The sequence below is a fragment of the Xenopus laevis genome, chromosome 7L (assembly GCF_017654675.1).
Source record: "Xenopus laevis strain J_2021 chromosome 7L, Xenopus_laevis_v10.1, whole genome shotgun sequence".
In the NCBI taxonomy this organism is placed as follows: domain Eukaryota; kingdom Metazoa; phylum Chordata; class Amphibia; order Anura; family Pipidae; genus Xenopus; species Xenopus laevis.
Window position 1 is genome coordinate 122,277,030 of NC_054383.1, and position 113,764 is coordinate 122,390,793.

Genomic DNA, 113,764 nt, shown 5'->3' on the forward strand with positions numbered 1-113,764 from the left:
ACGGCGAAGCGCAACTGCGCAAATTCGCCCATCACTAGAAAGGACCATCAAAAATTTCAGGCAGTAGTGAAAATTTGTAAATGAAAAAGTCATTTATTAGAACAAAAGGTAGCCTAATGCGTTTCATGCCTTATTCATAGACTATTTTCAAGAAACACATTGAGATGATTATCTAGTGATATTCATTTCCTTTTCTTTAGGAGAAACTATAGAATAATTCTTCCAACATTTTACCTTGTCCCCATATATAGGAACCTAGCTAGGACTACCAAATCTTGTTTTTCTAGGGGAAATTAATGAAAACCCCAAGGGCAAAACACTTATGTAAGATATCTTGCTTCTATCCCCATAGTATGTATGTGTTCCAGCATATGTTTTAATCTTTGTAACCAAGTAGCGAGCCAAAAGTACTAATCCAACTGTTTGGACTGAAGGTCAATAATTGGTTTAAGTCTGGGGGTCAGTACATACTGGCTGGAAGAGGATCACGTCTATGCCCTGGGAAGGGATTTTACAACCTTATCTATAAATATCTGACCAAGCTCCAATCAGACATCCAATAAGAAGGCCATCTTTTGGGCCAATAATAGCCCAATAAGATAGCAATTGGATCAAGAGGGTTGACCTCAATAAAATGGTTCAAATGCACAAAGTCAATAACCATGTTTGTGCACAATTCAATTATCAGACATAGGAGGGCCTAGTTCTGTAAAACAAACTCAGTGTAAAGTATAGGGCTCACTTGCACCAAACTGCACCAATGTGTTTTATGTTTTGATCCATATTCTGCAAGGCACACAATATGAGATTATTGAATAGTGTTTTATGGGGTCATTGTGAATGTAGAATGTCTCTATGGGAATGATAATTAGGTTTTCAGTCCCATGGACCCTCTTTTGGTCAACAAAGAGGACCCCATAACTCATGAAAAGATGATATACAATGTGTAGTAAAACTTTTATAGTTCTACCTATATACAAGAACACACATCACCATCCATCTGTAAATCATCAGCTAAACCCACATTCACTTCCTTAGGCCCCCCTATTGGATTAAGTGCCATAATGTGTGAGCCTATGGAAATTCAGTCAAAGATCTGCAGGTTGCACCTTTTTCTGAACTGATTTGGAAAAAAAGGTAGCTAGTACTTTAATATGAAGGACTTATATTGGAATGTCAATCAGTTATAGTATTAGCTTTGAGTGGCATGGGGCATGGGTTGGTCAATAACTGCTGAATATCTCTTTTAACATATATTTTTTATTCAAGTTAGATTGCAAGCTCTTCAGGGCAGAGACCACCCTCTTACTGTGTCTCTTATGACATGGCACTTAATACTCTGTATATTTGTACTTACAGGATCAGACTGGGCTGGTGGGACACCATGAAAATTCCCGGTGGCCCCGTCTCTTGTGGGCCACGTGGCCCCCACTGCCCACTCCTAGAGTCAACAATTGCAGGCACTCCCTATCACCCCAATCGTGGCCACAAGGAGTAAGTGTGGCACTCTCTGTAGAGGGGGTGGCCCTTGAAAGGAATTGGGGTTTAAGATTGGGGTATTGGCCCCCAAGCAGCAGTCCAGGTGGGCCCTGGGGTCCCCAGTCTGACACTGTGTAATTATAATACATGCTTATATTCATTATAATGCTTGTGTGTAATTTTCTATATTAAAATTGTACAGGGGTGTGTATCCTAGTTTTGCTTTATAAATAAAGTTAGCTTTGCTTTAAAAGAATTGTAGAAATCACCCAGAGCATAAAAATGTGTCATTCTAATCCTTCAATGAGGGATATCCCCAATCAGGGTGCTGCTAACCGCTGCGGTTGTCATGGGTAGCAGGTGGATCCAAGAAAACCCTAATGCATACGCACTGAACATTGAAGGAAGAAAGAAAGACTGCGCCTGTCTCTTTAAGAGAGCTCCCTCTGACATCATACTGATGAAGAAAAAAGAGGGAGGAGGAGGGGGAGAGGAGAATTGTGAATTCTTGGCCACTCGGAGGAGAGAGTGTTCTCCTGAAAAGCTATGTAAAGGAAAGACAATGGGAATCTCAGGATAGACCAAGAATAGGAGCCCAATTGAGCTTTTCACGGTCGTGGCTGATTTTCACACTACTGCAGTCTGCATTTATCATTTTTCATTTGTAAGAAACTCTCTGAAATAGAAGATTTTGGGGGTTTTTTTCGTTCCCATTTCAACTCTGAGCAGATATTGATGACCCAGAAATTCTATAGATGATATATAATTTTTGACCACCTCCCCTTCTTCTTCGTCTTCTTGTCTTTTGATTGCCTACAAAATGAGAAGCTCCCTCCCCTTGCTACAGACAGGTTTCCTTCAGTCCAATTCTGGCACCAATGACTTTACAGTACCAGGACTCTAGCAAGCAGCATTATCCAGACCCCATCCCCTCCCCCCCCTTCTCCCCACCATCCTGGATACAGATCTATACCTACAGTAATAGGAGCACATGTATTTGTGATGGGAGTACCACTCAGATCTAATATAGATTTATTCTAACCTGGCTACGCGACTGCAGATAAAACAGACTTTTCTCTCCTGCGTACAGCTCCTTGTCAGAAGGAAAACTCAACTGGAAATATCCTTTTTTTGGAGGGCATTGAAGGTGCTGTTAGAAGCTTAATATTTTTTTAAAAAAAAAAAATTAATAATTTCTAGAAGAAAATGAATTCATTGAAGCATGCGGACTCTTAGCCAAGGCTGCGGAATCAGATCGCAAGCCCACGCCAGAAGGTGAGCATTCTGATTTGACGATGTCCTACAAAATAATAATATTGCACCTTGTCGTGTTCAGCTGTTTAACTCTGCGGGTGCTGGAATGCACCCAGTGTTTAGCACTATAGGACATAATCCATCTTCTTCTTTATTTTGGATTTTATTCTCCTGGTTTTTGCAGTGGAGTCTGCCTAAGACTGCACCGCATCCCCTGCATAATGTGTGTGTTTATTCCATTAAGACATGGGAATGTTTGGTTGCAGCTACGGAAGCATGACTCTTGTACCAAAGCACAGTATGGGGTGGTGTGTAGAGTATTGTAAATGCTGGGTAACCCAACAGTGATTTATTGGGGGATGGATTTATATGTAACATATAATTAAACTCTAGCAGCCAATGTTTAATGTGTGTTTTACAACATCACATGTATATTTATATTTGTCTAATTTTACATATTAAAAAGTCAGTCTGAAGAAAGTTGCATATGTACAAACCTCACTGAGCATAGCAGTCTGCCTGTGTGTTGCCTATAAATGCAATATCATTTATACATGTCTATTGCTGCATGCTGCATAATCCTATGACAAATTAGTCTGCCTACTGCACAGAGAAAGTTGTGGCAGTGGGAGTGTGGGATTTCTATACATAGGTACAGACCAAGACCCTTATGGGTTAATATATATATATATATATTACTAGTATAACACCAATTCTTCAATATTAATATATTTGGTATAGGGCGTCAGTATGTTTGTTGTAAGAGGGTATTCTTGACTTGGTTGGCAACCCTGGGGTATTGTAAAAATACTATTACAGAGGATCACTTGTATGTATCATTGCACATTTTAGTGTAGATTATGGTGGTGATGGTGTGTTTATATGGGGGGGTGGCATATGCGGTTCGGCTTTGCCAATGAATGCTTTTTTAGGGGAGGGGAGGAGCACATATAAAAAAGTGTGGGAACTAGCAGTGAATTTGTATGGCAAATGTATTATTTGGCCAGAAATTTGACCGAGGATAAAGCAGCCATGGAAAATGAGCCACTACTTTAAGATGAGAATGCAAATAAGGGACAAGTAATCATTGAGGGAGAATAAAGAGCTTGTTATTTTGGGGAGAGAAGCAGGTACAAGGAGAGGGGAGGAACTGCAGCAAAGGAATAGGGGGAAAAAAGCTGATTCAATTCATTGGAGTCATGTTTGTACTGTAATGTTCCGATATGGGCTGAGTTTGTGCTATTGGGTGTTACACAGAACCAGGATATATTGATGATGTGCAAGAAAAAAATCAGAAGTCTTAGCATCTTTCAAACATTTTATCCTTTTTCTGTATGATGCTTCCCAGGGCTGCATAGGACAATGAGGTTGCAGTGATGCATGGCCCTGCATGGCGTACAGATCATTAATAATAAATTGTCCCATCATTATTTAATTCTAGGTTAACAATAATGCCGGCCTGTGCCATTTTCGGCTGATTAATGCCCCTCTTTTATACTGGTGGCAAGGTTTCCAACACACCGTCCTTTGGACGCATAAAATAAACAACAGCTGATGCAGAGAAATAAAACGACAATCTGCTTTCTTGGTTCATGAATTGCTCCTATCAAGTAAGTGGGACAGACCCAGTCCCATTCTGCAGCAGATCAGCCTTTCCCGCACTAGCCTCTGAGACGGACATGAACTTACCAGTGACCGTCTAGCTTTGTGAAATGATAAATCTGTCATTTAGGAAAGATGCTCGTGGATCATGACCTCATTTTGATCGGCCTGACCAGATTAAATCATCATTTATATAGCAATGACACGTTTATGTAGCTCTTTAAGGACATTATGCACATCAGCCTCTGCCTCACTAGCGCTTACAATTTAAGTTCTCTATCAAGGGTCAAATTTTGAATTCATGTGAGTTTTTTTTAAAACTAAACCCCCATAAGTTTGAAATTCGACCAATCAAAATGTATTAATAAAATAGAATTTTTTCATCTCGGACGAATTGAATCAAACCAAAAACTTGAATGGAATGTCATGAAGGATGCAAACATACACAAATTGATCCCTGGACCTCTCCCATTAACTTATACAGCAATTCAGCAGGTTTAAGGTTGCAAATAATCGAATTTGAGTTTTTAAAGGGCCAGAGGATGATAAATCTCAAAATTTGAGTGTGGATAATTAACAATTCGAATTTGAGAGTTTTGACAAAAACAATATCTAAAATTCGAATTCAAATTTCAATTTTCACTTCTACCCTTAATAAATCTGCCCCATAGGGTGTTATTTACTAAACTCTGAATTTAAGTGGTTGGACTTTTTGAAGCAAAACTCAAATTTTTCATTTTTTTTTTTTAAACTTGAATTTTTCGAGATTTATTAAAGCCTCATGCTGCAAAAAGCCTGAATCCGAAAATCCGCCGAGGTTGTGCATAAGTCAATGGCTTGTCAAATTGGAGAGGTCCCTCTCCTATTTGAAAGTTTCTATGGTCTGTCCTTGGATTAGCCTGAAAATTTCAGGCTTCCCCCCCCAAAAAATTGAGCAATTCGGGAAAAAATCCAGAAAAAATAATAAGATTTTGGTTTTCGCTCAATTTTTATTGAGTTTTTACCTGAACCTTTAAAATCAAGATTTTTTAATAATAAATAAAGTCAAATCGGGTATGGGAGTTTGGTTGTGGGTTTTTTTTATTTAAATAATGAGATCAATTTGGAATTTAGTAAATAACCCTCTTAAAGTCAATTTATCTGCCTGTATGTTTTTAGAACATGGGATGTGTCCAGAGGAAACCGCCAAAGACATAGGAAGAACATACAAATTCTATGCAGATAGTGCCCCAGTAGGAACCAAACCCGCCAATGCAATGCAGCAGTGCTAACCATAGAACCATTGTGCCACCCATTCCTTATAAAAACTAAAGGGATATCAAACCTTATGATCTCAAGCGCACTACAACTCCCATAACCTCCGTTGAGCTTTATATTTTAACAGCCGCTGAAGAGCTTCAAACTGGTCACCTCTGATCTGTAGAGCTAATATCTCTTATCTGCATCACTTTAATGAAGGGCTGAATTACCTCTAGTAAACAGATTGCCGGCAGGCACTCATGAAAAGCAGCATGTTGCTTTGTGTGCAATTACGGCCATGCTAGTGGAATTACAATGCTCCAATAAACTGCTCTATAAACAGCACTTTGCATTATACCAGCCATGGATTTCACATTATAGTGTATGTTGCACTGAATATTATATCCAAGCTTCCCCTGCTTGGTGTAATGTAATGTATTTAGTCAAAACTATACAGAAAATACCCCCAAACACTGCACTTTAAAACAGGAACCAGGAACAGTCCAACCATTCTGTTCCAGCATGTTTCTAACCAATGCAGATATCTCCAGAAGGATCATTTTAGCCATTGGTCATTTGCTAAATTGTCATTGTTTTGTCAGTGTTCTCTCTCTCCACTGGTTGCACAGCAATGTTCCTGGGATCTAGCATGTGAGACTGTAAACCATAAACATAAACTGGGTGCCATGATCCCTGAAGGCCATGAGCAGCATATGCTTACAATTGGGACTAATGCTCCCAATGACCAGCATTAAATAGAGGAGGTCTTTGTCCAATGTATCTATTTATATTCAACAGCCCTTGGCTGTATTGTATCACCTGGGATGAAGAATGTTTTTTTCAATTCTATACTACTACTACTGAGACTGCACAACGTTAATAAATCCTTACTAAATCCTTGTCTATAGCATCAAGGAGGAAAAGGGACCTGTCCAATCTTTGTCTGCTTTAAAAAGAATATTTTTCATGCACATCAGCTTTTGCCCATGTGAAGCTTACAATCTAAGGTGCCTATGACATTCACCTTAGGGTTTCTTCCAGGCATTACAGTTTCCTCCCAAAAACATACAAGAAAGTAACTGGCCTGTAATAAAGATGAACTATTTATTAGGGTCCAGATACTTTCCTGTATGTTTTTGGAGTGTGGGAGGAAACTGGAATGTCCGGAGCAAACCCACACAGACATTGGAAAAACATACATGGGACCATTTATGGATTATGCAAATCGCCATGTTTTCTACCCAAAATGCATTATTTTTTCATTGAAGAAGCCCAGAAGAGAAAGCTAAGGTCATTAGAAGAGAAGACAAGAGAAGAGTAGAGGAAGATCAGAAGCAGAATGTTGGGAGGACTACGTTTGGAGATGAGAAGTGAGATATAGGAAAAGGTCTTCATTTTTGGAATGCCAAATAAAAAAAGTTTAATTGCAATTCCAATTTGAGAAGAAATTAGGAGAAATTGGCATACATAAGTGCCCATATTAGATCTGCCCATGCATTTTCTGACTTGTAGTAGATTGACGACTGTTTATTATGGACAAATGTCATGGTGCAGCTTAGCAGTAAATTAACCTCATGGAACACTGGGATGGAGGTTCCATATTTGAGAAATGTGTATCGGATAAATAGCTGGCTAAAGAAGAATGGATACTGTATATAGTAAACAAGACTGACAATCTGAGAGATTTCCCACTTACTCCATTGGGCTAATCTGAATACCTGGTTGTCACATAGTTTCAACTACTTGTCCTCTTGCTGGTTAAAACTTAATATTTGTTGTCCTGATGGCCTGACTTTATTGATCTCTCCTATTATGTGCATAACCTGCTCTTGAGCTCTGCTTTCTGCCAACCCAATTTTTGGGTTTATGTTGTCCATCTTTCATTTATCCTCCCTGTGTTCTGGTCACAGCACAGTACTGGAGAAGAGGAAGCCACCTCTTAGCTCTACAATAATACTCAGCTTCTTAGTCACCACTTTGCCACGAGGGGGGTCTGTTTGAGCACTTGTGCAGTACACCTGTCTCAGCACTTGGACAAGTCCATTAATCTCCCTGTGCCAAAGGCATAAAATTGTTTAATCTTTACAGGGTAAAGACTTATTGTGCTTGAAAAAAAAGTACTTATAAAGAACTCAGAACATCATCAGAACTTAAATAAGGTTTATGTACATTAGTGTCCCTACCTTTGGCAATGAGCATTTGAAACTGTCTTAGTTGTAGTAACACTTACTCCATCTGTAATTATTCCAGACCCTAACTAGAGAAGGTCACTGATAAAATTGAATGAAAAATGTATAATCGAATTCCCGGAAACCATGATGCCTTGAAATGAATTCTGCATTACTGTTGACCTACAAGAATATTCCATCCCCGTGGTCATGAACTAGTGCAGATTATCTTAAACCAAAGAGGATTTGTTGAGGGACTCTTGAACAACCGTTAAAAGATTGCAGTATTTAGGTCCCCCCTATGGAAAATATTGAGATAATGAGGTGTGAGAGCCAGAAGTAGCAATCTAGACAGTAATAACATGATCTCTCGCTTCTTTAAAGAAACATTTCACCTTGGAGCTGTGCACATTGGGATGTGTGAAATATTCTTGCCTGAAATATCAAGGTGTTGGATGATGCACATTCACAAGTTCATAATGTTTCTTATGAATTTATGTTCCTGAAATAATACAACGACATGTGCCATTTCATATTATAAGATATCAAAAGTTGCACCAGCTACAAAATGAGCAGAATTTGCTCTTGAAAATGCAGCAATTATTTGAAAGAACATAGAACAGTGCTTTGTATAGCAATTATGCTCATAAAATCCTCCTCCTCCAGAAGTCCATTGTGTACACAGATAACTGATACAAAATGTGTGTCCTTTGTAAAATGTGTTTTGATTGTACCAGTGACATTATGGGTACTAATGTGAGTGTGGCATATGTGTTCTCTTGTCCATTTGGATTCAGAAGAGAATCAACTTCTTCTTTCTTGACACAACAAATTGGAAAAAAACAAGCTATTATTGCAACCAGGGAGTCATTGGAGACAAATTTATCAACATTTGAATTTTACTTAAATGCAAGTATTAATACATTAAGATCGCAAATTCACATTCAAGTTTTAAGATTTTACGATTTATAATCATCATGTAAAAGTCAATGGGAGTCATGTTATCAAATATCAAGCTTTTTTTTAAATTATTATTTTAAATTTTTGAATTGGTTTGCAAAATTAACTTGAAATTTGACCCCTGAAAAATGAAGGCTAGGATGTGATTTTATTGTCTTCCAATTGTTTTTTCAAGGCTTTAAGCGATGATGTCTTTGAGTTTCAAGTTTTTCATAAAATGTTGCATATTTGAGATGTTCAAATTTTAGAGGCCCATTCACTAAAAGTTGAATTTTAGTGGTATTTAGAACTTTTCGAAACCACAAATAAACAAATTTTCTCTAAAACCATGCTATGAACGTTATTAAAAAGATCTAAATATAATAAGTACAAAGGGAAAAATACTCTAGATGATGCACTAAAAAATACGAGTTTGAGTTTTTCAATAAATATAGAAAAATTTATCTGAAAACCTCTGAAAGTTCGAACTGAGTTAAAATGGTCAAACAGGATCAGCACAGCCCCCGTTCACTTCTATAGGTCCTTGACTGCTTTTACTTGGCAAGGTTTTGTATTAGAGTTTTTTGTGTTTTTTACACTTTAGAAATCTAAAATTTAGAGTTTTACAGAAATAAAAAAAACAACCTTTTAGATAAAAAAATATGATCATAATTAGAGGAGCTGTATTTCCCTTTCTGCTTCATTCAGAATACCTTAATATCGGTCTGATTTAAAAAAAAAAAAATATAGAGGAAGATACAGCTCTATTTACTAAAGATGCACAGAATCCAGGATTTGGTTAAGTCAGGGGTCCCCAATCTTTTTACCCATAAGCCACATTCAAATGTTAAAAAAAGTTGGAGAGCAACACAAGCATGAAAAAGGTCCCTGGGAGTGCCAACTATGGGCTGTAATTGACTATGGGTGGACACTATGTGGACTGGTAGCCTACAGGAGGCTCTGTTTGGCAGTACACATGGTTTTTATATAACTTTCCTTCAAACCTAGAACTCAAAAAATAAGCACCTGTCTTAAGGCCATTGTGAGCAACATCCAAGGGGTTGATGAGCAACATGTTGCTCGCGAGCCATTGGTTGGGGATCACTGGGTTAAGTATTCAGCCTTTTTTCAACAGGATTTGGATTCGGCTAAATCCTTGTGCCTGGCCGAACCGAGTCAGCGGCTCTCTTGTCTCCTCCCTGATTTGCATATGCAAATTAGGGTTTGGATTCAGTTTGGTATTCAAATCTTTCACAAAGGATTCTGGGGTTCGGCCAAATTCAAAATAGTGGATTGGTGCATCGCTAGTATTTACATATGGTGCTACCCTAGACACTGGACCAAAGAACATCTGTGCATATGGGTGAAGTCACTTTCACCAATGCCACATAACTAAAGGCCAGGTATCCATCTCTCCCCCAAGCTCCACCTCCAGATTTAGACAGCAAGTCTCCAGCGGCGGTTGGGGAGGTTTTTCTCTGCAATAAATTTAATTTATCATATAGGCACCAAGGGCATTCCTCCTAAAGCTGCTGTCCTAGGCATTTGCCCTCAAGTGCCTCTCTATATAAACACAGTCCTGCAGATAGTGCAGAGTGGCAGTGCTGATGCTAGTATATGTTATGGACAGAGATTCCTTTGTTTTATTAAAGAAAAATTCATATTTGATATATTCCTTTTCCATGTCAGTAAATCCCACTGACCGTAACTAATTAATGTAACAAAAGCCAAAACACTTTCAGTTCTTCAATGGGGGTTTAATATATGGGAAGGATAAATCCTTTTTTGACTGCAAGATCAAGAATCTAAAGTAGAAAATCAATTTTGCCTGGTTCACACTGTGTCTCGCTGTGTTGGTGTAAAGTTTTATAAGAAGTTCGCACAACTGTATTTCAGTAGCTTTACGGATTGTCTGTTATCATCGCAAAAAAAATGTGTTTTAAAGATGTGATCTATGAAAAGAGATGAAAAAGAAAAATCCGTCAGTACAGTCGTCATTAGGTTGTTTGATTTAACATCTGTATGAAAGTGAATGATGCTTTGCCCTGCGTAAGATACAGCAGCCAATAACGTCAGTTATGGAATAGTAAATTATACATAAGGAGAAATATTGAAATATAGCTTTAACAGCCCATGGAGAGAATGATTAATGGCATTTTATACAATTTCACCGCCTTTTATACTTTTTAACAGATACTGGAAACAAATGATTAATGTAGATCAGACACGGCAGGGTAATGCTCATATATATACAGGAGAAGTAGAAATGTGAGCCAGTATTTTAACTAGGCACAAGTGCTGAATGTAGAAACAAAAAGGAAATTGCTAAATAAAAGCTGTGCAGAAGTAGAAGTGCTCACCAGTAGAAATATGGGGTCTGGGTGACAAGCCCCAAACATCCAAGGAAGCAGGATACTGTATAAAGCTTCAGTATATGTTGATGTAACCTATATACAGGTGCAAATGCTACAATAATGCACATACTGCTAAAAATACTGAAGAAAAAGGGTTATAAATAGACCTTACTCTGAGTACACCTCCCTTGGGTATAGAAGCAAGGGCTCAATGTATGGACCAATGGGATGCATTTTTTAATCCTGAAGTGCTCCAGAACTTGCAACTTTACCCATAGTAAATAAGCCCTTAAGGTTTGGGCCACACAGGGTCAGAAATCAGCTACTTGAAATACGAGAGAGGTAGGAGGCTACTGGCCGCGGTAGGGCAGAAATCAGCCAGCGTATTTCAGCTAGCTGAATTCGGATCCCGTGTGGACCTAGCCTTATAGTACAATATTGGATATCAGATTTTCACTTTTTGCATGAGCCAGTATTTGGGCAAAATGAACTGCTTGAGTATTTGGAAGGTGTGAAGGTGAGATAAGAAAGAGATCCATGTATCGTTTAATGTTGGGTGTATTAGTGGCACAGTTATGCCTCAGATGCAAGTGCTCTAAAGCTTTGCACTAAGGGGTAGAAATTAGGGGTGGGGTTCTCCCATACCCAAACTACCCTGTATCCTAACCTTACAGCCACGGAAACTTCCCCACTTTACTATCTCCACAATGAAACTGCTCTTACTAGCTAACACTGTCTATCTCACACTGCTAGAGTATGCTATAACAGGAACTACCCCACAAAAAGATGGGGTTCCTTTCTGCAACTTCAGCTAAGGGTTCTGGCTTCTCCTCCACAGAGGCCTCTGTCTCAGGCTCTAGAGCAACATCTATCCCCTCCGTAGAGTGCAGTCCCAAGATAAAGAACCAATAAAAGCTTGATAAAAGACCATATGGTCTGAAACGTTGCTGTAATGCCCTTGCACCAATAAAGGCTGTTTTATTTAAAACTGCGGGTGCTGGACTAATTTCTTTGCCAGTATTGCCAGTGGAAAGTGGCCATTGGAAGATGTGCACCCAGCCAAGGAAGAAAGTGGAAGTCGTGCTGATTACTAGTCTGCTAAAAGAACCAATAATACCCATAATTACCCATGTCACTCTAAGGCCAATAAGAAGACATCCCTTCCAGCAGGACATATGTTGCATACTATAGGGACAGGTAACGCTTGCCCCACAGATAAGAATACATTCAGGAGTTTGAAGGGAGAATCTGATTGAAGGGTGTTTTAGATGCAGAAGTTCAAGAGTTATCTTGCAGTTGGAAATGCTATAAAGTAATTATAGAAGAAGTGACGATCAAGAAAGAGCATAGGAAGTGTGAATGAATATATTGGAATAGAGACTGATGTTGAACAAATAGGATTAATGAGCATTTTAAAGTAAAGGTAAAAGTGGGAGTAAGGCCAGGGTTAGCTCTCTGGACCAATTACATGTACAAACTATTAGTGCTGTATTACTGGGAAATGCTAATCTACAGTATGAGTGATTAGTTGAGTTTCTTTTCCTACTCATTCTGCCTTTGTGTCTTTCTATGATTTCCTTGATGCCTTTGTGATACAGTAGATATAGTTATTACTTTTCTTATGGTCAGTCCTACCTCGTTTTAGTAACTCTCTCTGTGCAATGGTCTTTGTAGGCTGAGTGAATAAAAATCTCTCTTAGAAATTCTTTTACTCTTTAAGTTCCATCATCTTGCTGTAATCACAGCTCTGGGACCTTCTACAAATATTCATTTAAAGGGGATCCATCACCCAAACATAAAAAGCTGTAAAATAAAAGTCCTCTTCAAAATTAAACATGAAACTCAAATTCTTTTTTTTATTAACACATCTCTACCTGTTATATACTCGTTTGAAACTCCAAGCTGTCAATCGTATATTGCCTGCCCCTCCTCTGTGCCTTATAAATGGAGGCGGGACAGGCAATTACTTTCACTTTCCATTCTGCATTTACTAGATATCATTTCACTCCTCACATTACTCCTCACCATTTAATTGTGTAGCCAGTGCATGGCATGGGTATCGAGTTCCCCATTCTGGTATAGAAACAAGATTTTGGCATGATCAATGTTTACAAAATGGCTGCTGCCTGTTTCACGTGATTGTCAATTCCAAGAATAAAAGAAACACAATTTAAATAATTTATATAGTGTGAGTAAAGTTTAATATGATTGACTAACATCATAAAATAGCATTTTGAATTATTTCTTATGGGGACAGGTCCCCTTTAATTTTTTTGAAAGGGGCTGCTAATGGAATAGAGTTGGTAGCACTTTAAACTGATCTCTAGTGATTAGCAACAAAATATTTACAACAAATAAGTTTTGTGAGATTTTTGGCGAAGTGAAACAGGAATAGATTCGCTAGAGAATCTGGGGTTTGCCAGATAAGGGGCCTTTCTGTAATTTGGATCTTTCTACCTAATGTCTACTATTAAATCATTTAAACATTAAATAAACCCAATAGGCTGGTTTTGCTTCCAATAAATATTAATTATATCTCAGTTGGGATCAAGTACAAGGCACGGTTTTATTATTACAGAGAAAAAGGAAATCATTTTTAAAAATTTTTGATTATTTGGATAAAATGGAGTCTATCGGAGATGGGCATCCTGCAATTCAGAGCTTTCTAGATAACAGGTTTCCGGATATCGAATCCCATACTTGTACTGTATTTCTTCAAATGGTTGTCTCCTTTCTCTTCACAAATCATTGGTATAATAGTATATTAAAGCTCCTGAAATCAAAGGAAATCACTGTATTTTAGGCAGCTGGTAGCTTACAGAATAAACATGCTGCATTATTAATTTTATAAGTATACATTTTTGTTGCCTTTTTTCTGTTATCCAGAATTCTTACCCATCACTGAGGCACCCAAACCAAAATTTTGCTCATGCCTCTCTGCATCAATGCTTTTGCTCTACACAGTCACTGAGCAAATCTCTAAGCATGCATAGGAAACATTTCCTAGAATAATGAATTATTTATGTACAATTTATGCAGTGCTGTAGAAAACATTGACTACTACGGGAACACCATTGTCCAATGAGCTACCACTATCTCAATATACCATGCTAATATCAATTTGTATATTTTTTTCCCAAAGCACATTCCTGAAGATTGATCTCTCTCAACGAACCTTCATAAAGAGGTGTTTTGCTGTACTTGGCTATGGGGCATGGAGAATTATCAGGGACCCACCTATAAAATACCCTTAATGGGATCAATCAAAATAATATGCACACTAAGTATGACTTCTGGTTATACAAATGTGTTTCTTCTCAATTCTGAGATATTGTATGGATGGTAAGAAGATCTTATCATGTATGTGAGTATATTCACAGTGGGTTACACAGTTGAGTTCTATGTTTTTGGATCTGTACCAAGCAAATAGGTCTGCTAACTTACCTTATCTTACCCTGTGGCATCTCTGGCCTCCTCCACAATGCATCTCCACTCCTCCAGATCCAATGCACACCGACAGCAATTACATACTCCCATGGTTCTCAAATCATCCTCCACCTTGTTCAACTATCGCTTTCTTTGGGGTCTTGTGTGTTGTCGTCCCTTGGGCCTTGGACAGTAGAACTTTCTCAGGGCTCACTCCTCTCCCTTACCTTCCAGATGGCTAGCCCAGTGAAGCCTTCCGAGTGGCCGTACTTAGCTGTAAGTTCCATACCCCTATTTCTTATGGGTTTGATATGCAAAAGTTTCTTGGGTGCCCTGTATGTTGTCGTCCCTTTGGCCTTAGTCGGCAGAACTTCATCAGGGCTCGCTCTCACATACCTTCCACATGGTTAGCCCAGTGAAGCCTTCCGAGCGCCCATAGTGGTTGCATCCCCCCCATAAAGGGGGGTGTAGAACTTAGCTGTAAGTTCTATACCCCCCATTTCTTATGGGTTTGATATGAAAAAGTTTCTTGGGTGCCCTGTGTGTTGTTGTCCCTTTGGCCTTGGCTGGTAGAACTTCCTCAGGGCTCGCTTCTCTCCCATACCTTCCAGATGGTTAGCCCAGTGAAGCCTTCTGAGTGCCCGTAGTGGTCGCATCCCCCCCATAAAGGGGGGTGTAGAACTTAGCTGTAAGTTCCATACCCTCCATTTCTTATCGGTTTGATATGCAAAAGTTCATCACCCCTCCCCATTCCTTATAAGTTCTGAAAATAATAGACAATAAAAATAACAATAATGAGTAATAGCTATGAGTTCAAGAGAATAGACAATAAGAAAGGTAAGATGGTGCCAATACGCTTTCACAGCAGTTAAGCCCCAAACAGTGAACGCTTGTATTCAATTGCAGAGATGGTGTATTGATCATGTTAGCAGGGAATTTATTTTATTGCAGGGCAGGGAAAGTGCAAATTCCTTGACTAGATTTCATAGTCATCTTGTAGACTTTATAGTCATCTTGTAGACTTCAGCCTACATAAGGACTGGGTAATCTTGTAAAATTTTGGGGATATCTGCAAATTGATACTCGAGGTATTATGAATACTAATGTGCCTAAGGAGCTAGAAATTCCATCATATTGTTACAGCAGAGCTTGAAGAATGGCTAGATCTCTTGGCTTTGTCACTTCAATCCAGAGAGAGCGCCTGAGGGACTCCGAGTCACGCCGAGTGGCCAGATTTCAGCAGAAAAGTGCGCCGTGCATGCAAGGCTAGCAGAAATAAAACATAAGTGTGCAGAGATTGTAATAAAATGAATTGCAAGCAGTCATGCTTTTGACTCGAAAGGGAAGAAATGCTGTATGAATCACGAAACTGCTAGATCCGTACATGAGTTTATCTAATTAGCTGTCATATATAACCCTGCAATACTAATTATGCTGCCTATTGCTTATTCTGAAGGTATAAAAATAAGAGATAAAATATAGTTTTTTTTAATTAACACAACATCATTTTTTTCACTTGTCAATTCAGCCCCTGGGTTTTTAATTAGAAGTCTGTAATTTACATATAAAAAACCCTCTACACAGCATTACATCTCTAACTTATAAGTTCCTCTGGCAAGTCCTTGTCATGCTGCCAACAGTTCACTGTGGCACTACAGGCCAATAGCCCATCTGGTCAACGAATAGTCAGACCATTAGTAAAGGATGGAAGAATAAAACTGTGGATTTAAAACAGGGATTGATACCTGCCTGGTGCAATGTCAAGCCAAAAACAGCCTTTATAAAACTCTCCACACCCTGATTATTCTTACCCCCTTCCGCTTTGCAACCCCTTAATTAAATACTCAGGCTTTTTGGGATGGAAAGGCCACAGCTTTATTACAAATGAAGTGAAATAATTTGTAATAACCATTAATACTGGATCAACCATTTCAAATCAGCCAGTGGCGTAACTAGATATTACTGGGCCCCACAGCAAATTATTTTTCAGGCCCCCAAAATGTTTAGAGGTTGACTTGTTTCTCCAATATTTATTGAAATTGTATATGAATTAGGGCCTCATGGGGCCCCTATACCTCCTGGGCCCCCCTGCAGCCGCAGGGTCGGCTTCCTCTATAGTTACGCCCCTGAAATCAGCCATTTATTATGGATAACTCTACATCAAGAAATAAACAGCTAAAAAAAACCTAGGAATGCTTACCTGAAATTAGCACCATGAATAGGGATGGACGAATTTCGTCGGAAAATTTGCGAATTTACGTTGAAAATCACAAAATGGCGAAAAATTCGCAAAATGCATTGTAGTCAATGGGCATCAAAATTATTTTGCGGCTCACTCTTATATTTATATGAGCTCTAATTTTGTCCAAATGCATTAAAGTCAAATGGCGTCCAAATAATTTGGTGCACACCAATTTTCACATGCGGCCATACATGGAAATTCGCGCCTGCCAAATGTATTCGCCCATTACTAACCATGAATAGTTGTACCTACAGTGCCAGACAACTTAAGCTGCTGCCTCAGATGGGCATGTATTAGCAGGCACCTTATCTTCACCCATCAGTTGAATTTTTTTAGCAGCTGTGCTAAACATAAGCACATACTGCACGCTCTATAGAATCCATATAGCAAGTTGCTTATCTCATAAAGGGGGCACTGGAAACCATCCGGAACAAAGGTTTGCATATAGCGTATAAATTAAATAGAAAACCTGCAGATCAATGCTCTCCATTTCTGTTTTTCACTGCCCTTTATTTTAACCTAACATATGGAGCATGGAAGCCAAGTCAAATGGCACAGCTCTTCATTTTTCATTTGTTACCTTTTTATTTTTACATATTATAATGAATAACATTTCAAGAGTGAAAGGACACTGGAGCCATGCATAGTTTGAATGCGATCGTGCTAAATGTATAGCAAGCTCTTAGCTGCGTGTTGCAAAGGGAATAAGTGTCCTTCACTTTCACATTGTCCTTCTCTCTTCGTATGCAAAGCATTAGCTCATTTCTTGTAACTTATTTGGCTCCTGCACGTAACTGACTCGTGATCTGAGAAACCCCACGGCAATTTGCACCGAGTTTTTCATTCATCCGCTGAAGACTTGAAATTAGAAATCCTGATTCAGGAGGGGGTGTGTTTGTATCCCCTTCGGAACACTGTCAATGACTGTGTTTAAAAAAATAGGACGGGAAGAGGGAGGGTAAGAAATGTTCCTTGGCAGATTATTTTTTAGAGATCTGCTGTACTTTCAAGAAAAATCATCTTTTTCTCTAGCAGTTTTGTACTGCTATGTCAGATCTCAGATGTTCTCAAAGTGCACCTGACCTGGTCCAAAGAATTAGGCTGTCGACTGGGATGACATTGATTGTTGGACAGTTTGAATATATTGTAATATATGGACAAGGCGAGGGCATTTTATGTAGCTTAATGCACAAAATATCAATGTCCTATATAGATTGATGTTGGGCGAGTGCAGGTAACCTCTTATCCGCAGCAAATCTTCCTCGGGTCAGGGTGACACCAGTTTCAGGCAACCTGATTCCAACATTTCGGCGCACATTTACTTAGCTCGAGTGAAGGAATAGAAGAAAAAATACTTCGAATTTTGAATATTTTTTTTGGCTACTTCGACCATCTAATTGGCTACTTCGACCTTCGCCTACGACTTCGAATCGAACGATTCGAACTAAAAATCGTTCGACTATTCGACCATTCGATAGTCGAAGTACTGTCTCTTTAAAAAAAAACTTTGCCACCTAAAACCTACCGAACATCAATTCTAAAACCTTCCTAACAATTTTCTGATCTAAGGAAAATCGGTCGATCGATGGATTAAAATCCTTCAAATCGTTCGATTCGAAGGATTTAATCGTTCCTTCAATCGTTCGATCGAAGTAATTGCGGTAAATCCTTGGATATTCGAAAGTCGAAGGATTTTACTTCGACGGCCGAATATTGAGGGTTAATTAACCCTCGATATTCGACCCTAAGTAAATGTGCCCCTTCATGTCACAGCCTAATAGACCTGTAGCCACACAACTGTGAATAAATACTAAGGAATTCTCATTTTCACTGGTGCTCTATCCCTGAAATATATTCTGCACTAAATTCACCCCCCTATAGGTAACTAGAGAAGTCCGAGAGCCTTTACAATATTGATGGCCCTATTTGGTGTAATTCTCCTTAGCATTCTTCAAAAGGTTGTAATTTGAATAAGAGTTGAATTTATGATTCACAAATCTGTGGATTTCTTTATATCTTCCCTTAATTAAGTCCCATGGCATGTAAAACAAATTCCGTTTCTGGGCAAATTATTTACATTCCCTCTCCTTTGCTTTCATGTTGGGAAGTGCTTTTCGTTTTCAACTTTGTTTACTGAAATATTTGGTTTCTGGTCAGTTGGATCAAAAAGGACTTTCTTAGATTCGACAGCATGCAAATCTAGTTTTCTTTATCCCCAGGGTTGCCCAAGGCTTGCCAGAATCTTAAACCTACTGATGAACAAATATGTTATTTGATCCCATGCTTCAGTGGAAGAGGATAGCTTTCATATTATCTTCAACTGGAGGACGAATTGACCCATTTAAAGCCTGGCACAAGTCAATTCCATAGATGAGATGGCAACTCTGAAGCATATTCTGCTCATCTATGTGGATGGACACTATAGAATCATGGAAGTACTGCCAGTAGAAACTCTTCCAGGGTTCCCCTTGTGTGATCATCCATAGCCATAACTGACTTGCACCAAGCAGATCAGACACATAGGGGCTGATTCACTAAATTCGAGTGAAGGATTCGAAGTAAAAAAACTTCGAATTTCGAAGGTTTTTTTGGGCTACTTCGACCATCGAATGGGCTACTTCGACCTTCGACTACGACTACGACTTCGAATCAAAGGATTCGAATTAAAAATCGTTCGACTATTCGACCATTCGATAGTCGAAGTACTGTCTCTTTAAAAAAAACTTCGACCCCCTAGTTCGGCAGATAAAAGCTACCGAAGTCAATGTTAGCCTATGGGGAAGGTCCCCATAGGCTTGCCTAAGTTTTTTTGATCGAAGGATATTCCTTCGATCGTTGGATTAAAATCCTTCGAATCGTTCGATTCGAAGGATTTTATCGTTCGATCGAAGGAATAATCCTTCGATCGTACGATCGCAGAATTTGCGCTAAATCCTTCGACTTCGATACTCGAAGTCGAAGGATTTCAATTCCTAGTCGAATATCGAGGGTTAATTAACCCTCGATATTCGACCCTTAATGAATCAGCCCCTAATTCTATTATATACATTATTAATCTGAAACTGTGAGAATAAGTGGGCACTAATGAATTGATGCATTGGGCTTAAGTTGCAGCCAAATTAGGCCTGAAATAAAGTGGGAATTCTGGGGGAAATGCTTCATTGTGAGCAAAAACAAACATGTCTATTTGCACTTAGCAATTCAAACTTGCGCTGGAAACGACACACCTATCTTTTATGGGGTACAAATTCTAGTTTTTAGTGATGGGCGAATTTGGGGCATTTTGCTTCACAGAAAAATTCGCAAATTTCCAGTGAAATTCGCAAAACGGCGAAAAATTTCACGAAACAGCACCGGCGTCTCGTTTTTGACACCGGCATCCATATTTTTTTGACGCCAGCAGAATTTTGCGTCAGTTTCTCGAACATATTCGCCGGTGGCGAATCGCGGTAATTCGCCGCAAATTTGCGCCTGGCGAATAAATTCGCCCATCACTACTCGTTTTCCAATATATGGTTACCTTTCTTTTTTGTTAATAACATTGGCATCGAATGCCCTTTTTACTGACCGACGCAAGAATCAACAAGCTTCTAACTGAAATGCACGCCAATAAAGACTCTTAGATAACCTTCACTTTTTTTTTCCCAGGCAGATGCTCCTATTAGAAAAAATGCAATGGTCCGGGAAACAAAACTTCAAACATGGCATTGTAACACCTGTCCAGTGCACATTCTTTCCTTAAAGGAGAACTTTAAAGGAGCTTAACTAAAGAAGTAGCTAGAAATGTTGTACATTATGTTTTGTGCTTCTGTACCAGCCCAAGGCAACCACAGCCCTTTAGTAGTAAAGATCTGTGTCTGCAAAGATGCCCCAGTAGCTCCCCATCCTACCATAAGGAAAGGAAATTAAAATGTCAGTATATATTTGTCTCTTGTGTATGTCCAGAAAAAGCCACACAGGAAACCAATGATATAATTGTGTATTTTGCCAGAAGGAATTAAGAAATCTATTTCCACAAAGAAAAGAAGTCCAAGAAATGTAAGAGGACAGTTTTCATTCCCTGGGGCTCAAGCACTAGAATGATAAGGGAAACAAGGAGCAGAGTGCAGCTTAAAGGGATCCTGTCATCGGAAAACATGTTTTTTTCAAAACACATCAGCTAATAGTGCTGCTCCAGCAGAATTCTGCACTGAAATCCATTTCTCAAAAGAGCAAACAGATTTTAAAATCTGACATGGGGCTAGACATTTTGTCAATTTCCCAGCTGCCCCTGGTCATGTGACTTGTGCCTGCACTTTAGGAGAGAAATGCTTTCTGGCAGGCTGCTGTTTTTCCTTCTCAATGTAACTGAATGTGTCTCAGTGGGACATGGGTTTTTACTATTGAGTGTTGTTCTTAGATCTACCAGGCAGCTGTTATCTTGTGTTAGGGAGCTGTTATCTGGTTACCTTCCCATTGTTCTTTTGTTTGGCTGCTGGGGGGGAAAAGGGAGGGGGTGATATCACTCCAAATTGCAGTACAGCAGTAAAGAGTGATTGAAGTTTATCAGAGCACAAGTCACATGACTTGGGGCAGCTGGGAAATTGACAATATGTCTAGCCCCATGTCGGAACAAAATCTGCACTTTTTAGAAATGTATTTCAGTGCAGAATACTGCGGGAGCAGCACTATTAACTGATTCATTTTGAAAACATTTTTTTTCCCATGACAGTATCCCTTTAAGGAGGCGCAGCAAATCCTGTCCTTACAGCCTGCCTTAGAGAATGGAAAAAGGCAATGTGCAAAAAAAATGGCAAATTCTTTTTTCACTTTGCACACTTCTTTCTTCTTTCTAAACTAAAGAGGTAAGTGGAGTAACTACAATACATCACCTCCGTGGTGGAGGCTGCGGGACACAGGGAGTCTCTGACCATGGAGTCTGCCATATTGCAGTCCTCCCGCCCGACTTTCCTCTTTCATTATACTTTTCCGTCTGCTGCTGGTTTGCGAGCGGCCCATGGGTGGGGTGCCCTGGGGATGCACTGTGCATGCCAAGCCCCTCCAGAGATTTTTTGGATTTTTTTGCAAGGAGGGTTGGCACAATTTCTAGTTACGTTACTGACATTCTGTTTCTTTAATTAAGACATTTATGCAGTTGTACGTGTTTTTTTACCATAATAGAATACTAATATCATGTTTAAAGAAAGAGATCAGGCTGCGAAATGTCGCCCAACGTATCTGCAACTACATATCTAATGAATGCATCGCTAACATATTCAGTGTCTGCAATTACTTCCTTTAAATAGAAAATGAATAATAAGGTGAAGTTAGGGGTGTAAACACAATATAGCTTCTTTGCATGTCAATATATATATAGTGCAAAAAAGAAAAATACGCAAAGCACTTATGGCCTATTTTTTTGAATACGGAACCACTGGTAAATGTGGATCCAAAACTCCTGACTTCCATTCTAAGCAGACATAAATCATTAATAAGACAAATATCATAGTTCCAGCTTTAAACTTACCTGTAAACTTTCTCTGTAATAATTAAACTGTACTTTTTACTTGATCCCAACTAAGATATAATCGTATATTTATCAAAGAGGGAAGTTAGAGATGGCCACATTCCTCTAGAGTGAAATTCCGCCACTCTTCAATTATTTATGGGATTTTTAAAAGCGTATTTATCAAAGGATGAACTTTCACTTTAACTCATTGATAAATACTCTTTGAAAAATCCCATAGAAATGAACGGAGTGTGGCGAAATCCACTCTAGAGGACTGTGGTGATCTCTAACTTCACTCTTTGATAAATAAGCCCCTACGAATCCTTACTGGAGGCAAAACCAGCTTATTGGGTTTATTTAATTTTTAAATGCTCTTCTAATAGACTTAAGAGGGTAAATTTACTAAGCAGCAAGAATTCATCATCGTCGGCTTTGCACCCATCACAACACCTCGCCAGGCGAAAAATTTGTGGGGACAATGCTGATTTACTAAAAAGCGAAGTTTTGTCCTGACCGACGGATGCTGGTGAATTTTCACTATCGTTACTTCTGCAAAGCGAGCAAATCAGAGCGTTAGCTTTCAATTCTGCCTAGTGCCACTTCGCTAGAGGTCTTCGCTCAGGCTAATTTGCATACGGCAGGAAATTTAAAGTTAAATGGACCTCTTTATGTTACATGCTGCACCTAATAAATTACATTTAAGGGCCGATTCACCAAGGGTCGAATATCGAGGGTTAATTAACCCTCGATATTCGACTGGGAATTAAAATCCTTCGACTTCGAATATCGAAGTTGAAGGATTTTAGCGCAAATAACGCGATCGAACGATCGAAGGATTATTCCTTTGATCGAACGATTAAATCCTTCGAATCGAACGATTCAAAGGATTTAAATCCAACGATCGAAGGAATATCCTTCGATCAAAAAAACTTAGGAAAGCCTATGGGGACCTTCCCCATAGGCTAACATTGAGTTCGGTAGCTTTTCGATGGCGAACTAGGGGGTCGAAGTTTTTTCTTAAAGAGACAGTACTTCGACTATCGAATGGTCGAATAGTCGAACAATTTTTAGTTCGAATCCTTCCATTCGAAGTTGTAGTCGAAGGTCGTAGTAGCACATTCGATGGTCGAAGTAGCCCAAAAAACACTTCGAAATTTGAAGTTTTTTTACTTCAAATCCTTCACTCGAAGTTAGTGAATCGGCCTCTTACACTGATAACTACACATGCCAAGGGAACCCTAATAAAGTCAATTGAGTTGTTATAATGCAATACACAAAAGCCCAGTGTAAAATAATGTTCCCATATGTTATAAAATGTATGGGGGAGACCGGTTACACAAAAAAACACTTTTGCAGCCTATCATCCTGAAAAAAAGGAAAAGACTCCAGCGTTTTTGGATTTAGAAGTTTTTCCCCACTCAAAATATATGATGTAAGTAACTGAAGATTGAGCAAGTTCTATGCACTCCATTGCACTTTGCCTGGTCAGAGCTGGCAAAGGCAAGTCTGGCAAAAGAGGTAACGTTCAGTAAAATCAGTATTTTACTGAATTTGCAGAGTAACATCCATTTACCAGAGTGAAAAGTCGCCTCGCTAGTGTCTATCTCCTTCACTAGTGAAGTGACACTTGTGCCCGTTAGTAAATCGGTGAAAGCGGTAAAGCTGGCAAATTGTCGCCAGCGTTAGTCACTTCGCCCCTTTAGTAAATCTGCCCAAAAGATATGAAGATCCAAATTACAAACGACCCATCATCCAGAAAACTGCAGGTCCCAAGCTTTCTGGATAACAGGTCCCATACTTTTATTTGAAAGCAGTGGCTGTTTGTCCTGAGTTGTTCTCTTCACTGCTGGTCCTGCATACATGCTCCATTAAAGCAATGTCGTTTTAGTGAGCTCTGGCCAAGGTTTAAATTCCCACAATGCCTTTCAGGCTCTTGCTTGCTTCAATATATTCCTGGTCTGTTATTTGCAGACAATGCAAGGCAATGTGGGAACTGGATCAATGGCTGGAGAGGTGCTGGCAACTACAACATTATTTCAATGGTAGATGTAGTCAGAGTCAATGAGATAGCAGTGTTGACTGCAGGAATGTTTGATGGATGTTGCCCCTGAGGAAGCTGAACTAGTCAGTGAAACGCGTTGGGCAGCATAGGTGGCAGCTTAGCTCCCACCCTGTCCCTATGTAGACAGGCAGGTTTTCTGGCACACTTGGGGCACAAATGGAAGGGTGGGAGCGGCTAGTTTTGCAATGTGATCGAACTTTAATATAATTCGGCGAGGTGCTATTGATTCTTCACGAAGACACCACCGTTCCACCACCTGCTAGTTTTTAATTGTGTGTTTTTTAAGGACACTGATCCTGCACTGCGGCCCGATGGGCTACAGCAGTGATTGCATGTTCATGAGCGCTCCTCTTTTTAGTTAATTTCTCATTAAAGGTTACGTTTTAAACATTTTGTTACTTTACACAGGCATCCCACGGAACTGGTTTGCTTTGAAGTGTGTGTTCTTAGACTAATAGCTACTTGTATCAATTTCACTTCTATTTCTTGTGGTCAGGATGTTGCAAAGTACTGCAAAGGCAGCTTTGAACATGTCCTTCAATATTATGTAAAAATAAATATTTGGCTCTGGTAACTTTGGGTCACTTGCTGGGCAAGAACATGACCTATTTTAGTTCCAGCCCTGGAACAGAGGCCTATTCAGGTCTGTCAGGAGAGGACCTCATTAACCTGCCAATGTGGGATTTACAAACCTGCCTGATAAATATCTGGCTGATTTTCAGGCCAGATATCTGTTGGGGAGGCACTCGAGAAGGGTCCATACATAAGCCAGGAGGTCAGTCTGAAGGGGCTAAATTGTCACCTTAAATCTCCCTGTATATGACCAGCTTTAGATCAGGGTAGAAGGCAGTACTGTGGGTCCTGATTTTAAATGACTATACTTATCAAAAAGGTCTATCTGTTCTTGGGTCACCCTACAAGCTTCATTGCATTAGATACCACATGCGGTCTCACCACATTGACTAGTTTCTCGTTTGTCAAAGGTTTTCATATATATGAGCTGTTGGGTGTAATTTCTTGTTTTTGTTATGTGTTTTACTCTTGGTCTTTGCTTCCCCTTTTGTTCACACTTGTGTTCTGATTTTACTTGGGTTTGTCTCAGTCTGTCTCTGGTTCTTCCTTGGGTGACTGCTTATGATGTTCTCAGAGGTATCCAAGATGGGCACTCTGTTCATGTCTCAGTGTGTAATGTCATGTTCCACTCTTGGATCCTTTTTATCTGCCATTGTTTTTGCTCACAGAACCATGCAGTATGGCAGTAGCCACGTATCAATAAGTCAATAGTCAAATATAGACTAGAAAGGCTTGATTAAGATTGAGACCCATTAAGGTAGAAGTTCATTGAATGTTCTTCATATCATAGTAGAGTGATCTCTATCTTGAAGTGCCAAAAGAATCTGTCATTTCATGATGAAACATGATGATACAAAAATACAAAATATTCAGAATGATCAAGTAACTCTACTAGATCAATACATCAGATAATATCATGGTATTTTTCCATAACACTTTAATGTTATTTCATGCCTTAGATTCTAAGTCCCCAACCTTTTCAAGCTGTAAGGCTTCAGATGTAAAAAGAGTTGCAAACACGAAAAATTTTCCTGGGCGGTGCAAAATAAAGGCTGTGGAATGTGGAATGGCAGCCAACGGGAGGCTTTGTTTGGCAGTACACCTGGTTTTTAAACAACCACAACTTGCCTGCAAGCCTAGAATTCAAAAATAAGCACCTGTTTTGAGGTTACTGGGAGCAACATCCAGGGGGTTGGTGAGCAACATGTTCAGACAACATGTGACACCATAATCCGTGTCATGTAGTGATAAACGTATTACACTACAGCATCATTATAAATCTTCAGCCTTTCTGAAGTGTAACCTTTAGCTGTTAAGAGTACCCAAGGAGAGGCAGATAGTGTTGAGTTGCAACAGTGAACTAACAGAAGCCTTACATTAATGTTGACTGAATGGGGACATGCCGGTGAATATCAAACAAACAAACAAGTTAAGTGGTCCCTGATGAAACTGGTCCTATGTCAATTAACCCTACTGATATACAATGCACCTTGCATGGCAGGGTCATACCCTTAGTCTTTCAAAAAACTATTCTGGAATTAAGGGTGTCCTATTAAGGTATAAGAACAACCAATCTAGTCTATTTATTACCTTATCAGACAATAAGTTAGGCCAATTATCAAATCCTCTGTTCAAGTCTAGGTCCTGGTCTAGCTTAGGTTTTCATATCCAGGCATCAAAGATCAGAACATGTTTCTATTTACAGTATTTCATACTCTATATTATATAGGTGACCATATCACTTTTTTTTACTGGAAGATGAACATGTCAATATAATAATTTGATGATAGGTTAAGAGGAGATCTGTCTTCGGTAATGAGCAATATATGATCAAAAGCAGACAAGCCGTGGTAACGTACAGTATCGACTTGCACTGTCTGAGACAAATGTACATGCACACCCACAAATTCACTCTCTTCCCACTCAGACTATTAGCCCACGTAGAAAACATTTCATCCCACACATATGCACATTCAGTTACTGTAAAATATCTATTATTATGTGTGGCTTGGGGAGTTAGAACTTGACAAATTCCAGGGTTTTAATATCTTTTTTTAATAGGGAGAAATACCAAGCATCATCATTTGTTTGCTATATAACCAGTTACAGAAAAATTTAATATGCTCCAGTTTTGAATCCTCAGGGCTATTTTTCCTTTGCTTGATGCACTTGGTTTTATAGCAGGGGTCCCCGACCCTTTTTTACCCATGAGCCATATTCAAATGTAAAAAGAGTTGGGGTGCATGAAAATAATTCCTGGGGGTGCCAAATAAGGATTGATTGGTTATTTGGCAGCCCCTATGTGCACTGACAGTCTAAAGGAGGCTCTGTTTGGCAGTAAACTTGCCTCCAAACCAAGAATTAAAAAATAAGCACCTGGCCCGGAGCAACTGCCCAGCAGTTTGTGAGAAACATGTTTCTTGCAAGCCAATGGTTGGAGATCAATGCTTTATAGTTTTCAAGGTGGCTTTTGTTGTTTGTATACTTAGCAAGTATGCCAGAGCAGTTGCTACTATAGTGATCCCAAGGAGTGGGTGATGAACATCCCCTCCCCCATGCAAGACCGCCATCAGGGGGACAAAGGGATACTGTTGTACCGGGCCTGGGCCTAAAGGGGGGTCTGGTTGTGCTCCACTTTTTGACAGTGCCAAAGTTGTGCCAAACCGCTGAAGTCCTGAAGAGCTGAAGTCTGAAGCGATGAAGTCCTGAAGCCGCGTTAAGTCCCAAAGCCACGAAAGGAGCCGAAGATCTGAAGACGCAAAAAGACCCAACGCCACGAAAGGAGACAAAGCTAAATACTTGAAGTCATGAGTTCAGTTCTAGTGAACAACATTGTGTTTTTTTTATTTTATTAAACCCTTGGCCACCAATGTATTATTTTAATACTTTATAGACCCCTGGCCACAAATGTTTCTTTTAAAAATATTTTCTGGGGCCCCAATGTTTCTTTTTAACTTGTAAGGGGGGGCACATGGCCACCAGTGTTTTTTTAAAAACTTTTATGAGTGGCCCTGGCGCCAATGGTTTTTTTTTTTAACTTATAGGGGTACCCTGGTCACCAATTATTTTTTTAACTTGGTGGGGCCCTGACCACCAATGTTTTTTTAAAAAAAAAATTATGGGGGGCCCTGACCATCAATGGCTTTTATAACTTGAGTGTGCATGAGGTTTACCATTTTTAGCAATGTCTGTGTGGCCTTTTTACTCTGGGTGGGGTGGGCGGGATATGGGGTGGGGCTTGGGGGCTGGGGTGGGTGTAGTGGGGCTTGGGCGGGTGGTGTGGCCCAGGGGGCCCAGAAAAACTTATTGTATGGGGCCTCATGATTTCTAATGGCGGCCCTGCCCTCATAGATGTTTCTTCCAATGGGCTCCAAGCCACTGGCCTAGAGTCAAGTCTTGGAGACACAAATACACAGTTTGCTGTGAAAAAGAATCTACTCCAGACTGGCATTCCACATAGGGCAACAGCCAACCAAAGCCCTTATTTTGCAACCCCTATTAACAATAGTGTGACTTTCCTCATCTGAACATGGCATGAGTAGGGATGAGCAGGTCTGTTCTCCCGTCTCCAAATACTTTGTAAAACCACCAGAAGCTTTGCGAAATGGTGGGTATTTGAAAAACGCATTGAAGTAAATGGGTGACTTTTCCACATTGACTTTTTTTTCAGCCAACATTAGCGCAGAATACATTGGAGTTTATGGTGTTTTTTTGGTGCATTTTTTTGTCCAAAATATATTGCAGGCAAACTATGGAAGTCACTAGACGTGAATATGTTGGGGACCCCTGTGTTCTAGAGTAATTTTCTCATTCCCCCACCAGATTCCAATCTCTTTTTTCTCTTATCTGTCCTCCTTCTTTGAACCTTGTAGGGAGATATAGGGGCAAATTCACTAACCGACGAAAATTCGGCAGCGATGGCTTCACTTCACCAGGCGTAAATTCGCCTGGACAACGCTAATTCACGAAGATCCGAAGTTGCGCACAGTTCGAAGTACAATGGCATTACACAAGGCCAGGGAACCTTAATAAACTTATATAAAGTTGTTATAATGCCCTACACATGTGCCCACAGTATAGTTTAGGTGCCATATGTTAGCAAATGTAGGGGGGAAGGAGGGTACCCCAAAAAAAAAAAAGATGATCTTTTTCAATCTTAGAAAAATTTTCAACTTTTTTTTGAGGAACTCCTATCTACTCTGTTGCACTTCGCCTGGTCTGAGGTGGTGAAGGCAAGTCTGGCGATAGAGGTAACAGTCAAAAACTTAGTGAATTTGCCTAGTAACGCTCTTTTACCAGACCGAAAATTTGCCTGGCGTTAAAGTGCGAAGTTGCGCCAGAGTCTATCTCCTTGGAAAAATTACGCCAGCGAAATTACGCCAGCCACCGTTAGTAAATCAGCGAAGTGCCGAAATGGAGAATTTTCGCCAGCGTTAGCCACGTCGGCCTTTAGTAAATCTCCCCCATAGTGTGTAGAGAAGGCAGCAGAATGTTACAATCTCTGAACTGTGAACAATCTCTAGACTGTGCACATTTTATGATGTCTTTTATCAACCTATTTGTTTGTGTGAGCAGTTAGAAAAGATTAATAGAAGTGTAATAAATGTGAGTTTGTTGCTTTTGTTGTTTGTGGTGAAAGATTTAGAGACAGTGGTTGTGTTTTGGTTACTGAAACACTCTTAGCTCCCAGAACAAAGCGTTCTCTCAAATAGTCCTGTACAGATGTTTCGTTTGACAAAAAGGTTTGACTGTTGTATTAAAAGCCTTATAACAATGGTTAAGCAATTTAATCCAGTAAATCAACATTGTCTGTCCTCTCTGACATATATTTAAGGGCATATTGGGAATTTATTTGCAATAGTTATGATGTTCCAAAGAAATCAGACAAAAGAGCTATGGAGATTGTGCCAAAGAGAATATAGTCTATATTGGTTTTACTGCAGCAAAGTTTTCCTGTTGGCCCTATCTTTAAGTGATTTTTTTAAACCTGAGACTGTAATATTGGAGTGGGGGGAGTACGGTATGATATTTGAAGTATACACCGTATTAAGTAAAGCACTGCGTAACTTAACGGTGCTATATAAATAAATGATGATGAAGAAGATTAAATAAGCATAATAAACTCAAATGTCTTAAATCAAACATCTAGGGGGTTATTTGCTAAAATCCAAATTTATCTCATATTCTATTTAAAAAAAACATGACCAAATCTCCATGCTCGATTTGACCTTATTTATTAATAAAAGAACCCGAATTCATCGGATTGCTGAAAAACTCTATAAAATTCAGCGAAAACCCGAAAATGCTCAAATTTTTTGGGCTTTCTTCGTGAATCGCTTGTTTTTGGCCGAAAACCACCAAAAAGTTGGATTTTTGGTCTAAATACCCCAAGGACCCCAATAACTGCAATCTGACATAGGTGCCTCTCCCATTGACTTATACTGGACCTTCAACAGGTCTGAGATGGCGGATTTTTGGATTCTGGCTTTTTGCAGCATTGGGGTATAATACGTTTTTTCCATTTAATAAATAACCCCCCTAATGTAGAAAATGTTCTTATTGCTTTAACAGACTTTTACCTGTTTCTGTCTCAAAAAAGGGGACTGTGGTTATTTTTATGTGCCTCCGGGTGCAAGTTTAGCATGCCTATTAGGAATCCTGGATCAGGATGGCATTAGCTCCAAGGTTCCCCAGCATCAGTCAGTGAATTGTTCATTAGACGAAGTATGATGGAGACAATGGCAACCATGTTGAAGTGCAGGAACATGTTTGAATTGCAAGTACCTTGATTAACTTTTGGCCTTCAGATGTGGTTCTGTGCAGCTACTAAATGTTTCCATATCTTAAAACCCAGATTTTGAGGTGATAGATGTTGAGGGCTGAGTTTCAGGCTTCATCTCATTTCCATGTGCTTCTTCCTTAGTATTAAAGGATATAGTAAAAAATGTTTGTATGCTTTCATTAGATGGCAACACATAAAGTCAAGTCCTTTCTCTTCTCTTTCCCTGTAGGTAACTGTGCAACATTATCGAGTGGGCTCTCCCTGCTTCTTAGAATGAGTAATTGCAGCAGCCGGGCATTGACCCTACTCAGTAGTGTCTTTGGGGCATGTGGTCTCCTTCTAGTAGGTATAGCTGTAAGCACTGATTACTGGCTCCACATGGAAGAGGGGATTGTTCTACAACAGAACCAGACAACAGAAGTAAAGATGGCTCTTCACGCAGGACTTTGGAGGGTGTGTTTTGTAGCTGGTAAGATTACAGTATTTTGATTTTCCTCTTTAGATGATATATATTCATGGGCAAATACTAAAGTGTGGTCAGCATGAAGATCCCTGTTGCTGGTTAAATATGGAATGTCCACCTGTCTTGTGTCTTAAAAACTAGTTTATACAATATTGAGGTTTTGCTTTATCAGCAGTTTTCTATAGATGACCAAGTGCCATGAAGAACCATTATAATGTAAATAATGCCAACTGGTGTAACTTGTGTCACATGACTCATTGGAATAAAATGCCCTTGCTTTAGAATATGAGGATATTAGAAATCACTCACGGAGCTCCTTAAAATCTTCAATGACTTAAAATATGTTTATATTTTACAATAGTTGAATATTTTAATATTGTACAATATTAATACATTATTTCAAATAAATGAATATTTGTTTATTGCAAATATGCCATAAACAAATTATGAAATATATTTTGATTATCAGTGCCCAGTGATGTCATCACTTACAATAGACAGTGGCGGAACTACCGGGGGAGCAGGGGGTGCGAGAGGGCCAGGGCCCGCACCCCCTCAGGGCCCCCCGGCAGTCAGTTCGCCGCTGATAATGCTGCGCGTCACGCACCAGGGCCCACCCCCTCTAGGATCGCTACTGACAATAGATGCTTAGTGATGTAACCCCAGACTGAAGCCTCCAAGGCCACTTACAATGGGCACATTATTCCATATATATCAATACTGTATATACAATTTTTTGCAACTTGCTTAAAGTATACTAACTGCAGTTCAACGCATGGTATAAAGGTGGAGGAGTACAGATTGGGTTTGCTCTTCACTGGATTGCTGTAATTAGTGTCACTCTGTAATACATGAATCCATATTTATGAACTTTTATTAGAGAATCTAGGTGCAGAAAAAGTAGAGCTGTTGACAGTATAAGTCTATAATAAAAAGGTGCTGAAGTTTGAGGAATGTGGGTCTAAACTAAGAGAAGAACTATAGCACCTGCTCTTGATCTTATTGGTTTCTACCAATATATGAGTATTTATCCGAGAATGAAGAAGTGCCAAATAATGATTAAAATAATTTTAAATACAATTTGATAAGTTTTCGTACATAAGGACAGATAAGGATTTCTGAAAACAGGTGTAAAGAGGGGTATGGTGCAGAGTTGTCACGGTCGGCACCCTAAATTCAGAACCAATGCTAAGCACCCTGCTCTGGCTTCCACCTTTAACAGCCGCCTTTCACCTCGGGAGGAGCCCTTAGGCTAATCGGATGCCGCCAGGTCTTATTAAGAGAGGTGCCAAGTGAAGGGTTCTGAACAAGCAAAGGGGCACGTCGGTAAAGCAGAAGTCTTTTGGGCAGAAGGTCGCAGTACAAGGCGTAGACAGAAAGCAAGTCAGAACAGGCCGGGTCGGGGCAGGCAGAGTACAAGGAGAGTCAGGCAGGCAAGGGTCAAACCAGGAGATGAATCAGGAGGGATACGGAATAGAGGAGTCAGTTACCAGGCAGGGTCAGGATTTCGGAAGTCAGGATTGTCAGAAGCAGGCAGGGGTCACAACAGGTAGTCAGATCACAGAAAATGAGAAGCTTTAATAGCACAGAAGCACCAGGAACTCGCTAGGAGATAACCTATAACGGGCAGTGTAAAAATCAAAACTGTCTCTTTAAATACATTTACTTTCGCGCCATTGCATGCTGGCGTCATTACGCCGGCGCACAATGGATATATAATGGCCTTAACAATCCCTGTGACAGGTTCCTAGAAGACTTTGACCTCTGACAGACAGGGCAAGAATTAACAACATTTTTGACATCTTGTTTAAAAGAAGGCCACCACACATTGTGAGACAATAAAGACACAGTCTTTGAAATACCAGGATGTCCTGCCATTTTTGAATTATGAGCCTCAACCAGAACCTGTTCCCTTAAGTCCTCAGGTACAAATAACCTCCCGGAGGGAGTTTCTACAGGGGCAGAAGATTGAACAGAAGACAATAGTGTGGCAAAGTCTGATCCCAGAGCTGCCACAATTAACTCACCAGGAATGATGGGAATACACTCACTAGGTTCAGACCGGTTAGATTTAAAACTCCTAGATAGTACATGTGCCTTAGTGTTTTTGGAACCAGGCCTGTATGTGAGAGAGAAATTTAACCGGGTAAAAAATAAAGCCCATCTAGCCTGCCTAGGATTCAACTGCTTAGCAGACTTGATGTACAATAGGTTTTTGTGGTCAGTAAAGACCGTTATAGTATGTTTAGCCCCCTACAACAAGTGTCGCCATTCCTCAAAGGCCCATTTGATAGCCAACAATTCTCTATTTCCAATATCATAATTGGCCTCGGCAGGTGAAAATGTCCTAGAGAAGAATGCACAAGGATGCACCTTGTTGGTTATTGGATGCCTTTGAAAAAGGACTGCCCCTGCCCCAACCTCTGAGGCATCTACCTCAACAATAAAAGAAAGAGTGGTATCAGGGTGATGGAGAATGGGAGCAGACACAAATTCTTTTTGGAGAAATTCAAAAGCCTGAATAGCCTTGGGAGGCCACATACTTGGATCTGCACCCTTTTTGGTTAGATCCGTGATTGGAGACACCACCAAAGAGAAGTTTTTCATGAATTGATGATTGTAATTAGCAAAACCTAAGAACCTTTGGGTTGCACGTAAAGAAAGAGGCTGAGCCCAATCCAGTACAGGCTTAACATTCCCAGGATCCATTTCTAGACCCTTACCGGAGATATTGAACCCCAAAAATTGAGCAGAAGAAACCTCAAAGGTGCATTTCTCAAGCTTCACAAATAAATTATTTGCGTTGCAGAGACCCAAAGGCATAACTAAACAGTGTCGGACTGGCCCACCGGGATACCAGAAAAACTCCCGGTGGGCCCAGGTGCCAGTGGGCCCTCATGCTGCTAAACTTTTGGCCTATTTCATGGCTATTCCCTATTCTATCACAACAAAGAACAGGCAGCAACAAAGTCTTTGATGTCTTTTCGGATAGTTGGCCACCAGACTAGGAGTCGTAACAACTCAAGAGTCTTTTCAGGACCAGGATGACCAGCTTGCTTGGAACAAGTCTGTTGTAAGATGGGCAGGCGAAGCTCAGAGGGTACAAATGCCATCCCAATGGGTGTATCAGCAGGAGCGGAAGACTGACCCGACAGCAATAAGCAATAATCTTGGCAGGAGGAATAATTGGTTCTTGCCTTTCAGGGAGACAATCTACTGCATTGAAACTTTGGGACAGTGCATCCGCTTTCCGATTCTTGGAGCCTGGGCGATAAGTCAAGACAAAATTAAAGTGGGAAAAGAAGAGAGCCCATCTAGCCTGACGGGGATTCAGTTTCTTGAGAGATTGTATGAATTCTAAGTTTATATAGTCAGTATAGCTAGTGACCGGGATTGAAGATCCTTCTAAAAGGTGACGCCATTTTTTGAGAGCGAAGAGTTCACGATTTCCAACATCATAATTCTGCTCTGCCGGAGAGAATTTCTTGGAAAGTTAAGCACACGGATGTAATTTCCCATCAGTAGGATGTCTTTGGGATAGAATCCAATCTCGGATGTGGAGGTCTCCACAGGGGAGAGAGGAGAGGTGCGACCCCTGGGGGGCATGGTTCCAGGAAGGAGATTGATGGGCAGTCGTAGCGACGATGAGGAGGGAGGAATTCTGCAGACTTTTTACAGAAGACATTGGAGAATTCCTTGTAGAAAGAGGGCAGGGTTTTCACAACTGTCGAGGAGATAGTCACCCGGTGGAGGGGATTAGCGGGGAGACAATGTTCTTGACAGAATGGACTCCAACGAGAGATCTGCCCAGAAGACCAATCAATGGAGGGGTTATGTAGGCAAAGCCAGGGTAAACCCAAGACGACAGGAACGGAAGGGCAGGAAATAATCAGGAACGACAACTTTACTTTATGTAAAGTCCCAACCTGCACAGGCAATTCCCCTGTCGTGATGGAAATTATTTCAGATGTTAGTGGCCTGTTGTCAATTGCCGTAACCTGTAGGGGAGTAGACAATGGATACAGAGGAACATCCATATACATGGCAAAAAGAGTGTCCATGAAGTTTCTTGCAGCCCCGGAATCAAGGAAAGCTGAGCCAATGATCGTCTTAGTGGCCAAACGAATCTGTAACAGCAGAAGAAACCTGTGAGTGTCCTCTTGGGATTTTGGAGTAATGCCACCCACATATGTCTTCCCAGGTTTACCTTGAAGAAGAGAACCCTTTGGCTTCACAGGGCAGGAGTTGGCAAAATGAGACTGACTGCCACAATACAGACATAGTCCTGCCAAATGCCTCCGGAGCTTCTCCTGTTCAGAGAGACGTGCCCTTCCAATCTGCATGGGTTCCTCCGGAGGAATAACAGAAGGCTGCTGGGGTGAAGGAGGCAACATGGGTCTTTGGAAGCGGGGAGCCAACATAGGTTGGAAATTCTTGATACGTTCCTTATCCGCCTGATGCTCTCTCTGCCGAGTGTCCACCTTGACAGCCAAAGCAATAAGGTCTTCCAGCAGTGTAGGCCATTCACGAGAGACCAGATTGTCTTTAAGATGGATAGAGAGCCCATTGTAGAAGGCAGCATGGAAGGCTTCGTTGTTCCAACCAGTCTCTGCAGCAAACGTACGGAATTCAATAGCGTAATCAGCAATGCTGCGACTCCCCAGGCAAATCTGAAACAGCCATGATGAAGCGGTCGAAACCTGACCAGGAGCATCACAGTCCGGAACTCCTGGAGCAAAGCCTTGGCATCATCAATTAAAGTAGACTCCTTCTCCCAGTGCGGAGATGCCCATTCAAGCACTTTCCCAGCCAGACGAGTAATTACAAATCCCACCTTGGCTCGCTCAGACTCAAATTGAGTGGGTTGCAGAACAAACTGCATCTGGCATAGGATCACAAAACCATGACATGCTTGGGGATTTCCACTGTAAAGAGGAGGTGCCGGAATACGTGGACCAGAAGTGGAATAATGTGGAGCCGTGACCGCAGGGACTGGAACTGGCATTGGTGTTGCTGGCGTGAGAATGAATAACTTTTCCAGGATCGCCTCCAACGCTTGTCCGAAATGGCATTGCCGAACCTCGTAAGCCTCAATACGAGAATGCAGGCCACGAAAGGCCCTGCCGAAATCTGGCGGTTCTTCCTCTGATGGGTCCATGGCCCAATTATAATGTATCGGCTCCCACCCGGGAAATGTAAGGACCAAGGAGGAAGCTAGGTCAAAGTCCAAGTACACGGTAACAATGTCCAGTCAAGGTTTCAGGAGGCAGGCAGTACAGGTTCACAATCAGAGTTTCAGGCAGGGGTCAAGATCAGGAGACAATAATAACAGCACCCAGGAACATCAGCAAAGGGAACCTATAATTGGGCAGGATTACAGCGTCCGAGGCAAAATTTTATTCAAACTTCGGCACCGGCGCGATGACGCAGGGCCACATGGACCACATGGGTGCCGCCATCTTGGATCCTGCGCCACCACAGGTGTGCACTCCCAGCAGCAGTACTGACAGGTCCCACCAATTTATAGTGCATTTCAATTAGTGATTTTCCCTGATTTGATAAAATGTTTTCCTTGATTTCCCACTGAAAAATTGTCCTGTTATTCTTGTTTGTTCTTTAAGGATGTCAAATTCAGAGGTTGTTGGGAAGCCGCCAGTTGGATAACCCTGTCGTAGATAGAATAACCCTTCAAACACATTCCCCTTTTCTCCAGATGTTGCTCCCACCATTTGTTTAACCTCGCTCCATTAACAAAATACAAATTACCATTTTTTTTAACAATAATGCAGGTTTTTTCAGCATCATTCCAGAGTTGTTGCAGCCACACCCCAAGATGCATTTGCCCTAAGGAGTTGGCTCTCTTCAAAAGCATGTGTTTAAAATGTCGTTTCCATCTGGAAGGAAGTCTCATGTGCCTAGTTATGCAACCTAGATATAGCCCTGGAGCCCTGGAGCTAGCATCGGGTCTAAAGTGATGGTAGCTCCAGGGTTTCCCAGCATCAATAGGTGCAGTTCTTTGCCATTCATCAGTGCAGGCAACATCTCTACTCATCTCTGATAGTAAGTAATTCTTTTATGGATTAGGAATTGATTTTTTTAAGTATTGCTACTAATGCATCTCAGCCATAAACAATCCTTTATTAATACAGGATGGGGGATGCATATAATGCAGATTGCAATCAACATTTTCTCTTGCAGGTTCAAATAAAGTCTGCTGTGGCTTATATGATTGATCTCCATGAATAGATTTAAACACTGTAGCCTGAGGTTTCAAAAGAAGTGCATTTTAGATGTAATTAGTAGCAACCGAGGCTGCTTTTACAGCCCATAAGATTCTCTGCCTCTGACCTCAAAATCAATGACACCACAGTATAAGTGACACAAAAACAACCTCTCTTTTATGTAATAGAGAATAAGAGTAAAGAAATGATAAAGAGCAAAAGACAAATATTCCTCTGATAAAGTAGACAATGCTATATATAATGCCTACATGTGGTGCTTTATTACAGTTGCAAACTATGTTTTTTTTAATGGTTGCTCAATGAGTTTCCTTAGAAGCATCCAGAGGGGATCAGGAATGAACTGGTGTCCCACTGGGAAGCTGAATTTGCTTTTTACAGAACCAATTGAAGGACAATTTGAACATCTGGTTGTGTTTTTTGCAGTCACTTACAGCTGATGTTCTTGAAGTTGAACAAAAGTCACTGGGTTAAGACAAATCAATGATATTGTGGCAAAACAAAATATATATAAAATTCTCAGATCATTCTTAGACTAGTTTTTTTTCCATTTTTTTTTTAAAGCTTGAGGTGGTGCTTTCATCACCCCAAAAAGTGCACAGTGCAAAAACAAAGTATGCAATGCAGGGTGCAATCAGTGAGCCCTCCTTTAAAGGGATGAACTCAGAAGCCCCAGGCCAAAAGCCTCTTGTGAGAAAATTTCAGGCGACTTCGGAAATCAAAGCGCTGCGAGTGCATTTGTGCAGGCGTTTTTTCATTGAAGCAGGCGGAAGACACGGGGAAGCAGTTTGGGGAGATTAGTCGCCCCAAAGAAGAGGCGATTAGTCGCCGAGCGACTAAATCACCCCGAATCTCCAGGTATGCCCTTACCCTAAAGGCAACTAAAGTCTTTGGACTCACTGAAAGTTAGAGTGATCCCTGACCCCCAAGCCAAAAGCCACTAAGGGGCAAAGGTCTTTAGACTTTTCTTCGCCTCATGGCTAGATCCCTTACTCCAATGGATCTGTAGTATAAGGGCTGGACTCATGGGCTCCTGTGCTCCTTGAATTTCAACATCTCGGTGGAACACAAAATAAGATTACCAGATCATGTTGTAAAATGCAGTTAGAGGGGCACCATAATTACATTCAACTGGCAAATTGCATTTCCCTAGAGGTGGCCCAGGTTGTTCAACTGTTAACACAGAAACCCAAGAATGTGAAGATGGAAAAATGTCCAACTTCGACCAAGGGTTAGGAAGCAAGTCACAATTTCTTAAAATTACTTTCATCATCTACATGTATATTTGCAGGTAGTTCTTTTACCAAGGGAACATGTTCTGGTATCATAGCCAATCCTGAAGCGCATGTTAAACACAATCAGGGTATAATACTGTGCCCATTGTCTTCTTTACTATAGGGCTAAAATGAAATGACTACTATAGATCTCAGCCGTATCTGCTTATTTGCTCAACTTACTTGGTCAACAAATGCATATATATTTTTTTTTAAACTTGTTTTTATTAAAGGTCAGCCATGTACATCAATGAAAAACATTTGGACCTTCCAGAGGTCTTAAATAGTAAGTAGGGTAGCTTAGAGTAGTACGTACATGAATCGTAAAAGCAAATGCATATATTTAACTATATAGTCATTAATTGTCTATTGTTGCAAATTACATATTTTAGTATATGCTGTTGTATTCCCTATTTACCAAGGGTGCATTACCACATGCAAAGTGCTAGTAAAAGAAAGTGATAAATTAGCGAGTAAAATGTTATTTTCTGCTGTTTGCTCTGCAACAAACATCTGGTTGTTATTGGTTACTAGACCTAAAGCAAACTTTCCACTTGGTATTTCATTACCCATTTCTGATTCTTTCCAAAGTGTTTTGTTTCCTCCTATCCCCATTTTAATTATGGGGAGGTTCCTCTTTAATAATGTGATCGTCTTATCAAAATGTATCCAATAATGCGGTCAGGCTCTCCTACAGCTTATCAAAAAGTTACCCACTAATGTGCTCAAACTCTCTTACAGTGTATTAGAAGGTTACCAAATAATGGGCTCAAGATCTCCTACAGCTTATGACGAAGTTGCCCAATAATGCGGTCAAGCTCTCCAACAGCTTATGACAAAGTTACAGAGACATTAACACTGTTTTGGAATAATCACTCTGCTAAAGTTACAAAAATATCTAGCTCAAGCTCTGACCCTTAGCTTATAACATTTCACATCATCCTGCCTAAAAACATCAAGTACACCTAGGGTTGCCACCTGGGCTAGCTGGTAAAACACCTGTCAAGGCTGGGGCCGGCATTGCAAATTTACCGGCAATGTAGTTGCCGGTAAATTTGTATTACCCTTAACAAATGCCCTTGGCCATCCAGTGAAAACGTACTTTTTTCCATCTTCTGCTCATCGCACGATGTGGCTCTATCCCATTTTGCATTATGCCCCACCTCTTTTGTTCACACCCCCTCCACTGGCCGGTAATAATTTGCTGAAAAGGTGGCAACTCTAAGTACACCCCACATTTGACCCTAACTGTCCATTAGATTGGGTCTCAGTGTATATCTAGGAAAGCAATTGACACTGGGGAACCCTAGAGCTACCACAACTTGTGGTAGCTCCAGGGTTTTCATTGGACATTGCCAAATTGCATGAGATGCAGATGGCATTTGGACAGAACCACTGGAAATTACACCATTCAGGCTTAGAAAATGTTCACAGTGAAAGTGTGTTTCACATCAAAGTTCCAATGTAATTTGACCTGTGTTGATGCACTGGATGTGCCAAGCTCAATTACCCCTTACAGATACAATGAGAGAGAAAATAATAGGGGAAATGCTGTATTGTGGGTAAGAAATATTTGCATCTGAAAATCCACTTCAATAAGTAAATGAGCTCAATACTGTACATGAATAGCAAAATGGCTACACCAGCTGTATTGACTGTAGCCTCCAAGGACCATTTAATGTGCCTTCCAATAATGTGCCTATTAATGAGATGCATTCTGTCCTTTGCTGTTTACATCCCCTACCCATTGTTCAATTGCCTCCCTCTTATTATTGCCCTCATCTTCACCTCCCTCTCTGTCTTTCTTTCTTTCTTGTCAAGATTACTAATTGTCCTACAACATAATACAAACATTAGGACTCATTTATGGCCGTGCAACTCAGTTGCGGTCATGCAACGTTTGCCGCACTTGGAACACTGCATTTGTGGTCATCAATAAGTCCTCTGTAAGATATCCATGAGTGTTTTTGTGTGATTTTTGTATTGCAGGTCAGGAGAAAGGTCGCTGCGTAGCATCGGAATTTTTCCACGGGCCTGATACCGATATTGTTACGGAAAATACAGCAAACATACTCAGTGAGTTCTGAACTATCAAATATGTCATTATCCAGTCTTTGCCTGTTGGTCAGTACAATGTATGCCCAGTGTCGGACTGGGATGCCAGGGGCCCACCAGAAAAGCTTAGGTTGAGGGCCCACTTTACAAACTATTATATCTCCTCCAGCAATCTCTTTATTCTCCTAGTCTCTTTTGTTTACATACTATTCTCTATTCTTCCATTATTAAGATTCTTTGTTCCTATAAAGAAATAAGGAATGACCATGAAATAGGCCAAATGGTTAGAAACAAGACTCTCACTGACACCTGGGAGTTTTCCTGGTGTCCCACGGGTCCAGTCTGACACTGTGTACAGCAATTACCTTGACACATCTCTCTAACGTTTCATTTGAAGTCATTGTCCGCTCATTAAAACCTCATTCTGTGCACCTTCAAAATAATGTCACCTACTCTGGGCACTTGGCAAATATTGTACCCCACTCAAAGCTTGTCTACTGTCACACTTGCCAGTTAGTGGATCCATGTGATTTTATGGTGTGGAAATAATTTGCATCTTTTTGGTGCAGTGCCAAAAACTAACTCCAAGCCACCAGTGAGACTGATGTCCAGTCCTAGTCTTCCTAAACCATTATATGCCAATTGTCCTGTAGCTCTTTTCCCAGACTGTATTATCATCCAAGCCACTCTCTGCCCAGTGAAGCTGATGTTATTGGTATCCTATACGAAACCCACCCAAAGAAGGAGACAGCAGATAGGACCAGGCCCGGACTGGCAATCTGTGGGTTCTGACAATGCCAGAGGGGCTGCTATAAGGTGCCATAGAAAGTCAGTATTTAGTGGGCTGGTGGGGGCTGTTTGAGCCTCTGTGTGGGCTGATTGGGCCTCTGTGTACCTGAAATGCCAGGGCCTATTTCAATTCTCAGTCCGGACCTGGATAGGACTATGGCCTGAATTAGACATCTCTGCAGGGCCCGCATCTAATCTATCAGATCATTGCTTGAGGATGGAATGCAGTAATGCGGCTGTCTCGGAATCTGCTTGCCAAGTGTTGCAGGTTAACCCTGTAAGTGCCAGGGCTGCAATATCTCAACGCTCCTATAACGTGTTTATGGGCTTTTAATTACAGGGCTGTACTGTTTCTGTGTTCCCATTCCAATCAATAGCACGCCATTATTACTGTGCCAGTATGCAGTCAAAAGCCTGACGTTTATACACATTGAGAAAAAGATGTTTAGCCAAGCACATTTATGATTAATGGAATTCCATGACAAGCCCTCAAATAGCCTTGGCCTAAATCTTTTGTTTGCTTGTTTATTTTTCTTGGTAATGTCAATATGAAACAAGCAAATCCATTCAAAAGTCTTAAAAATGAAGACAACGGGGAAAATGGGTGATCCTAGTGGTGGTATGGAAATCAACTGCTTTGTGACCATGGGGCTCTTGTTCTTATTATTTCAGTTGTTGGATATACACTGGTGTAATTCAAGTTGCAAATGGAATTGTGGTTGTTGTTTATGAGACTGCTGCTACTGCATTTTTACTGGCAGTTTGGTTTTTATGCGGGTGAAGAACAATGTATTTTAATTTCCTTCCAAGGCACAAGCAATTGAGCAGCACAGCTCTGCCTGTTTAATGGATATTGTTGTGCCAGATATAAGGAACCTCTCCACCTTGCATCAGTTCATAGGCTACTACAGGTCCAGGTCCCGAGCATCCTGGATAACAGGTCCCATACAGCCTTCCTATAATTTAGAGCTTTCTTGATAATAGGTTTCTGGATAAGGGATACCATACTTGGTTATTTATTTTTGGAAATCAGTTTATGCATAAGCCCAACTGATTGACTTTGTGTCAAAAAGGGGTTTTACAGTAATTTCCCTTGAGCTGAGCAGGTGAAAATTAAGTCATTTAGAATTTTTTCTGAATTTGAGTTTTCTGACTAAACAAAATTGAATCAGAGAAATTTGCCAGCTAAGACTTGGCAAGCTTGTATAAGTCAGCAAGAAGTATATATTATTAGTGATGAGTTGATCTGCCCAGTTTCTCTTTGCTGAAAAATTCACGAAATGGCAAAAAATGTGCATAACACATTAAAGTCTATGACCGACATTTTCTTTGTGGCGACTTTTTTGTAGCGAAATATATTAGAGTATAGGGGACTTTTTTTCTCACTACAATTGCATTTAAGTCAATGGGCATTTTTTTTCTCAAATTTCTCACTCTAATTTCTTTGTCAATGGGTGTTTTTTCTCACTCCAAATACATTAAAGCAAATTTCTTTGCGATTTTTTTTCATGACAAATTTTTGTCGCAGTTTTGCGGAAAAATCCGCCTGCGGTGAAATGCATAATTTTGCCATAAATCCATGCATAGGGAAAAATATTTGCTCATCGATAATTATAAAAAAAATCTAGGTCAAATTTGTAAAACTCAATGGAACCATTGTGAACACATTTAAAGGAGAAGGAAAAGGCTTGGTGCACTTGGGGTGCCAAATGTTAGGCGAGCACCATGGAGCAATCCTCTTCCATCTTCCTCTTTCTTCGCACAGCTGCTCATGCACATTAGAGTGAAAAGCCAAACTTTAAATAAAAAGTCGGCTATTTTGTTCTACTGCGCATGCGTCTACCCCGGGAAATTTGAGGAAAGAAGAAGAGAAGCTCTCCGTGGTGCTCACTGGAATAACCCCGGACCGGTGCAGTTTTCTGCTGATAGGGGCATCGACCCGGGCTTTCAAGTAAGTCAATACAATCACTTGAGGGTGCCTAACATTTGACACCCCCAAGCGCACCAAGCCTTTCCTTCTCCTTTAAATATGTTGTATAAAAGAAGCCAAGTGGCCGTAAGACTATACTATCTGCTAGTAGTAATATTTTTGGGCAACAGTATATATTTTTATTTGCAATGAGAGAGATGAGATGTACAGTATAGCAGTGGGGTCTTTGTGCTTGGGTGTAATTGAGTATTAAACTGGAAGTATCCAAGATTTGTGGTTCAGGGTGTTATACAAGGTGTAGAGATGATAAGTGTGAATTTATCTACATTAACTGAAATCTGTTTTGTTTGTAAAGTGGCTTTTTTTGCTTGTACCGACTCCGTTTGGTGCACATCCATCATTGAATGTGTTACATTATTTTATTAGACTGTAATGGATGAGGCCTAGCTCTGTACAGAACTCGTCATTTTCAGGGAAGGTGTCTGACATGTTCTTTCTCTCACAACAGAAATGGACTCAGTGGAGCTCCAGAGTAGTGTCCGACGTTAGCCCCACTGGTCAGTACCAATCTCTTCTCTGGTGAACAGCCAGGTATAGAGAGGTTGAACCGCCAGAAGTCTGTAGTGTTAGTGATGTATTTGTTGTACATCTTGTTGTGATGTCAGTATGTAATAGTGTTCTGCATGGTTGCAGCATAAGCTGTGTGTAATGTAATTGTAAACTTTTTTTTATCTTCATAGACATGATGGATGGCTGTTATCCTCTACTTTACTCTAATGCGGAGTCTATTATTGTATAAACAAATATTTGTTAAAGGGGTTGTTCACCTTTGAGTTAAACTGTTAGAATGATGAAGAGAGTGATATTCTGAGACAATTTGCAATTGGTTTTCATTTTTAGTGATGGGCGAATAAATTCGCCCCGGCACGAATTTGCATAGAATTTCAGCGTTTCGTCGCCGGCGAATAAATTCGCGAATCTCCCTGTGAAAATGTCCAATTTTTTTCGTGAAAACGTTCAAATTGCTCGATTTTTCCGTGAAAACATTCCAATTGCTCGATTTTTCTCGTGAAAATGTTCGAATTGCTCGATTTTTTGTGTGAAACATTTAAATTGCTCGATTTTAGTGAAAACATTCAAATTGCTCAATTTTCCTGTGAAAACGTTCTAATTGCTTGATTTTATAGTGAAGACGTTCAATTTGCTAGATTTTTTAGAGAAAACGCTCGAATTGCTTGATTTTTTTCGGGAACTTTCCGATTTCATGATTTTTCGCAAATTTTTCACTGTTTCACAAATTTTTCTGGAAATTCTCTAATTTTTCGGCAAAGCAAAACAGGAGAAATTCACCCATCACTATTCATTTTTTATTATTTGTGGTTTTTGAGGTTACTTAGCTTTTTATTCAGCAGCTCTCCAGTTTGCAATTTCAGCCATTTGGTTTCAAATTTGGGTTCAAATTCCCCTAGCAACCATGCAATGATTTGAATAAGAGACTGGAATATGAATAGGAGAGGTCTGAATAGAAAGAGAAGTAATAAAAAGTAGCAATACATTTGTAGCCTTGTTTTTTTGTTTTTTTGTTTTTTTAGATGGGGCCAGTGGCCCCCATTTGAAAGCTGGAAAGAGAAAGCAAATAATTCCTATAAAAATTAAATAATGAAGTACAATTGAAAAGTTGCATTCTATAACATACTAAGGGGCAGATTCATTAAGGGTCGAATTTCGAAGTTAAAAATACTTCGAAATTCGACCCTCGAATTGAAATCCTTCGACTTCGAATATCGAAGTCGAAGGATTTAGCGCTAATCCTGCGATCGATCGATCAAAGGATTTTTCGTTCGATCGAACGATTAAATCCTTCGAATCGAACGATTCGAACGATTTTAATCCAACGATCGAAGGAAAATCCTTCGATCAAAAAAAGGTTAGCAAACCTATGGGGACCTTCCCCATAGGCTAACATTGACTTCGGTAAGTTTTATCTGCCGAAGTAGGGGGTCGAAGTTTTTTTTAAAGGGAAAGTACTTCGACTATCGAATGGTCGAATAGTCGAACGATTTTTACTTCGATTCGTTCGATTTCGTTCGAATTCGAACGAATTTAACCAATTCGATGGTCGAAGTACCAAAAAAATACTTCGAAATTCCAATTTTTTTCATTCGAATCCTTCACTCGAAGTTAGTGAATCTGCCCCAAAAGTTAACTTAAAGATGAACCAACTCTTTTAAAGGCAAAAAATCAAGTAGAGGGGCTCCGTGTTACAATGCTCCCTTTGAATTCATTGGAAGTGCAAGCTCTAAATCTAATAGTTTGTTCTTCCTTTGTTTAATGGAATGGGAACCACAGTCCCTATTGCTGTAAGGTAAAATTTGGAGTGTTTTCACTTATAATACAATAAAGGTCACTAGACCAAAGGTTGGATCAGTTAGATCAGGCAATGAAATCGCTGTGGAAGGTCCTGGAGATGACCTTTTGTACTTGTACCACAACAGGAAATAGTTATCTTCACATCTAGTTGGATTTCAGAGATAATTGTAGACTGAATACAGGCAGTTTGACAGCAGCTCAGGGACATTGGGGTCACCATGGTTGCCTTTCTGTTAAAATTGTATTATTTCTTTCTAGCCTTTCCCAACAAACCATTTCTGACATATCTTCAAATCCTTCTGGGCTGTAATCCCTTGCTTTTTCAATTAAAGGAGAGGGTTAACTAAAGCTGGACAAGGATATGGCTATAAAAGTCATACCTTGTTACTGTGTCAGCTCAGAGGTACAGCAGCCTTATGCCAGTGAAGACACATGCCCGTAAACTTGGAAATCCCTTTGGGCTGTCTTACAGAAGTTATATATTGAGGTTCAATCCTTAAGACCAGTGTTCCCCAACCAGTGGCTCGTGCACAACTTGTTGCTCACCAACCATTTGGATTTTGCTCTCAGTGGCCTCAAAGCAGATGCTTATTTTTGATTTTTATGGCTTGGGGGCAATTTTTGGTTAGACAAAAAGAAGGTGTATTGCCAAACATTTGCTTTCAGAAAGTACAATATGTCAATATCCTTGGTTGGGCTTCAGTTCTCCTGTAGAATATACACTACTCAAGGTCACATATTACAGGGAAACCTAAGATTCAAAGATGTAGCCTTTAATCTTCTGTATGTCACCAGCAACTGGGATTAAAAAGAGTTTTTATACAGTATAACATGTTTTGTTTATTTACAGAGACAATCCGCAGTGCCACCCCATTTCCAATGGTCAGCCTTTTTCTTGTGTTCACGGCCTTTGTAATAAGTAACATTGGGCATATTCGGCCCCAGAGAACCATTCTTGCTTTTGTTTCTGGAATCTTCTTTATACTATCTGGTAAGTTTCCTTTAAGAGATATTTACAGTTTTTCACATAGTGGGGCTCATTTATCAACACTGGGCAAATTTGCCCATGGGCAGTAACCCATGGCAACCAATCAGATTGCTGCATTCATTGTTCTACTTGCAGCTGGTTTCAAAAAGGTAGTCACTGATTGGTTGCTATAGGTAACTGCCCATGGGCAAATTTGCCCAGTGTTGATAAATGAGCCCCATTGTATCTAAGTTTGCTTTGCTTTACTGACAGTCTCTTGACTGTTGCCCCACTACAAATATTTCCCTATTATTATCCTTTATAGGGCATATACCATATGCCACTCACTGCCCCAAAAATTTTCCTTTTACAATCATCTTTTAAAGGCTATGTAGAAAAAAAAATCTAATTATCCTTTAAAAAAATGTAATAGGCCACATAGAAAAAAAAATAAATGGCCAAATGAGCTGTTAATTTACAATAATTTGTGCTTTTTATTGAATAAATTCCAGGTCTTTCCTTGATAGTGGGTTTGGTCCTCTACATCTCAAGCATCAATGACGAAGTCATGAACCGGCCCAGTAGCTCAGAACAGTATTTTCATTATCGCTATGGATGGTCTTTTGCATTTGCAGCTTCATCATTTCTCCTGAAAGAGGTTTGTAGATTAAAAGTCACAGATATTTTTCATTTCACAAGAAAATAGATCTAGAAATGCGTGATAATTTGAATAAAATAGTCCTTGTGTTTTTTGTTTAAATACCGTTTTCGTTTGACCATTTCTATAGAAACAGTTAGGGCACCAAGAACTGTAATTCACTTTGTTGAAAATTCACTTGGAGGATCTCACAAACCATGATCCAAGTTCAATTTGCTTTTGATCACAATTCCCTGGGCACCTGCTTCCAATTCACAAAGCTCTGGATTAGGGATGAGCGAATTTTTTCCAGGCATCGATTTGCGGCAAAATTATGCACTTCGCCATCTGCCAATTTTTGAAGAAACTGTAGCAAAAATCCAAAAGTCACCAAGAAAAATTGATGTCTAAGTCTAAAGCTGCCCATGACCCTCCCCATTTTCTTTAATGATAACTGCCTGACACAGCAGGTACAGATGGTTGTAAAACCGATACTTTTCTAGTTCATGTTTCTTTGCCAAAATCTGGTTTGTGTCAGGTGGTTTCCATTAAAGACAGTTGGGATCAGCCAGTGGAGTAACTAGAGTGTGCCGGGCCCCCCAGCACACTCCAATCCCCATCCTCCCGCCCATGTTCCACTTCCACCCAGACTCCACCCACTACCCCACCCACTCCCACCCACTATCCACTCAGAGAGTGATTTAAGAGAGTGGCTGGGGAAGGGGGAATTCTTGTTAGCTATAGAAGAAGCAGACCACTGGGAGCAGCACAGGTGGCTCCATTGTTTGTTCACTGGGAGAAAATGACTTGTGTGACAGTTGCATGAAAGAACCACTTTATACAGCAAAGGCATCTACTTTTTTGGAGGTTGGATCATTTAAATTTACTGCAGGTACTAGATAATATACTGATAGCTTTGTAGTTTGCTGTCCTTCTTTTTACTACTCCTCACCTGTTTTGCCAGGAGCCACGTCTTTTTATAAGATTTTATTTTTTCATTTTTCAAACAAAAGAATTTACAATAACAAGGAAGAAAAGAGAAGAAAAGAAAGAAAAAGAGAGACAGAATAAAAGAAGATGACAAATTAGGATACAAAATATATTGTGGCAAGGTAGAACTCAAGAACAGTCCAATATTTTGCAGCAGAGGCGCCGCGTAACTACAGAGAAAGCAAACTCTGCGGTTGCAAGGGGGCCCAGGAAGTATAAGGGGCCCCATGAGGCCCAAATAATGAGCAATTTCAATATCTATTGGTAGAACAGGAAACCTCTGGATATGTTTGTGGCCCTAAAATGAATTTTGCTGATCCAGCCAGATCCCCCATATGGCCTCACATTTCTCTGGGCAACCTCTCGCTAAATAAAGTTCACCAATTGTTGCCAAAATTGTAGGTTAGGGGGATCAAGGGATTTCAAACACATTAGCATTGCCTTAGTAGGAGTATAACAAATACAAATAGCACATTCTAGAATAGGACTTTTACTGTAGGTCTGGGGACCGGATATTTGGGAACCAGACAACATTGCTCCACAATGTTACCGGACATGTCCAAAACACAAAGAGCCACGTCTTTATATAGACAAATGCACCACCTGCCATAATTAGAATACAATAATAATCAAACATGAACAAAATTCCTCTCATTTATTTATTATGTTATAAAATGCCTTATTATGTTATAGAATTTTTTTTTTTTTTTTTTACTTTAGTGAGAATCTTCCAGTGTAGAAAACTGTAGCTCAGAGATTACGGGGGTTATTTATCAAAGTCCGATTTTATCTCAGCATTTTCTGCTGCAAACTCTGATCAAATCCGCTCGGGTGTTTTAAGCTTATTTATTATTACATTTTCCCAAAAATTTGCTGCTGGAAAAAATCTGATTTTTTGGGGGATTTTTTACCCGAAAACTCAGATTACTTATGTTTTGCAAAAAATCATTGGGACTTCTCCCATTGACTTATATGCAACCTGAAAGGTCTGAGATGCCGGATTTTCTGATTCTGACTTTTCCATCCTCAGGGTTTAATAAATTCCAAAAAATGTGTGATTTTTTTAAAAGTCTGGTTTTATATAGAAATAAAAAATTCTGATTCTGACTTTTCCATCCTCAGGGTTTAATAAATTCAGAAAAATTCATGATTTTTTAAAAGTCTGATTTTATAAAAAAAAAATCACAAATTTTTCATGAAAAATAACCCCCTATGTGTAACCGGGAAATGAGATGCTGTAGCAAGCCTGTGAGATTCCTGGTATGACAGTTTTATTTGAGTTGGCTTAGGACAACAGAACACCCCCACCCCTCCCGTGATCTTGACATGTAGCCTAAGACCTATAAAATGCACCAGAGGGATCCATGTCTTTAGTAAACTGACAGACTAGCAAGGAGGTGGAAACTTGTCAAAGGAATGATAAGAATACCATTGAAGGTGTACAATATCGATTAAATCCCATTATTTCAATGACTTTTCAAACATTCACAAGATCATCTACAATTATTGAAATGGGTATGGGCATTTAATTATTAAAAAAATCTTTATTCTTAATTCCATAGGAATTAATATGATTTTTCCACGTCCATTCTAGCAGAGTAATTTCGGTGTTCTATAGGCAAAAAAAGTTCTGTTTATATTTTATGTGGCTTTTCTGGAAAGCTAATGGATCCCACTGCAACATTACTTATGGCTTGCGGCTAAATTTTTTCTTACTTCCTTGTTTAAAGGGCATGTAAAGTCTAAAATAGAATAAGGCTAGAAATGCTGTATTTTGTATACTAAATATAAACATGAACTTAATGCACCACAAGCCTAATCAAACAAATAATTTATCCTTTCAAAGTTGGCCACGGTGGGTCACCATCTTGTAACTTTGTTAAACATCTTTGCAAGACTAAGACTGTGCACATGCTCAGTGTGGTCTGGGCTGCTTAGGGATCGTCATAAACAAAGCTGCTTGAGTTCTGCATGGCTGGGAAGTAAGGCGGGGGCTCCCCCTGCTGTTCATAAGTATGATTGTTTCCCTGCAGAGCAGTTAGGGACCGTCTGACAATTCCTATCCACAGCAGTAAATGAAGGGAGAATTTCACTGCATACAGTCAGGTTTCTTATAAAAACAGTACACATTTTTTAATTAACATATATTGGAGATAGGTTTCTTTTTCATTAAAGAAAGTAAAAATGGGGTTTTATTTTTTTGCCTTTACATGCCCTTTAACAACAAAAAATTACATGATTTGAAGGTTTTGGATTTGGTTTGAACGAGTATTTGGGTGAATCTGAATACTGCTAAGAAAGGCAGAATCATAGCCGAATACCAAACCAAATCCAAATAAATTCACCAGGCATGGATTTGCAGCGAATTTGCAAAACGGAGGTTTTTGCAAAACTGCAAATTTTTTCAACGTTTCACTAATTTTTCGGCGAAGCGAAATGGGACAGATTCGCCCATCACTAATCCCTATTTATGGGATTAGTATGGGTCGGCTCTAATTTTACTCTTTATGGCAGCATAACACAAAAGAAGCCATTACTCAAAAAGAACCATGAAACATCATATCCGTAGTTTGCTAAAAAGCATGAGCAGGATCCAGCTGTGACATAGGAGGACATCAGATTAACTCTATGTAGATCTCTTTATCCAAAATTCTATACATTTTATGGAAACCATTATATGATTTTATGATGTTCATGGGTCTACAGTGCAGAAGTACAGAAGTACTGCATATATATTTTTGCTATCACCTAATTGGTGCATATCTGTACCTGTTTCATATTATGTTGTGTTCTATACTCTCATTGGCTGCAGGGTGCTGGTGTAATGTCCGTCTACCTTTTCACCAAACGCTATGCTGAAGAGGAAATGTACCGTCCCCACCCTGCCTTCTACCGACCCCGGCTCAGCGACTGCTCCGACTACTCAGGTCAGTTTCTTCACCCTGAGGTATGGCATCGTGGCCGCAGTCCTTCAGACATCTCCAGTGATGTGTCAATCCAGATGACTCAAAACTATCCGCCAGCCATCAAGTATCCAGATCACATACACATATCTACGTCACCCTGCTAGAGTCACAAACAACTGGAAAATCTTTGGAAGTGGCTATGTATCTCCATAGGTTCAACCTCTCCAGGCAGACATCAGTGTTGCCTGTTTAATCAGAGACAGTGTTCCTTGGAGCTCAACAGTGAACATTTACTTCCAAGTGTCTGGATTGCTACAGTTCCTCATCTCATCTTAATCCACATTTTCTTATGTATGCCCTTGTTTTACAGCCATTCAGTCATCCCAACAAGAATTTCTTTGTTATGCTCATGCTTCATGAAATTGGAGCATTTTTGGTGGCCACAACACTCCGCCTATAAGTTTGTCTTCAAAGTTTTTTTTTAGATCCTTAATTCCAGCCATTGTGGCCTCCTGCAGAGCCTTTTCTTAACTAAGCCAAGGGATTCTTGACATAAAGAAAACCTGCACTACAAGCCATGTGAACAATTTTTTCTTGATTTTAGAATGGAAATCATAAGCTGGAACAAAAAAGTATTTGAGAAAAAAATCATTTTCTTCCACGTTATTTGGATGAGCCATTTAGAAAACTATTGATACATAGTTATTGGGCAAATCCTCTTGACACCAATGTAAAGGGAAAATAATATAAGTCCTCCAAAAATAACTTTGTACTCATGATTTACTCAAGACTCTACAGCCTGGGCAAATGTCTATTCTTTTTAATACCATTATTTGTGACACCCAAGACTATCAGCGTGTAGGGATACTAAAAACATGTTATTAATTTGTACATGATAATTTTGTTTCTTTTAATTTTCCTAAAGGTTTCCAATACTAAACCCTGTTGCTAATAAAAGAGGATGCAGAAACATGCTCATAAAGATCTTGTTAGGACCTGCTGTATGTGATGCCATATTTCAGGGATAGGCAGCCTTTTTAAATCTAGATATTGCAGAACTACAGCTCTGTTGTAAATATAATCAACTGGTTGAACGATGTAGGGAGTTATAGGTTAGCTGAGGGTAAATATAGAAGCTGGTTGAGGTGGGCAGGGATTTATACAAGCTACTTGATGTATGCAGGTAGTTGTATGAGTGATGCAGGGATTTGCAAGGTCATTGCATGACTACGGGGTGCAGGGAGCTGTAATTCTTTAAATAATGTAGCACTGCAGATTACTAACTGACACTTCTCAATTCTAAACGATTATATATTATGGGGAATTATTATTGGGCACTTAAAACCACTTATTACAGGGCTGCCCTGGCTAAAATTGAATTTCTGTCTGTTCTAAACAATCACTTTATTAAAAAAATACTGACTATAGTTCTATTTTTGCTTTCTCCTGAGGAAGGGAAGAGAGCACAGAAAATGGCATTATTCCACCCTAACCCTGCAGAAAACAAGTGCATGAAATGTAGCAGGTGTAAGTCTCTTTGAAAAGGAAATCACAAAAAAAATAGTTTTTCTTATAAAACGTATTGCCAGCCAGTGTGCCCAAATGTATCAGTTCATTAGACCCAGTAAAATGCCTTATACAGGCTTCCACAGTCAGGGATCCACCAGGTTATATAACTTTGCAGAAAGGAGGTTGTGTACCCCAACCTCACTTTGACCTTTAGGATAATCCAAATCATTGGGCTCAAATATAATTTTTACTCCTAGCTGAGCTCAAAAAGTACCTACTATCCTGACTGATAATGATAAATAACACAGAATGGGTCTGACAAATAGGTTCCCCAACTGGTACTATGACGTCCACCCCCAGATGCGCTTAAAGCAGTGGAAGGACTTGGTACTCTTAAAGGCCATTTAGGGTGGATGAGTATTCATTGGAGCAAGCTCAACACTAAATACTTTTAGCTTTAAAACGATAATGAATGAATAATTGCCTTTCCTAAAATGATTATAGGCCCACAAAAACACCACCAATATATAATTTCTTTTTAATAGATAAAGAGCTCCTGCTGCACATTCCCAATGCAGGTATGGGACCTGTTATCCAGAATGCTTGGGGTCTGGGATTTTCCAGATAAGTACTCATTCTATAATTTAGATATCTAAATCTACTTTAAATCTACTAAAAAACTAATTTAAACAGTAAACCCAATAGGATTGTGTTGCCTCCTATAAGGATTAATTATATCTCAGTTGGGATCAAGTGTAAGGTGGGTGCTTTTTTATTATAACAGAGAAAAACTAAATCATTTTTAAATATTTGGATTATTTGAATGGAGATGCCCTTTCTGTAATTCTGAGCTTTCTTGATAACAGGTTTGCAGATATTGGATCGCATACCTGTACTTACTAGAGCAATAGCGTTGTCTTCTAGGCATCTTCTTTCAGCACAGCCAGTACTTCTTCTTCATATTGAATGTATCTTACAATGAACCCCTACTTTTTTAACGATAAAGGTGTAGGATATCAAGTAGAAGATCTACCCAAATTCCATCTGGATACACCAGTTATGTGGCCCTGTTTGTGGCCCTGGTTAAATACGTATTTTGAGAAAATCTTATTTCCTCAAGGAATGTAAAATTGGCATTTATCCCTACGTATCTATCCTGAAAGAATGAAGTTGCTTTAGAAGAAGATTTGCTTTTGGTACCATTGACTGTAGAGGAAGCACTATAGAAACAGGTGTTTGATCATCCATCCTCTATGTGCCAAGCTTTTGTGTTTTATTGTCTTTCTTCCCTCCTCGTTGGCTAAAGCAGCACATCTTTCTCCAGTCTGGAACATTTCAGTCTTAGAGCTACTGTAGCTAGGAAAAACTGAAGTTTCTGAATGGGTTTGTTTTCTTGTCTGGCGAACGTTCTGCAATGACAATAAAGATGGCTCTGATATCAAAATACACGCAGACTTTTGTTCTGCAGCAGAGAAGACTGCATTTTTCGAGATGCTTGGCATTCTGCATGCTAATCAGTAGTGTGGTTATATACTGCTGGCACAAATGACACTAAAACATCTTTATGACTGAGGCAGCAATATGACTGGCAATACAAGGAATGTCCAATTGGGCCAACAACCAAACTTTCTGCCAGAAGAATATTTTTTCTCCTCCTCTTTTCCATGTTGCACTAATGTTACAACACATACAGAAGTGTTGGTTCAATAAGTATAGCAAAAACATACAGACTGATGATTCAATCTGCTGCTGTGCTCGTCACAGTAAAACAGAAAAGACTCGGCTTACATTCGCCCATCTCTTGTTCTTTCATCCAAGGAAGACATATTTTTTCTGCAGTGAGCAGAATACGATGGTTTCTCTTAAGCACTGAAGTGTATGTAGACAGTTGATATATATATCAATGCAATGTAAGAAATGTAACATGAGATATTATAATGAAATAATGGAGTCTCTAGATGTCTTTACTAGTCACAGGAGACCCTTTTACTTAGCATAGGCTCTGCAAGGTCAGTAAAGATCTCTAGACATATCATTATTGGTAAGATTATTTCCTTACTAATTAAGGATAATTATTCTATTTTTGCAATAGTTTAGATTTAAGCTGTGCTTTCATATAGTTACGTTTGTTAAATTAAATATAAGTGGGATTGGAAGAAATGGTACTTAAACTATGACTTGTACAAGACAATACATACCTAAAGACGTCTCGATCTTTATTCATTGATGGTTCTATAACTGACCCCACATTTTTTCCCTACTTGTTTTTAATGCTTATGATTCTTTATTGCAGGATGTTAATGGGGTGTAGAACCCAGGGGTGCTTATATAGCCAACCTGCAATGTACCAATTGTTATTGAACTGTAACTACCAGCAACCTTGCATCCTCTGCTATTGTGCAAAGTAGGGAATCCTTGAGCAAATTGTTGCCTAGTAGGATATTGTAGCATATGTTCCTAAGCCAGGAACCTTTACCAAGTGCACTGGGAGCCCTCTTCACTGGAGGTCATCATATATTCTGGCAGATTTTCAGAAGAACCCTATTGAGTCTTCTGTAAATCTCCAGAGATGTCTCTAACTAAATGGTGAAGGTACCACCACAGACGCATTATGCATTCCGGGTTAGTGTGCCCCTCTGTAACTCTATTAAAAGTTGCAGATATCCCCTTTTGTTCAACAACGGCCAGAGGGTTTCTTGATATCAAAGGTATGCCTGGAGAATAAGTCACACAATGTTATTTCCAGGGCAGAGATTTGCTAGAATAGGATAAATGAAATGCAAGTAATATTGCATGCATACTGTATGTTCCATTCAAGGTATCGTGTGGACATATACATGGATTCAATCATAAATGACAGTTTTCATTAATTAATACTTGTTTTGAGTCTCTATGATTGGTTGGTTGTTGACCCCTTAAAGGCAACAATGTAAGGTACCAAACTGGTTAATTCTGGCCATTAGTAAAGAAAAACTGAGGAGCAAAATTGTGACTTTAAAAGGTTTTAGTGACTTGAATTATATTTGAAAAAATAAATAAATCAAAAACAGGTAACTTCTTAGTTGTTAATGATGAGTGGGACTTGCCAAAGGCCACCTTGGATTGTCCCATATCGCATTGGATTCTGATGGTGATGATGTCCCTTTCAGCTCAATGTTGGAGATACACTGCCTCCTACTGTATGTGACATGTAATCAATGGTGCCACCATGGAAAGCTGTTGTCAGGCTGCTCACAAAAAACACTACCCTGGTACCAACATGTTCCTCACCAATCCCTTGGATGATGCTCCCAGTGGCCTCCAAGCAGTGCTTATTTTTGAATTCCTGGTTTGGAGGCAAGTTTTTGTTGCATAAAAACTACGTGTACTGTCAAACAGAGCCTCCTGTAAGCTGCCAGTCCAAATAGGGGCTACCAAATGGCCAATCACAGCACTTATTTTACAACACCCATGAACATTTTTCATGCTTGTGCTGCTCCCCAACTCTTTTTACATCTGAATGTTGCTCATGGGTAAAAAAGGTTAGGGAACCCCAATATAGATGAAAGATCATCCTCAATATAAACAAAAAAATCATATTGTTTTCCTTCACTTATAGGACAATTACATGTATGGAGTGTTGTGAAGAAATTATTCAGCACTCCTATCAGTCCCCGCCCCAGTTGACCTTACAATCTAAGGTCCCTATCACATACACACAATACACTAAGATAAATAGCAAATGAGCCTACTTTTATGTTTTTGCAGGGCGCCAAGAAACCAGAATACCCAGAGGAAACCGACAGTGACACAGGGAAAAAAACATCAGTCTCCTTGCAGATTGTGACCAGGAAGGAATCATAATGAGATGTTGCTCAGCTGATCCCACAAGGATCATTCCATCACATGCTCAGAAATCATTGCTCGCTTGAGATTAGCCCTGAACAAACTACTCCTATGAACATAAGTGTTTCATCCCATGAGATCTGAGATCTGAAACAAAAAGGGAGATAACTTCTATGCCTAAAACCACTGCACTGGTGCACTGCAATACATATAATAACAAAAAGAACTATATATTAAAGTTTAAGGTTATAATGAACCATTGGCATTGATTGTATGTACTTTAAAATCTGTATGAAATCTCTAAATTAGGGAGATAAGAGTAATTTGTATCCTAATTATTGTTTGATGACCCACACTCATGGGATGTGTTGTCTGTTACAAATTGTGGTAATAAGTGTTTCAAGTTCCACCACCCAAAAACAGGGACTGTTTTAAACTTAATTGCTTTTGGAATACTATTTGAGATACTCAACCCCTTGATTATTAAGGGGTTATTTATCAAGGTCCGAATTTATCTCAGTATTTCTAATATCTAACTCTGAGCAACTTAGAATTCCCGAATGGACCTTATTTATGAAGAGAAAAGCTCGAACAAATAGGATGGGGCAAAACTCTGAAAACTTCAGAGTTCAGAGTTTTTTGCGCTGAAACCCCAAAGTCATCGGATATCGGTATGGACATCAGCGCAGACACTGGGACCTTCCCCATTGACTTATACAGGACCTTGAGAGCTTTTAGATGCCGGGGTTTTGGATTCTGAGTTTTTAGACCATTGGACTATAAATCTCGAAGAATTCGTAGTTTTTTTTTTTTTGCTGCTCTGAAAACTACAAATTATTTGAGGTTCGGATATTCGGAGCTTGATAAATAATAAACCCCTTAGTGTTGCGGTAACTTCAGACTACCCCCTAATGGGATATACAGTAGTAGTGAGATTCCCTCTGGCAGTAAAATATTTTGTGAAATATGGGAAACCAGATGGAAAAACAAAAGTTTTAAGTTTTGTATTCCAAACATCATAAAAATATTGTTACATTACAGATAAGTGTGATCAAGAGACCTCTTAGTTTGATGTGCCGTTCAACATGACCAAGACTTTAGTCTGGAGCATATATCATGGTGGTGCAAGCAGACACTCTATCATATAAAGCAGTCAGTGTGCTATTGTGTGTGTTTAGCTTGTACACAGTGTTTCCCAAGTGATTTATATCCTTTGCAAGACTTGACTGCATCCTGGATTGGCTTTCTGTGATTTGTCATTCTGTCTCTGAAAGCTGTAAGGGCTTTGCCTTCATATATTTTACTGCAATGGCATCAGTTCCAGTAAACCTCGAGTGTGGATGAACATGTTAGGCTAAATTTATCTTCACTTGCCTGCCCTGTATGTGCATGATGATACTCAGAGCTGGAGACTATTTTATCATATGCCAAGAACCCTATGCATTTCAACCATCCTGGTCTTGACCGTCTCAATTACATGTGTTACCATAATCAAGGTTTATTTTCTTTATAAATATAGCACACTATTACAGACACAACAGGGGTTATCTATTTAAGGTTGAGTTTATTTTTAACCAAAATATACAAGTTTTCAAGGGTATTTTTCAGTCAAAACTCAAATGTTCGGGTAAAAAAACCCCAAAAGCTGGAAATAGCTCAAATCCGAAAATACTCCAGCTAAAACCTGCCGTCATGTAGAAGTCAATGGCAGAAGTCCTTTGAACCATTTGAAGATGTTTGGTAGCCTTCATGATGTTTTGGTCTTTTTAGGTGGGTTTCCATGAATTAATTAATTTGAGCGATTTGAGTTTTTTTTTCTTCGCCTAAGACTCGATCAATTCGAGTATTCGAGTTTTTTTTATCCAGAATTCACTGATTTGAGTTTTTTCATAAATCAGAAAACATTCGAGTCGTGAGTTTGTGGATCTCTCCATGATTTAGATATTCCTCTATATGTATGACATTACCTAGAAACCCATTTATCCAGAAAGCTCCAATTTACGTAAAGCCCTTCTCCCATAGACTCCATTTTATCCAAATAAGCCACATTTTTAAAAAGTATTTTCCTTTTTCTCATTAATAATAAAACAATACTTTGTATTTGATCCCAACTAAGATATAATTAATCCTTATTGGAGGCAAAACCAGCCTATTGGGTTTATTTAATGATTACATGATTTTCTAGTAGATGTAAGGTATGAAGGTTCAAATTATGGAGATATCTGTTATCTGAAAAACCCCAGGTCCCTAGCTGGATAACAGGTCCTGTATTGATATAAGCATCTTTAACACTATTTTTTGCTGCTCTCTAGCTAAACCATTGCTATAGTATGGTTCTTAAATGTAAATTTGGGAGCCTGTGGTTCTTAAGGAAGTCATCACTTAGCACACATGAATAGCTGCCACATGACTGGGAGCAGCTGGGAAACTGACAATATGTCTAGCTCCATGTCTGATTTCAAAATTGAATATAAAAAAATCTGTTTGCTCTTTTGAAAAATAGATTTCAGTGCAGAATTCTGCTGGAGCAGCACTATTAACTGATTCATTTTGAGAAAAAAAAAATGTTTTTCCCATGACAGTATCCCTTTAAGTCTACTAGAAAATCATGTAAACATTAAATAAACCCAATATTCTGGTTTTGCTTCCAATGAGGATTCATTTTATCTTAGTTTGGATCAAGTACAAGCTACTGTTTTATTATTACAGAGAAAAAGGAAATCATTTTAAAAATGTTGGATTATTTGATTATAATGGAGTCTTTGGGAGACAGCCTTTCCTTAATTCGGAGCATTCTGGATAATGGGTTCCGGATAACGGATCCCATACCTGTATAGAAATAAAGACAGTCATTGCAGATCTCTTTCACTTAATTAAAGGGATAATTGACAAGTTGACCTTTATGACTCCTGCTCATGTAAGAAAATATATAAATATATATATGGCATTTCTAAATAATTAATTTCTACTGAACAGTTTAGGATATTGATTTTATAGTCTTTATGTGTGATAGCATTTAATAAAGCCGTGCATCTGTTGGGACATGGCTGGGGCTAATACATTGCTTAGCTTCAATTGGACAACTTTGCTGTTCCAGATGTCCTGTAATTAGCGATGGGCGAATAAATTTGCCAGGCGCGAATTTGCGGGGGATTTCCACCAACGGCAAATAAATTCTCAAAACTGGTGCGCAATTTCGCCAACGTAAATTTGCCAGCGTCAAAAAATTATGGACGTGCGTCGGAAAAGTTGTTTGCGTCAAAACCGTTGCATGTCAACATTACTTGGGCATCAAAATTTGCTTTTCGAGAATTTTTCGCCAAATGTTTCAGCGAATCGAAACTGGACAAATTCGACCATCACTACCTGTTATCATAAAGGCAATAGCATATTTTGCCACAGCCCCAAGCAACAGGCCAACTAGTATATATTTATGTGGGCCCCATAAAAGAGGGCCCCTGGTCTCACCACATAAGCCCTTGAGCTTGGGTTCTGTCAGTCTGAAAATTAACACAGAGGTCTGTGGGGTGAGTAAACAATTAAATCATCAATATATTATATTATATTTCATAAATGCTATTAGGTATTTTCATCCGCCTGTTGTACTGCACTGGGTAGTGTACCCCTCTCCGTTATATGGGGACAACAGACTTTGAATAAGCCAAATGACAGTTTAATTTCTATTTAATCACATTACATTTCAGGTATGCAATCCATCATCCAGAAACCCGTAATCCAGAAAGCTCTGAAATACGGGAAGGCCATCTCCCATAGACTCCATTTTATCGAAATAATTCAAATTTTGAAACATTATTCTCTTTATCTCTGTAATAATAAAACAGTAGCTTGTACTTGATCAAAACTAGGATATAATTAATCCACATTGAAAGCAAAACAATTCTATTGTGTTTGTTTAATATTAAAATGATTTTTTATTAGACTTAAGGTATGAAGATACAAATTATAGAAAGATCAATTATTCAGAAACCCCAGCTCCTGAGCATTCTGGATGACACGTCCCATATCTGTACAAACTTCCCAGCCTTCATTTAAAAAAAATGCCAATAGGCACAAAAAATATACAATATTTCTGATATTTATTTATGCCCAACTATGTTTATAGTGTCACAGAAAAATCCTTTATTTTCACTTCTTGGCTCTCAAGGACTCTCAGAATAATCAAGTAGCGCTTGTTAACATTTTCAAGTAGTCATGACTAATTTTGGCTTGAGATTCCCTTGTGGCCCAGGCTTGCATGGGGATTTCTTAACTAATGTTAGAACGGAACTGAATAAATAATAGAATTCCTATTAAGAATGTTAATTACAGTACTTTAGGGGGCAGATTTATCAAGGGTCGAAGTGAATTCGAGGGAATTTTCGAAGTTAAAAAATTAGAAATTCGAAGTAATTTTTTGAATACTTCGACCATGGAATAGGATACTACGACTTCGAATTTACTTCAACTTCGATTGGAAGTAAAAATCATTCGAATATTCGACCATTCGATAATCGAAATACTGTCTCTTTAAAAAAACTTCGACTTCAATACTTTGCCAACTTAAAGGGATACTGTCATGGAAAAACATGTTTTTTCTAAAACACATCAGTTAATAGTGCTACTCCAGTAGAATTCTGCACTGGAATCCATTTCTCAAAAGAGCAAACTGATTTTTTTATATTCAATTTTGAAATCTGACATGGGGCTAGACATTTTGTCAATTTCCCAGCTGCCCCTGGTCATGTGACTTGTGCCTGTACTTTAGGAGAGAAATGCTTTCTGGCAGGCTGCTGTTTTTCCTTCTCAATGTAACTGAATGTGTCTCAGTGGGACCTGGATTTTACTATTTAGTGCTGTTCTTAGATCTTCCAGGCAGCTGTTATCTTGTGTTAGGGAGCTGTTATCTGGTTACCTTCCCATTATTCTTTTGTTTGGCTGCTGGGGGGGAAAAGGGAGGGGGTGATATCAATCCAACTTGCAGTACAGTAGTAAAGAGTGATTGAAGTTTATCAGAGCACAAGTCACATGACTGGGGGCAGCTGGGAAATTGACAAAATGTCTAGCCCCATGTCAGATTTCAAAATTGAATATAAAAAAATCTGTTTGCTCTTTTGAGAAATGGATTTCAGTGCAGAATTCTGCTGGAGCAGCACTATTAACTGATTCATTTTGAAAAAATTATTTTTTCCCATGACAGTATCCCTTTAAACCTGCCGAAGTGCTATGTTAGCCTATGGGGACCTTCTAGAGCAGTTTTCTAAGTTTTTTATATTCGAAGGAAAATCGTACGATCATACGATAAATTCGTTCAAATCGTACGATCGTACTACGATCGGAATACGATCGTACGATGAATAATATCCTCAGAGTTCGAATTCAAATGTCGGAGGATTCTATTTGATGGTCGAATTTCGAAGTATTTTCCACTTTGAAATTCGACCCTTGATGAATCTGCCCCTAGATGTCCTCAGAGCATGTGCCTAATGCCCTTAGGGAAGGACGTGGGATTGTGTTGTGGCATACTGTAGTTACAACCAATTCCAACAAAGTGACACAAAATATTTCCTGAAGAAAATAAAGAAAAGTCGGACCTGAAATCCACTTGCCCACAGGTTTAGTGACTTTAATACAGGATGGATAGAGGTCTCAGTTATGAAGCCACCTAGGCCACAAAATCCTTAGAGCTTCAGTATCCTCTATACAAAAGGTGAGAACCCTCTGTTGTTAATGTACAGTATTTACTGGAATCTTTGCTATTCACACTTTTAAAGCCACAATTGTGCAGAAGTGGAAACACTCAACTAGAGTCCTACAGCGGGTCGGGAATACCTGCAAATCATTCAGGATTCGGGCGGAAAATACCAACTGTCCTGAGTGGGTGGGGGATTAGCGGGTACCCATCTAGAAAGTTGCGGGCAGCTTTAAAACCTAAAATAAACTAGCTCGGTAGTTAGTGACGTCCAGTGTCAGACTGGGATGCCAGGAGCCCACCAGAAAACCTTAGACCGTGGGCCCACTTTCCAAACTATTATTCCTCCTCTCCTCACTCAACCGGTTTATTCTCCTACGGGGGAATGTAATTAAAGTCGCAAAGAGCAAAACAGTTTGCACCAATATGACTAAAAAGCCACATCTCGCAATGTAATAATGTTTCTTAAACTGTTATTGCATTGCGAATTTTAATTGCGCACTCTTAAGAAGTGCTTGAAGGTGTCGGAATCTTTTGGAGCAAACATAACAACTTTTTCAGTAAGAAGTTTTACTACATTGACTGTGCATTGGCGCAAATGATAAAATTCGTGATCGGTCTTCCACTGTTGGAAGTGGTCGCTAAACAGTTTCCGGGTTCGCAAAAGCTATATTAAATTTGCGCAAAGCAAAATTTTGTGCGCAAAGGCAAAACTTTTTGCATTGTGAATAGTTTTCCTTTACCGACTTTTATTACTAGTCTTTTATCTCTACATTCTATATTCAATTCTTACATTAATAAGCCTCTTAAATAAATTGGTAATGACCATGAAATTGGCCAAATGATTAGAAGCAAGAGGCTCACTGACACCTGGGCCCATCTGGAGTTTTCCTGGTATCCCGATGGGCCAGCCCGACACTGGTGATGTCACTTCCTGTTCCAAGTGTGTCCTACTCCAAAACACTGATGTCACTTCTGCTTTACAGGTGCATTAGGTGGGGAGCATTACAGGTGCAGCCTTTGGGCAGGTTGGGGTAGGAAGAGATGCCAGAGACAATACGGGTGCATGGGTGTCACAGTCGGTACCCAACACCAGAACAAATGCCAAGCACCCTGGTCTCGGCTCGTGCTTCAACTGAAGTGTGACCGCCTTTGGCCTCGGGAGGTGCCCTCAGCTACTTGGATGCCACCAGGACTTAAACGAGAGGTGCAAGGCTAGAGGTTCTGGATAAGCAGAGGGGCTCGACTGTTAGCAAAGTCTTTGGGCTGAAGCTCGTGGTACAAGGTATTAGAGAGAATCGTAGTCGGAACTGGCCGGGTCGAGGCAGGCAGAAAGTGAGCGTAAACAAATCAGGCCTTGTCTGGGCAGGCAGCGTTCAAAGCGTGGTCAGGCAGGCAAGGGTCAAAACCGGGAGATCAATAGATGGATTAAGCAGAAGGAGTAGTCGGAATTCAGGCAATGGATCAGGATACAGAGGTCAGAATCAGATCAGAAGTACACAGCACCAGGAACAAATCCTATAACGGGCAATGAGAACCAGTATGATGGCCCTTTAAATATTTGAATTTTTGCGCCCCTCTCTGCACCTACTCGGAGATGCCGTCTCAGGGTCAGTGTTGGACTGGCCCAGCAGGATACCAGGAAAACTCCCGGTGAGCCCAGGTATCAGTGGGCTCTCCTCCTTCTAAACATTTGTTACAATTTCATGTTCATTTCCTAACTCTTTATGGAAACAAAGAGGCCAAACAGATGGAAAAATAGAGTATATCATGTAAAGAAAATGAAAAAGGTTAAGTGAGAAGTGGAAGAAAATTAGATTGGTTAGTGGGCCCATGGTCTAGGCTATCTGGTGGGCCCCAGGCATCCCAGTCTGACACTGCTCAGGGCAGCAAGAGGTGGTGGGTTTTTTTTCATGCGTAAATTTTTTTTTTTATGGAGAAACAAAATTAATGGTGAAATTCTAGAGCAAATTCACAATAAATAGTTTTTACACCGCATTTTTTTCTTGGGCCAAATGCAATTGTGTCAATGGGTTTTTTTTTTCTTGTGCCAAAGACATTGGAATCAATGGACATGTTTCTCATGCTAAATGCAATGGAGCCAATTGGTGTTTTTTTTTTTTCACTACAAATGCATTGGAGTCACACGTGAAAAACACCTTTTTTTGGCTAAACAAAACACATAGCAAAATTCTAGCACAGATGCGTGAAAATTTGGATCTTTATACCTTAAGTAAAAAAAAAATTATTTAAAATGTAGGGGTTATTTATCAAAGGTCGAGTTTTTTATACATTGAATGAACTCGAATGAACTCACAACTCGAATGGTTTCTTATTTAAGAAAAACTTAAATGAAATGGCAAAAACTCGATACTGCAAATTTGAGTTGCGAAACCCAAAAACTCAAATTGATCGAGTTTTCAGAGGGAAAAAACCTCTCTCGAATTGATTGAGATTTTGGGCAAAAACCTCAGAAAAAAACTCGGACATCATGAAGGCTATTAACATCTTCAGATGGTTCAACGCGCCTCTGCCACTGACTTCTACATGACTTCAACAGGTTTTATTTTCAGATTCAAGCTATTTGCAGGGTTGGGGTATAATAAATATTGAAAAATTATAGTTTTTTCAAAAAAGTTCGAAAAATGCAAGTTTTTTTTTAACCCAAATATTTGAGTTTTGAGTTTGAGTTTCAACTCAAAAACTCGAATTTTCCTGGAAACCCTTTATAAATAACGCCTTATTTAAACCCAATAGGCTGGTTTTGCTTCCAATAAGGATGAATTATATCTTAGTTGGGATCAAGTGCAAGGGACTGTTTTATTATTACAGAGAAAAAGGAAATCATTTTTTAAAAATTGGATTACTTGGATAAAAATGGAGATGGCCTTCCTGTAATTCAGAGATTTCTGGATAACGGGATTTCTGGATAACAGATCCCATATCTGCATGATCTTTAGAATAAAATAATGCATGTAATATGTAACACAACTGAATATAAATGCCAGGTTAGCCCTTTCTGCTATAGCCTTTTGATGGAAGAATTAAGGATAATGCATGCGACAGTAGCGTAGACGCGATTTATAGAAGAAAGGAAAATTGAAAGGCATAAAGAATTTCAAAATGAAATATTCACATAGGTAAATTATTTAACACTCCCAAAGGCCTTAACACTCTTCATAAAAATTGCAGAGCACTCCGTGACATTGCAAAATACCACTTGGCAGAAAAATATTTTATTTAGGCCTTGATGCATAGCTATAATATGTCAGAAGGTTTTATATTTCTAAAACTGTGGAAAAAATTACTTCTGCCAGAAAAAAACAGAGTAATAAAAAACAGCGGAAAATAAACGGCCTATTTAAAAATAATGCTGTATTTCTTCTTAAGCGTGACCGTCTATTTAAAAGAACTGGTCACGATATTCCTAAAGGTATGTATGATCTTTAACGTTGCTCAGACAGAGTCATTTATGGCAATATTATACACAGCCTTGGATTTGTCACAACCTATTCAAATAAATGGGGAATGTTCAGGCAGCAAGAAAATCCGGAAATAAAAAAAGTCATAAAATCTGCCGCTGAAGAATTCAATTTCTCTCCCCACGGCATAATTCAAGCTCTTTGTATAAACAAACCCCTCCCTTCCCCCAGCCGTAGCCTTTGTTAGGCTTTCATATAAGGAGTAGCTTATTATAATAGAGGCTTCTCCGTGAACCACTGATTAGTTTCAATTGTGCTTGTAGAAATCAGGAAGAAGACTTTCACTTTACTTTCATTTTCAGGTTTGCGCAGTTTAGTGCAACAGGTATAGGACCTTTGACCCAAAATGCTCAGGACCTGGGGTTTTCTGGATAAGGGATCTTTACGTAGTTTGGATCTCTATACCTTAAGTCTACTAAGAAATTATTTAAACTTTAATCAAACCCAAAAGGGTTGTTTTATATCCAGTAAGGATTAATTGTATCTTAGTTGGGATCAAGTACAAGTTACCGTTTTATTATAACTGAGGAATTATTTGAATTATTTAATTAAAATGGAGGCTATGGGAGACGGCCTTCCCATAATTCAGAGTTCTGGATAACAGATCCCATACCTGTATATTTTTTAAAGTCACCTAGACACAAAAATCTTTATAATAAAAGTCCTTTTCAAATTAAACATGAAATCCAATTTCTAATTTTTATTAAAGCATTCATAGCTGTTGTAAGCTCACTTAAAAATCTCAGCTGTCAATCAAATATTGTCAGCCCCTCCTCTATGCCTTAGGCGTAGAGGCAGGCTGACAATTACTTTCACTTTCCATTCAGCACTTCCTAGATGTCACTGCTCTCCCCACATTTCCCCAGTTCTCTTTACCATTTAATTGTGTAACCAGGGCATGGGGATGGACATCAGGTCCCCCATTCTGGTGCACAAACAAGATTCTGAGATGATACAAGACTTGCCTAAATAACAAAATGGCTCCTGCCTGCTTGCTATAATTATGAATTCCCAGACTGAAGGAAACAAGATTCAAATAATTTATATAGTGTAATTAATTTTGCTTGGCTAATGTGCTAAAATAGGATTTTGAATAATTTTCTGGGGTGATTGGTTCCCTTTAATTAAAAAGATAGGCAGAAAGTTAAATTCAGCACAAGCCCTGTGCATAAAACTAATCGTAGCATAGGGAATGGACTGCCCCTTTAACATGATTCCAACTTTGCGGGTTCAAGATCCTTTTCAATTAACATTTCCATATTTTAAACTCAATGAGCTCCTTAAAGGTAAATGGGCCTCAGTGCATGTGGACCTGCTGTACACACAGAGGTTATAGCCCTTATATATATTAAATATACAGCAGAGCGTAGTTGCAGCAGTTGCATCACTATGGTTCCAGGACTATCCAAAATAGCAAGTCAGTTTTGACCCCATATTTCCCCTTAACATTCAGTAGTTGGGATTTTATCATGGAAAAAGCAGTGTTATACCCCCAGGAGTATAAACAATAGATAATTCGCTTTGACCCCAAATTTATTGCACCCCCAGGTCATAAATAACTAGTGATGGGCGAATTTGCGAAACGACGCCCGTTTTTTTGACGCCGGCACCCGTTTTTTACGGCGACGTCCGTTTTTTTTCCGCCGCGGTGAAAAATGTTTTTGACGCCGGTGAATTTTTTCAGGTGAATTTTCGTGGGCGAATTGCGCAAATTCGCGCCTGGCGAATAAATTCGCCCATCACTATAAATAACCCCTATAATGTGGAATACTAGCTACCATTCCTACATTCAAAAAATGCAGCACTGGAGTCATGACTTCAATTCTAGCTTGGGCTTAATGTGTAAGGGGTTTATATGTTCTCCCTTAGTGATTGGCAAATTTCTCCCGTTTTGCTTTGTTGAAAATCCAAAGATTTCACGCAAAATTCGCGAAACGGCAAAAAAATTCGCAAAACTCAGAAATTGCAGCCTAGGCCGACGTTAAAGTCAATGGGCGTCAATGGGCGTCCGAATAGTGTTGACGCGACGTGGTTTTCCGTCGCGCATCCAACGACTACTTCGGTTGAGAAAAAGAAAAAAAATCTAATTTATTAACAAAGCATCCCCAAAAAAACCTGATGCGTTTCGTGCAAAACGCACTAGCCTATGAAGTACGCTCTGCGTGAAACTTGCCAGGCGTTTTCAAGGGTGCATTGTTTATAAATATTCGATGGACCTGAGTTGGTTCATTCCTGGGCTGAACCCAAATTTAACATGTGCCAGGCCATGGTTATGCCTTACATTAGAGCTACACATATTTTGGGCACACTAATGTTAAAGGAGAACTAAAGCCTAAAAAGTAATATGGATAAAAATACCTTGGGCTGGTACAGAAGCACAAAACATAATGTACAACATTTCTAGCTACTTCTTTGGTTAAGCTTTAGTTCATCTATAAGGAGTTTTGACTGCATTTTTACATCTCACTAGGAATCGGATTAGATTTTGTTTCTGAATATGACATTGTTGCTTTAAGCTTTAGATGTTTAAATTGGTTGCTGTCTTTTCAGCTATTCCAAGCAATAAACTGGAAGCTTAAGGCAGTTTAGGTATTTAAATCTCCTAACCTAATTTAAAAACCTGCAGTGACAATGATTTGCTTTTAATCAGAAGCCAGTTGCTCTAATCCTTCCATAAGAACCCGTGTGTTTATGGGAATCCTCTGAAACAATTGATAGAATGTATTTTTTTTTTTTTAAATCTCCGACGATAAGAAAATACTGTAGGCACAAAATGATGAACTGTATTAGATGCTATAGAATAAATTTCTTTTTTAGCTTTCATTTGTCTACAACAACAACTGCGTCATAAAACTGCCATGGCTAGGATGTAATTGTAAGGGCCCTTTTACATGCGAAATTTAGGTTGAAATCTGGGTGCACAGAAGCACAAATGCTGCATTTTTATGTCAATGTTGCGCATATTTTTAAGCAGTCAGAGCCCCAACGAGGGGGCAAAATCACTAACCTCCGAAAATTTCCAGCAACGGCTTCACTCACATCGCAACACTTCGCCAGGTGTAGATTCGCCAGGGCAACGCTAATTCACTAAAATCCGAAGTTGTGTCCAGGGCGCCGAATGCTGGCAAAGTTGCGCTAGAGTTACTAAGCCAAGCAAAGCGAAGTTGCGCTACCATTGCCTAATTTGCATACGACGGGAAGTTAAAGTACAATGGACGTATATGTTGCAGCAAATACATTACATTACACAAGCCTGGGAAACCTTAATAAAATAAAATAAAGTCAACCCCTCCAAATGGGTTTTCATTTGGAGGGGTTGAACTTGATGGACTTTGTCTTTTTTCAACCCAATTTAACTATATAACTATGTAACTATGCAATAATGCCCTATACATGAGCCCAGTGTATAGTTTAGGTGCCATATGTTAGGAAATGTAGGGGGGAAGCCGGTTACCCAAAAAAAATTTACACTCTTTTGCAGCCTATCTCCCTGAAATATTATCTACTCTATTGCACTTTGCCTCGTCTGAGGTGGCGAAGGCAAGTCTGGAGCAAGAGGTAACGTTCAGTAAAATCTGAATCTTAATGAATTTACGTAGTTACGTCCATTCGCCTGGCGTTAGGGAGCGAAGTACTGCTAGAGTCTATCTCCTTCACTAGTGAAGTTACTCCAGCAACCGTTAGTAAATCGCTGAAGTTCTGAAATGAAGTCTCGCTTGCGAATTTTCGCCAGCGTTAGTCAGTTCGCCCTTTAGTAAATTTGCCCCAAGGAGAGAGAGAATAGGACTAGTATCCTGGTGGTACCTCACCACATTAGGGGCCTAGAGGAAAGGGGACTAGGGAAGGCAGGGCATAGTACCTCAATGCAACGTGAACCCCAATGCTGAAAGTCTTTTATAGTGTAGAGTGTCCCTGGCACAGAGAGGAGGCAGAGAAGTTATGCAGACAGACGGATCTGTCGACCAAGTTCTGGTTAAGAAGAAATATTGGGGAAAATTGTGCCACTGTGGAAGCTGTGCTGTTGAAAACTGATACTGGTAAGGCAATACATGCTTTTTGATGGATTCAAGATGGCACTTCTTTTTATTTTTTTTACATTTTATTTTTTTATTGATTTTTTAAATTACAATCACCCAGCGCTGAAAACAACGTTAGGATTTCCATGAATAGAACTTAAGAAAAAGGAAAATCGCAGTAAGAAAAAGGAAAAAAGAAAAAATGATAGTAGGTAAGTGGACAGTAGGGGAGGGAAAAGAGGCCATTCGTTATTAGTTATTTGGTTTTAGTTATTTGGGAAGTCTTTGTTACCTTTTCCTTCTATATTGGTCAGCTGGCTTTTTCGTTTGGGGATAACTATATACTCAAATTATGACGATATGCTTTTCCAGGTCTGCCATGTTTGGTGAATTTCTCCCGTTTCGCTTCCCCAAAAAATTTGTGAATTTCCTGAAACTCGAAAATTGACACCTGCGTCAATTTTGGACACATGTCCGAAAAGTCAATCACATCAATCGCATCAATTTTGATGCCGGCGTTAAAGTCAATAGGCGTCTGAATAGTGCTGATGCGCGGCGGTTTTGAAATTTTTTGAGGCGGACGAATTTTCTCTGGAGTTTTGCGAAATCAGGAAATTCACTAAAAAATTCCCATCACTATTGGTAGGTAATTTTCTGTAATTTTGTTGAAAAAAACATGGAGGCACTGTAAGGTGCACTTCAATAGATGCAGGGTCCTTGTGACCCATTAGATAACTAGATAGATTATTTTATTATATTATATTTATTATTATTTTATTATACTCAACATTACACATTGATTTAAGGTTTTATTAAAGTTTCCCTTTGAAACAGTTGTTGTGAAAAGTTTCCTGTCCAAGACCCACTAGAACGTTTGGGAAGGGTCCTCTCTGGCTCATGTGTACAGACATAGTGATATAAAAGTGTATCAGCCATAGTTGCATGAATACAAATGTATATTCACCCTAAATGGCACCCTAATTGACCTTTAAATTTGGCCTTTGCTCTCTTGGAAAGCAAATGACTGTTGTCCCCCAGTTTCACCCTAGGGTCAACTCGGAGCCCTCTGCTAAGCTACCACTTGGGGCCAGATGAACTTAATTTAAAAGTTATTGCTTAGTAAAGTAAAGCAAGCATCCACCAGTGATGGGCGACTTTGTCCCGTTTCACAGAAAAATTAACGAATTTCCAGCGAAATTTGCGAAACTCGAATTTTGATGCCCATGTCGATTTTGCCCCCCGTGTCAATTCTGACAATCGCGTAAATTTTGATGGTGGTTTTAAAGTCAATGGGCGCCCGAATAATGTTGACGTGTGATGGTTTTGATGTGAGTGACTTTTACTATGCGCGTCCAAAATTTTTTGATGCCGGTGAATTTTCGCAGCAGTTTTGCGAATTTATTCGCCATAGGCGAAACATGGAAATTCAAAGCGAATTTGCGCCTGGCACATTTATTCGCCCATCACTAGCATCCACCATTCATTGACCATAATAAGGCCACTAGAGGGTGCTCTGCCTTAATAGAATAAAGGACTTATTTACTATTCATGAACCCAGGATGCGTTGTTTAAATATGCAAAGGACTATATGCAATTAAAATTTCAACTACAAGGGTTTGTTTACTAATGCAACACACAACATTCTAGTGCAATTTGCCATATTTCCTACCTGTTATGTAATTTTCTTTTTACCAGATTCCTATTGGAATTGTGGGGGTGGCAAACCAACTAAAAGTTTTGTTTTAGTAAGTAAATGCTATTGTGGGCAGCTTTTAAGCCACATGAACAGCATTGGGAACTTACATGGTACGTATAAAGGTATGCATATGAAGAGCATTTTGAGCGAGGAGACGCTCTTCATTTGCATGTAAAACACAGGGAATCCTGGGAAGAAATCCCAGCTCACTTACTGAGGTTTAAAGAACAACCAAAGCAGATGCTGATCAGATTCCAACTAAATAAGGGTATGTAACACTTACATGTAGTGATGGGCGAATTTCCTGAGAAACGGCAAAAAATTTGCAAAATGCATTAAAATCAATGGGCGTCAATATTATTTTGACGCGTGTCAATTTTGATGCCCGCAACAATATTTATACGCACCCTATTTTGTGCAAATGCATGAAAGTCAATGGACGTCCGAATAATTTTGATGCACGGCCATTTGTAATGCGCGCAACTATTGTAACATGTAACAAAATTTTCTGCTGCCGGCGAAATGTGTACATTTGCAGCAAATTAGTGCCTGCCGAATTTATTCGCCCATCACTTCTTTCGTGATGATTTCAGCATTACAGAGAATGTGCATTGGTGGTGGGAGCACTTCACTGGCAGATGGAGGCAGCCACTGAGATTGTGCACAACAGACAAGGGCAACATACATGGTGCACTGACATGCTATTTAGACTCTCTGCTATCTAGCTTAGGAAACTTGGCAGTTCAGCATCCCTGTCTCATCCAAATAACCATCTGGCAGTGCCATTTTCTTAGTTAATGAGTCTCAGTAAGAGATATGCAATTATTTTACCTCCCTTGTTGCAGCCAGGGATGATGCTCATTGAAACACTGCAGCTCTCCTAGCGATAGAGCTTCATTTCTGATTCTCCCTTATTATCAATTATTCAGCAAACTGTGCTGCCATGCAAACAGGACTACATGGAAACTTACACATAATTAGTACAATTTTCTGGCCATATTTAATGGATGCTGGTTTCATGCTGGGTGATGTTTTTGAACAGACACACACATCACTAGTTCAGAGAAAACTATGATATTATAAGAGTGGGATATAATGTAACAAAAAATGGATTTTCAGCTCTAATTATTGAGCAGCATTAGCTAAATAAGGGCTCTTACTCACGAGCGGTTGAAGCTGCGCTCCCCTGCGTTCCGTTTTTCTGCGTTCAGCCGCAGGGGAACGCAGGAATAGACGCATTACATTTTTTCCAATGGGGCTGTACTCACACAGGCATGTGTAAGCGCCGAACGTAGGTTGAGACGCAACATGCTGCATTTTTCCTGCGTTCGGCGCCTACATGCGCCTGTGTGAGTACAGCCCCATTGGAAAAAATGTAATGCGTCTATTCCTGCGTTCCCCTGTGGCTGAACGCAGAAAAACAGAACGCAGGGGAGCGCAGCTTCAACCGCTCGTGAGTAAGAGCCCTAACATCCTCCTTGGGTTGAACCAGTGACCGGGTATTATCAATGACATCTACATTACCTCTGCTCTATCTCAGCTGACAGCTAAGATCCTGGTTCATTCTATCTCTGTATTTGGAAGTACGAATGACTTGCTTCACCTATTGTTAATCTGGCCACATGTGTTTAGTATTAGTCATTAGTCATTGGCTATATAACCCCTGCTCTGCACTGATTCACTGCTTGTTATAAGTCAAGTGTGCTTGCGCCTAGGTTCTCTGTTCCCAGTGATTATTGTTTCTTTGACTACTGCAGCTGTCCCCTGTGTGACTTCCTGGTTCTGACCTCGGCTTGTTCCTAACCTTGACTTTGCCTCATGATTCTGCTCCTGTTATCTGGTTCTGACCCGGTCTATCTGACTACGTCCAGCTCCTTCCTTGTTGGCTTCTTCCCAAGAGTATATGTTCAGTGCCCTTGTCTGCCCCTGTAGCAGTCCTGGATTCTCATGCAGCATGTCTCGGTGGTACCTAAATAGGGCCAGGCACAAAGCCAAAGGTGGCTGTTAGAGCATGCCTAGACAGGACTCCAGTCAATCCCCTGGGGTTTGAGTATGCCATATGTGACAAGACGCCCTCTATTACCGAAGCTGCCCTAAGGGTTCATTAGAGCCACCCTCTAGATACTCATTTCACCCATGAAACAAGAAGAGCCTTCCTGTGAAACATTGAGTCCCATTACAAATTCAGAAGAAACATTGGACCATGAGACTCAGTAACCCTAGACAATCTGGTCAAAAAACTAATGGAAGTTTTCTTTAAAGAGAAACTAAAGTCAAAAATAGAATAATGCTAGAAATACTGTATTTTGTATACTAAACATAAACACATACATGAACTTACTGCACCACAAGCCTAATCAAACAAATGATTTATGCTTTCAAAGTTGGCCACAGGGGGTCACCATCTTGTAACTTTGTTAAACATCTTTGCAAGACCAAGACTGTGCACATGCTCAGTGTGATCTGGGCTGCTGCTTAGGGATCAAAACAGCACAAGTCAAATAATACCTGCCATAGAAGCCAATACAGCAAGACTGATTAATAATCAGAATTTGCAGACTGGGTCCTGTGTTGCCATGTAATCTAATGTGGATTTTATAGGTTTTGTATTGTTTAATACAAACTTTCTCCAACTCTGCAGAACCAGTGGCTGTTGCAAAATAATCCTCCAAATAGAATCCCAGTTTATCTGTTTAAATCTGGCTCCATGATCTTTGTCCCTGCAGCTGGAGTTGGAAACAGTAAAGGGGATGTAAAGGCAAAAATAAAATACAAATTTTACTTAACTGAAAAAGAAACCTATCCTCAATATACTTCAATTAAAACTTTGTACAGTTTATTGTTTTTAAAAGAAACCTGACTGTATGCAGTAAAATTCCCCCTTCATTTACTTGCTCTGATTGCTACAGATATGAATCTCCACATGGTCGCCGGCTGTTCTACAGGGAAACAAACAAAGCTGCTTGAGTTCTGGGAAGTCCCTCCTCCCTGCCATTTGAAAGTATGACGTTTCCCTGCAGAGCAGTTAGGGACCATCTGCAGCAAATTTCCTATCTGTCAACGCAAGTAAATGAAGGGTGAATTTCACTGCATACAATCAGGTTTCTTATAAAAATGGTAGACATTTTTTTTAATGAAGTGTATTGGAGATAGGTTTCTTTTTCATTAATGAAAGTAAAAATTGTATTTTATTTTTTGCCTTTACATCCCCTTTAATGCAACTCTGGGCAAAGGTTTACATTCTGCTGTCATGAGTCTGATGGCCAACCTAAACCTCCAAGCTGCCATATTGGATTGAGTCAATCATTAAGCTTTACTCCAGAATACCTGGAGCTCAAGAATGGAGGTCCACACGCCAAAAGAACAAAAGCTAGAGTACAATGCTATGGATGAGAGAAATTGCAAAAGTAAATTTAAAAACTTAACCTACCCAAAGAGAGCCCCCAGTGAAGATCGTTCAGTAATTTTGTGGATAACTGTCCCCACTGTAGACTTACCCAACCTATGGAAAGCCCCCATCGAAGACCTGCATAGAGGTCAGTAGTTTTGTGGACCACTGCAGACTTACCCACCCTATGGAAAACATCTACTGAAGAGCTTCAGAGAGGTCAACAGTTTTGTGTTACCCAGACTTACCCACCCTGGAAAGTCCATACCGAAGAGCTGCAGAGAGGTTAGTGGTTCTGTGCATAATTCCTGTGCTAAAATCCATTACTACAGAGGAGAGAAGTTATAAAGAGGACACATCTGTAAGGGAGTGTATGGAACTGGTGTGTCAATGGAGACTGTATGATATACTGTGCCATTGCTGAGGTTATCCCGTATGTGACATTATTATTTTTCAGCTTAAACCCTATTGGTATATCCTCAGAACCTACATGAATCTAGATGAAAGCACTACAACATAAAGCACATTACTTGACTTCTTAGCACACCATCATGGAGGAATTCAGGTTCTTAGCTGGCAAGTGGGCTCCTTAGTAAAAGTCACCAGTCAAGAACATCATCACAAATGCAGACACTTTGCTACTTGCAGCTAAAGGCATATTCAGTCCATGGGTAACAGGACTAAACCAAGGCGAAAAGCCTTCAGAGTTTTAAAGGTTAACATACTGTCATAATCCCATGAGTGCTGACCAAGAGTTCCTTAATGTTACCCTGCAATGTCAGCGCTTAGGCCTAATTACTGCTCCACGGCATTAATCTATGTTTGTTCTTTATGTATACTCACTGGAATTTTATATATACTCTCTGGAATGAGGAGGATTAAGATGTGTGGGCAGCTGTGCACTGACTAAGGACAGAAAAAGACAATCTAGCAGTTCTTAAATTAGACAATTTACTGGTCACACCCCTTGAACCCCAGTCAAAGGTTAATGACAGTTGCTCCTCCATGTAGAGCAGATGAGTGTGGAAACAGTTAAATAAGGATTGAGCAATTAAAACCCTCTACCCTAGATATTATAACACACAATAACATAGGTATTTTAGAACAAGTCCTTCTAACACTACTAATTTAGTAGTTATTAGCTTCACTTATGGCTCCAGGTCCATGGCCACCGATTGGAAACCTCTTTTAATGTGTCACTTGACCTGGCAAGAAAATTGATAAGTGTTTATATTTCTCTGACCGAGCAAAAGTATTTCACAGCATACATGTGACATACCAGTGTAAATATTGCATATTGCTCACTCTTGCATGACGGCAGTTGGCCTTCAGTTATAGTAAATACTTTACCAGTTTGTGACACATAAGCAAAATATTGAAGATTCATTAAGCTATATCGGTAGTTTCAGTGAATTAATAATGTGCCTTCCGAAACTTAAAGGAGAAGGAAACCTAGTTGGCGCAAAAACCCTCCCCCCTCCCGTGTGTTGCCCACCCTCCCTCCTCCCCCCTGGCCTACCCATCCCGCTGGGCAAATGCCCCTAACTTGTTACTTACCCTTCTGCGCAGGTCCAGTCCAGGGAGTTCACAGACGACATCTTCTTCCACGCGATCTTCTTCCTGCTTTGAACAGCGTTTCACACGGGAGGGGGGGAGGGTTTTTGCGCAAACTAGGTTTCCTTCCCCTTTAAAGCAGGCAAGTGCAACCCCTCACCATCCAACCAACAGAAAAGTGCATTAGTTGCTAGCCATTGCAGACTTTTTTTAAGACTTCTGGGGTATTTTACATGAGATTGGAACTATATCTATACAACCATGTTGTGGTGTTTATACAAATGACCTGTAGATGTCACTGTGCCCAGACTTATACTGTGCATACTTCCTGACAGCTTAAAAGTGCAAGCTTACTGTTGTGTAATGCCTGCATGAGCCTGCTAATAAAGCACTGTTATACTCTACTCATCCTCGGCTACCCAAAACATAACCGATTATCAACGAGATGGCTCTTCTACATCTGCAGCAGCCTGCACCTTTTCTTCCAAACCCTGGTGAGCCTACAATACCTTTTACTGCTTGGATTCATATGTTTGGAAATTACATTATTGCTGCTGACCAAGGGGAGATTTCTGCTTCTAGAAATCGTGCTTTACTTATTCACTGCCTGGGAGCAGAGGGACAGCATATATTCTATACATTACCATTACCTGATGATACTTATAAAACTTTTTGTGCCAAGAGTAAATGTGGTAAGTTTGGGAATCTAACAGATGAAATGCTAAAGGACCAAATAGTGGAAAAAACAAACTCACCTCTCATTAGAGAGAGACTGCTCCTAGAGGATTTAACCCTTGCAAAGGCTATTACAGTTGCAAGCCAAATTGAAACAGCAGTGGCAGAGGCTAAAACTCTCAGTCAATCTAGTTTGTGACAAAGACTACGAGAACTATACTGGTGGCCAGCAATGGATGCTGATGTGGTAACTGCCATTCATTCTTGTGTTACTTGTCAGAATCATGACAAAACAGCTATCACACATACACCACCACTTCAGCCAGTACCATTCCCTGATTCAGCATGGGAAAAACTTGCTATTGATATTGTCGGTCCTTTTACAGATGCTTCTATAGACTGCAGATTTTCTATAACCTTGATGGACTATTACAGTAAATAGCCTGAAATTGCATTTGTTTCTCATATAACATCAGCTACAGTAATAACATTTCTATCTACAGTCTTCAGCAGAGAAGGTAATCCAAAAGAGTTAATATCAGACAACGGACCACAGTTTGTCTCATATGAGTTTGAATCCTTTCTGAGAGAGAGGAATATTGTGCAAAGGAAATCTTCAGTGTATTACCCACAAGCAAATGGAGAAATCAAGCGATTCAACAGAAGTCTGAAAGAAGCACTACAGACAGCAAATCTTATGGGAAATCTTGGAAAGCATTACAACAGAGTTCCTACATAACTACAGAGCAACGTGCCATGCAACAACCCAATCATCTCCTGCTGAATTATTACATGGCAGACAGATGCGCACTAAGTTACATGTTGCAGACATCAAACTTCCACAAAATACTGTGCCTACAAAATCATCTACTGCTGACATTGTCAAAAGTCAACAAGCCAAATGCAGGGCTTATACGGACAGAAAATGTGTTGCAAGAGAAGTGCACTTTCAGCCTGGATCTTTAGTTAGAATTAAGAAACCAGGAATACTGAAACAAGGACAATCTAATTTTACTACACCACTTGAAGTGAGACGCCAGCGAGGACCATACACATATGAACTGTCTGATGGAAGTCATCTTGCTCCTGTTAGATATGACTTTGTAGAATCTGCATTTAATGAAGGACATTTTCCTACTCCTGATGTCAACTGCAATAGGCCTGAAGAAAGTGAACCTATAAGGCTTACTGAGAGAATCAGAAAACTACCTGCATGGACCCAGGACTATGTGATGTGAATAATGTATATTATTGCTTTAAGATGCATTGTTGTTGTTTATTACATTTGCCCAAATGCTTTCCTACTATAGGGGGGAATATGTGGTGTTTATACAAATGGCCTGTAGATGTCACTGTGCCCAGACTTGTGCATACTTCCTGACAGCTTAAAAGTGAAAGTTACTATTGCGTAATGCCTGCATGAGCCTGCTAATAAAGCACTGTTCTACTCTATTCATCCTCGGCTACCCAAAACATCACACATGTGTTTTACACAAGATCCCACTATGTTTTCTGGGGTATTGTACATGAGATTAGCACTATATTTATCCAACCATGTGTTCTGGGGTATTTTACATGAGATGGCACTATATTTATCCTACTGTGTGTTCTTGGGTATTTTACATAAATTGGCACTATATCCTACCATATGTTTGGGTATTTTACATGAAATTTGCACTATATTTATCCTACTGTTTGTTGTGGGGTATTTTACATCAGATTGCACTATATCCTACCATGTGTTCTGGTGTATTTTATATGAGATTGTCACTATATTTATCCTACTGTTTGTTCTGGGGTATTTTATATCAGATTGCACTATATCCTACCATAAAGTGGATCACCATACCAGATGCCACCCCTTCAGACTAGAGAAAAAGAACTTTCATTTGAAGCAACGTAGGGGGTTCTTCACAGTCAGGACAGTGAGGTTGTGGAATGCACTGCCGGGTGATGTTGTGATGCTGATTCAGTTAATGACTATAAGAACGGCTTGGATGATTTTTTGGGCAGACATAATATCAAAGGCTATTGTGATACTAAGCTCTATAGTTAGTATAGGTATGGGTATATAGAATTTAATTAAAAGTAGAGAGGGGTGTGTGAATGGATGCTGGATTTTTCATTTGGAGGGGTTGAACTTGAAGGACTTTGTCTTTTTTCAACCCAATTTAACTATGTAACTATGTGTTCTGGGGTATTTTACATGAGATTGGCGTTAAATTTATCCTACTGTGTGTGCTTGGGTATTCTAAAATAAAAATGCTGTGCAAAATAAAAAATGTTCAGTCAAAAATGTAATGTAAAAAGGCTGGAGTTATTGGATGTCTAACATAACAGAACAGAACACTACTTCTTGCTTTTCAGATCTCTAACTCTGAGTTAGTCAGTGACTTTAACGGGAGCCACATGGGACAGTTCAGTGAGTTTGCAATTGATCCTTAGCATGCAGCTCAGATTCAAAAGCAAACGGTTATGACCCATGTGGCCCCCCTCAAGTCATTTATTGGTTACTGCCTGGTAACCAATTAGAGAGCTGCAAAACAGGAAGTAGTGTTCTGTTCTGTTATGTTAGACATCCAGTCACTCCACATTACATTTTTGGCTCACTAAATTTATCAGAAACATTTTTCATTTTGCAATGAGCTATCTATTTGGCCAAATTTTATTTTTATACTGAACAATTCCTTTAATCTATCTTGTGTTCTGCACTATTTTACATGCGATTGGCACTATATTTATCCTACCATGTGTCCTGGGGTATTATGCATGAGATTTCCACTATAATTCTCCCACCATGTGTTTTGGTGTATTATACATGGAATACTATTCAATGGGATACTGTCACATAATTTGTGTCAAGATGCCACCACGGTAGGGCAAAGGGTATCATTGTGGGTGTAAGTAGACAAAAAAAAATAGTAATGGAAATATAGTGACATAGTTGTGGTAGGAACAATGCCATGGGTTTTTATCATTGTCGATAAAGAAAATGATTAATCAACAGTATTCCTGTCAATATATTCCCCTACAAGTCAGCAGGAGATTTGTCTATAGTGGGTTTTAAACAACTGATCTGAATCTTCTAATGAACTTTCTGTGTGCCAAACTGATTCTAAATGCAATGCCATTCAACTGAAGTACTTTTAGAGAAAACATTCATATGTTTTATGACTGTTTATCTCCTCCTTGTTTTAAATTAGCATATAGTTTTAATTCTTCATTTTTATAAAAATGTCTATTCTTGATGTGTTTGCTGCTTGATGGATAAGCACCGTAAGAGCCAGTGGCAGAAAGGAGTTGATTAGCAGGAGAATGATCCCAAGATGCAGCGCAGAAGAGGAGACAAAAGGAGCCCCCTTATCTAACACGTAAATAGATAAAAGGAGCAGCTGTGAAATTTACTTCATTTAACAGATTAATTTCAGCTCAGGCAGAAAAAGTCTCATTTGGGTGTTGAAAATATAAAGGACGCTGCCTATAATTTAGCATGAAGATCGGCACTGCCTTCTGATTACAATGTGCAGTGATTAGGACATTATCCAGAGGATTGGTAATCATCATTTTTTAGTACGTTCAGCAATTTTGTTCCGTGTGTAACCTATCTAAACAAAGTCGGCGTGAAGTCTCCCCCACAATAAATATGAGCTGAATGTAAGCACAATCCAGCTACAGCAGGAGAAGGATTAGAGTTATTGCTTTGATTGAAGGCCTGGCAAAGTACCTGAGAGTGGATGATCACTCATAGAGCTTTACAAGCAAGTGACACTGGAGCAATAGAAATTTGCTGAATGTAGCTAGTTATACACAGAAAAATCAGCTTTTTTGGTGCAGTCAACAAACAAGCAGATCTTTGCCCAGTTTCCAGACATCAGCCCTATTTGATAATTTGGTCAGTTTGATCATAATAGTAATTAAATGCTGCTAGAGGTCACCTTTTTATTGTCTTCATTGAGAGGGATTATCAAACCAAGCAGATATCTGGTACATTCAGTGTCAGACCGTGTGTCCAGGGCCCACAGGGGCCTCCATCTTTAGGGGCCCCCCACTTTCACTCCTTTGTAAACTTTCCCCCCTCCCAACCCCAAGTTGCATGCCTTCTCTCTCCTCCCGGCCCATGGACCTTAGCCAACTGGAGTGTGGCAGATCCTAGTCAGCAGTAGGATGTGGTGGTGGACCTAAAGATCCAAGCCAGCAAGGAGTGTAAGGGCCCTGGCAAGCAGGGAGAGAGGAAGGCATTGGTCCTGGATCATAAATTCTCGCTCCACTATGTACCTCCTCCTATTGGTCCCACAGTTCTCAGGAAGCACAGGGTTGGGGCAGCAGTGGGAAGAAGCTAATATATAAACTATTATAGTTATACACTATACACTATATAACACTATTTAAGTTCAGAATAGTAGGAGAGGTAGGCACCAGGTTGGTGTTAATAAACAGAGAATATGTTCTCTGTTTAAAGGCTTTGGTTGCCAGGTCCTGGAAGCTGGAGTATTCTGGAAAGAACAGGCAAGCCAGGAACTCCGATCCAGAAGTCCAGCTCATGGATTAGAGCTCAACTTCCACAGGAAGGCTGTCCTGTGGAAAGGTATTTAGTTCTAGTGGGCCTTTTAGAAATCTTTCTCAGAGCAGGAAACAGAGCAGGAAGGACACCTGCCTGTGTGAGGAACTCCTAGAGGGGCTGGGGGTGCAATTTGCTACTGCAAGGTACAGAGAGACGAGACCAAGTGACAAAGAGTCTGTCTGACTGAGAAAAGCCAGGAGGCTGAGAAATCCCCCTAGGATATTTGTGAGTACAGGGGTGACCCCGATACAAATGTTTTCTTACTGGTAGTCCATGAGGGGCCAAGTTTAGTAAGGGAACTCTTCATGTGTGAAGTTAGAGCCCAGTGGGCAGGATTTATTTTTATGATTTGTTTAGTATCCTGAAATGGTCACCCCTGTGTATAAATAAACTGCCTAAAAAAGGAGAAAAGTGTCTGTTATGGATCCCGCAGCTTACAATATATATATATATATATAAATATATGTGCCACTGCATAATATAACAATATTCTTGACAACTCTATCCTTTCTACTGAGTGGAAAAGTTTGAGGAAAGATATCTGATCCTTTTTATCACCATTATTCTTCAAATGACACAATGATCATAATGTCCCCTGCGCCATGAGCATAAAGTATGAGTCATGAAATTCAGAATATTTTAACTGCAGCTTATAAACTCCAAGCATTGCTCCATGACACATCCTATGTCGGAGAAATTCAGTTACTGGAGACCACTTGCATAGACTTGGGAACGTATGACCCGAGAACGGGAGTAAAAGGGAGTTAGTGGTGGCAGACGTGTAAATATATAGGCCTATGTTAGATTATAGGGTCTCCATTCTCTGCATCACTTTCATTGGATCATGAAAAGTAAAACTTCCAAAAAGCTTAGTCATGGTGTCCATGGTTTAACATTTCTGGGAACATTTTAAAGCTCTGCTTAAAGGGATTCTGTCATGGGAAAAACATTTTTTTTCAAAATCAGTTAATAGTGCTGCTCCAGCAGAATTCTGCACTGAAATCCATTTCTCAAAAGAGCAAACAGATTTTTTTATATTCAATTTTGAAATCTGACATGGGGCTAGACATATTGTCAATTTCCCAGCTGCCCCAAGTCATGTGACTTATGCTCTGATAAACTTCATTCACTCTTTACTGCTGTACTGCAAGTTAGAGTGATGTCACCCCCTCCCTCCCCCCCCCAGCAGCCAAACAAAAGAACAATGGGAAGGTAACCAGATAGTAGCTCCCTAACACAAGATAACAGCTGCCTGGTAGATCTAAGAACAACACTCAATAGTAAAAACCCATGTCCTACACATTCAGTTACATTGAGAAGGAAAAACAGCAGCCTGCCAGAAAGCATTTCTCTCCTAAAGTGCAGGTACAAGTCACATGACATGGGGCAGCTGGGAAATTGACAATATGTCTAGCCCCATGTCAGATTTCAAAATTGAATATATAAATATCTGTTTGCTCTTTTGAGAAATGGATTTCAGTGCAGAATTCTGCAGGAGTAGCACTATTAACTGATGTGTTTTGAAAAAAACATGTTTTCCGATGACAGGATCCCTTTAAATTTGTGCAAACCTGAAGCTGATTTGACATGGTGCAAAATGGGCAAAACTTATTGTTGGCAATCCATTTCTCCATGTCTCCAGGATTATTCTAACTAAGCAACAACCCAATTCCATCAGCCAATGGCCACCATAACTCCTTGTTGGAGATCATGGATGATGAGAAAGTGATAAAGACCACTTTCCAATTTGCGATTTGCATGTTCACCTTGAGGCCTTAACGACAACTTCTGCAATTTGTAGATTAAATTACACTCAATCAAATAGTTTGACCTTATGCTGAAGAATCAGATTGTGCAGCCCATCTGCTGCCAGCTGTACTATGTCTGCCTCTGTTACAGAACGTACAGATTTTGGCAATTATCACAGTCATAGGCGTTCAAGGGCACACATTACAAAGTGGCTGTAAGACAGGAATGATGGCAGGTTGCAGAGGAAATTAATATATTGGCTGGCTATAAAGTTTTGACAAAGCTATTTGTCACAGAACCATTATACTGTAACAATCTGCTCTTCCTAAGATAAGACTATTGATTTAAGTGCAAGGGGAAATGAATGTGTGTGTAGAAGCTCTTCTCCTAGGTAAGGCCATGGTAGCCGATCCGTGCCTGTAAGGCACCATATGAACTTGAAACTGTCAGGTAAAGCTGGCAGTTATAGTTCTGTAGTAGACTGCAGTTTATTTCATCAGTAATAGTTTATTAGTAGGAATGGGCGAATTTGACCCATTTCGTTTTGCCAAAAATGTGCTGCCGGCGGAATATCGCTGACGCTCATTAAAGTCTATGGGCGTCAAAAAATGCGTAGCAACATTTTTTCGACGTCTTTTTTTTTTGACGCACAAGTCTATGGGGTCACTTTTCCAGCAAATCAAGGCGAAAAAATTTGCCCATCCCTATTTAATAGGGATGTACTGAATCCAGGATTCAGTTCGGGATTCGGCCAGGATTCCCCCTTTTTCAGAAGGATTCGGCCGAATATGTAAATTAGGGGTGGGAAGGGAAATCACGTGACTTTTCTTCACCAAACAAGGAAGTGAAAAATGCTTTTCCTTTCCTGCCCTCAATTTGCATATGCAAATTAGGATTTGGTTCGTTATTCGGGCAAATCTTTCTAAAGTGAATTGGGGATTTGGTGCATCGCTAGTATTTATTGAAGACAGGCATATTTTGCTCCATTAATTGTTGATTGTTACAGCTGCACACAGACAGCTGCAGGATTCCCTTCAAGCCACGGAGAGCAATTACTTTGTGATGTGGACATTGTGTTTGAAATACACTGAGCTACAGTATATGGAAAAGACTGCCAAGGTCTAAAGCAAATACAAGAAAGGGGTGATCATTATTTTATGTCTCCCCGACTCTCAGATTCCCCCACCAGAGCAGAGCAGAGCAGGTTTTACACACACACTATCATTTAATGTTGTCTAATTGTGCAGGTTTTCTCTGTGAGCTTTGTGCAGTCAGCTGAACGGCAAAGAAGCATCCAGTGGTCAGTGTCAGTTTGCCTGCTCTCTTGTCTTATTCCCAGTGTAATACGATGATTTACTGTTCTGGCCAGTAGCCCCTGTGGGCTGTGGTGAAGCCAAGCATTTTGTGCAGGGATTACACCTCCCTTCTGCCTTATCTCCTTTATTTCCCAGGATAATGTCCATGCGGTTTTAATATTTTAACCCAAAATTCCTGCAGTGTCAGCTTGGGCAGCACAAGGCTTCTCCAGAGGCACAGTGTCCCCTAGTGTTCCATATTTAAACTGTACCCTTTTGCTTTCATACAGCAGTAATTAGAGAGAAGCAATACACATTGCATTTGCTAAACTCTGCTGCAGGGATGGCAAACAAAGGGACTGCTATAAGCAGCGGCGTAACTATAAAGGGGGACTATAGTAGGGGACCCTGGGGAATAGAGCCCGGATTGTGGGGTCAGCTTCGTCTATAGCTAATAGAACACCCCCTCCTCCCCAGCCGCTCTCTCACCTGCAGCAAGGAAGGGGTTGTAAGTTGGGTGGGAGTGGGCAGAGCAGAGGCGGGGAGTGGGCAGGGCGGAGGTGGAACGGGAAGTGGGCGGGAGATTGGGAATCGGAGTGTACCGGGCCCCTCTGAAAATTTTTTGCAGGGGGCCCAGGGCACTCTAGTTACACCACTAGCTATAAGGATATTGTTACCTGCAACTGCCAGCGCTCTCCCTTGTAAGATTCAGTATACTGGAAGTTTTAAAATGTATACGCATTCTTGCATTAAACCATTGCACCGGAGGCAGGGGTGGCCTACAATAGCTAACCCACAATAGCTTTGTGTATTTGAAACACAGGGTCGGACTGGGTGCGACACAACACCAGGAAAAACCCTGCCGACCCAGACCCGTTTCCTACCTGTACGTACTGTTGCTCCCACGCTACCTTCCCTCCCCTGATTGTGGTGAAATCTACAGTAGGTGAAGGGGAGGGAAGGGCTGGCAGGGGTGATCGAACATGTGGGTGTGGGGGCCCCTGGGGCAGCTGCACCGCTGGGCCTCCGGCACCCAGTCCAATGCTGGTCTCTTATTCTTAAAAGCATGGTTATCACACTGATTGCCAGATTCAATTCAGTGAGAAAAAGGTTTATCACGTGAAAACTAGGGATGCACCAAATCCACTATTTGGGATTCGGCCGAATCCCCGAATCCTTGGTGAAAGATTTGGCTGAATACCGAACTGAATCCGAATCCTAATTTGCATATGCAAATTAGGGGCAGGAAAGGAAAAAGTGGAAAAAATTCTTCTTTTGTGACAAAAAGTTTGTCCCTAATTGCCCCTAATTTACATATGAAAATTAGGATTCGGATTCAGTTCGGCCAGGAACAAGGATTTGGCCGAATCCAAATCCTGCTGAAAAAGGCTGAATCCTGAGCCGAATCCTGGATTCGGTGCATCCCTAGTGAAAACTAATGGACATGATTCAATTTGAGATGCAATTCAATTCAGAAAAACTTATCTCACTGTTTATCATGTGAAAACTCTATTGAAGTGTAAAAAAAACTGCAACTGAATTTGGAGTTTTCACCTTATAAACCATGAGATCACTGAATTGAATCTGACCCTATGTAATAAGAGGTCAACAGCCAATCAAATGTTTTTCCTTCAAAAAACATACCAGTAAACCTACCTGTTGATTGGATGCCGAGGATTGTTAAAATATGGATCATTCTCGTAGTCTGTTGGTTGACTTGATCGCAAACATGGAGAGTCAACAATATAACTGACAATTGGACTCAGTGGACATTTTACAATCGGATTAGCAGATTAATTATTAGTAATAATGCTCTTGATTGGCATTGGTTTCTCTGTGATAATGTGATTGGTGCTTGTAGTCTCATTACAAGCAGAGAACAATAAAGCTCCATAGGTCAGTTTGTAATGGGACTCATTAATTACCTGGTAATGACCCATTCTTAACGTGTTATGAGCAATGGGCAAACTGTCACACGATGATGCTGTTCAATGTTTTTACTCGAATGTGAAGCCAAGAGGGGTCCAATAAAGCATTTGTATTGTGTCTGCAAAGATTTTATGCAGTGCTCAGCAATGTGTATATTTATTATATATATTTAATATTCAATACAGTGCAGCTGTAACCTGATTGGCCCAATCATTCATTGTCATTTAACTTGGACAATCACGTTAGGAAAAGTCATTTCCTTCCTGAATGTTTGTATTGGGCAAAGACAGGCAGGCCAAACAGACAAGTACAAGGTATGGCTAACTTTAGGGCTCTTACTGACGAGCGGTTGTAGCTGCGCTCCCCTGCGTTCCGTTTTTCTGCGGTCAGCCGCAGGGGAGCGCAGGAATAGACGCATTACATTTTTTCCAATGGGGCTGTACTCACACAGGCGCGTGTAGGTGCCGAACGCAGGTTGAGACACAACATGCTGCATTTTTCCTGCGTTCGGCGCCTACACGCGCCTGTGTAAGTACAGCCCCATTGGAAGAATTGTAATGCGTCTATTCCTGCGCTCCCCTGCGGCTGAACGCAGAAAAACGGAACGCAGCGGAGCGCAGCTACAACCGCTCGTCAGTAAGAGCCCTTATACAGTATATTTATTATAACTAGGGGACAAAACCCAATAGGGGTTATTTATAATGACCTGGGATGCAAGTACCTCCTTATTTACTGTTTGGGTCCCAAAGTGGGGGGAGCATTGGATTTATTTTTCCTGCATGACTTTCCAAATTTAGAGAAATTCCCTCTAGCCCGAGCTGTAATTGAACAAATTTATGTTTGTGTTATGTATTCAAGTATTCAATTACTTGCTGTTTAAACCACCAGCCTTTGCGTATAAATCTTTGCAGGTATTCCACTGAGCGCCTAGTAGGAGCCTGATGCTAACCAGGTCCTTCAGATGCCGGGAGCTCTTATCCTATTTGCTGCAGTGAGTGGCGAGCAAGAGATTTGTTTATGCGGTACCTCAGGAAAAAAAAAAAAAAGAAGATCGTTCTGGGAAGCAATGCAGCCAGGCAATGAACAATTCCAATGATATATTAAAGCATTTAAGGACACAGAACTAGCAGCTTACAAAGCCGAGGCTTTATTCTGGTGGGGATGTAAGGTGCTTTACAGTGACAGCTAGAAATGCACATACATTTGTTGTGTCATTGTGCCTTTGCTTTTTTATATGTATTTTTATCTAGTGGAAATAGAAAAGTATGATTGTGTAAGTACTTTCCTTAAATTCACGTTCTCTTAGTCTATGAAGATGGCTCAGTTTGCAGTTTTACCTTAGCTGGATAGACTTTCTTAACAACACCCATAGGCCTCCTTTTCTTCTAATATTCCCTTTCAAGAATAACCAGCAGGGCAATGGCCAAGTGGTGGGGCCGAACAGAGGCAGTTGATTGGTGGAGCCGAACAGCGGGAATCAGGCAATGACTGGGGCCCACTGGGATATTTCCCAGAGTATAGTGTCCCTTTAAAGAATCCACAATACAATAATAACACCATCTGCAAAAAATGAAGGCCCACTTTCATACCTCCTAACATTTTGGAACTAAAAAGAGGGACAAAATTAGTTTAGACCACACCCATGTTTGTGGCCACACCCCCTAATAACTATGTCCATTTTGCAAAATTTGACAGGTTAAGAAAGTTTGAACATATTTCTGTGTTTTTTTTCCAGTTATAACAGTTTTGCTAATGAAGGTGAATTGCCCTTTAAGCTGTGAGTCTAACTTTTCCCAAGGGTCCTGTTAATCTTATATTGTTACAATTACTTATTTGCTTATCTCACAATTGTTACAAAAGTATCTTATCTGCAGCTGTGGCTGTTCTGGGCTCTCTGCCAAAAGCCAATTAAGTTAGAAGCTTTGTTTCTTTTTCTGGCTGTTAAGTGCAGAGAAAAACGTGACTTTCTAGTACAAATGAGGGACTGCGGGTTGAGCTTTCAAAAGAGGGACTGTCCCTCTAAAAACGGGACAGTTGGGAGGTATGCACTTTAGATGCTGTCACTGTTCTATGGAGTAACTAGAAGCTACTGTATATGATTACTAGGAACTGAAAAAGCATTGAAGTCAATGGGCAGCAGAATTATTTTGACATGTGACAATTTGAATGTGCGTGACAATTTTTACACGTGCGACTTTTTTGTCCAAATGCATTAAAGTAAATAAATGTCAAAATTATTTTAATGCACGACAATTTTTACATGCAGCGAATTTTGGCAGCAGCTTCACCAAGCAAATCGTAGGTCGTGAAATGCGGAAATTTGCAGCGAATCCATGTCTGCCGGATAAATTCGGCCCATCTCTAATGGTGAGTCTTTTTTTAAATCTATTCTTTTATGTATCAAAACCTCTGGAAAATTATAGGAGACATTTACGTCTAATAATGCAGTTGCAATCGCTCAAACTTCCCTGAAGACAGTTACGTGTAAAACCCAATTGATTAACAGTATATGCATCAAGGTAAATTCATTAAAGGTACAGGTGGCACCACTTCTAGTCCTTCCTGCCTCTCATTCCAATCTTGGGCTGAACACCAGAAATGACACTAATTAGACTCGGAAATAACTTTCAGCATAATTATGTCCAATTGGATATTGGACCCCCCCCCCCCCCGCTCATGTGGCAGTGCTTAAAGAATCTTGGAGGAGGGATTTTCAAAGCTATAGAGGACCCAATGGTTTGGGCCTCCACTAAATTTCTTAGAGCAGGGCAGGGTGCAAAGTGCATAAAACAGGCACAAGTCACCATGTTTTTATATACTTCTGTCCCTTCCTGCACTTTGGAAATGTGCTGCAGGTCCAAAGCGGCATGAATAGACCTGCGTTCTGCCCACGAATACATTGGGGCTCATTTATCAATGCTGGGCCAATTTGCCCATGGGCAGTTACCTACAGCAACCAATCAGTGATTAGCCAGCTGCAAGTAGAACAATGAATGCTGACATTAGCCATGGGTTACCCAGTGTTGAAAGATAACCTCCATTGTTGCCTACAGGCAGGGTCAGACTGGGCTGGCTGACACTGGGAAAAAACTGACCCAGGCCAACTCCCTGCTGCATACTGTAACTCCCTGCTGCATACTGTAACTCCCTGCTGCATATTGTATGCAGGCCTTACTCCCAATCACAGCAAGATAAAGGTATAAAGTACACATGTGGGAGCAGAGACGGAGCTTTGATTTAGGCTGGATCTTGAGTCTGGGATGGGAAGTCCTTGGGTTTGGGGGTCCTAAAGTGCAGCCCCAGTGGGCCCCACACACCTTTGTCCAACACTGCCTATAGGTGGCATTTCTATATCCATGAGGGCTTGATGGGAGAGGCAAATAGAAGACCTCTCCTGTGCTGGGGGGTGCAGGCTGCAACAGAGCCTTGTGCTTAGGAAGGATGGAATAACAAGGAGGCACCTAGCTTTAATTTCTAGTCTAATTTCTAGTGCAGAGGAAAGTGAGACCACACCATACTTACTTTACTGTACATGTAAATATCTACCTGCTATTATAATGTTATCATGCTGTGAGTCCAGAAAGATATATAGATCAGGGTTCTCACAAGTTAATAAACATTACTGTTCCACATTGCGCACTGTCCCTGCATAGTTCGGTCGTTTCCAGCATCGGGCCACCAGGCATTTAGGCAAAATGGATGGTCAGCTTGACAAATGTGATACATTAAACCGTGGAAAAATCTTTAATGGTTTAAATTGTTTGTCTTAATTGCATTCTGCCCTTCCTGCAAAGAGGAAATGTTTTCATTTCATTTGAATTCAGTTTGCCAGATGCTCTGAATATTAAACAAACCAAAGCAAATATTAGATATACTGTATTTCAGACAGGCCTGGGAAAAGGTGGCTTTTTTTCAGGCCGAGGGCTGGTAAATCTCAATCAAATGAACTGGTTAAATGTCCCATGTCCTGCCAAGCATATACTGCATATACAGGACTTTATGAATACAAATTCAACCCCAAAAATAGGTGCAATTATACCGTATGTATACGGGTATGGGACCTGTAATACAGAATGATTGGGACCTGTTGTTTTCCGGACAATGGCTCTATCCATAATTTGGATCTTTTAAAAATTATTTAAACGTTAAAGAAACCAGATAGGCTGGCTTTGCTTCCAATAAGGATTAATTATATCTTAGTTGGGATCAAGTACAAGCTACTGTTTTATTATTACAAAGAAAAAGGAAATCATTTTAAAAAAAATTTTGTGCCTTTCTGTAATTCAAAACTTTCTAAATAACGGGTTTCCAGATAATGGATCCCTTACCTGTATAATCATATTTGTGGAACACTGTCCTTTATGAAACATACACTATACCGATAAGCAAATGAGTGAAAGGCTAGTAACAAACTCTCGAATAAGAGACTGGAATATGAATAGGAGAGGCCTGATTAGAAAGATGAGTAATACAAAGTAGCAATAACAATATATTTATAGCCTTAAGGCCCCCATACACAGGCAGATAAAAGACAGACTGAGTCTGCAGTTTATTGGCCCGTGTGTGTGCGGCCATCAGGCAGTCACCCCCAATCGATATCTGGCCGAAAGTCGGGCAGATGCCGATCTGGGCAGTTTAAAAAATCCCGTCGGATCGCGATTGTGTGGTCCTGAGATTTGACCACTCGTTTGGCCCACGTTTGGATCAGTCTGATTTCACCCACTTTAATGTGAGCATATCGGGGAGAGATCCGCTGGTTGGCGACATCGCCAAAAGAGCGGATTTCCCTGTGTATGGCCACCTTTACAGAGCATTTGTTTTTAGATGGGGTCGTTGACCCCCTTTTGAAAGCTGGACAGAGTCAGAAGAAGAAGGCAAATAATTCAACAACTATAAAAAAAGAAAAAATGAAGGTCAATTGCAAAGTTACTTAGAATTAGCCATTCTATAATGGTCTAAATAGGTGTAAAAGTTAAAGGTGAACCACCCCTTTAATGCAAAGTAAATGAGCATCAATATATTGTCCCTTGAACACCCAACATATGGGCAAATTTACTAAAGGGCAAAGTGGCAAAAATACGCCAGTGTGATGTCATTTCGGAACGGTCGCTGGCGTAACTTCGCTAGCGAAGGAGATAGACTCTAGTGGTATTTCGCTCCCTAACGCCAGGCGAATTTGCGCTCTGGCAAATGGACGTAAATACGCAAATTCACTAAGATTCGAATTCTACTGAATGTTGCCTCTTGCACCAGACTTGCCTTCGCCACCTCAGACCAGGCGAAGTGCAATAGAGCCGATTGGAGTTCCTCAAAAAATAGTTGAAAATTCCCAAAAAATTCTAGCGTTTTTTCCTTTTTTCAGCTGCAAAAAGAGCGTTTTGGGGGTAACCGGTTTCCCCCCTACATTTCCTAACATATGGCACATAAACTATACACTGGGCTCATGTGTAGGGCAATATAACAACTTTATTTTATTTTATTAAGGTTCCCTGGACTTGTGTAGTGTAATGTATTTGCTGCAACATATACGTCCATTCAACTTTAACTTCCCACCGTATGCAAATTAGGCAATGCTAGCGCAACTTCTCCAGCGTTCGGCAGCCTGGACGCAACTTCGGATTTTAGTGAATTAGCGTTGTCCTGGCGAATCTACGCCTAGCGAAGTGTTGCTCTGTGAGTGAAGCCATCGCTGACGAATTTTCAGAGGTTAGACAATTTGCCCCATAAGGTGCAGACACTGTTGCTAAAGAGAACAGTATCTCTGGTGTGTATCTCTTCCGTAAATGAAAAAGAATAGAAAGAAGAAAGAATAGAATGCCCAAATCCTTTAATGAAACAGCACATGGTGTACAGGTATAGGCTCCGTTATCCGGAAACCCGTTATCCAGAAAGCTCTGAATTACTGAAAGGATGTCTCCATTTAATCCAAATAATCCAAAGGCAAACCCAGCCTATTGGGTTTATTTCATGTTTACATGATTTTCTAGTAGACTTAAGGTATGAAGATCTAAATTATGGAAAGATCCTTTATCCGGAAAAGCCCAGGTCCTGAGAATTCTGGATAACAGGTCCCATACCTGTATTCATATAGTGTAACAGAACAACAGCTACTGGCTGGAATATGTTCAACTGTTTTATTCCTTCCATGACAAATACTTTTATTTATCATGATTAATGTGGCACAAAAAAAATAAATCCGGAACCGTCTCTCTTGAATAGGAAGATATTTCTGAGGCGTGCACGGCGGTGGAAAACACTGCTCTTTTAACTTCATTCAGTCACAGAAAGCCGAAATGCATTTAAAAGCCCAAACAATGTTTTACAGTCTGAACATTTCAGTGAATTCACATGAAACAGTGATCAAAGAAAAAGAGAAAGTCTAAAATCCATTTCACTGTATACTCTTTGGCTGAAACCATTCTCCCGTATTGTAATTGAAATGGCAGCGAGCTAAAACAATCTTCCCTTCTTGCGTTTTATATTTTATATAAATATAAAAAAATAAAGAAATATCTGACAAATATGAGAAGGGGAAAAAATCTCTACTTGTAAAATTTGCTTCTAGAAAAACGTAGTCTGGGGCTCCAGTCCAGTTGTGTATAGATTATAACTTAGTTTATTGCATGAGCTACAAAAAAGCCTTTCTTGTGTATTTCTCTAACATGCAATATTAAGTGGGCATACATCCCTGTAGGCAGGGTCGGACTGGACCATCAGGACACTGGAAAAAAAATCTGGTGGGCACCGCTGACCCAGACCCAATCCCTGCCTGTTCTCTGTTGTAACTCTCCCACTGCTCTCACAAACACAGCAAAACTAGGTTTATGGTGTGCGTGTGGGGGCTGATGGTGGATGAGCAGATGGGCTGCAGGGGCCTCAGAATGGGTGTGGGGACCCCTGGGAAAAGATAATAGCCACTCCAAACTTCCCCCACTTGGTTCCACTCCAATATCGGGCTCTCAGCCACCAGCGCTCCAGCTGTGCCTTAGTGATACATAGAAACAAATAGGCGGCACTCCCGATAAAACGAATAAGGAGTATTTATTCCAACAAGAGATGGATCCACATTGAATTACGCGTTTTGGGAAAAGATTCCCTTAATCATAGGTAGGGATGTAGCGAACGGCGGAAAAAATGTTCGCGAACATATTCGCGAACTTGCGTCAAAAATGCGAATGGTTCGCGAACGTCGCGAACCCCATAGACTTCAATGGGAAGGCGAATTTTAAAAGCTAGAAAAGACATTTCTGGCCAGAAAAATGATTTTAAAGTTGTTTAAAGGGTGCAACGACCTGGACAGTGGCATGCCAGAGGGGGATCAAGGGCAAAAATGTATCTGAAAAATACATTGTTGACACAGCGCTGCGTTTTGTGCTGTAAAGGGCAGAAATCACACTACGTCACTCAGGTGATGTTTCTGGACACGGAATGTGAAAAAGCTCATACAGCTAGGTGGCACTTGGTTAAAGACTGGGCAAACAATGCCTGCAAGGGCAACGTATACAGTAGTGGGTACGGAATATATTATTGCTGCTGTAAAAACATCACTCAGGTGATGTTTACGGACACGGAATTATTATTGTTATTTAGACAGAATGTGAAAAAGCTCACACAGCTAGGTGGCACTTGCATACCTCCCAACTGTCCCTCTTTTGACCACTCAACCCCCTGTCCCTCTTTTGTACTGGAAAGTCCCTCTTTTCTCTGAACTGAACAGCCAAAAAAAAAACAGTTTCTAACTTAATTAGCTTTTGGCAGAGAGCTCAGAACAGCTGACAGGTGCAAATAAGATACTTTGTAACAATTTTGACTCTGGTTGGTGCTGGTAGTGGTGAACTACTAGGAGGAGCAGCACACCAGTCCCTCTTTTCTCTGAACTGAACAGCCAGAAAAAAAACAGTTTCTAACTTAATTAGCTTTTGACAGAGAGCTCAGAACAGCTAACAGGTGCAAATAAGATACTTTGTAACAATTTTGACTCTGGTTGGTGCTTGTTGTGGTGAACTACTAGGAGGGGCAGCACACCAGTCCCTCTTTTCTCTGAACTGAACAGCCAGAAAAAAAAACAGTTTCTAACTTAATTAGCTTTTGGCAGAGAGCTCAGAAGAGCTAACAGGTGCAAATAAGATACTTAGTAACAATTTTGACTCTGGTTGGTGCTGGTAGTGGTGAACTACTAGGAGGAGCAGCACACCAGTCCCACTCCCCAACACAGCTAGACTAATAGCACTGGGCTCTTATAGTAGCAAAGTAAAAAAACAAAAAAGAAAATAAAAGCAGTCCTTACAAGGACTATTGGGTTACAGGCAGCAGTCAGCAGATGAGAGATCAGAAGCAGTGCCCACAGCAGCTACATACAGAGCACTGCAGTAGAAGGTAGATTACTAGTCAGCAAAGCTAACTAACCTAAACTCACTGTCCCTCAAATCCCTGCAGAGTTCTGTCCCTACAATACAGAGCAGTATCAAGTAGATTACTAGCCAGCAAAGTTACTATCAACTGTCCCTCAAATCACTAAACAGCTCTCTCCCTACACTAGCTCTTCCAAGCACACACAGGCAGAATGAAAAAACGCTGCAGGGCTTCAGTTTATATATGGAAGGGGAGTGGTCCAGGGGGTGTGGGGGTGGTCCAGGAGGGAGAGCTTCCTGACTGGCTGCCATGTATCTGCTGCTCTGGGGTGAGAGGGCAAAAATAAGCGCCAGCTAAGGTGAACCCAAATTGGCGAACGTTGCGCGACGTTCGCGAACATTCGGCGGACGCGAACGGTCGATGTTCGCGCGAATTAGTTCGCGGGCGAACAGTCCGCGACATCCCTAATCATAGGGTAGCAGCCCCAGCGGGCCTCCGATACCCCAGTCGGACCCTGCCTGTAGTCAATATCAGCCAAATTCAAAAGCGCCAATTTAGAAGAATAGGGGTCAATTACGAATACATGAGCAGTGTGAATTTTGGACAACATAGGCATCATTTACAAATACCCAAGGCAGAATTACATATGCACTATTGTCTGCAAGAAATCACTTCTGCCTTAGGTCTTCATCGGGCATGTGATAAGCCAAGAGCCCTGTAGAATGATGCGCGAGTTATGGGGGGAGCCAGGGGATGAGGGGCAAGGAGTGGGGACATCTACAGGCAGTGATCCCCAACCAGTGGCTCATGGACAACGTGTTGCTCACCAATCCCTTGGATGTTACTCCCAGTGGTATCAAGCAGGAGCTTATTTTTAAATTCCAGAGTTTTGATTTCATAAAAAACAGATTACTACCAAACAGAGCCTCCGTGTGGGCTCTCAGTCCACATAGGGGCTACCAAATAGCCAATGATAGTCATTATTTGTCACCCCCAGGAACTTTTTCATGCTTGTGTTGCTCCCCAACTCTTTTTACATCTGAACATGGCTCACGGGTAAAAGAGGTTGGGGACCCCTGTCTACGGGCCTCCCATTGGCTACTCTAAATAAAGGAAGCACTGTATTTAACTGAGCTGCCATTGGGCACATTGGCAACCAAGTGCCAGAGTGTATTTATACAGAGGGACCTTAATGAATCCCATCAACATGTACTCTTTATTGCGTCCATTTTAAAGCAATCTCACCTGCTCATGCTTTCATAAATGAGTTTTTAAATGTTCATTCTGGTTTGTCATGTAGTGCTAAAAGGAAATTCTGATCAACACTTACATAATATGTTTCTGCCATAGCAAATTATGGCACGGTGACACCAATGCTAAGACGACATCAACTAAGGTTTCACAATCGGAAAAACAGGAGTTGAACTATAAGGGCCATCGGATTATACATGTCCCTACTGATGAGTGGGGATCCTTACAAATGGTTTGCATGAAAGGTCAAACACAATTATAGTAGCAGTCAATATAAATGTTTAAGGGGTTTCGCTGTCCTTGAGTCATTTTGTATAGATGTGTACTCCCCATTGAGTTGCCTGGCTCTTTGAGATTATAAACAAAGATGAATCCATTGTACAGAGGGCCATTGAGTGGGTGGGAGGACTCTCCAAACTATTCCAGGCATCCATCTGCCAATTTGGTATCCTGAGAGAATTGTTTATTCTTATTAACAGCTGAATTAGTGTCTTTCCTCTTCAGCCTGTAGTAGGGTTTGGAAATGCTGAAGTTGAGTTATGTATGAATTTTACACCTTAATCTTCTGTGCAGCTATAATGGCCCCTGTGGATATCAAACTGGTCTTGATCTACTGCACTTGTTTGTCTGAGAATAACAAATCCAAAGAAGCATCTGAAATTATATCTTTCCACTCAGGAAGTGGTGCACAACTACTTTTTGTGCAAAAAAAATCCCATGTGCAGTATTTTAGGAGTCCTGCCTCCAGTGTTATTTCATGTGACCACATATCATTTATTTGGGAACAGAATCCAATGATATTTTTTACTTTTATCTTGGAGGTGGTCAATGTTAATTTTTGTTGACAAAACTTTGGCCCGCACCTATTCCATCCTGCCAATTTACCAAACCACCCAGATTTTAATATTCCATAGGTTAAGACAAAATGCAATAAAACATGTAACAAAGGGTTACAAAGTTGATGGGCTTCAGTCTACTATTGGTTCACCCAAAGCATTGGAGAATAACTCCTAATATTTATGTAGGGATTTTCAAATGTGTTGAGTTTGGTTATGAGATCCATTTGGCTCCAAACCACTGCTGGGTTGTAACGATCACTCTGGTGGTCTAGTGGGCTGGCGGAGACGCCCACTGCATGGTCCTTCCTCTTCCAATGCCGGTAATCAGTAGGGCGCGCACTTCCAGTTTTTACGGGTTACGAGCGTCACCAGCATCAGAAAGTCATCGCTTTTTGCCGCAAACTTTTGAATATTTAAAGGGGCTTTTAATCCAAACTAATTTCCCGTTGTTAGGTTCTACTTGCTAGTGTCCTGGGTGTGTAAGTCTGAACTCTGCCAATATTGACCTTTGCCTGCCTGACTATCCTAAACTCTGATTATCCTGACCCTTGCCTGCTTGACTATTCTGATTATACAGGTATTGACCCTTGCCTGCCTGACTATTATTGAATGCTCCCTGAATGATCCTGGCCTGATTGACCTTGCTTGAACTCTGCCCGCACCAACCCTGGCCTGCCTGACTACGCTTTTGTCTATTCCTAGAACTGTACCTTCCATTGAAAACCTTGCTAACGACCGTGCCCCTTTGCCAGTCCAGAACTCTTACTTGGCTCCTCTCTTATTACCTGTTCTGGATTTAGGGAGTGACATGGGTACAGATTTATCATCCTATTTGACCATTGATTTGCAGAATGTCATAGTACTGGAGGAATACTTGGCAGTGCAGAAAGTTTCTCTAATCATTCTGCAGCACCTGGTTACATCCTGCCCATTAATCATAAATGATGGTGCTGGTTTACAGTGTCAGGATGGTTTTTTGGGTCCTCATACATATTCAGAACTGTCAACAATAGTCCCTATTCTATTTGCTGAGCTATACTAACTGTTCCATATTAACAACTGACTGCAGCAATTAGTGCAAACTCATTATGCTAATTAACAACACAGCGTGACATGACAGTAATGAATATTGTATACTGTCAAGTGATGAAGTGTTTAGACAACACCTATTTATGTTCCTGCTGGGCTGTTGCTTTTTCTTATTTACCTATCAAGTTTAGCCCTTTCATGCAACATCACTGACCCACATTGGGAAGGGAAAGACAAACTTGCCAACTATAAGCCTCTCCAACTGGAAGTCCTTAGTCAAGCACCCGCTGCGCTACTTCCCCACAAACCCCCACACCGCCATTGCTGTTGTCCATTATCATAATCGTCACACCTCCACCGCCCATTGATTTGCCCGAAACGGTGGGGCCCAACAGGACCAGGCCACCTTTTCTTCTCCTGGTGCCCTGGTGGGACATAGGGATGTAGCGAACTGCCGATTTGGTGTTCGCGAACGCCGTTCGCGAACACCGGCAAAAAATGCGAACGTTCGCGAACAGTTCGCGAACTTCGAACACCCGCTAAAATCGTTCGATACGAACGATCGAAGGATTTTAATCGTTCGATCGAACGATTTTCATTCGAATCGAACGATCGAAGCATTCGATCGAATGCTTTTCATTCGATCGAATGCTTTTCATTCGATCGAATGCTTACAATCGTGCGAACGAATGGAAATCGTTCGATTTTTAGCGGTCGAAGGAATTCGAATGGTCGAATGGTCGAACGATTTGTATTCGAATCGAACGCAAAATGCGAATGTCGCGCGACGTTCGCGAACATTCGGCGGACGCGAACGGTCGAAGTTCGCCGGCGAACAGTTCACTACATCCCTAGTGGGACAGTCTGAATCTGCCTACACATATAAAACATAGACAGATAGTGCTCTTCTGCATAAGTTATTGATGCAGTTTAAATGGTTTCAAACTCAGATGGAAGAAGTAATCAATCTCCGCAATGTTATTGCAATCATTTTGACATACTGAATCTTCACTTGAACTGAAACTATGATGGGTTTCTGTGAATCAGCCTGCAGCTAAGATCATGGGTCATAACACCTAATTCTTTGCTTTTATAGACAGAACTCAAGATACTGGAAATCTATTTGCTCTCTTTGAAGAACACCCTGAAGCCTGAAGAAAGCCATAGTACATAAGGTCAAAAACACAAAACCAAGAGCGTCCTTGGCTTGATAGCACAATGAGCCCACAGCTGGGATTAGCTATACTTCAAATCATGTTGTAAGGTAAAGAATCTTCAACAGATCCAGGTGTTAATAGTTCCACTTTTCCTAAACTGCAGGGTTATTACAGCAGAATATCTATGCTGGTATGGTTTATGGTCACTGTCTAGTAGAGAGCACTATTAATGCCAATGCATCTAACTTCATAGTAACGTCATGCTATTGCCCTTGAATTTCTAGACCATGCCCCAGTCTGACATCTGTTAATGGGATTAAAAGATAGAAGGATAGTTGTGGAAGACAAGAGTATGAAGATATGACGAACAGTTGTCCAACACTCAAGATGTGAGCTGTGACAATTTAATTTATAACAACACATATCAAGCTGAAATATGAAGTATGATTTGAGAAATGGCTTGGCTTGGCAAGATTCAGAAAAATAAATAGTTGCATTGTCTGAGCCATGGATACATATACACATATGGCATATAAGCTTTTAAGCCTTTGAAAGGCAATTTACCAATAGGATGTATTGTATCCCTTTAATATTGTTCCAGCTGTGGTCCTTATCCTCTGTGCTATCCATTTAGGGAACACAGGTCCTATACTTAAAAAATATAGCTAAATATCAGACAAGGATCATGTTGGTAATAGTCAAGAACCCCATTCACTGATTTTATATTCCAATTAGGACATAGGGACATGCACTTATCGCTTGTTATAAGTTTGTCATCTCCTATCAGGTTGCAGAAGTCATACATTTCCAGCAGCCCATAACTGTCAAAAGTACCGGCGGCAATTTGTGGAGACGACGTCAGTTATAATACCGAATAATTCTCCAGCAGAGTTGATAGCACAGTTCCTGCATTATTCTTATCCTCTCTCATGAGTCACTATTATGATAATAGTCTCTGTTTCATGGTTTGGATAGTGCGGATACTTGTTCTGCTTTTGGATAGGAAATAATAAAACAATATATGTGTGGACAATATTTTTCACATCATTAAATCTTCTTGATTAGTCTCTGGTTAGTTTTAATTTTAGTTGATGCACAATTTCTGCTTATATGTTAATGGACCCCATGGGCAAATAATTTCCATTTCCATTCCAAAGGGGATTAATCCTATTTTCTTAAATAGATTCTTCCTTCCCTATCTGTCTGGCTTTTGCCAGTGGCAATGCATCATCTAAAGTTCAATACGGGTATAGGACCTGTTATACAGAAGGCTCAGTGGTTTTTCGGATAACAGAACTTTCTGCAATATGGATCTTTATACCTTAAGTCTACTAGAAAATCATATAAACATTAAATAAACCCAATAGGCTGGTTTTGCCTCCAATAAGGATTAATTATATCTTAGTTGGGATCAATTACAAGCTACTGTTTTATTACTACAGATAAAAATCAAATCATTATTAAAAATTTGCATTATTTGAATAAAATGGAGTCTATGGGAGACACACTTCCCGTAACGCAGAGCTTTCTGGATAACAGGTTTCCGTAAATGTATCCCATACCTCTAAATTTTAGTTTATTGTGACTGAATCCATCGTTTTGGGACCCTGTGGGCTTTTTACAGATAAGCAAAACTGCCCTGAAATTTAACAAAACAACAGAAAGATTTGTGAAGTAGTGAAATTTCACCAAATGCCTTGTGTCAATGGGATTTTTTTTTTTATGCCAAGGGCATTGGATGTTTTTTTCTCTCAATTTTTATTGTCAGCCAAAATAAACCATGAAATTCTAGGGTACATTTATCATTAATCCTTTATTTATTCACTCACCCCTAGGCTTCAACTGACCATTCTTGATATTATATATATAATTTCTCCAATTAAAGGGTTGCTGAAAGGACAATTGTTAAGCGAAGGATACAAATAGGCAAAATATTACAATAAATATTATGAATTCAGAATTAAATCAGCAGCTTGCAGTCAATAGTATTTAAAGAAACTGTATATTTTAAAAACAACTGAATGTTAAATTGCTCAAAGTGCTGTTTTAAACACTTTTGCCATTTTCATTCTTTCTCTTTTCTTGTTTCCAAAATATTAGCAGTTTTTACATTTTAAATATAATTAAATGAACTCAACAGAGCCATCTGTTGGACAGTTCTGCTGTCAAGTTGGGAGATAACAGAAAAGGAAGAACGTCTTCTTCTTTGAATTTACATGGAAGGTGAAATTTCCCTGATTACAGGAGATGACATTGATGAGGATCATTTATAAGGATCCACATTAGAATTAATTTTTAGCTCTTGTTTATTATAATGTTAGCATCACTAATGCTTACTGAAATAAAGTTCTAGGCATCCAAGAGAGTTATGGCCAATTGTCATTCCTCTAGCACAGTGATCCTCAACCAGTAGCTCGTGAGTAACATGTTGCTCTCCAACCACTTGGATGTTGCTCCCAGTGTCCTCAAAGCAGGTGCTTATTTTTAAATTCCAGGATTGGAAGCAAGTTTTAATTGCAGTATAGGCTGCCAGTTCACATAGAGGCTACCAAATAGCCAATAGTAGCCCTTATTTGGCACCCCAAGGGACTTGTGTTGCTTGTGTTGCTCCCCAACTCTTTTTACATTTAAATGTGGCTCACGGGTAAAAAAGGTTGGGGACCCCTGCTCTAGCACTTGCACAGGAGTAAAGTTCATTCCTCCAGACAGAAACACTGGAGCCAGACAGTAGTGGAATACTTAGCTGAGATCCTTAATGTCTGTGGTTTATGTGTACTGAGGCTATATTAAAATTAAAAAATATATACATGGGTTGAACTTGTCTATTATCCAGGGGATCATCTATTGGAGCAAGTAGAAAATCTAGAATGGATGTTAAACTGAACATGCAATAAAGCTACTCACAAAGATGCCCATGCATGCTCCTAGCAACTTTCTTGCTCTCATTGCCAAAACTGAAAACATAGAAGCTAGGGAACTTTGAAATTAAGACAGGATTGGAAGTGGCTCTAATTTTTGGATTCCTTTAGTGGGTTGCGTCCATAGATGCAAGGGAGCCAAGTGAATGGGCTGGCACACCAGTCGAGTAGCGCCATCCTTACTTTGAATCTGTGCACCAGAACTTGCAAATGATTCATGAAAAAATGCTTTGGAAAAAAACATGGCCATTTGCATCCAAAAATTGCACTTGGTTTATAAATTAGCCCTTTTCAAGGTAGTGCCATTGATACATACATAACATACCGTACATTGGGTTGAGGTATTCATCTCTAAAATGATCAATCTCCTACTGTGTTACCTTAAAATCTCAAAGACCACAGGATTGTCCAGGCCAGGTCAGACTGCCACCTAGTGTCTGGGAGGAACAGTCAATATAAAGTATCTCATGTGCTACATCTGCATTACTGTAAAAAATGATGAAATAGAAGAAAATTTGTATGTATTCCAGTTAAATAATTAATGTTGACTAGCTGTACCTGGTCTTAAGTGATTTATGTAACAATACTATTTCCAAGACTCTCAACTGGGAGCCTGATATAGAATCTAAATTTAAAACTTAGGGCAGGTTTATTCATACATCTACAAACAGAGATGGAATACCTGTGTGCCTCGTGCATGAGCATTCACATAATTTACCTTGATAAATCTATAGCACTTAGGCTACAGCAAGAGACATCCAACCCGTTGGGTCATGCACATGTTAACATAAATCCTCAAGATCCCCAAGCTGCAAAATACGCCATAAATCAATGTACAGTCACAAGAGTAGCAAGCTAATATTTGGGTTCCTGTACATACAAATTAAATATCATTCAAACATTGTTTCTTATTAAACTATTTGGGGAGTGTTTAGACAAAAATGATCTGCGGTTGAAATTTGTGCTCCTCCGGGTCCCTTCTGCAACCAACACTCTTCTTTTTGTTTCTTTGTTCAAGTCTACCTACACACTGCCTTACACTTTTCCCAACATCCCTTCACTCTCTTCTAATTCCAATTCCCTCAGTGATCACACAGCCCCCATTCAAATTAAAAAAACAACCCTTGATAATTCCAATAGCCCATATGCCTCCAAAGGAAGAGAGCACTAATTAAAACTCCACTGGGAAGGTTCATATGCCAGAAGGCCAGAAGCTGATAAGGAGCCTAATTCCCAGATGCAGCAGATATTGGTTGTTTAATGAAGAAAGGGTCCATAAAAGGTTAATGTCCTCTAGCAGCAGAAGCTTGTATTGCAATCGGGGGTGTTTTACTCATTTATGTTCATATAACTCTTGCAACTTGAGACATGTAAACACACTATATCTGCAGTGTCCCTATACAAATGCATCATTTGGCATCTTGTGTCCTACAATATGTTCCTTTTCTCTAGATTCAATAGAGTGTAACAAATATGTAAAAAAAAGATATTAGTGCACATGTATTCGGATTTAACCTTTAGTATGTAATAGAATGGGCAATTCTAAGATATTTTTTAATTGCCCTTTATTTTTTATTATTTGCCTTTCTCTAACTCTTTCCAGCCTTTAAATAGGGGGTCACTGACCCCATCTAAAAACAAATGCTCTGTAAAGCTACATATTAAGGGGGTTATTTATCAAATGTTAGAGTTTATTATACCTCGAATGAACGCACAACTCAAATGGTTTCTTATGTAAGAAAAAACTCCAATGGAAAAAACTTGATTCTGCGAGTTCGAGTTGTGAAACCCTGAAAACTCAAATTAATTGAATTTTCCATGAGAAAAACTCGAATTGCTTGAATTATTCAAATTTTCAGGCAAAACCCTCCGAATAAAAACTTTTTCCAGATAAGGGGGGTCTTTCCATAATTTGGATCACCATACCTTAAGGGGGTTATTTATCAAAGGCCGAATGTTATAGCTTTTTATACCTCAAATGAACTTGAAAGAACTCACAACTCCAATGGTTTCTAATTTTAGAGAAAACTCATTTGGAAAAAACTTGATTCTGCAAAACCTGGAGAAAACTCAAATTAATAGAGTTTTCAGCGAAAAAAAAACTGGAATTGCTCAAATTGATTGAGTTTTAGGACAAAACCGTCTGAAAACCCCCTAAACATCATGAAGGCTATTTACGTCTTCAAATGGTTCAAGGGACCTCTGCCATTGACTTCTACAGGTTTTAGATGGTGTTTTTTCAGATTATAGCTATTTCCAGGGTCAGGGTATAATAAATCTCAAAAAATTTAGTTTTTTTAACCCGAAAATATGAGTTTTGACAAAAAAAAATCAACTCCAAAACTAACATTTTCGTTGAAAACACAACTTAAACCTTAATAAATATCCCCCTAATTGTTATTGCTACTTTTTATAACTCATTGTTTGTCTCTATTTGCTTCTTGCTCTTTTACTCCTTTCCTGCTTTCAAATTGTATGCCCGCTAAACAGTGACTTGTTGTTGTTCTCTTTTTCCTCCAAAACATTTTAGCTGAGTTGGGAGGTGAGAAAAATGTCATATTTATTATGGTAACATTGTAAGTTAGGTTGAAAAACATCCATAAAGTTCAAACTTTTAAGTGGAAAGGAACAAGGGACCATGAAAATGAGCTTTCAGCACCTTGGACAGTGCATCAGATCACAACACTTCTTTGGATTTTTTGCTTGGTGTATCTAGAGGTTTTAAATCTCTCCAGTGCTGCACTCATCTGTTTGCATTATCTGTACCTGTGTTGTCTTTAGATATTTGTTTGGCAATGTAAGCAAATGTAAAGAATATAGCTCTGTATTATGAACCAATAACCCCATGAAATCTTAAAACATTGGATAAATGATTTACTTTTATTCTGTCAAATTGACCAATAAGCTCAAAATTAAATTTTAACAAGTCGGCCCTGTGTTAATGGAGAGGAGGAGATTCTATTATTTATTTGTAAGAGGAACTTTAGAACTTGGAACTTTAGACTCAGAAATAAGAAAACTTTGCTCTGCACTTCCCGGCCAGAGTGTAGACTCAATGGTGTGGTCCATTTTGCTCTACTTAGGTTTTTCCTCTTCCTCTTAACAAACCTTCACACTTTTTATACTTACTTGCGGCAGGGGGCATCGGTTGGTTTATTATTATCCAGAGCTAGAAGGCATGAAAAAAAACCACATACACATAAAGGTCAAGGACATCTTAAGGCATGTTGTCACAGTTTTAAAATGTTGGGGCAAGTGGATTTTTATATTTGCACTGACTGCTTTTAGTTTTTCCCCTAAATTATTCTCCAATCTTTATCATTTTGTCGTATTACTACATTTGCGATTTGAGGTGAGGCTCTGTAGACATTTAGGGGGTTATTAATTAAGGCCGAATAGTAAAATCTTGAAAAATTCTAAGACGTTTCACAAGAAACTTGAATTTTTAGAGAAAAAAAAACTCACATTTTTAGAGGGAAAAAAAACCTCGAATTTTTCTAGATTTGTTATAATATTTATTATTTTCATTATATTAAATTTAAGTTAATGGTGTTTTGTGTGGGTTTAGCCCAAAAATCTTAAGGGTATTCAGGCAAAAACTCATAAAATGAAATTGAATAATATGAGAAAGAAGCCTGAAACATTCGAACGATTTGGGTTTTCTTTCTATTTTATCGAGTTTTTCTGTGATCCGATTAATTTGGGTTATTTTATTAATAGATAAGATAAAATCCGGTTTGGTCGTTGTTTTTTTTTTTTAAATAAAATTTGAGATACATTTGGATTTTAGTTAACAACTTGTAACACACTATATAGTTTATGCCCCATTCTGGAACATGGGTCCAACAGCAATAAGTAGTTTATATGGGATTTTTAGCTGCCCTGAGATATGGACAGAATGTAATGATTGTAATTTGTGTAATAGTGAACTGTGGAATATGTATTAAAAAGAAACTACTGTATATCCCTCTTATAGGTTAGAGGTAAAAAATCTATCCATGGTAACAAACGATCTGAGTACTTTTAGTTGCACTGGGATATGGCTAGAATATAAATATTTATCTAACTAACGACAGAATATGTATGGGGATAAGTGTGCAGGTATATAAGGGATGTGACTCTGATGAAGCGTCCAATGGCACAAAACGCATCAGGAGGGATTGGCTGACGAGGTATGCAGAAAGGTAAAGACACTGCCTTGTAGTATGTTATGATGCAATGCCTTTATATTGATATTAACCTTTTTTATATTCTTTTCTGTTGTGATTTTGCACTAATAAGGGCAGAGGAAACTCACGAGGAAACTCCGGCAACTTCGGAAAACGAATCGCTCCGAGTGCCATTTCGTCGGCGATTTGGGTTACATATATACAGTAGTATATACATACATATATAGTTTTTTGAAAAAACTGCAGGTTTTAAAAAAATCCCTTACTTTGTCAAATGAGTTCTTTCACTGAGGGAGGCCATACTGTGACTATAACAGAGACTCTAATATGCAAATTTCAGGAGCATGCTCAGATTGTAACACTGCTTTGAGTATTCTACCCAGAATGCCTTGTTTAAGTAAACTCCTCCACTAGAAGTATCAGGAGATTTCCCTCTCTTTTCCCCTGCTGGTAAAGTTATTATGCAAATGAAGGGCACACACTAACTGAACAGCAGCTAACACACAGGTTTGGCTGATTTGAAAATAGCTTAGAAGGGTTGATAAGCAACAAGGAATTTCGACTGAGCATGTGCGAGATTTCAGAGCTGCAGTTGGCTGGGAAGATATAGGTAGGAGGAGCCAGTGAAATCCAAGATGGCTGCCTCAGCTAGAACTGCAGTGGAGATAGGGGAGATCTTGCAGAGGGAACAGTGAGCTGATCATTTACATTATACAAACAATTCTAACTGTTTTAAAAATCGGATTTCTTTAACTTTCACACAGTGTATTTACTTAGTAAATGATTTTGGTCATGATTGGTGCCCTTTAAGTCTTACCTAAACTGGATGTGGTTTCAGATGCTATTCTTTGTATTGTGTCCCTCCGTCCCCAATCCCTTTATTTACTAAAGCTATATCTTCCTTGGTCTAAATTTTCTCTTCTAACTCACTAAATCTAGGTATGGGATCAATTATCTAAATACTCCTTATACAGAAAGCCCCAAATTATGGAAAGGCCATCTCTCATAGACTCTATTTTATCCAAATAATCAAAAATATTTTTAAATGATTTCCTTTTTCTCTGTAATAATAAAACAGTAGCTTGTACTTGATCCCAACCAAGATATGATTAATCCTTATTGGAAGCAAAACCCGTCTATCAGATGTAATTACATTTTAAATGGTTTTTTTAGTAGATTTAAGGTATAGATATCCAAATTATGGAAAGAGCCATTATCCAGAAACCCCATAGGTCCCAAGCATTCTTGATAACAGGTCCCATACTCGTATATGCTAAATGCTACAAATAAAGGAAGAGGAAGAAATTGAATTTTAGGAAGTGTTTTGCACCTCTCCGCACTTTTACTCCTCTTGCAATTAAGCGAGGCTGGATTATGCACCCCACATTTTCTGAGAAACAATGGCATGCACATTCTTGAAAGGGAAAGTGAATGGTATTGCTCAGTGATGCTACACATTCCTCCTTGACACACTTTCACCTTCCTCTAACAGAATATGCAGCGAGGAGGATGTGTAGGAGGTAGAAGTAGGTTTTTTTTTCTGTAATGTACATGAATTAAAATAAATTTCCTTTTTTACTGATTTTTTTTAAATAAAGAAATAAACCAAAATATATCAGCAACAAGTAGCTGGTTAAAGAGTTAAAGAATGATGGTGCAACAGCATTGAATAAATAACACAAACAGCATAATACATTTATCTGATGTGTCACTACCTTTCCCTTTCATGATGAATAGTGATGGGCGAATAAATTCACCAGCAGTGAATTTGTGGTGAATTTCCACATTTTTTTAATTCGGCTAAACTGCGGCAACAATTCGCATAATTGTCATGTGTCAAAATTATTTGGGACGTTCATTGACTTTAAAACATTTTAACGCGCATCCAGCGGCAGAACTACCGGGGGAGCAGGGGGTGCAAGCAGGCCAGGGCCCGCACCCCCTCAGGGCCCTCCCGGCAGCCTGTGCGCCACTGACAAATGTGGCCTTATGGAGGGGGCGGGCCCAGCTGCGTGTCACGCAGCCGGGCCCACCCCCCCTCTAGTGACGCTACTGCGCGCATTGCATGTATAAAAATTGTCGCATGCGTTGAAATTATTTTGACGCCAATTGACTTCAATGCATTTCGGCCAGCACTAATGATAAATGGTTGACAACCCAAAACCACCCTCTCCCAAACTGAACCTAAAATGCCACCATGACCTTTAAAGGCAAACTAAAGCCTAACTAAAGAAGTAGCTAGAAACATTGTACATTATGTTTTGTGCTTCTGTACGAGCCCAAGGCAACCACAGCCCTTTAGCAATGATGGTCTGTGTCTCCAAAGATGCCCCAGTAGCTCCCCATCTTCTTTTCTGCTGATTCACTGCACACGCTCTGTGCTGCTGTCACTTACTGAGCTTAGGGACCCACTCACAATATACAGTACACATAGAATAGAAATGTCACAATATAAGGCTGATTAGTAATTAATACAGATAATTACTACATGGCAGCACAGAAACCAGTGCAATTAGCATGAGAATTTAATAATCAGCAAACCTGTAGCATCAGCTTATATTACAGGGGAAGCTCATTTTCTGCTGGATAATTAGTGACGACCCCTAAGCTTAGCTTCTCAACAGCCAATCAGAGCCCACTGAGCATGTGAGTGTCACAGACACTTTCCAAGATGGTGACCCCCTGTGACAAGTTTGAAGTCCTGGATCATTGCTGCTATTGACAAGCTGAAACTTTAGCCTCGTGCAATAAGTCAGTATATAAAATATGGCATTTTTAGCCATATTCAATTTTTCGGTTTAGTTCTCCTTTAAAGATGTGCCCAGCCCACCCATTTGTGACATAAGTGGAGGAGGCAGGGCAGGCAAAGCTGCAAATCATCGGCAGACAGAGCTGGAGCAGAGTGAGAGGAATACCGGAGGGGTTTGGCCAGGTATGACATCACCAGCAAGCAGTGCTTGAATTGGGATGAAAAAAATGGAAGAATTCTATGTGCACAATAAGAGCATGAGGGCTGCAAAAATAAGCCACACCCACTTTTAAAATAAGTCTCGCACACCAAGTCTTTCTGGTTTTGCCCACTTTAAAACAAAACCATTTTGCTATTTCTGTTTTCCTATTTCCATCATTGGAACAGTTTGATGCCCAGTATGAATAGATTAAGCCACATTAAGGGGGTTATTTATTAAAGTCCGAATGCCAAAAACTTGAAAAATATGAGTTTTTTTTTACTATAAAATCCACATTTTCAGTGGAAAAAAACCCTCAAATTTTTCAAGAGGATGGAAAAAGTCTGAATCCGAAAATCCGGCATCTCAGACCTTTGTGTCAATGGGAGTCAATGGGAGAGGTCCCTATCCTGCGGTCTGCGCTGGAATTAGCCCAAAAATGGGACTACTTCAGACTACTTTCGGGTAAACAGCCTGAAAAAATCATACGATTTGGGAAAAAAACTGATTTTTTAGTGCGTGTCCCTGATCCAATTAAATTGTGATTTCTTTTAAATAACAAATAAGGTCCAATCAGGGATTTTAGTTTGGTTGGACTTTTTCCATTAAAATAATCAGAAAAATTCAGATAAACAAGGCCCCCAGTATGTTGCCTGTAGGGACTCTAAAATGAAAATAGTACATATGAATCTTTTGGTAATTTAACTTCTGCAAACAAAGAACAAACCTAGCATATTTGACATTATCCCTTATTATTTAATATACATCATCCTCAATCTGCTCCCCATCCCAGCTTTCCTTTGTTTTCTCCATATTCATTGTCTTCCATTTTCTTCTTCTCTCCTGTTTGTATAACCTTCTCTGATGTCTTCATCCTATAACACTTCTCCATCTCCAATATGCTTTTTTACTTGTGCTTCTCAACCTCTCCGTTTTACTTTTTCTCGTTTTAACTTTTCTCCACCATTTTTCTTGGTATCCACCCCTTTTATCTTCATTCAACCTTTGTGCTTTCAGTTTAAAATTGTCATTTCTTCCCTGTTCTTCTTACACCTAACTCTGTCCCTTATTCAGGGATACCCTGCAGCACTGGCATTTTTTAAATCCCTACAGCTTAAAGGCTCATCTTTTTTCTCAAAATGTAAATTACGGTGCAGCCAGCTCCCGCTCCAGCCTATCCAATCCCTGGGTGATGTACCGGGACATACATTCTGGGTAAAAAAGAAGAGCCGTTAAGCTTTATTAAATTAGAAAATGTCAGTGCTGTAGGTTATGTATTATAAAGCATGCAGGGGAGCAAAAGAAAGTCCCAGTATTACATAAAAAAATTCTGAGATTCTAAACTGTTGCATTCTCTCTGAGGAGATGCTATTTCTAGTGATGGGCAAATAAATTCGCCAGGCACAGATTTACGCATTTCTCCGGCGGTGAATAAATGTGAATAAAATTTGCCGGCATCAAAAAAATTTGGATGCGTATCGGAATAGTCTCTAGCATCAAAACTGTCGTGGATCAACATTATTCGGACTCCCATTGACTTTAATGCGGGTGTCAAAATTCGCGTTTTGTGGGAAACTCGAAAATTTTTAGTCGAAACTGGACAAATATGCCCATCACTGCCTATTTCACATTAATATAGGGAAGGCATCCCTCATGAGCAGGGCCCTCCCCATATTGTCTATAGGAGAACTAAAGTCTAACTAAAGAAGTAGCTAGAAATGTTGGACATGATGTTTTGTGCTTCTGTACCAGCCCAAGGCAACCACAGCCCTTTAGCAGTAAAGATCTTTGTCTCCAAAGATGCCCCAGTAGCTCCCCATCTTCTTTTCTGCTGATTCACTGCACATGCTCTGTGCTGCTGTCACTTACTGAGCTTAGGGACCCACTCACAATATACTGTACACATAGAATAGAAATGTCACAGTATAACGCTGCAAATAATTCAGCGTATAGGTATGTGGCAGCTCAGAAGTCAGCACTATTAGTATCAGAATTGAATAACAAGCCCGGTAGCATCAGTTTATGAGGCAAACCTCATTTTTGATGATTTTCCACTACCCTTAAGCCATTCCTCCCAACTGGCCCGTTTTTCAAGGGACAGTCCTGATTTTGACAGGTCAACCCGCAGTCCCAGATTTTTACTGAAATGTCCCAAGTTTCTCTTTGATCCCCTGCACTAAACAGCCAGAGAAAGATACAAAGTTTTTGAAATGTAATTAAATAAGAGGCTTTTGACAGAGAGTCCAGAATACTCAGCAGCTGCACTTAGATACATTTGTAACAATATAAGATAGGCAAAGATACAGCTGTAAATAATAAGATAAGCAAGTCTCTAGGGAGAACTGAGACCCACAGCTTAAAGGGCAATTCACCTTCATTAGAGAAACTGTAATAACCCATAAAACATGACCCTAAAACCACCAGAAATGTGTTCGAACGTTTCATGACCTAACAAATTTTGTAAAATAGATGTGGTATTTAGGGGGTGTGGCCATAAAATGGGTAGGCTGTAGATATATTTGTCTCTCTTTCGATTTTCAAATGTTTGGAGGTATGCCCTAAGCTTAGCTTCTCAACAACTGCTCAAAGTGCACTGAACATGTGCATGTCTCAATATCCAAAGGGAACTCCTGTGACAACTTCTTAACTTCTGTATCATTATTACTATAGAGACGCTGAACCTTTGGGCTGGTTCAATAAGTTCAGTATATAAAATATGGCATTTTTAGCCCTATTAAAGGAGAACTCCGACTTCCAAGCCAAAATTTGATAAAGAGGCGCAAATAACACAGAAACCCCTAAACCGTTATCGGTTTCTTCAAAAAGTATGAATAAATTACATTTTCTATGCTGAAATCCAACAGTTCTTCTCTTTCTGCATCATTTGAAATCCTGGCAGGGAAGGAGGGACTAAACACTGATGTTACAAATTGTAACAACTTCTCCACAGCTTACAGACAGCATGCAGGAACTACATAACCCACAATGCATTGCACTATGATGTTCCTTTCCTTATTGAAATCACATGTGCAGGGAATTGTGGGGTTTGGAGGATGCAGGCTGAGGACAGACGGCTGTTGATACAAAGTAACAGTAGTCAGTCAGCTTAGCAAAGTAGATATGTGAAGTGGGAAGGAGCACACCAAAAATGTCCAGGCAATGCCTTAATTCATATGCAGATTTATTGAGTGCACAAGCTTTCGGGGTCAGAACCCCTTCCTCAGGTGCAATCTGAGGAAGGGGTTCTGACCGCGAAAGCTTGTGCACTCAATAAATCTGCATATGAATTAAGGCATTGCCTGGACATTTTTGGTGTGCTCCTTCCCACTTCACATATCTGTATAATATTTGGCTTGGAGGCTGCCAGGGATACGGATGCACCCAGCAAGCAAGTAAGTGGTGTGCGGCTAAACACTATTGTTGATCCACATTGAGCTTAGCAAAGTAGTCAGACAGTTCAGCAGGAGAGCAGGGGGCTAGGCTTATGGAACTGTTCCATAATTTTTGGACACCGGTGAATTTTCACGGGAGTTTTGTGAATTTATTTGCCGCTGGCAAATCGCGGAAATTCGCTGCAAATTCATCACACCAGGCAAATTTATTCACCCATCACTACTTGCCAGCTTGCCTTGGTTGAAGAACATATGAAAAACTAATAGGGATGCACCAAATCCAGGATTTGATTCGGTATTCGACCAGGAATCAGCCCTTTTCAGCAGGATTTGGCCGAATACTCACGCCTGGTCAAACCAAATACTTTAAATCACATGACTTTTCGTCACAAAAGGAAGTATAAAAATGTTCTCTTTTCCCCTTCGCAGGCATCGCAACCTTTTGGGCCATGCCCTCAAATTATCAACCAATTGAAGAAGAATTAAAATGCCAAACTTTCATTCTTGACCATGATATATCCAGTGTCATCAGCAAAGAAGAGTAATCTGAAAAAAACTCTAAGCCACTATTAAATATAATACAGGTATGGGACCTATTATCCGTAATGCTTGGGACCTGGGGCTTTCCGAATAAGGGGATCTCCATAATTTAAACATTAAATAAACCCAATAGGCTGGTTTTCCTTCCAATAAGGATTAATTATATCTTAGTTGGGATCAAGTACAAGCTACTGTTTTATTATTACAGAGAAAAAGGAAATCATTTTTAAAAATGTGAATTATTTGCTTAAAATGCTCTCTATGGGAAATAGAATTCCCGTAATTCGGAGCTTTCTGCATAATGGGTTTCTGGATAACGGATTCCATACCTGTATATATCAGATAGCATTCTTTGCTCTGCCACTGGAAAGAAAACATCTGATTGGTTGCTATGGAAGCAAATTCACTGACTGTTAATTATTGCTAATTATTGAGTTTAGTGGGTGAAATGTAAAGGTCACAAGGGCTTGATACATAACCCCCTATTCTCGTGCTAATTGTGCCTAAACCAGGAAAAAGCTTGTTTTCCAATTTATGACTTTGCAGTGGGAAGGGCTCATCTTGGATACAGGT

General features: G+C 39.9%; 1 protein-coding gene across 2 annotated transcripts; it reads left to right on the top strand.

Moving 5' to 3' along the window:
* The first annotated feature begins 2,257 nt into the window (after positions 1–2,257).
* cacng7.L (calcium channel, voltage-dependent, gamma subunit 7 L homeolog) lies at positions 2,258–56,818 on the top strand. 2 transcript variants are annotated; one of them, XM_041569646.1, is made up of 7 exons: positions 2,258–2,754; positions 30,838–31,077; positions 40,574–40,660; positions 46,579–46,719; positions 47,208–47,353; positions 51,135–51,249; positions 56,485–56,818. In XM_041569646.1, the coding sequence occupies exons 2-7, from the start codon at positions 30,882–30,884 to the stop codon at positions 56,523–56,525; spliced, it is 726 nt and encodes a 241-aa protein (XP_041425580.1). In that variant the 5' UTR covers positions 2,258–2,754; positions 30,838–30,881; the 3' UTR covers positions 56,526–56,818. The 2 variants fall into 2 exon arrangements, with proteins under 2 accessions (XP_041425580.1, XP_018081904.1); XM_018226415.2 differs by lacking the exon at positions 56,485–56,818 and having other exon boundaries at positions 51,135–52,210.
* Positions 56,819–113,764: the final 56,946 nt, after the last annotated feature.

What these genes read in the sequence shown, in the direction of transcription:
- cacng7.L (XM_018226415.2), top strand. Translation starts at nt 30,882, where the DNA reads ATGAGTAATTGCAGCAGCCGGGCATTGACCCTACTCAGTAGTGTCTTT. An exon ending in GAGGGTGTGTTTTGTAGCTG is followed by an intron (nt 31,078 to 40,573) that starts GTAAGATTACAG and finishes TTTGTATTGCAG; the next exon opens with GTCAGGAGAAAGGTCGCTGC. An exon ending in AATCTTCTTTATACTATCTG is followed by an intron (nt 46,720 to 47,207) that starts GTAAGTTTCCTT and finishes AATAAATTCCAG; the next exon opens with GTCTTTCCTTGATAGTGGGT.